The sequence below is a fragment of the Taudactylus pleione genome, unplaced genomic scaffold (genome assembly GCF_031769625.1).
Source record: "Taudactylus pleione unplaced genomic scaffold, aTauple2 ptg003191l, whole genome shotgun sequence".
Lineage (NCBI taxonomy): Eukaryota > Metazoa > Chordata > Amphibia > Anura > Myobatrachidae > Taudactylus > Taudactylus pleione.
Window position 1 is genome coordinate 8,581 of NW_028287547.1, and position 144,179 is coordinate 152,759.

Sequence of the window (144,179 nt, forward strand, 5' to 3'; positions counted from 1 at the left end):
ACATCACCCTACACTCCATGAGCACTTACCACTACACCAACTACCATCACCATCAACTCCATGAGCACTTACCACTACACCAACATCACCCTACCCTCCATGAGCACTTACCACTGCACCAACATCACCATACACTCCATAAGCACTTACCACTACACCAACATCACCCTACACTCCATGAGCACTTACCACTGCACCAACTAACATCACCCTACACTCCATAAGCACTTACCACTACACCAACATCACCCTACACTCCATGAGCACTTACCACTACACCAACTAACATCATCATACACTCCATAAGCACTTACCACTACACCAACTAACATCACCCTACACTCCATGAGCACTTACCACTACACCAACTAACATCATCATACACTCCATAAGCACTTACCACTACACCAACTAACATCACCCTACACTCCATGAGCACTTATCACTACACCAACTAACATCATCATAGACTCCATAAGCACTGACCACTACACCAACTAACATCACCCTACACTCCATGAGCACTTACCACTACACCAACTAACATCATCATACACTCCATGAGCACTTACCACTACACCATCTAACATCATCATACACTCCAGAAGCACTTACCAATACACCAACTACCATCACCATACACTCCATGAGCACTTACCACTACACCAACTAACATCATCATACACTCCATAAGCACTTACCACTACACCAACTAACATCACCCTACAATCCATGAGCACTTACCACTACACCAACTAACATCATCATACACTCCATAAGCACTTACCACTACACCAACTAACATCACTATAAACTCCATGAGCACTTACCACTACACCAACATCACCCTACACTCCATGAGCACTTACCACTACACCAACTTCACCCTACACTCCATGAGCACTTACCACTACACCAACTTACATCACCCTACACTCCATGAGCACTTACCACTACACCAACTACCATCACCATACACTCCATGAGCACTTACCACTACACCAACTTACATCACCCTACACTCCATGAGCACTTACCCCTACACCAACATCACCCTACACTCCATGAGCACTTACCACTACACCAACATCACCATACACTCCATGAGCACTTACCACTACATCAACTAACATCACCCTACACTCCAGGAGCACTTACCACTACACCAACATCACCCTACACTCCATGAGCACTTACCACTACACCAACATCACCCTACACTCCATGAGCACTTACAACTGCACCAACTAACATCACCCTACAGTCCATGAGCACTTACCACTACACCAACATCACGAAACACTCCATGAGCACTTACCACTACACCAACTAACATCATCATACACTCCATAAGCACTTACCACTACACCAACTACCATCACCATACACTCCATGAGCACTTACCCCTACACCAACTTACATCACCATACACTCCAAGAGCACTTACCAATACACCAACTAACATCACCCTACACTCCATGAGCACTTACCACTACACCAACATCACCATACACTCCATGAGCACTTACCACTACATCAACTAACATCACCCTACACTCCATGAGCACTTACCACTACACCAAATAACATAACCCAACTGTCCATGATCACTTACCACTACACCAACATCACGCTACACTCCATGAGCACTTACCACTACACCAACATCACCCTACATTCCATGAGCACTTACCACTGCACCAACTAACATCACCATATACTCCAAGAGCACTTAACACTACACCAACATCAGCATACACTCCATGAGCACTTACCACTACACCAACTAACATCATCATACACTCCATAAGCACTTACCACTACACCAACTAACATCACCCTACACTCCATGAGCACTTGCCACTACACCAACTAACATCATCCTACACTCCATGAGCACTTACCACTGCACCAACTAACATCACCCTACACTCCATGAGCACTTACCACTACACCAACTAACATCACCCTACACTCCATGAGCACTTACCACTACACCAACTAACATCACCCTACACTCCATGAGCACTTACCACTACACCAACATCACCCTACACTCCATGCGTACTTACCACTACACCAACATCACCCTACACTCCATGAGCACTTACCACTGCACCAACTAACATCACCCTACAGTCCATGAGCACTTACCACTACACCAACATCATCATACACTCCATTAGCACTTACCACTACACCAACTAACATCACCCTACACTCCATGAGCACTTACCACTACACCAACTAACATCACCCTACACTCCATGAGCACTTACCACTACACCAACTAACATCACCCTACACTCCATGAGCACTTGCCACTACACCAACTAACATCATCATACACTCCATAAGCACTTACCACTACACCAACTAACATCACCCTACACTCCATGAGCACTTGCCACTACACCAACTAACATCATCCTACACTCCATGAGCACTTACCACTGCACCAACTAACATCACCCTACACTCCATGAGCACTTACCACTACACCAACTAACATCACCCTACACTCCATGAGCACTTACCACTACACCAACTAACATCACCCTACACTCCATGAGCACTTACCACTACACCAACATCACCCTACACTCCATGCGCACTTACCACTACACCAACATCACCCTACACTCCATGAGCACTTACCACTGCACCAACTAACATCACCCTACACTCCATGAGCACTTACCACTACACCAACATCACCATACACTCCATGAGCACTTACCACTGCACCAACTAACATCACCCTACACTCCATGAGCACTTACCCCTACACCAACATCACCATACACTCCATGAGCACTTACCACTACATCAACTAACATCACCCTACACTCCATGAGCACTTACCACTACACCAACTAACATCATCATACACTCCATGAGCACTTACCCCTACACCAACTAACATCACCCTACACTCCATGAGCACTTACCACTACACCAACTAACATCATCATACACTCCATAAGCACTTACCACTACATCAACTAATATCACTATACTGTCCATGTCCCTTACCCCAACTAACATCACTATAGTGTCCATGTCCCTTACCCCAACTAACCTCACTATACTGTCCATGTCCCTTACCCCAACTAACATCACTATACTGTCCATGTCCCTTACCCCAACTAACATCACTATACTGTCCATGTCCCTTACCCCAACTAACATCACTATACTGTCCATGTCTCTTACCCCAACTAACATCACTATACTGTCCATGTCCGTTACCCCAACTAACATCACTATACTGTCCATGTCCCTTACCCCAACTAACATCACCATACTGTCCATGTCCCTTACCCCAACTAACATCACCATACTGTCCATGTCCCTTACCCCAACTAACATCACCATACTGTCCATGTCCCTTACCCCAACTAACATCACCATACTGTCCATGTCCCTTACCCCAACTAACATCACTATACTGTCCATGTCCCTTACCCCAACTAACATCACTATACTGTCCATGTCCCTTACCCCAACTAACATCACCATACTGTCCATGTCCCTTACCCCAACTAACATCACCATACTGTCCATGTCCCTTACCCCAACTAACATCACCATACTGTCCATGTCCCTTACCCCAACTAACATCACTATACTGTCCGTCCCTTACCCCAACTAACATCACCATACTGTCCATGTCCCTTACCCCAACAAACATCACCATACTGTCCATGTCCCTTACCCCAACTAACATCACTATACTGTCCATGTCCCTTACCCCAACTAACATCACTATACTGTCCATGTCCCTTACCCCAACTAACATCACTATACTGTCCACGTCCCTTACCCCAACTAACATCACTATACTGTCCACGTCCCTTAGGAAAACTAACGTCACTTTTCAATCCTACATCCTCACACACTTGGTGACCACTTTCTCTTTGCCAATGCTCCATTCCCTTACATTTGTAAACACTCTACTTACATTAAGCAGAACATCTATCTGGGATCCCTCCACAACACTCCTATGATCTACTGTCTAACAAAGAGACAAGAGTTGCTCATTCCACCGCACTACTTATACCAAACATGTCACCTTCAGTTCTTATACACCCCAATCCTCAGTTCCAACTGACACCCCAAAGACAGCTCCACTTTACCTTTCTTTGGTAGTCCACGGCCTTTGCCCATGCGTGACTTCCTGTCATTGCCCCTTCCTCGCGGGCTAAGGGGCTCTGCTGTGCAATCTGTGCTCTCTGACTCCCGGGCAGAGTCACGTGATGATGTTCGGCGGAGCCTACGCTTGGCCTTCGCTTTAAGTTTTGCTTCATGAAGAGCCTTCTCCTGTGGTGTCCAGTCACGTGACGCCTCCTCCTCGCTCAGCTCTTCCCCCACCACAGCATCCTCCTCACCTGGACTCATCCCAGCAGAAGATGATCTGAGGAGTGGCACTGTGCCCTAGAAGCCACAGAGAGGTAATAGACAAGTGTGTCAGTCAGCATAAGAGGAATATGGACTGAGATCAGACAACATGCTAAGATCAGGATAAAAATTATTCCACGCTCAGCTCAATCTTCACGTGTCACCAGTTGTCAACTCCAACTCATCGTGTCACCAGTTGTCAACTCCAACTCATCGTGTCACTAGTTGTGAACTCCAACTCATCGTATCACCAGTTGTCAACTCCAACTCAATGTGTCACCAGTTGTCAACTCCAACTCATCGTGTCACCAGTTGTCTAATCCAACTCATCGTATCACCAGTTGTCAACTCCAACTCATCGTATCACCAGTTGTCAACTCCAACTCATCGTGTCACCAGTTGTCAACTCCAACTCATCGTGTCACCAGTTGTCAACTCCAACTCAAGATGGAACCCTCATATATGTTACAAACGATGGGAACCCAACCAGGCCTTATTGTCTCACCTACAGGACGTACTGTAGCTGAGGATGAACATAGGAAGCATTCAACAGACAGTATGTAGCTGGGGATGAAAGTAGGGAGCACTCAGTGACAGGATGTGGCTGGGGATGAAAGTAGGGAGCACTCAGTGACAGGATGTAATCTGAGGATGAACGTAGGGAGCACTCAGTGACAGGATGTACAGTAGCTGGGGATGAATGTAGGGAGCACTCAGTGACAGTATGTAGCTGGAGATAAAAGTAGGGAACACTCAAAGGATGTAGCTGGGGATGAACGTAGAGAGCATTCAGTGACAGGATGTAGCTGGGGATGAACGTAGGGAGCACTCAGTGACAGGATGTGGCTGGGAATGAAAGTAGGGAGCACTCAGTGACAGGATGTGGCTGGGGATGAAAGTAGGGAGCACTCAGTGACAGGATGTAATATCGCTGAGGATGAAAGTAGGAAGCACTCAGTGACAGGATGTAATCTAGCTGAGGATGAAAGTAGGGAGCACTCAGTGACAGGATATGGCTGGGGATGAAAGTAGGGAGCACTCAGTGACAGGATGTGGCTGGGGATGAAAGTAGGGAGCACTCAGTGACAGGATGTAATCTAGCTGAGGATGAACGTAGGGAGCACTCAGTGACAGGATGTAATATAGCTGAGGATGAACGTAGGGAGCACACTCAGTGACAGGATGTAATATAGCTGAGGATGAACGTAGGGAGCACTCAGTGACAGGATGTAATATAGCTGAGGATGAAAGTAGGGAGCACTCAGTGACAGGATGTAATATAGCTGAGGATGAAAGTAGGGAGCACTCAGTGACAGGATATGGCTGGGGATGCATGTAGGGAGCACTCAGTGACAGGATGTGGCTGGGGATTAAAGTAGGGAGCACTCAGTGGCAGGATGTAATATAGCTGAGGATGAAAGTAGGGAGCACTCAGTGACAGGATGTGGCTGGGGATTAAAGTAGGGAGCACTCAGTGACAGGATGTGGCTGGGGATTAAAGTAGGGAGCACTCAGTGGCAGGATGTAATATAGCTGAGGATGAAAGTAGGGAGCACTCAGTGACAGGATGTGGCTGGGGATGAAAGTAGGGAGCACTCAGTGACAGGATGCAATCTAGCTGAGGATGAAAGTAGGGAGCACTCAGTGACAGGATGTAATATAGCTGAGGATGAACGTAGGGAGCACTCAGTGACAGGATGTGGCTGGGGATGAAAGTAGGGAGCACTCAGTGACAGGATGTAATATAGCTGAGGATGAAAGTAGGGAGCACTCAGTGACAGGATGTAATATAGCTAAGGATGAACGTAGGGAGCACTCAGTGACAGGATGTAATATAGCTGAGGATGAACGTAGGGAGCACTCAGTGACAGGATATGGCTGGGGATGAAAGTAGGGAGAACTCAGTGACAGGATGTGGCTGGGAATGAATGTAGGGAGCACTCAGTGACAGGATGTAATATAGCTGAGGATGAAAGTAGGGAGCACTCAGTGACAGGATGTAATATAGCTGAGGATGAAAGTAGGGAGCACTCAGTGACAGGATATGGCTGGGGATGAATGCAGGGAGCACTCAGTGACAGGATATGGCTGGGGATGAATGCAGGGAGCACTCAGTGACAGGATATGGCTGGGGATGAATGCAGGGAGCACTCAGTGACAGGATATGGCTGGGGATGAATGCAGGGAGCACTCAGTGACAGGATATGGCTGGGGATGAATGCAGGGAGCACTCAGTGACAGGATATGGCTGGGGATGAATGCAGGGAGCACTCAGTGACAGGATATGGCTGGGGATGAATGCAGGGAGCACTCAGTGACAGGATATGGCTGGGGATGAATGCAGGGAGCACTCAGTGACAGGATATGGCTGGGGATGAATGCAGGGAGCACTCAGTGACAGGATATGGCTGGGGATGAATGCAGGGAGCACTCAGTGACAGGATATGGCTGGGGATGAATGCAGGGAGCACTCAGTGACAGGATATGGCTGGGGATGAATGCAGGGAGCACTCAGTGACAGGATATGGCTGGGGATGAATGCAGGGAGCACTCAGTGACAGGATATGGCTGGGGATGAATGCAGGGAGCACTCAGTGACAGGATGTGGCTGGGGATTAAAGTAGGGAGCACTCAGTGACAGGATGTGGCTGGGGATTAAAGTAGGGAGCACTCAGTGGCAGGATGTAATATAGCTGAGGATGAAAGTAGGGAGCACTCAGTGACAGGATATGGCTGGGGATGAAAGTAGGGAGCACTCAGTGACAGGATATGGCTGGGGATGAATGTAGGGAGCACTCAGTGACAGGATATGGCTGGGGATGAATGTAGGGAGCACTCAGTGACAGGATATGGCTGGGGATGAATGTAGGGAGCACTCAGTGACAGGATATGGCTGGGGATGAATGTAGGGAGCACTCAGTGACAGGATATGGCTGGGGATGAATGTAGGGAGCACTCAGTGACAGGATATGGCTGGGGATGAATGTAGGGAGCACTCAGTGACAGGATATGGCTGGGGATGAATGTAGGGAGCACTCAGTGACAGGATATGGCTGGGGATGAATGTAGGGAGCACTCAGTGACAGGATATGGCTGGGGATGAATGTAGGGAGCACTCAGTGACAGGATATGGCTGGGGATGAATGTAGGGAGCACTCAGTGACAGGATATGGCTGGGGATGAATGTAGGGAGCACTCAGTGACAGGATATGGCTGGGGATGAATGTAGGGAGCACTCAGTGACAGGATATGGCTGGGGATGAATGTAGGGAGCACTCAGTGACAGGATATGGCTGGGGATGAATGTAGGGAGCACTCAGTGACAGGATATGGCTGGGGATGAATGTAGGGAGCACTCAGTGACAGGATATGGCTGGGGATGAATGTAGGGAGCACTCAGTGACAGGATATGGCTGGGGATGAATGTAGGGAGCACTCAGTGACAGGATATGGCTGGGGATGAATGTAGGGAGCACTCAGTGACAGGATATGGCTGGGGATGAATGTAGGGAGCACTCAGTGACAGGATATGGCTGGGGATGAATGTAGGGAGCACTCAGTGACAGGATATGGCTGGGGATGAATGTAGGGAGCACTCAGTGACAGGATATGGCTGGGGATGAATGTAGGGAGAACTCAGTGACAGGATGTGGCTGGGAATGAATGTAGGGAGCACTCAGTGACAGGATGTAATATAGCTGAGGATGAAAGTAGGGAGCACTCAGTGACAGGATGTAATATAGCTGAGGATGAAAGTAGGGAGCACTCAGTGACTGGATGTAATATAGCTGAGGATGAACGTAGGGAGCACTCAGTGACAGGATGTAATATAGCTGAGGATGAACGTAGGGAGCACTCAGTGACAGGATATGGCTGGGGATGAATGTAGGGAGCACTCAGTGACAGGATATGGCTGGGGATGAAAGTAGGGAGCACTCAGTGACAGGATATGGCTGGGGATGAATGTAGGGAGCACTCAGTGACAGGATATGGCTGGGGATGAATGTAGGGAGCACTCAGTGACAGGATATGGCTGGGGATGAATGTAGGGAGAACTCAGTGACAGGATGTGGCTGGGAATGAATGTAGGGAGCACTCAGTGACAGGATGTAATATAGCTGAGGATGAAAGTAGGGAGCACTCAGTGACAGGATGTAATATAGCTGAGGATGAAAGTAGGGAGCACTCAGTGACTGGATGTAATATAGCTGAGGATGAACGTAGGGAGCACTCAGTGACAGGATGTAATATAGCTGAGGATGAATGTAGGGAGCACTCAGTGACAGGATATGGCTGGGGATGAATGTAGGGAGCACTCAGTGACAGGATATGGCTGGGGATGAATGTAGGGAGCACTCAGTGACAGGATATGGCTGGGGATGAATGTAGGGAGCACTCAGTGACAGGATATGGCTGGGGATGAATGTAGGGAGCACTCAGTGACAGGATATGGCTGGGGATGAATGTAGGGAGCACTCAGTGACAGGATATGGCTGGGGATGAATGTAGGGAGAACTCAGTGACAGGATGTGGCTGGGAATGAATGTAGGGAGCACTCAGTGACAGGATGTAATATAGCTGAGGATGAAAGTAGGGAGCACTCAGTGACAGGATGTAATATAGCTGAGGATGAAAGTAGGGAGCACTCAGTGACTGGATGTAATATAGCTGAGGATGAACGTAGGGAGCACTCAGTGACAGGATGTAATATAGCTGAGGATGAACGTAGGGAGCACTCAGTGACAGGATATGGCTGGGGATGAATGTAGGGAGCACTCAGTGACAGGATATGGCTGGGGATGAAAGTAGGGAGCACTCAGTGACAGGATATGGCTGGGGATGAATGTAGGGAGCACTCAGTGACAGGATATGGCTGGGGATGAAAGTAGGGAGAACTCAGTGACAGGATATGGCTGGGGATGAATGTAGGGAGAACTCAGTGACAGGATGTAATATAGCTGAGGATGAAAGTAGGGAGCACTCAGTGACAGGATGTAATATAGCTGAGGATGAAAGTAGGGAGCACTCAGTGACTGGATGTAATATAGCTGAGGATGAACGTAGGGAGCACTCAGTGACAGGATGTAATATAGCTGAGGATGAATGTAGGGAGCACTCAGTGACAGGATATGGCTGGGGATGAATGTAGGGAGCACTCAGTGACAGGATATGGCTGGGGATGAATGTAGGGAGCACTCAGTGACAGGATATGGCTGGGGATGAATGTAGGGAGCACTCAGTGACAGGATATGGCTGGGGATGAATGTAGGGAGCACTCAGTGACAGGATATGGCTGGGGATGAATGTAGGGAGCACTCAGTGACAGGATATGGCTGGGGATGAATGTAGGGAGCACTCAGTGACAGGATATGGCTGGGGATGAATGTAGGGAGCACTCAGTGACAGGATATGGCTGGGGATGAATGTAGGGAGCACTCAGTGACAGGATATGGCTGGGGATGAATGTAGGGAGAACTCAGTGACAGGATGTGGCTGGGAATGAATGTAGGGAGCACTCAGTGACAGGATGTAATATAGCTGAGGATGAAAGTAGGGAGCACTCAGTGACAGGATGTAATATAGCTGAGGATGAAAGTAGGGAGCACTCAGTGACTGGATGTAATATAGCTGAGGATGAACGTAGGGAGCACTCAGTGACAGGATGTAATATAGCTGAGGATGAACGTAGGGAGCACTCAGTGACAGGATATGGCTGGGGATGAATGTAGGGAGCACTCAGTGACAGGATATGGCTGGGGATGAAAGTAGGGAGCACTCAGTGACAGGATATGGCTGGGGATGAATGTAGGGAGCACTCAGTGACAGGATATGGCTGGGGATGAATGTAGGGAGCACTCAGTGACAGGATATGGCTGGGGATGAATGTAGGGAGAACTCAGTGACAGGATGTGGCTGGGAATGAATGTAGGGAGCACTCAGTGACAGGATGTAATATAGCTGAGGATGAAAGTAGGGAGCACTCAGTGACAGGATGTAATATAGCTGAGGATGAAAGTAGGGAGCACTCAGTGACTGGATGTAATATAGCTGAGGATGAACGTAGGGAGCACTCAGTGACAGGATGTAATATAGCTGAGGATGAATGTAGGGAGCACTCAGTGACAGGATATGGCTGGGGATGAATGTAGGGAGCACTCAGTGACAGGATATGGCTGGGGATGAATGTAGGGAGCACTCAGTGACAGGATATGGCTGGGGATGAATGTAGGGAGCACTCAGTGACAGGATATGGCTGGGGATGAATGTAGGGAGCACTCAGTGACAGGATATGGCTGGGGATGAATGTAGGGAGCACTCAGTGACAGGATATGGCTGGGGATGAATGTAGGGAGAACTCAGTGACAGGATGTGGCTGGGAATGAATGTAGGGAGCACTCAGTGACAGGATGTAATATAGCTGAGGATGAAAGTAGGGAGCACTCAGTGACAGGATGTAATATAGCTGAGGATGAAAGTAGGGAGCACTCAGTGACTGGATGTAATATAGCTGAGGATGAACGTAGGGAGCACTCAGTGACAGGATGTAATATAGCTGAGGATGAACGTAGGGAGCACTCAGTGACAGGATATGGCTGGGGATGAATGTAAGGAGCACTCAGTGACAGGATATGGCTGGGGATGAAAGTAGGGAGCACTCAGTGACAGGATATGGCTGGGGATGAATGTAGGGAGCACTCAGTGACAGGATATGGCTGGGGATGAAAGTAGGGAGAACTCAGTGACAGGATATGGCTGGGGATGAATGTAGGGAGAACTCAGTGACAGGATGTAATATAGCTGAGGATGAAAGTAGGGAGCACTCAGTGGCAGGATGTAATATAGCTGAGGATGAAAGTAGGGAGCACTCAGTGACAGGATGTGGCTGGGGATTAAAGTAGGGAGCACTCAGTGACAGGATGTGGCTGGGGATTAAAGTAGGGAGCACTCAGTGGCAGGATGTAATATAGCTGAGGATGAAAGTAGGGAGCACTCAGTGACAGGATATGGCTGGGGATGAAAGTAGGGAGCACTCAGTGACAGGATATGGCTGGGGATGAATGTAGGGAGCACTCAGTGACAGGATATGGCTGGGGATGAATGTAGGGAGCACTCAGTGACAGGATATGGCTGGGGATGAATGTAGGGAGCACTCAGTGACAGGATATGGCTGGGGATGAATGTAGGGAGCACTCAGTGACAGGATATGGCTGGGGATGAATGTAGGGAGCACTCAGTGACAGGATATGGCTGGGGATGAATGTAGGGAGCACTCAGTGACAGGATATGGCTGGGGATGAATGTAGGGAGCACTCAGTGACAGGATATGGCTGGGGATGAATGTAGGGAGCACTCAGTGACAGGATATGGCTGGGGATGAATGTAGGGAGCACTCAGTGACAGGATATGGCTGGGGATGAATGTAGGGAGCACTCAGTGACAGGATATGGCTGGGGATGAATGTAGGGAGCACTCAGTGACAGGATATGGCTGGGGATGAATGTAGGGAGCACTCAGTGACAGGATATGGCTGGGGATGAATGTAGGGAGCACTCAGTGACAGGATATGGCTGGGGATGAATGTAGGGAGCACTCAGTGACAGGATATGGCTGGGGATGAATGTAGGGAGCACTCAGTGACAGGATATGGCTGGGGATGAACGTAGGGAGCACTCAGTGACAGGATATGGCTGGGGATGAACGTAGGGAGCACTCAGTGACAGGATATGGCTGGGGATGAACGTAGGGAGCACTCAGTGACAGGATATGGCTGGGGATGAACGTAGGGAGCACTCAGTGACAGGATATGGCTGGGGATGAATGTAGGGAGCACTCAGTGACAGGATATGGCTGGGGATGAACGTAGGGAGCACTCAGTTTTTTTAATATTTTAAAAACGTATTTTCTGCAGCAAGGTAAATAATATTAGTAATATTTTCTTGAATGTTTATTACACAGTACACAGAGCAGCTGCTCCTATGGAAGGGTTAAATGGCGGGCAAGACAAGGAGGAAAGGGTTAAAGGGGCAGCAGGACAGGAGGAAGGGGTTAAAGGGTATAGAGTGTAAGCGTGTGAGCAGGGCCTTCCCTCCCTCTATGTCTGGCTGTTAGTACCGTTTTGTTCTATTAATGTTTCCAATTGTGAAGCGCAACTGAATATGTTTATAAATAAATGCGAATACAGGACGGGGGAAGGGGTTACAGGGACTGCAGGACGGGGGAAGGGGTTACAGGGACTGCAGGACGGGGGAAGGGGTTACAGGGACTGCAGGACGGGGGAAGGGGTTACAGGGACTGCAGGACGGGGGAAGGGGTTTCCCTGTGTAACATATGGAGCTGTTTACAACACGTGTAGCTGACGGCTGAGCGGCCCCTCCCCCTCTCACAGCCAGTCCTGTACATGTGCATGTATGTATATATATATATGTGTATATTACACTGCGGGCACACAGTCACATGTATGTATGTATGTATGTATGTATGTACTGCACGCACACACAGAGACACACACAAGCCTATGCACAGCACACAGCCAGCATGCAGCTGCCCCTATACACACATCACACTGCTCTATATATAGATGTATATATTGTATAGGTGACGGTGCCTCTGACCTCCTGGTGCCAGTCCTGGGCCTGCACGATCCCTACACTGTGTGTGATTCCTCCAGCTCTCTCCCTGCACAATCTCTCTCTTCCTCTACAGGAAGTGATGTTACATGGCATAGTAGAACACACCCCCAGCCAGATCCCTGCAGAGCATCCCTCCCCCAGCCAGATCCCTGCAGAGCATCCCTCCCCCAGCCAGATCCCTGCTCATCATCCCTCCCCCAGCCAGATCTCTGCAGAGCATCCCTCCCCAGCCAGATCCCTGCAGAGTATCACTGTCCCAGCCAGATCTCTGCAGAGTATCACTGTCCCAGCCAGATCCCTGCTCATCATCCCTCCCCCAGCCAGATCCCTGCAGAGTATCACTGTCCCAGCCAGATCCCTGCAGAGTATCACTGTCCCAGCCAGATATCTGCAGAGCATCCCTCCCCAGCCAGATCCCTGCAGAGCATCCCTCCCCAGCCAGATCTCTGCAGAGTATCACTGTCCCACCCAGATCCCTGCAGAGCATCCCTCCCCCAGCCAGATCCCTGCAGAGCATCCCTCCCCCAGCCAGATCCCTGCAGAGCATCCCTCCCCCAGCCAGATCCCTGCTCATCATCCCTCCCCCAGCCAGATCCCTGCAGAGTATCACTGTCCCAGCCAGATATCTGCAGAGCATCCCTCCCCAGCCAGATCCCTGCAGAGCATCCCTCCCCCAGCCAGATCCCTGCTCATCATCCCTCCCCCAGCCAGATCTCTGCAGAGCATCCCTCCCCCAGCCAGATCTCTGCAGAGCATCCCTCCCCAGCCAGATCCCTGCAGAGTATCACTGTCCCAGCCAGATCTCTGCAGAGTATCACTGTCCCAGCCAGATCTCTGCAGAGCATCCCTCCCCCAGCCAGATCTCTGCAGAGCATCCCTCCCCAGCCAGATCCCTGCAGAGTATCACTGTCCCAGCCAGATCCCTGCAGAGTATCACTGTCCCAGCCAGATATCTGCAGAGCATCCCTCCCCAGCCAGATCCCTGCAGAGCATCCCTCCCCAGCCAGATATCTGCAGAGCATCCCTCCCCAGCCAGATCCTGCAGAGTATCACTGTCCCAGCCAGATCCCTGCAGAGCATCCCTCCCCCAGCCAGATCCCTGCTCATCATCCCTCCCCCAGCCAGATCCCTGCAGAGTATCACTGTCCCAGCCAGATCCCTGCAGAGTATCACTGTCCCAGCCAGATATCTGCAGAGCATCCCTCCCCAGCCAGATCCCTGCAGAGCATCCCTCCCCAGCCAGATCTCTGCAGAGTATCACTGTCCCACCCAGATCCCTGCAGAGCATCCCTCCCCCAGCCAGATCCCTGCAGAGCATCCCTCCCCCAGCCAGATCCCTGCTCATCATCCCTCCCCCAGCCAGATCCCTGCAGAGTATCACTGTCCCAGCCAGATCCCTGCAGAGTATCACTGTCCCAGCCAGATATCTGCAGAGCATCCCTCCCCAGCCAGATCCCTGCAGAGTATCACTATCCCAGCCAGATCCCTGCTCATCATCCCTCCCCCAGCCAGATCTCTGCAGAGCATCCCTCCCCCAGCCAGATCTCTGCAGAGCATCCCTCCCCAGCCAGATCCCTGCAGAGTATCACTGTCCCAGCCAGATCTCTGCAGAGTATCACTGTCCCAGCCAGATCTCTGCAGAGCATCCCTCCCCCAGCCAGATCTCTGCAGAGCATCCCTCCCCAGCCAGATCCCTGCAGAGTATCACTGTCCCAGCCAGATCCCTGCAGAGTATCACTGTCCCAGCCAGATATCTGCAGAGCATCCCTCCCCAGCCAGATCCCTGCAGAGCATCCCTCCCCAGCCAGATATCTGCAGAGCATCCCTCCCCAGCCAGATCCTGCAGAGTATCACTGTCCCAGCCAGATCCCTGCAGAGCATCCCTCCCCCAGCCAGATCCCTGCTCATCATCCCTCCCCCAGCCAGATCCCTGCAGAGTATCACTGTCCCAGCCAGATCCCTGCAGAGTATCACTGTCCCAGCCAGATATCTGCAGAGCATCCCTCCCCAGCCAGATCCCTGCAGAGCATCCCTCCCCAGCCAGATCTCTGCAGAGTATCACTGTCCCACCCAGATCCCTGCAGAGCATCCCTCCCCCAGCCAGATCCCTGCAGAGCATCCCTCCCCCAGCCAGATCCCTGCTCATCATCCCTCCCCCAGCCAGATCCCTGCAGAGTATCACTGTCCCAGCCAGATCCCTGCAGAGTATCACTGTCCCAGCCAGATATCTGCAGAGCATCCCTCCCCAGCCAGATCCCTGCAGAGCATCCCTCCCCCAGCCAGATCCCTGCTCATCATCCCTCCCCCAGCCAGATCTCTGCAGAGCATCCCTCCCCCAGCCAGATCTCTGCAGAGCATCCCTCCCCAGCCAGATCCCTGCAGAGTATCACTGTCCCAGCCAGATCTCTGCAGAGTATCACTGTCCCAGCCAGATCTCTGCAGAGCATCCCTCCCCCAGCCAGATCTCTGCAGAGCATCCCTCCCCAGCCAGATCCCTGCAGAGTATCACTGTCCCAGCCAGATCCCTGCAGAGTATCACTGTCCCAGCCAGATATCTGCAGAGCATCCCTCCCCAGCCAGATCCCTGCAGAGCATCCCTCCCCAGCCAGATATCTGCAGAGCATCCCTCCCCAGCCAGATCCTGCAGAGTATCACTGTCCCAGCCAGATCCCTGCAGAGCATCCCTCCCCCAGCCAGATCCCTGCTCATCATCCCTCCCCCAGCCAGATCCCTGCAGAGTATCACTGTCCCAGCCAGATCCCTGCAGAGTATCACTGTCCCAGCCAGATATCTGCAGAGCATCCCTCCCCAGCCAGATCCCTGCAGAGCATCCCTCCCCAGCCAGATCTCTGCAGAGTATCACTGTCCCACCCAGATCCCTGCAGAGCATCCCTCCCCCAGCCAGATCCCTGCAGAGCATCCCTCCCCCAGCCAGATCCCTGCTCATCATCCCTCCCCCAGCCAGATCCCTGCAGAGTATCACTGTCCCAGCCAGATCCCTGCAGAGTATCACTGTCCCAGCCAGATATCTGCAGAGCATCCCTCCCCAGCCAGATCCCTGCAGAGCATCCCTCCCCAGCCAGATCTCTGCAGAGTATCACTGTCCCACCCAGATCCCTGCAGAGCATCCCTCCCCCAGCCAGATCCCTGCAGAGCATCCCTCCCCCAGCCAGATCCCTGCTCATCATCCCTCCCCCAGCCAGATCTCTGCAGAGCATCCCTCCCCCAGCCAGATCTCTGCAGAGCATCCCTCCCCAGCCAGATCCCTGCAGAGTATCACTGTCCCAGCCAGATCTCTGCAGAGTATCACTGTCCCAGCCAGATCTCTGCAGAGCATCCCTCCCCCAGCCAGATCTCTGCAGAGCATCCCTCCCCAGCCAGATCCCTGCAGAGTATCACTGTCCCAGCCAGATCCCTGCAGAGTATCACTGTCCCAGCCAGATATCTGCAGAGCATCCCTCCCCAGCCAGATCCCTGCAGAGCATCCCTCCCCAGCCAGATATCTGCAGAGCATCCCTCCCCAGCCAGATCCTGCAGAGTATCACTGTCCCAGCCAGATCCCTGCAGAGCATCCCTCCCCCAGCCAGATATCTGCAGAGCATCCCTCCCCAGCCAGATCCCTGCAGAGCATCCCTCCCCAGCCAGATCTCTGCAGAGTATCACTGTCCCACCCAGATCCCTGCAGAGCATCCCTCCCCCAGCCAGATCCCTGCAGAGCATCCCTCCCCCAGCCAGATCCCTGCTCATCATCCCTCCCCCAGCCAGATCTCTGCAGAGCATCCCTCCCCCAGCCAGATCTCTGCAGAGCATCCCTCCCCAGCCAGATATCTGCAGAGCATCCCTCCCCAGCCAGATCCTGCAGAGTATCACTGTCCCAGCCAGATCCCTGCAGAGCATCCCTCCCCCAGCCAGATATCTGCAGAGCATCCCTCCCCAGCCAGATCCCTGCAGAGCATCCCTCCCCAGCCAGATATCTGCAGAGCATCCCTCCCCAGCCAGATCCCTGCAGAGCATCCCTCCCCAGCCAGATATCTGCAGAGCATCCCTCCCCAGCCAGATCCCTGCAGAGCATCCCTCCCCAGCCAGATCTCTGCAGAGTATCACTGTCCCACCCAGATCCCTGCAGAGCATCCCTCCCCAGCCAGATCCCTGCAGAGCATCCCTCCCCAGCCAGATCTCTGCAGAGTATCACTGTCCCAGCCAGATCCCTGCAGAGCATCCCTCCCCCAGCCAGATATCTGCAGAGCATCCCTCCCCAGCCAGATCCCTGCAGAGTATCACTGTCCCAGCCAGATCCCTGCAGAGTATCACTGTCCAAGCCAGATCTCTGCAGAGCATCCCTCCCCCAGCCAGATCCCTGCAGAGCATCACTCTCCCAGCCAGATGACCCCAGATAATCGCTCCCCCAGTCTGATCCCTACAGCGCATCTTTCCCCCAGCCTGATTTCTGCAGCATATCACTCCCCCAGCCAGTTCGCTGCAGAGCATCCCTACCACAGCCAGATAACTGCAGAGCATCTATTCCCCCAGCAGAGCATCCCTCCAATACAGAACACACCCCTAGCCAGAGCATCATCTTCCCTAATCAGAATACTTCAGAGTATCACTCCAAAAAAAAAAAAATCACATCCCTGCACAGCATCCCTCCCTCCAATACTGACTACCCCAGCCAGATCTCTGCAGAATATCACACCAGATGCCTGCAGAGCCTTCCTCAGCAACAGCAGATTTCAGCAGGGCATCCCTTACTTAAATACAGAACAAACCCAACACCAAGGGGTCTATGTACTAAGCCTGGGATTGGTGATAAGGTGCCAGCCAATCAGCTACTGTCATTTATCAAACACAGCCTGTGACATGGCAGTTAGGAGGTGATTGGCTGGTACTTTATCTCCATTCACTTTATCTCCAAGGCTTTGTAAATACTCATTGGAATGCCTGCAGAGCATCCCTCCTACCAATACAGAACACACCCCAATACCAAATCTCTGCAAGTGCAGAGCATCCCTCTACAACACCAGATCATTATTATCCTTTACTTATATGGCAGCACAAGGGCTCCGCAGCGCCGTACATAGTACAGAAACAGTATGAAGTAACAAGTGACTTACAGCACAGAACATTGCAGCACATGGGTAAGGTATAGACATTGCAGTACATGGGTAAGGTATAGACATTGCAGTACATGGGTAAGGTATAGACATTGCAGCACACGGGCATGGTATAGACATTGCAGTACACAGGCATGGTATAGACATTGCAGCACACGGGTAAGGTATAGACATTGCAGCACACGGGTAAGGTATAGACATTGCAGCACACGGGCATGGTATAGACATTGCAGCACACGGGTAAGGTATAGACATTGCAGCACACGGGTAAGGTATAGACATTGCAGCACACGGGCATGGTATAGACATTGCAGCACACGGGTAAGGTATAGACATTGCAGCACACGGGTAAGGTATAGACATTGCAGTACACGGGTAAGGTATAGACATTGCAGCACACGGGTAAGGTATAGACATTGCAGCACACGGGCATGGTATAGACATTGCAGCACACGGGTAAGGTATAGACATTGCAGCACACGGGTAAGGTATAGACATTGCAGCACACGGGCATGGTATAGACATTGCAGCACACGGGTAAGGTATAGACATTGCAGCACACGGGTAAGGTATAGACATTGCAGCACACGGGTAAGGTATAGACATTGCAGCACACGGGTAAGGTATAGACATTGCAGCACACGGGCATGGTATAGACACTGCAGCACACGGGCATGGTATAGACACTGCAGTACACGGGTAAGGTATAGACATTGCAGTACACGGGTAAGGTATAGACATTGCAGTACACGGGTAAGGTATAGACATTGCAGTACACGGGTAAGGTATAGACATTGCAGTACACGGGTAAGGTATAGACATTGCAGCACACGGGTAAGGTATAGACATTGCAGCACACGGGTAAGGTATAGACATTGCAGCACACGGGTAAGGTATAGACATTGCAGCACACGGGTAAGGTATAGACATTGCAGCACACGGGTAAGGTATAGACATTGCAGCACACGGGCAAGGTATAGACATTGCAGCACACGGGCAAGGTATAGACATTGCAGCACACGGGCATGGTATAGACATTGCAGCACACGGGCAAGGTATAGACATTGCAGCACACGGGCATGGTATAGACATTGCAGTAAATGGGTAAGGTATAGACATTGCAGTACACGGGCATGGTATAGACATTGCAGCACACGGGTAAGGTATAGACACTGCAGCACACGGGTAAGGTATAGACACTGCAGCACACGGGTAAGGTATAGACACTGCAGTACACGGGTAAGGTATAGACACTGCAGTACACGGGTAAGGTATAGACATTGCAGTACACGGGTAAGGTATAGACATTGCAGTACACGGGTAAGGTATAGACATTGCAGTACACGGGTAAGGTATAGACATTGCAGTACATGGGTAAGGTATAGACATTGCAGTAAACGGGTAAGGTATAGACATTGCAGCACACGGGTAAGGTATAGACATTGCAGCACACGGGTAAGGTATAGACATTGCAGCACACGGGTAAGGTATAGACATTGCAGCACACGGGTAAGGTATAGACATTGCAGCACACGGGCAAGGTATAGACATTGCAGCACACGGGCAAGGTATAGACATTGCAGCACACGGGCATGGTATAGACATTGCAGCACACGGGCATGGTATAGACATTGCAGTAAATGGGTAAGGTATAGACATTGCAGTACACGGGCATGGTATAGACATTGCAGCACATAGGTAAGGTATAGACATTGCAGTACACGGGCATGGTATAGACATAGACATAGACATTGCAGCACACGGGTAAGGTATAGACACTGCAGCACACGGGTAAGGTATAGACACTGCAGCACACGGGTAAGGTATAGACACTGCAGCACACGGGCAAGGTATAGACACTGCAGCACACGGGCAAGGTATAGACACTGCAGCACACGGGCAAGGTATAGACATTGCAGCACACGGGCAAGGTATAGACATTGCAGCACACGGGCAAGGTATAGACATTGCAGCACACGGGCAAGGTATAGACATTGCAGCACACGGGCAAGGTATAGACATTGCAGCACACGGGCAAGGTATAGACATTGCAGCACACGGGCAAGGTATAGACATTGCAGCACACGGGCATGGTATAGACATTGCAGCACACGGGCATGGTATAGACATTGCAGCACACGGGCAAGGTATAGACATTGCAGCACACGGGCAAGGTATAGACATTGCAGCACACGGGCATGGTATAGACATTGCAGCACACGGGCAAGGTATAGACATTGCAGCACACGGGTAAGGTATAGACATTGCAGTAAATGGGTAAGGTATAGACATTGCAGCACACGGGTAAGGTATAGACATTGCAGCACACGGGCAAGGTATAGACATTGCAGCACACGGGCAAGGTATAGACATTGCAGCACACGGGCAAGGTATAGACATTGCAGCACACGGGCATGGTATAGACATTGCAGCACACGGGTAAGGTATAGACATTGCAGCACACGGGTAAGGTATAGACATTGCAGTACACGGGTAAGGTATAGACATTGCAGTACACGGGTAAGGTATAGACATTGCAGTACACGGGCATGGTATAGACATTGCAGCACACGGGTAAGGTATAGACATTACAGTATAGACATTGCAGCACATGGGTAAGGTATAGACATTGCAGCACATGGGTAAGGTATAGACATTGCAGCACATGGGTAAGGTATAGACATTGCAGTACACGGGTAAGGTATAGACATTGCAGTAAATGGGTAAGGTATAGACATTGCAGTAAATGGGTAAGGTATAGACATTGCAGCACACGGGCATGGTATAGACATTGCAGTACACGGGTAAGGTATAGACATTGCAGTACACGGGTAAGGTATAGACATTGCAGTACACGGGTAAGGTATAGACATTGCAGCACACGGCCATGGTATAGACATTGCAGTAAATGGGTAAGGTATAGACATTGCAGTAAATGGGTAAGGTATAGACATTGCAGTACATGGGTAAGGTATAGACATTGCAGTAAATGGGTAAGGTATAGACATTGCAGCACACGGGTAAGGTATAGACATTGCAGCACACGGGTAAGGTATAGACATTGCAGCACACGGGTAAGGTATAGACATTGCAGCACACGGGCATGGTATAGACATTGCAGCACACGGGCAAGGTATAGACATTGCAGCACACGGGCAAGGTATAGACATTGCAGCACACGGGCATGGTATAGACATTGCAGCACACGGGTAAGGTATAGACATTGCAGCACACGGGTAAGGTATAGACATTGCAGTACACGGGCAAGGTATAGACATTGCAGTACACGGGCAAGGTATAGACATTGCAGTACACGGGCAAGGTATAGACATTGCAGTACACGGGCAAGGTATAGACATTGCAGTACACGGGCATGGTATAGACATTGCAGTACACGAGCAAGGTATAGACATTGCAGTACACGGGCATGGTATAGACATTGCAGTACACGGGTAAGGTATAGACATTGCAGTAAATGGGTAAGGTATAGACATTGCAGTACACGGGTAAGGTACAGACATTGCAGTACACGGGTAAGGTATAGACATTGCAGTACACGGGGCAGTACACGGGCATGGTATAGACATTGCAGTACACGGGTAAGGTATAGACATTGCAGTCCACGGGCATGGTATAGACATTGCAGTCCATGGGTAAGGTATAGACATTGCAGCAAATGGGTAAGGTATAGACATTGCAGCAAATGAGTAAGGTATAGACATTGCAGCACATGGGTAAGGTATAGACATTGCAGTAAATGGGTAAGGTATAGACATTGCAGTACACGGGTAAGGTATAGACATTGCAGTACACGGGTAAGGTATAGACATTGCAGTAAATGGGTAAGGTATAGACATTGCAGCAAATGGGTAAGGTATAGACATTGCAGCACATGGGTAAGGTATAGACATTGCAGTAAATGGGTAAGGTATAGACATTGCAGTACATGGGTAAGGTATAGACATTGCAGTACATGGGTAAGGTATAGACATTGCAGTAAATGGGTAAGGTATAGACATTGCAGCACACGGGTAAGGTATAGACATTGCAGCACACGGGCATGGTATAGACATTGCAGTACATGGGTAAGGTATAGACATTGCAGTACATGGGTAAGGTATAGACATTGCTGCATTAGCTATCATAGGCCCTGATTCAGACCCACTCGCGAGCGGCTGTCCGCTCGCAAGTGGGTCGATGTTCAGCACTGAGCATGCGCACGACGGAGGGAGCTCCGTCGTGCGCATGCGCCAGACGCGACGAGCGAAGGACTTTCCTTCGCTCGCTGTGTCTGATCAAAGGGGGCGTGCTGTCGATGTTGATTGACAGCACGCCCCCTTTGGTGGGCGTGCCAGGGGCGTGTCTCCCTGACGGGGGCGTTCCTAAGGGAACGCCTCCCGTCAGAAGCCGGCCCACTGACATCACTAGTGATGTCTGATAGAGCCAAAATCACTCCGGGGCTTGCGGTTGAAAACCTCAACTGCAGGCTCCGGCTCGCAGTTTCGATGGTCGCGATGGTCAAGACCATCGCGGCCATCAAACTGCACGCTCGTATAGGCTGTGGGTGGTGACCCACAGCTATACGAGCGTCCAGGAGGACGCTCCATAGTTATGGAGGCCGGCCCTCATTCAGAGCGTGTGCTCTGCTCAGAGCGTACGGCTCTGAATGAGGGCCATAGTACCCAAATCAGCAGCGGGACAGCAGGACCCAGAGGTGTGGTTGGTGCTGTTATTGGCAGTGGGGAAGAGATGATGGTTTAAGGGACGTAACCTGGGCTCTGAGCTCCCTGTGCCGGCCCCTCCCCCTCCTGTACATGATATCGCGCAAAAAGGAGCGGGGCTGCCGGCACACGGTACTATTGCAGTAGCCAGAGCAGCACTGCTGCAGCCGGGGGCCTTTCCAGACACCCTCCAGCCATCCGCAGGGGCCACGGATCAGTAACGGTGGCGTCCGCAGGGCCGTGCACAGCTCACACCCCTAATTACTGCTCCGGTTGTCACTCACAGAGAGGATTTATCTGCACAGTGAGCAGCATGTACTGTTACATCTGAGGGGTGTGTCATACATCTGAGGGGCGTGTCATACATCTGAGGGGCATGTCATACATCTGAGGGGCGTGTCACACATCTGAGGGGCGTGTCACACATCTGTGGGGCATGTCATACATCTGAGGGGCGTGTCATACATCTGAGGGGCGTGTCATACATCTGAGGGGCGTGCCATACATCTGACTTACATCCAATTGTATATAACAGCTGCATAATAGGGGTAAGGTGCAATCAGGGAGATAGTTATACTCTGCTATGTCAGGGAGACGGGGAGATTGCTGCTATGTCAGGGAGTCAGGGAGATTGCTGCTATGTCAGGGAGACGGGGAGATTGCTGCTATGTCAGGGAGACGGGGAGATTGCTGCTATGTCAGGGAGTCAGGGAGATTGCTGCTATGTCAGGGAGACGGGGAGATTGCTGCTATGTCAGGGAGACGGGGAGATTGCTGCTATGTCAGGGAGTCGGGGAGATTGCTGCTATGTCAGGGAGACGGGGAGATTGCTGCAATGTCAGGGAGACGGGGAGATTGCTGCTATGTCAGGGAGACGGGGAGATTGCTGCTATGTCAGGGAGTCGGGGAGATTGCTGCTATGTCAGGGAGTCGGGGAGATTGCTGCTATGTCAGGGAGTCGGGGAGATTGCTGCTATGTCAGGGAGACGGGGAGATTGCTGCTATGTCAGGGAGACGGGGAGATTGCTGTTATGTCAAGGAGACGGGGAGATTGCTGTTATGTCAGGAAGTCGGGGAGATTGCTGTTATGTCGGGGAATCGGGGAGATTGCTGCTATGTCAGGGAGACGGGGAGATTGCTGCTATGTCAGGGAGTCGGGGAGATTGCTGCTATGTCAGGGAGTCGGGGAGATTGCTGCTATGTCAGGGAGACGGGGAGATTTCTGCTATGTCAGGGAGACGGGGAGATTGCTGCTATGTCGGGGAGACGGGGAGATTTCTGCTATGTCGGGGAATCGGGGAGATTGCTGCTATGTCGGGGAGACGGGGAGATTGCTGCTATGTCGGGGAGACGGGGAGATTTCTGCTATGTCGGGGAGACGGGGAGATTGCTGCTATGTCGGGGAGACGGGGAGATTGCTGCTATGTCGGGGAGACGGGGAGATTGCTGTTATGTCAAGGAGACGGGGAGATTGCTGTTATGTCAGGAAGTCGGGGAGATTGCTGTTATGTCGGGGAATCGGGGAGATTGCTGCTATGTCAGGGAGACGGGGAGATTGCTGCTATGTCAGGGAGTCGGGGAGATTGCTGCTATGTCAGGGAGACGGGGAGATTTCTGCTATGTCAGGGAGACGGGGAGATTGCTGCTATGTCGGGGAATCGGGGAGATTGCTGCTATGTCGGGGAGACGGGGAGATTTCTGCTATGTCGGGGAGACGGGGAGATTGCTGCTATGTCGGGGAGACGGGGAGATTGCTGCTATGTCGGGGAGACGGGGAGATTGCTGTTATGTCAAGGAGACGGGGAGATTGCTGTTATGTCGGGGAATCGGGGAGATTGCTGCTATGTCAGGGAGTCGGGGAGATTGCTGCTATGTCAGGGAGTCGGGGAGATTGCTGCTATGTCAGGGAGACGGGGAGATTGCTGCTATGTCAGGGAGACGGGGAGATTGCTGCTATGTCAGGGAGACGGGGAGATTGCTGCTATGTCAGGGAGACGGGGAGATGGCTGCTATGTCAGGGAGACGGGGAGATGGCTGCTATGTCAGGGAGTCGGGGAGATTGCTGCTATGTCAGGGAGACGGGGAGATTGCTGTTATGTCAGGGAGTCGGGGAGATTGCTGCTATGTCAGGGAGACGGGGAGATTGCTGCTATGTCGGGGAGACGGGGAGATTGCTGCTATGTCGGGGAGTCGGGGAGATTGCTGCTATGTCAGGGAGACGGGGAGATTGCTGTTATGTCGGGGAATCGGGGAGATTGCTGCTATGTCAGGGAGTCGGGGAGATTGCTGCTATGTCAGGGAGTCGGGGAGATTGCTGCTATGTCAGGGAGACGGGGAGATTGCTGCTATGTCAGGGAGACGGGGAGATTGCTGCTATGTCAGGGAGACGGGGAGATTGCTGCTATGTCAGGGAGACGGGGAGATTGCTGCTATGTCAGGGAGACGGGGAGATTGCTGCTATGTCGGGGAGACGGGGAGATTGCTGCTATGTCGGGGAGACGGGGAGATTGCTGTTATGTCAAGGAGACGGGGAGATTGCTGTTATGTCAGGAAGTCGGGGAGATTGCTGTTATGTCGGGGAATCGGGGAGATTGCTGCTATGTCAGGGAGACGGGGAGATTGCTGCTATGTCAGGGAGTCGGGGAGATTGCTGCTATGTCAGGGAGACGGGGAGATTTCTGCTATGTCAGGGAGACGGGGAGATTGCTGCTATGTCGGGGAGACGGGGAGATTTCTGCTATGTCGGGGAATCGGGGAGATTGCTGCTATGTCGGGGAGACGGGGAGATTGCTGCTATGTCGGGGAGACGGGGAGATTTCTGCTATGTCGGGGAGACGGGGAGATTGCTGCTATGTCGGGGAGACGGGGAGATTGCTGCTATGTCGGGGAGACGGGGAGATTGCTGTTATGTCAAGGAGACGGGGAGATTGCTGTTATGTCAGGAAGTCGGGGAGATTGCTGTTATGTCGGGGAATCGGGGAGATTGCTGCTATGTCAGGGAGACGGGGAGATTGCTGCTATGTCGGGGAATCGGGGAGATTGCTGCTATGTCGGGGAGACGGGGAGATTTCTGCTATGTCGGGGAGACGGGGAGATTGCTGCTATGTCGGGGAGACGGGGAGATTGCTGCTATGTCGGGGAGACGGGGAGATTGCTGTTATGTCAAGGAGACGGGGAGATTGCTGTTATGTCAGGAAGTCGGGGAGATTGCTGTTATGTCGGGGAATCGGGGAGATTGCTGCTATGTCAGGGAGACGGGGAGATTTCTGCTATGTCAGGGAGACGGGGAGATTGCTGCTATGTCAGGGAGACGGGGAGATTGCTGCTATGTCGGGGAGACACAGAGACAATGAGGGAGAGTTGGCAAGTATGGTATGACTACATCTCCCAACATGCTCAGATATCCCAGCAGACACTGCCCAGTATACCTACATCTCCCAGCATGCTCCTTTGTCACTTCCTGTCTCCCATCAGCCACTGCCCAGTATGACTACATCTCCCAGCATGCTCCTTTGTCACTTCCTGTTTCCCAGCAGCCACTGCCCAGTATGACTACATCTCCCAGCATGCTCCTTTGTCACTTCCTGTCCCCCAGCAGCCACTGCCCAGTATGACTACATCTCCCAGCATGCTCCTTTGTCACTTCCTGTCTCCCATCAGCCACTGCCCAGTATGACTACATCTCCCAGCATGCTCCTTTGTCACTTCCTGTTTCCCAGCAGCCACTGCCCAGTATGACTACATCTCCCAGCATGCTCCTTTCTCACTTCCTGTTTCCCATCAGCCACTGCCCAGTATGACTACATCTCCCAGCATGCTCCTTTGTCACTTCCAGTCTCCCAGCAGCCACTGCCCAGTATGACTACATCTCCCAGCATGCTCCTTTGTCACTTCCAGTCTCCCAGCAGCCACTGCCCAGTATGACTACATCTCCCAGCATGCTCCTTTGTCACTTCCTGTTCCCCAGCAGCCACTGCCCAGTATGACTACATCTCCCAGCATGCTCCTTTGTCACTTCCTGTTTCCCAGCAGCCACTGCACTGTTTTACTACATCTCCCAGCATGCTCCTTTCTCACTTCCTGTTTCCCATCAGCCACTGCCCAGTATGACTACATCTCCCAACATGCTCCTTTGTCACTTCCTGTTTCCCAGCAGCCACTGCACTGTTTTACTACATCTCCCAGCATGCTCCTTTGTCACTTCCTGTCTCCCATCAGCCACTGCCCAGTATGACTACATCTCCCAGCATGCTCCTTTGTCACTTCCTGTCTCCCATCAGCCACTGCCCAGTATGACTACATCTCCCAGCATGCTCCTTTGTCACTTCCTGTTTCCCAGCAGCCACTGCCCAGTATGACTACATCTCCCAGCATGCTCCTTTGTCACTTCCTGTCCCCCAGCAGCCACTGCCCAGTATGACTACATCTCCCAGCATGCTCCTTTGTCACTTCCTGTTTCCCAGCAGCCACTGCACAGTTTAACTACATCTCCCAGCATGCTCCTTTGTCACTTCCTGTCCCCCAGCAGACACTGCCCAGTATGACTACATCTCCCAGCATGCTCCTTTGTCACTTCCTGTCCCCCAGCAGACACTGCCCAGTATGACTACATCTCCCAGCATGCTCCTTTGTCACTTCCTGTCTCCCAGCAGCAAATGCCCAGTATGACTACATCTCCCAGCATGCTCCTTTGTCACTTCCTGTTTCCCAGCAGCCACTGCCCAGTATGACTACATCTCCCAGCATGCTCCTTTGTCACTTCCTGTCCCCCAGCAGCCACTGCCCAGTATGACTACATCTCCCAGCATGCTCCTTTGTCACTTCCTGTTTCCCAGCAGCCACTGCACTGTTTTACTACATCTCCCAGCATGCTCCTTTCTCACTTCCTGTTTCCCATCAGCCACTGCCCAGTATGACTACATCTCCCAGCATGCTCCTTTGTCACTTCCTGTTTCCCAGCAGCCACTGCCCAGTATGACTACATCTCCCAGCATGCAGAGTGTGTTGTGGTAGCAGAAGCTGTTGGATACGGTGAGAGATTACTACTGTACAGCTTATTACTGTCACTATTACTGTACACTGTGGTGTTATCATTACTGTCACTATTACTGTACACTGTGGTGTTATCATTACTGTCACTATTACTGTACACTGTGGTGTTATCATTACTGTCACTATTACTGTACACTGTGGTGTTATTACTGTCACTATTACTGTACACTGTGGTGTTATTACTGTCACTATTACTGTACACTGTGGTGTTATCATTACTGTCACTATTACTGTACACTGTGGTGTTATTACTGTCACTATTACTGTACACTGTGGTGTTATCATTACTGTCACTATTACTGTACACTGTGGTGTTATTACTGTCACTATTACTGTACACTGTGGTGTTATCATTACTGTCACTATTACTGTACACTGTGGTGTTATCATTACTGTCACTATTACTGTACACTGTGGTGTTATCATTACTGTCACTATTACTGTACACTGTGGTGTTATCATTACTGTCACTATTACTGTACACTGTGGTGTTATTACTGTCACTATTACTGTACACTGTGGTGTTATTACTGTCACTATTACTGTACACTGTGGTGTTATCATTACTGTCACTATTACTGTACACTGTGGTGTTATTACTGTCACTATTACTGTACACTGTGGTGTTATCATTACTGTCACTATTACTGTACACTGTGGTGTTATTACTGTCACTATTACTGTACACTGTGGTGTTATCATTACTGTCACTATTACTGTACACTGTGGTGTTATCATTACTGTCACTATTACTGTACACTGTGGTGTTATCATTACTGTCACTATTACTGTACACTGTGGTGTTATCATTACTGTCACTATTACTGTATACTGTGGTGTTATCATTACTGTCACTATTACTGTACACTGTGGTGTTATCATTACTGTCACTATTACTGTACACTGGTGTTATCATTACTGTCACTATTACTGTACACTGTGGTGTTATCATTACTGTCACTATTACTGTACACTGTGGTGTTATCATTACTGTCACTATTACTGTACACTGGGGTGTTATTACTGTCACTATTACTGTATACTGTGGTGTTATCATTACTGTCACTATTACTGTACACTGTGGTGTTATCATTACTGTCACTATTACTGTACACTGTGGTGTTATCATTACTGTCACTATTACTGTACACTGTGGTGTTATCATTACTGTCACTATTACTGTACACTGTGGTGTTATCATTACTGTCACTATTACTGTACACTGTGGTGTTATCATTACTGTCACTATTACTGTACACTGTGGTGTTATCATTACTGTCACTATTACTGTACACTGGGGTGTTATCATTACTGTCACTATTACTGTACACTGGGGTGTTATCATTACTGTCACTATTACTGTATACTGTGGTGTTATCATTACTGTCACTATTACTGTACACTGTGGTGTTATCATTACTGTCACTATTACTGTACACTGTGGTGTTATCATTACTGTCACTATTACTGTACACTGTGGTGTTATCATTACTGTCACTATTACTGTACACTGTGGTGTTATCATTACTGTCACTATTACTGTACACTGTGGTGTTATCATTACTGTCACTATTACTGTACACTGTGGTGTTATCATTACTGTCACTATTACTGTACACTGTGGTGTTATCATTACTGTCACTATTACTGTACACTGTGGTGTTATCATTACTGTCACTATTACTGTACACTGTGGTGTTATCATTACTGTCACTATTACTGTACACTGTGGTGTTATTACTGTCACTATTACTGTACACTGTGGTGTTATCATTACTGTCACTATTACTGTACACTGTGGTGTTATCATTACTGTCACTATTACTGTACACTGTGGTGTTATCATTACTGTCACTATTACTGTACACTGTGGTGTTATCATTACTGTCACTATTACTGTACACTGTGGTGTTATTACTGTCACTATTACTGTATACTGTGGTGTTATCATTACTGTCACTATTACTGTACACTGTGGTGTTATCATTACTGTCACTATTACTGTACACTGTGGTGTTATCATTACTGTCACTATTACTGTACACTGGGGTGTTATTACTGTCACTATTACTGTATACTGTGGTGTTATCATTACTGTCACTATTACTGTACACTGTGGTGTTATCATTACTGTCACTATTACTGTACACTGTGGTGTTATCATTACTGTCACTATTACTGTACACTGTGGTGTTATCATTACTGTCACTATTACTGTACACTGTGGTGTTATCATTACTGTCACTATTACTGTACACTGTGGTGTTATCATTACTGTCACTATTACTGTACACTGTGGTGTTATCATTACTGTCACTATTACTGTACACTGTGGTGTTATCATTACTGTCACTATTACTGTACACTGTGGTGTTATCATTACTGTCACTATTACTGTACACTGTGGTGTTATCATTACTGTCACTATTACTGTACACTGTGGTGTTATCATTACTGTCACTATTACTGTACACTGTGGTGTTATCATTACTGTCACTATTACTGTACACTGTGGTGTTATCATTACTGTCACTATTACTGTATACTGTGGTGTTATCATTACTGTCACTATTACTGTACACTGTGGTGTTATCATTACTGTCACTATTACTGTACACTGTGGTGTTATCATTACTGTCACTATTACTGTACACTGTGGTGTTATCATTACTGTCACTATTACTGTACACTGTGGTGTTATCATTACTGTCACTATTACTGTACACTGTGGTGTTATCATTACTGTCACTATTACTGTACACTGTGGTGTTATCATTACTGTCACTATTACTGTACACTGTGGTGTTATCATTACTGTCACTATTACTGTACACTGTGGTGTTATCATTACTGTCACTATTACTGTACACTGTGGTGTTATCATTACTGTCACTATTACTGTACACTGTGGTGTTATCATTACTGTCACTATTACTGTACACTGTGGTGTTATCATTACTGTCACTATTACTGTACACTGTGGTGTTATCATTACTGTCACTATTACTGTACACTGTGGTGTTATCATTACTGTCACTATTACTGTACACTGTGGTGTTATTACTGTCACTATTACTGTATACTGTGGTGTTATCATTACTGTCACTATTACTGTACACTGTGGTGTTATCATTACTGTCACTATTACTGTACACTGTGGTGTTATCATTACTGTCACTATTACTGTACACTGTGGTGTTATCATTACTGTCACTATTACTGTACACTGTGGTGTTATCATTACTGTCACTATTACTGTACACTGTGGTGTTATCATTACTGTCACTATTACTGTACACTGTGGTGTTATTACTGTCACTATTACTGTACACTGTGGTGTTATCATTACTGTCACTATTACTGTACACTGTGGTGTTATCATTACTGTCACTATTACTGTACACTGTGGTGTTATTACTGTCACTATTACTGTATACTGTGGTGTTATCATTACTGTCACTATTACTGTACACTGTGGTGTTATCATTACTGTCACTATTACTGTACACTGTGGTGTTATTACTGTCACTATTACTGTATACTGTGGTGTTATCATTACTGTCACTATTACTGTACACTGTGGTGTTATCATTACTGTCACTATTACTGTACACTGTGGTGTTATCATTACTGTCACTATTACTGTACACTGTGGTGTTATCATTACTGTCACTATTACTGTACACTGTGGTGTTATTACTGTCACTATTACTGTACACTGTGGTGTTATCATTACTGTCACTATTACTGTACACTGTGGTGTTATCATTACTGTCACTATTACTGTACACTGTGGTGTTATCATTACTGTCACTATTACTGTACACTGTGGTGTTATCATTACTGTCACTATTACTGTACACTGTGGTGTTATCATTACTGTCACTATTACTGTACACTGTGGTGTTATCATTACTGTCACTATTACTGTACACTGTGGTGTTATCATTACTGTCACTATTACTGTACACTGTGGTGTTATCATTACTGTCACTATTACTGTACACTGTGGTGTCATTACTGTCACTATTACTGTACACTGTGGTGTTATTACTGTCACTATTACTGTACAGCTCATTACTGTCACACTTATTACTGTACACTGTGGTGTTATCATTACTGTCACTATTACTGTACACTGTGGTGTTATCATTACTGTCACTATTACTGTACACTGTGGTGTTATCATTACTGTCACTATTACTGTACACTGTGGTGTCATTACTGTCACTATTACTGTACACTGTGGTGTTATTACTGTCACTATTACTGTACAGCTCATTACTGTCACACTTATTACTGTACACTGTGGTGTTATTACTGTCACTATTACTGTACAGCTCATTACTGTACACTGTGGTGTTATCATTACTGTCACTATTACTGTACACTGTGGTGTTATTACTGTCACTTACTGTACACTGTGGTGTTATTACTGTCACTATTACTGTACACTGTGGTGTTATCATTACTGTCACTATTACTGTACACTGTGGTGTTATCATTACTGTCACTATTACTGTACACTGTGGTGTTATTACTGTCACACTTATTACTGTACACTGTGGTGTTATCATTACTGTCACTATTACTGTACACTGTGGTTTTATCATTACTGTCACTATTACTGTACACTGTGGTGTTATTATTACTGTCACTATTACTGTACACTGTGGTGTTATCATTACTGTCACTATTACTGTACACTGTGGTGTTATCATTACTGTCACTATTACTGTACACTGTGGTGTTATTACTGTCACTATTACTGTATACTGTGGTGTTATCATTACTGTCACTATTACTGTACACTATGGTGTTATCATTACTGTCACTATTACTGTACACTGTGGTGTTATCATTACTGTCACTATTACTGTACACTGTGGTGTTTCATTACTGTCACTGTTACTGTACACTGTGGTGTTATCATTACTGTCACTATTACTGTACACTGTGGTGTTATCATTACTGTCACTATTACTGTACACTGTGGTGTTATCATTACTGTCACTATTACTGTACACTGTGGTGTTATCATTACTGTCACTATTACTGTACACTGTGGTGTTATCATTACTGTCACTATTACTGTACACTGTGGTGTTATCATTGTCACTATTACTGTACACTGTGGTGTTATCATTACTGTCACTATTACTGTACACTGTGGTGTTATCATTACTGTCACTATTACTGTACACTGTGGTGTTATCAATACTGTCACTATTACTGTACACTGTGGTGTTATCATTACTGTCACTATTACTGTACACTGTGGTGTCATTACTGTCACTATTACTGTACACTGTGGTGTTATTACTGTCACTATTACTGTACAGCTCATTACTGTCACACTTATTACTGTACACTGTGGTGTTATTACTGTCACTATTACTGTACAGCTCATTACTGTCACACTTATTACTGTACACTGTGGTGTTATCATTACTGTCACTATTACTGTACACTGTGGTGTTATCATTACTGTCACTATTACTGTACACTGTGGTGTTATCATTACTGTCACTATTACTGTACACTGTGGTGTTATTACTGTCACTATTACTGTACAGCTCATTACTGTCACACTTATTACTGTACACTGTGGTGTTATTACTGTCACTATTACTGTACAGCTCATTACTGTACACTGTGGTGTTATCATTACTGTCACTATTACTGTACACTGTGGTGTTATTACTGTCACTTACTGTACACTGTGGTGTTATTACTGTCACTATTACTGTACACTGAGGTGTTATCATTACTGTCACTATTACTGTACACTGTGGTGTTATCATTACTGTCACTATTACTGTACACTGTGGTGTTATTACTGTCACACTTATTACTGTACACTGTGGTGTTATCATTACTGTCACTATTACTGTACACTGTGGTTTTATCATTACTGTCACTATTACTGTACACTGTGGTGTTATCATTACTGTCACTATTACTGTACACTGTGGTGTTATCATTACTGTCACTATTACTGTACACTGTGGTGTTATCATTACTGTCACTATTACTGTACACTGTGGTGTTATTACTGTCACTATTACTGTACACTGTGGTGTTATTACTGTCACTATTACTGTACACTGTGTTATCATTACTGTCACTATTACTGTACACTGTGGTGTTATTACTGTCACTATTACTGTACACTGTGGTGTTATCATTACTGTCACTATTACTGTACACTGTGGTGTTATCATTACTGTCACTATTACTGTACACTGTGGTGTTATCATTACTGTCACTATTACTGTACACTGTGGTGTTATCATTACTGTCACTATTACTGTACACTGTGGTGTTATTACTGTCACTATTACTGTACACTGTGGTGTTATCATTACTGTCACTATTACTGTACACTGTGGTGTTATCATTACTGTCACTATTACTGTACACTGTGGTGTTATCATTACTGTCACTATTACTGTACACTGTGGTGTTATCATTACTGTCACTATTACTGTACACTGTGGTGTCATTACTGTCACTATTACTGTACACTGTGGTGTTATTACTGTCACTATTACTGTACAGCTCATTACTGTCACACTTATTACTGTACACTGTGGTGTTATTACTGTCACTATTACTGTACAGCTCATTACTGTCACACTTATTACTGTACACTGTGGTGTTATCATTACTGTCACTATTACTGTACACTGTGGTGTTATTACTGTCACTTACTGTACACTGTGGTGTTATTACTGTCACTATTACTGTAGACTGAGGTGTTATCATTACTGTCACTATTACTGTACACTGTAGTGTTATCATTACTGTCACTATTACTGTACACTGTGGTGTTATTACTGTCACACTTATTACTGTACACTGTGGTGTTATCATTACTGTCACTATTACTGTACACTGTGGTGTTATCATTACTGTCACTATTACTGTACACTGGTGTTATCATTACTGTCACTATTACTGTACACTGTGGTGTTATCATTACTGTCACTATTACTGTACACTGTGGTGTTATTATTACTGTCACTATTACTGTACACTGTGGTGTTATCATTACTGTCACTATTACTGTACACTGTGGTGTTATCATTACTGTCACTATTACTGTACACTGTGGTGTTATCATTACTGTCACTATTACTGTACACTGTGGTGTTATCATTACTGTCACTATTACTGTATACTGTGGTGTTATCATTACTGTCACTATTACTGTACACTGTGGTGTTATCATTACTGTCACTATTACTGTACACTGTGGTGTTATTACTGTCACTATTACTGTACACTGTGGTGTTATCATTACTGTCACTATTACTGTACACTGTGGTGTTATCATTACTGTCACTATTACTGTACACTGTGGTGTTGTCATTACTGTCACTATTACTGTACACTGTGGTGTTATCATTACTGTCACTATTACTGTACACTGTGGTGTTATCATTACTGTCACTATTACTGTACACTGTGGTGTTATCATTACTGTCACTATTACTGTACACTGTGGTGGTGTTATTACTGTCACTATTACTGTACACTGTGGTGTTATCATTACTGTCACTATTACTGTACACTGTGGTGTTATCATTACTGTCACTATTACTGTACACTGTGGTGTTATCATTACTGTCACTATTACTGTACACTGTGGTGTTATCATTACTGTCACTATTACTGTACACTGTGGTGTTATCATTACTGTCACTATTACTGTACACTGTGGTGTCATTACTGTCACTATTACTGTACACTGTGGTGTCATTACTGTCACTATTACTGTACAGCTCATTACTGTCACACTTATTACTGTACACTGTGGTGTTATTACTGTCACTATTACTGTACAGCTCATTACTGTCACACTTATTACTGTACACTGTGGTGTTATCATTACTGTCACTATTACTGTACACTGTGGTGTTATTACTGTCACTTACTGTACACTGTGGTGTTATTACTGTCACTATTACTGTACACTGAGGTGTTATCATTACTGTCACTATTACTGTACACTGTGGTGTTATCATTACTGTCACTATTACTGTACACTGTGGTGTTATCATTACTGTCACTATTACTGTACACTGTGGTGTTATCATTACTGTCACTATTACTGTACACTGTGGTGTTATTACTGTCACTATTACTGTACAGCTCATTACTGTCACACTTATTACTGTACACTGTGGTGTTATCATTACTGTCACTATTACTGTACACTGTGGTGTTATTACTGTCACTATTACTGTAAAGCTCATTACTGTCACACTTATTACTGTACACTGTGGTGTTATCATTACTGTCACTATTACTGTACACTGTGGTGTTATCATTACTGTCACTATTACTGTACACTGAGGTGTTATCATTACTGTCACTATTACTGTACACTGTGGTGTTATTATTACTGTCACTATTACTGTACACTGTGGTGTCATTACTGTCACTATTACTGTACAGCTCATTACTGTCACACTTATTACTGTACACTGTGGTGTTATCATTACTGTCACTATTACTGTACACTGAGGTGTTATCATTACTGTCACTATTACTGTACACTGTGGTGTTATTACTGTCACTATTACTGTACACTGTGGTGTTATCATTACTGTCACTATTACTGTACACTGTGGTGTTATCACTGTCACTATTACTGTACACTGTGGTGTTATCATTACTGTCACTATTACTGTACACTGTGGTGTTATCATTACTGTCACTATTACTGTACACTGTGGTGTTATTACTGTCACACTTATTACTGTACACTGTGGTGTTATTACTGTCACACTTATTACTGTACACTGTGGTGTTATCATTACTATCACACTTATTACTGTACACTGTGGTGTTATCATTACTGTCACTATTACTGTACACTGTGGTGTTATCATTACTGTCACTATTACTGTACACTGAGGTGTTATCATTACTGTCACTATTACTGTACACTGTGGTGTTATCATTACTGTCACTATTACTGTACACTGTGGTGTTATCATTACTGTCACTATTACTGTACACTGTGGTGTTATCATTACTGTCACTATTACTGTACACTGTGGTGTTATCATTACTGTCACTATTACTGTGTACTGTGGTGTTATCATTACTGTCACACTTATTACTGTACACTGGTGTTATCATTACTGTCACACTTATTACTGTACACTGTGGTGTTATCATTACTGTCACACTTATTACTGTACACTGGTGTTATTACTGTCACTATTACTGTACACTGTGGTGTTATCATTACTGTCACTATTACTGTACACTGTGGTGTTATTACTGTCACACTTATTACTGTACACTGTGGTGTTATCATTACTATCACACTTATTACTGTACACTGTGGTGTTATCACTACTGTCACTATTACTGTACACTGTGGTGTTATCATTACTGTCACTATTACTGTACACTGTGGTGTTATCACTACTGTCATACTTATTACTGTACACTGTGGTGTTATCATTACTGTCACACTTATTACTGTACACTGTGGTGTTATCATTACTGTCACTATTACTGTACACTGTGGTGTTATCATTACTGTCACTATTACTGTACACTGTGGTGTTATTACTGTCACACTTATTACTGTACACTGTGGTGTTATCATTACTATCACACTTATTACTGTACACTGTGGTGTTATCATTACTGTCACTATTACTGCACACTGTGGTGTTATCATTACTGTCACTATTACTGTACACTGTGGTGTTATCATTGCTGTCACTATTACTGTACACTGTGGTGTTATTACTGTCACTATTACTGTACACTGTGGTGCTATCATTACTGTCACTATTACTGTACACTGTGGTGTTATTATTGTCACACTTATTACTGTACACTGTGGTGTTATCATTACTGTCACTATTACTGTACACTGTGGTGTTATCATTACTGTCACTATTACTGTACACTGGTGTTATCATTACTGTCACTATTACTGTACACTGTGGTGTTATCATTACTGTCACTATTACTGTACACTGTGGTGTTATCATTACTGTCACTATTACTGTACACTGTGGTGTTATCATTACTGTCACTATTACTGTACACTGAGGTGTTATCATTACTGTCACTATTACTGTACACTGAGGTGTTATCATTACTGTCACTATTACTGTACACTGAGGTGTTATCATTACTGTCACTATTACTGTACACTGTGGTGTTATCATTACTGTCACTATTACTGTACACTGTGGTGTTATCATTACTGTCACTATTACTGTACACTGGTGTTATCATTACTGTCACTATTACTGTACACTGTGGTGTTATCATTACTGTCACTATTACTGTACACTGTGGTGTTATCATTACTGTCACTATTACTGTACACTGTGGTGTTATCATTACTGTCACTATTACTGTATACTGTGGTGTTATCATTACTGTCACTATTACTGTACACTGTGGTGTTATCATTACTGTCACTATTACTGTACACTGTGGTGTTATCATTACTGTCACTATTACTGTACACTGTGGTGTTATCATTACTGTCACTATTACTGTACACTGTGGTGTTATCACTGTCACTATTACTGTACACTGTGGTGTTATCATTACTGTCACTATTACTGTACACTGTGGTGTTATCATTACTGTCACTATTACTGTACACTGTGGTGTTATTACTGTCACTATTACTGTACACTGTGGTGTTATTACTGTCACTATTACTGTACAGCTCATTACTGTCACACTTATTACTGTACACTGTGGTGTTATCATTACTGTCACTATTACTGTACACTGTGGTGTTATCATTACTGTCACTATTACTGTACACTGAGGTGTTATCATTACTGTCACTATTACTGTACACTGTGGTGTTATCATTACTGTCACTATTACTGTACACTGTGGTGTTATCCTTACTGTCACTATTACTGTACACTGTGGTGTTATCATTACTGTCACTATTACTGTACACTGTGGTGTTATCATTACTGTCACTATTACTGTGTACTGTGGTGTTATCATTACTGTCACACTTATTACTGTACACTGGTGTTATCATTACTGTCACACTTATTACTGTACACTGTGGTGTTATCATTACTGTCACACTTATTACTGTACACTGTGGTGTTATTACTATACACTGTGGTGTTATCATTACTGTCACTATTACTGTACACTGTGGTGTTATTACTGTCACACTTATTACTGTACACTGTGGTGTTATCATTACTATCACACTTATTACTGTACACTGTGGTGTTATCACTACTGTCACTATTACTGTACACTGTGGTGTTATCATTACTATCACACTTATTACTGTACACTGTGGTGTTATCATTACTGTCACACTTATTACTGTACACTGTGGTGTTATTACTGTCACTATTACTGTACACTGTGGTGTTATCATTACTGTCACTATTACTGTACACTGTGGTGTTATCATTACTGTCACACTTATTACTGTACACTGTGGTGTTATCATTACTGTCACTATTACTGTACACTGTGGTGTTATCATTACTGTCACACTTATTACTGTACGCTGTGGTGTTATCATTACTGTCACACTTATTACTGTACACTGTGGTGTTATTACTGTCACTATTACTGTACACTGTGGTGTTATCATTACTGTCACTATTACTGTACACTGTGGTGTTATCACTACTGTCATACTTATTACTGTACACTGTGGTGTTATCATTACTGTCACACTTATTACTGTACACTGTGGTGTTATCATTACTGTCACTATTACTGTACACTGTGGTGCTATCATTACTGTCACTATTACTGTCCACTGTGGTGTTATTATTGTCACACTTATTACTGTACACTGTGGTGTTATCATTACTGTCACTATTACTGTACACTGTGGTGTTATCATTACTGTCACTATTACTGTACACTGTGGTGTTATCCTTACTGTCACTATTACTGTACACTGTGGTGTTATCCTTACTGTCACTATTACTGTACACTGTGGTGTTATCATTACTGTCACTATTACTGTACACTGTGGTGTTATCATTACTGTCACTATTACTGTACACTGGTGTTATTACTGTCACTATTACTGTACACTGTGGTGTTATCATTACTGTAACTATTACTGTACACTGTGGTGTTATCATTACTGTCACTATTACTGTACACTGTGGTGTTATCATTACTGTCACTATTACTGTACACTGTGGTGTTATCATTACTATCACACTTATTACTGTACACTGTGGTGTTATCATTACTGTCACACTTATTACTGTACACTGTGGTGTTATTACTGTCACTATTACTGTACACTGTGGTGTTATCATTACTGTCACTATTACTGTACACTGTGGTGTTATCATTACTGTCACACTTATTACTGTACACTGTGGTGTTATCATTACTGTCACTATTACTGTACACTGTGGTGTTATCATTACTGTCACACTTATTACTGTACACTGTGGTGTTATCATTACTGTCACACTTATTACTGTACACTGTGGTGTTATTACTGTCACTATTACTGTACACTGTGGTGTTATCATTACTGTCACTATTACTGTACACTGTGGTGTTATCATTACTGTCACACTTATTACTATACACTGTGGTGTTATCATTACTGTCACTATTACTGTACACTGTGGTGTTATTACTACTGTCACACTTATTACTATACACTGTGGTGTTATTACTGTCACTATTACTGTATACTGTGGTGTTATCATTACTGTCACACTTATTACTGTACACTGTGGTGTTATCATTACTGTCACACTTATTACTGTACACTGTGGTGTTATTACTGTCACTATTACTGTATACTGTGGTGTTATCATTACTGTCACTATTACTGTACACTGTGGTGTTATCATTACTGTCACTGTTACTGTATACTGTGGTGTTATCATTACTGTCACTATTACTGTACACTGTGGTGTTATCATTACTGTCACTATTACTGTACACTGTGGTGTTATCATTACTGTCACTATTACTGTACACTGTGGTGTTATCATTACTGTCACACTTATTACTGTACACTGTGGTGTTATCATTACTGTCACTATTACTGTATACTGTGGTGTTATCATTACTGTCACTATTACTGTACACTGTGGTGTTATCATTACTGTCACTATTACTGTACACTGTGGTGTTATCATTACTGTCACACTTATTACTGTACACTGTGGTGTTATTACTGTCACTATTACTGTACACTGTGGTGTTATCATTACTGTCACTATTACTGTATACTGTGGTGTTATCATTACTGTCACTATTACTGTACACTGTGGTGTTATCATTACTGTCACTATTACCGTACACTGTGGTGTTATCATTACTGTCACTATTACTGTACACTGTGGTGTTATCATTACTGTCACTATTACTGTACACTGGTGCTATCATTACTGTCACTATTACTGTACACTGTGGTGTTATCATTACTGTCACACTTATTACTGTACACTGTGGTGTTATCATTACTGTCACTATTACTGTACACTGTGGTGTTATCATTACTGTCACACTTATTACTGTACACTGTGGTGTTATCATTACTGTCACACTTATTACTGTACACTGTGGTGTTATCATTACTGTCACTATTACTGTACACTGTGGTGTTATCATTACTGTCACTATTACTGTACACTGTGGTGTTATCATTACTGTCACTATTACTGTACACTGTGGTGTTATCACTGTCACTATTACTGTACACTGTGGTGTTATCATTACTGTCACTATTACTGTATACTGTGGTGTTATCATTACTGTCACTATTACTGTACACTGTGGTGTTACCATTACTGTCACTATTACTGTACACTGTGGTGTTATCATTACTGTCACTATTACTGTACACTGTGGTGTTATTACTGTCACTATTACTGTACACTGTGGTGTTATTACTGTCACTATTACTGTACAGCTCATTACTGTCACACTTATTACTATACACTGTGGTGTTATCATTACTGTCACTATTACTGTACACTGTGGTGTTATCATTACTGTCACTATTACTGTACACTGAGGTGTTATCATTACTGTCACTATTACTGTACACTGTGGTGTTATCATTACTGTCACTATTACTGTACACTGTGGTGTTATCATTACTGTCACTATTACTGTACACTGGTGTTATCATTACTGTCACTATTACTGTACACTGTGGTGTTATCATTACTGTCACACTTATTACTGTACACTGGTGTTATCATTACTGTCACACTTATTACTGTACACTGTGGTGTTATCATTACTGTCACACTTATTACTGTACACTGTGGTGTTATTACTGTCACTATTACTGTACACTGTGGTGTTATCATTACTGTCACTATTACTGTACACTGTGGTGTTATTACTGTCACACTTATTACTGTACACTGTGGTGTTATCATTACTATCACACTTATTACTGTACACTGTGGTGTTATCACTACTGTCACTATTACTGTACACTGTGGTGTTATCATTACTGTCACTATTACTGTACACTGTGGTGTTATCACTACTGTCATACTTATTACTGTACACTGTGGTGTTATCATTACTGTCACACTTATTACTGTACACTGTGGTGTTATCACTGTCACTATTACTGTACACTGTGGTGTTATCATTACTGTCACTATTACTGTACACTGTGGTGTTATCATTACTGTCACTATTACTGTACACTGTGGTGTTATTACTGTCACACTTATTACTGTACACTGTGGTGTTATCATTACTATCACACTTATTACTGTACACTGTGGTGTTATCATTACTGTCACTATTACTGCACACTGTGGTGTTATCATTGCTGTCACTATTACTGTACACTGTGGTGTTATTGCTGTCACTATTACTGTACACTGTGGTGCTATCATTACTGTCACTATTACTGTACACTGTGGTGTTATTATTGTCACACTTATTACTGTACACTGTGGTGTTATCATTACTGTCACTATTACTGTACACTGTGGTGTTATCCTTACTGTCACTATTACTGTACACTGTGGTGTTATCATTACTGTCACTATTACTGTACACTGTGGTGTTATCATTACTGTCACTATTACTGTACACTGGTGTTATTACTGTCACTATTACTGTACACTGTGGTGTTATCATTACTGTAACTATTACTGTACACTGTGGTGTTATCATTACTGTCACTATTACTGTACACTGTGGTGTTATCATTACTGTCACTATTACTGTACACTGTGGTGTTATCATTACTATCACACTTATTACTGTACACTGTGGTGTTATCATTACTGTCACACTTATTACTGTACACTGTGGTGTTATTACTGTCACTATTACTGTACACTGTGGTGTTATCATTACTGTCACTATTACTGTACACTGTGGTGTTATCATTACTGTCACACTTATTACTGTACACTGTGGTGTTATCATTACTGTCACTATTACTGTACACTGTGGTGTTATCATTACTGTCACACTTATTACTGTACACTGTGGTGTTATCATTACTGTCACACTTATTACTGTACACTGTGGTGTTATTACTGTCACTATTACTGTACACTGGTGTTATCATTACTGTCACTATTACTGTACACTGTGGTGTTATCATTACTGTCACACTTATTACTGTACACTGTGGTGTTATCATTACTGTCACTATTACTGTACACTGTGGTGTTATTACTACTGTCACACTTATTACTGTACACTGTGGTGTTATTACTGTCACTATTACTGTATACTGTGGTGTTATCATTACTGTCACACTTATTACTGTACACTGTGGTGTTATCATTACTGTCACACTTATTACTGTACACTGTGGTGTTATTACTGTCACTATTACTGTACACTGGTCTTATCATTACTGTCACACTTATTACTGTACACTGTGGTGTTATCATTACTGTCACTATTACTGTATACTGTGGTGTTATCATTACTGTCACTATTACTGTACACTGTGGTGTTATCATTACTGTCACTGTTACTGTATACTGTGGTGTTATCATTACTGTCACTATTACTGTACACTGTGGTGTTATCATTACTGTCACTATTACTGTACACTGTGGTGTTATCATTACTGTCACACTTATTACTGTACACTGTGGTGTTATCATTACTGTCACACTTATTACTGTACACTGTGGTGTTATCATTACTGTCAATATTAATGTACACTGTGGTGTTATTATTACTGTCACACTTATTACTGTACACTGTGGTGTTATTTCTGTCAGTATTACTGTACACTGTGGTGTTATTTCTGTCAGTATTACAGTACACTGTGGTGTTATCTCTACTGTAACACTTATTTCTGCACACTGTGGTGTTATCTTTACTGTCACTATTACTGTACACTGTGGTGTTATTATTGTCACACTTATTACTGTACACTGTGGTGTTATTTCTGTCAGTATTACTGTACACTGGTGTTATCATTACTGTCACACTTATTACTGTACACTGTGGTGTTATCATTACTGTCACTATTACTGTACACTGTGGTGTTATCATTACTGTCACTATTACTGTACACTGTGGTGTTATCATTACTGTCACTATTACTGTACACTGTGGTGTTATTACTGTCACACTTATTACTGTACACTGTGGTGTTATCATTACTGTCACTATTACTGTACACTGTGGTGTTATCATTACTGTCACTATTACTGTACACTGTGGTGTTATTACTGTCACACTTATTACTGTACACTGTGGTGTTATCATTACTGTCACACTTATTACTGTACACTGTGGTGTTATCATTACTGTCACACTTATTACTGTACACTGTGGTGTTATCATTACTGTCACTATTACTGTACACTGTGGTGTTATCATTACTGTCACACTTATTACTGTACACTGTGGTGTTATCATTACTGTCACACTTATTACTGTACACTGTGGTGTTATCATTACTGTCACACTTATTACTGTACACTGTGGTGTTACTGTCACTATTACTGTACACTGTGGTGTTATCATTACTGTCAGTATTACTGTACACTGTGGTGTTATTATTGTCACACTTATTACTGTACACTGTGGTGTTATTTCTGTCAGTATTACTGTACACTGGTGTTATCATTACTGTCACACTTATTACTGTACACTGTGGTGTTATCATTACTGTCACTTATTACTGTACACTGTGGTGTTATCATTACTGTCACTATTACTGTACACTGTGGTGCTATCATTACTGTCACACTTATTACTGTACACTGTGGTGTTACTGTCACTATTACTGTACACTGTGGTGCTATCATTACTGTCGCACTTAACACCACAGTGTACAGTAATAAGTGCGACAGTAATGATAACACCACAGTGTACAGTAATAGTGACTGTAATGATAACACCACAGTGTACGGTAATAAGTGTGACAGTAATGATAACACCACAGGGTACAGTAATATCATTACTGTCACTATTACACTGTGGTGTTATCATTATTGTCACTATTACTGTACACTGGTGTTATTCCTGTCACTATTACTGTACACTGTGGTGTTATTACTGTCACTATTACTGTACAATGTGGTGTTATCATTACTGTCACTATTACTGTACACTGTGGTGTTATCATTACTGTCACTATTACTGTACACTGTGGTGTTATCATTACTGTCACACTTATTACTGTACACTGTGGTGTTATCATTACTGTCACTATTACTGTACACTGTGGTGTTATCATTACTGTCACTTATTTCTGCACACTGTGGTGTTATCATTACTGTCAATATTAATGTACACTGTGGTGTTATTATTACTGTCACACTTATTACTGTACACTGTGGTGTTATTTCTGTCAGTATTACTGTACACTGTGGTGTTATTTCTGTCAGTATTACAGTACACTGTGGTGTTATCTCTACTGTCACACTTATTTCTGCACACTGTGGTGTTATCTTTACTGTCACTATTACTGTACACTGTGGTGTTATTATTGTCACACTTATTACTGTACACTGTGGTGTTATTTCTGTCAGTATTACTGTACACTGGTGTTATCATTACTGTCACACTTATTACTGTACACTGTGGTGTTATCATTACTGTCACTATTACTGTACACTGTGGTGTTATCATTACTGTCACTATTACTGTACACTGTGGTGTTATCATTACTGTCACTATTACTGTACACTGTGGTGTTATTACTGTCACACTTATTACTGTACACTGTGGTGTTATCATTACTGTCACACTTATTACTGTACACTGTGGTGTTATCATTACTGTCACACTTATTACTGTACACTGTGGTGTTATCATTACTGTCACACTTATTACTGTACACTGTGGTGTTATCATTACTGTCACACTTATTACTGTACACTGTGGTGTTATCATTACTGTCACACTTATTACTGTACACTGTGGTGTTACTGTCACTATTACTGTACACTGTGGTGTTATCATTACTGTCAGTATTACTGTACACTGTGGTGTTATTATTGTCACACTTATTACTGTACACTGTGGTGTTATTTCTGTCAGTATTACTGTACACTGGTGTTATCATTACTGTCACACTTATTACTGTACACTGTGGTGTTATCATTACTGTCACTTATTACTGTACACTGTGGTGTTATCATTACTGTCACTATTACTGTACACTGTGGTGCTATCATTACTGTCACACTTATTACTGTACACTGTGGTGTTACTGTCACTATTACTGTACACTGTGGTGCTATCATTACTGTCGCACTTAACACCACAGTGTACAGTAATAAGTGCGACAGTAATGATAACACCACAGTGTACAGTAATAGTGACTGTAATGATAACACCACAGTGTACGGTAATAAGTGTGACAGTAATGATAACACCACAGGGTACAGTAATATCATTACTGTCACTATTACACTGTGGTGTTATCATTATTGTCACTATTACTGTACACTGGTGTTATTCCTGTCACTATTACTGTACACTGTGGTGTTATTACTGTCACTATTACTGTACAATGTGGTGTTATAATTACTGTCACACTTATTACTGTACACTGTGGTGTTATTACTGTCGCACTTATTACTGTACACTGTGTTATCATTACTGTCACACTTATTACTGTACACTGTGGTGTTATCACTACTGTCACTTATTACTGTACACTGTGGTGTTATTACTGTCACTATTACTGTACAATGTGGTGTTATCATTAGTCACACTTATTACTGTACACTGTGGTGTTATTACTGTCACACTTATTACTGTACACTGTGGTGTTATCATTACTGTCACTATTACTGTACACTGGTGCTATCATTACTGTCACTATTACTGTACACTGTGGTGTTATCATTACTGTCACTATTACTGTACACTGTGGTGTTACTGTCACTATTACTGTACACTGTGGTATTATCATTACTGTCACACTTATTACTGTACACTGTGGTGTTATTACTGTCACTATTACTGTACACTGTGGTGTTATCATTACTGTCACACTTATTACTGTACACTGTGGTGTTATCATTACTGTCACTATTACTGTACACTGGTGTTATCATTACTGTCACATTTATTACTGTACACTGGTGTTATCATTACTGTCACACTTATTACTGTACACTGTGGTGTTATTACTGTCACTATTACTGTACACTGTGGTGTTATCATTACTGTCACACTTATTACTGTACACTGTGGTGTTATCATTACTGTCACTATTGCTGTACACTGTGGTGTTATCATTACTGTCACTATTACTGTACACTGTGGTGTTATCATTACTGTCACTATTACTGTACACTGTGGTGTTATCATTACTGTCACTATTACTGTACACTGAGGTGTTATCATTACTGTCACTATTACTGTACACTGAGGTGTTATCATTACTGTCACTATTACTGCACACTGTGGTGTTATCATTACTGTCACTATTGCTGTGTACTGTGGTGTTATCATTACTGTCACACTTATTACTGTACACTGGTGTTATCATTACTGTCACACTTATTACTGTACACTGGTGTTATCATTACTGTCACACTTATTACTGTACACTGTGGTGTTATCATTACTGTCACACTTATTACTGTACACTGTGGTGTTATCATTACTGTCACACTTATTACTGTACACTGTGGTGTTATCATTACTGTCACACTTATTACTGTACACTGTGGTGTTATCATTACTGTCACACTTATTACTGTACACTGTGGTGTTATCATTACTGTCACACTTATTACTGTACACTGTGGTGTTACTGTCACTATTACTGTACACTGTGGTGTTATCATTACTGTCAGTATTACTGTACACTGTGGTGTTATTATTGTCACACTTATTACTGTACACTGTGGTGTTATTTCTGTCAGTATTACTGTACACTGGTGTTATCATTACTGTCACACTTATTACTGTACACTGTGGTGTTATCATTACTGTCACTTATTACTGTACACTGTGGTGTTATCATTACTGTCACTATTACTGTACACTGTGGTGCTATCATTACTGTCACACTTATTACTGTACACTGTGGTGTTACTGTCACTATTACTGTACACTGTGGTGCTATCATTACTGTCGCACTTAACACCACAGTGTACAGTAATAAGTGCGACAGTAATGATAACACCACAGTGTACAGTAATAGTGACTGTAATGATAACACCACAGTGTACGGTAATAAGTGTGACAGTAATGATAACACCACAGGGTACAGTAATATCATTACTGTCACTATTACACTGTGGTGTTATCATTATTGTCACTATTACTGTACACTGGTGTTATTCCTGTCACTATTACTGTACACTGTGGTGTTATTACTGTCACTATTACTGTACAATGTGGTGTTATAATTACTGTCACACTTATTACTGTACACTGTGGTGTTATTACTGTCGCACTTATTACTGTACACTGTGTTATCATTACTGTCACACTTATTACTGTACACTGTGGTGTTATCACTACTGTCACTTATTACTGTACACTGTGGTGTTATTACTGTCACTATTACTGTACAATGTGGTGTTATCATTAGTCACACTTATTACTGTACACTGTGGTGTTATTACTGTCACACTTATTACTGTACACTGTGGTGTTATCATTACTGTCACTATTACTGTACACTGGTGCTATCATTACTGTCACTATTACTGTACACTGTGGTGTTATCATTACTGTCACTATTACTGTACACTGTGGTGTTACTGTCACTATTACTGTACACTGTGGTATTATCATTACTGTCACACTTATTACTGTACACTGTGGTGTTATTACTGTCACTATTACTGTACACTGTGGTGTTATCATTACTGTCACACTTATTACTGTACACTGTGGTGTTATCATTACTGTCACTATTACTGTACACTGGTGTTATCATTACTGTCACATTTATTACTGTACACTGGTGTTATCATTACTGTCACACTTATTACTGTACACTGTGGTGTTATTACTGTCACTATTACTGTACACTGTGGTGTTATCATTACTGTCACACTTATTACTGTACACTGTGGTGTTATCATTACTGTCACTATTGCTGTACACTGTGGTGTTATCATTACTGTCACTATTACTGTACACTGTGGTGTTATCATTACTGTCACTATTACTGTACACTGTGGTGTTATCATTACTGTCACTATTACTGTACACTGAGGTGTTATCATTACTGTCACTATTACTGTACACTGAGGTGTTATCATTACTGTCACTATTACTGCACACTGTGGTGTTATCATTACTGTCACTATTGCTGTGTACTGTGGTGTTATCATTACTGTCACACTTATTACTGTACACTGGTGTTATCATTACTGTCACACTTATTACTGTACACTGGTGTTATCATTACTGTCACACTTATTACTGTACACTGTGGTGTTATCATTACTGTCACTATTACTGTACACTGTGGTGTTATTACTGTCACTATTACTGTACACTGTGGTGTTATCATTACTGTCACTATTACTGTACACTGTGGTGTTATTACTGTCACACTTATTACTGTACACTGTGGTGTTATCATTACTATCACACTTATTACTGTACACTGTGGTGTTATCACTACTGTCACTATTACTGTACACTGTGGTGTTATCATTACTGTCACTATTACTGTACACTGTGGTGTTATCATTACTGTCACTATTACTGTACACTGTGGTGTTATTACTGTCACTATTACTGTATACTGTGGTGTTATCATTACTGTCACTATTACTGTACACTGTGGTGTTATCATTGCTATCACACTTATTACTGTACACTGTGGTGTTATCATTACTGTCACTATTACTGTACACTGTGGTGTTATCATTACTGTCACTATTACTGTACACTGTGGTGTTATCAATACTGTCACTATTACTGTACACTGTGGTGTTATCATTACTGTCACTATTACTGTACACTGTGGTGTTATCATTACTGTCACTATTACTGTACACTGTGGTGTTATTACTGTCACACTTATTACTGTACACTGTGGTGTTATCATTACTGTCACACTTATTACTGTACACTGTGGTGTTATCATTACTGTCACTATTACTGCACACTGTGGTGTTATCATTACTGTCACTATTACTGTACACTGTGGTGTTATCATTACTGTCACTATTACTGTACACTGTGGTGTTATCATTACTGTCACTATTACTGTACACTGTGGTGTTATCATTACTGTCACTATTACTGTACACTGTGGTGTTATCATTACTGTCACTATTACTGTACACTGTGGTGTTATCATTACTGTCACTATTACTGTACACTGTGGTGTTATCATTACTGTCACTATTACTGTACACTGGTGTTATTACTGTCACTATTACTGTACACTGTGGTGTTATCATTACTGTCACTATTACTGTACACTGTGGTGTTATCATTACTGTCACTATTACTGTACACTGTGGTGTTATTACTGTCACTATTACTGTACACTGTGGTGTTATCATTACTGTCACTATTACTGTACACTATGGTGTTATCATTACTGTCACTATTACTGTACACTGTGGTGTTATCATTACTGTCACTATTACTGTACACTGTGGTGTTATCATTACTGTCACTATTACTGTACACTGTGGTGTTATTACTGTCACTATTACTGTACACTGTGGTGTTATCATTACTGTCACTATTACTGTACACTGTGGTGTTATCATTACTGTCACTATTACTGTATACTGTGGTGTTATCATTACTGTCACTGCTAATGGCTGACGTAGTGTCTCTTCTCTCCTACATAGGAGCCAGGACATGCAGCCAATCAGACGGTGGCAGCGACAGCATAGGATGGAGCATCTATAAGGACCTGCGTGTGCTGACCATATTGCCGCTGGTACCGGTTATTGTCCTATAGATGTCACCACAAAGCTTGCGCTGGGATAGTCATATCAGCGTGACGCAGTCATCTCTCCATGTCCTCATTGTCAGTGCACAAATATTATTATTATTATTATTATTATTACGGTTATTATTATCTGGGGTCAGGGTGTATTATATGAGCAGAAGGCACCATCTACAGAGGGCGCTGTGTCTTCTTATGCATTTACCAAGGCCTGGCAGTGCCCCCTCCTCTGTCCCACATTGAGGTTGGACGCTACATAAATCCTCATGGCTGCACATGCAGCACCCAGGTGTACGGGCATCACATAGCGAGAACACCAGACGCAGCCTGAGACGGCTCTGTACGTCCATCACTCTATCCTGCGCCTTATACCGAGCGCTTACACATGTCAGCCATATTTTCCTGTACTAGCGTTATAGGTTGTATATAAGTCTCATTACATGGAACTGATCGCTAAGTCGTTGTGTTTGCAGATCAGGAACACGATGGTCCAGAGCGCAAAAATGACGCTTCCACTATTCCTCCACCAATGAGGAGAGAGATGTCCAATCAATTCTATTACAGCTGTGAGTATTATCTGCCTGATAGGAAAACCCTATTACCTGTACCTGTTACTGCCAGCCGCCTCCTCTCCTTATACCTGTCCTGTACCTGTTACTGCCAGCCGTCTCCTCTCCTTATACCTGTCCTGTACCTGTTACTGCCAGCCGCCTCCTCCCCTTATACCTGTCCTGTACCTGCTATTGCCAGCCGCCTCCTCTCCTTATACCTGTCCTGTACCTGTTACTGCCAGCCGTCTCCTCTCCTTATACCTGTCCTGTACCTGTTACTGCCAGCCGTCTCCTCCCCTTATACCTGTCCTGTACCTGTTACTGCCAGCCGTCTCCTCTCCTTATACCTGTCCTGTACCTGTTACTGCCAGCCGCCTCCTCCCCTTATACCTGTCCTGTACCTGCTATTGCCAGCCGCCTCCTCTCCTTATACCTGTCCTGTACCTGTTACTGCCAGCCGTCTCCTCCCCTTATACCTGTCCTGTACCTGTTACTGCCAGCCGTCTCCTCTCCTTATACCTGTCCTGTACCTGTTACTGCCAGCCGCCTCCTCTCCTTATACCTGTCCTTGTATCTGTTACTGCCAGCCGCCTCCTCCCCTTATACCTGTCCTGTACGTGTTACTGCCAGCCTTCTCCTCTCCTTATACCTGTCCTGTACCTGTTACTGCCAGCCGCCTCCTCTCCTTATACCTGTCCTGTACCTGTTACTGCCAGCCACCTCCTCTCCTTATACCTGTCCTGTACCTGTTACTGCCAGCCGCCTCCTCTCCTTATACCTGTCCTGTACCTGTTACTGCCAGCCGCCTCCTCTCCTTATACCTGTCCTGTACCTGTTACTGCCAGCCGCCTCCTCTCCTTATACCTGTCCTGTACCTGTTACTGCCAGCCGCCTCCTCTCCTTATACCTGTCCTGTACCTGTTACTGCCAGCCTCCTCCTCTCCTTATACCTGTCCTGTACCTGTTACTGCCAGCCGTCTCCTCTCCTTATACCTGTCCTGTACCTGTTACTGCCAGCCACCTCCTCTCCTTATACCTGTTACTGCCAGCCACCTCCTCTCCTTATACCTGTTACTGCCAGCCATCTCCTCTCCTTATACCTGTCCTGTACCTGTTACTGCCAGCCGTCTCCTCTCCTTATACCTGTCCTGTACCTGTTACTGCCAGCCGTCTCCTCTCCTTATACCTGTCCTGTACCTGCTACTGCCAGCCGCCTCCTCTCCTTATTCCTGTCCTGTACCTGCTACTGCCAGCCGTCTCCTCTCCTTATACCTGTCCTGTACCTGTTACTGCCAGCCGTCTCCTCTCCTTATACCTGTCCTGTACCTGTTACTGCCAGCCGTCTCCTCTCCTTATACCTGTCCTGTACCTGTTACTGCCAGCCGTCTCCTCCCCTTATACCTGTCCTGTACCTGTTACTGCCAGCCGTCTCCTCTCCTTATACCTGTCCTGTACCTGTTACTGCCAGCCGCCTCCTCTCCTTATACCTGTCCTGTACCTGTTACTGCCAGCCGTCTCCTCCCCTTATACCTGTCCTGTACCTGTTACTGCCAGCCGTCTCCTCTCCTTATACCTGTCCTGTACCTGTTACTGCCAGCCGTCTCCTCTCCTTATACCTGTCCTGTACCTGGTACTGCCAGCCGTCTCCTCTCCTTATACCTGTTACTGCCAGCCATCTCCTCTCCTTATACCTGTTACTGCCAGCCTCCTCCTCTCCTTATACCTGTCCTGTACCTGTTACTGCCAGCCGTCTCCTCTCCTTATACCTGTCCTGTACCTGTTACTGCCAGCCGTCTCCTCTCCTTATACCTGTCCTGTACCTGGTACTGCCAGCCGTCTCCTCTCCTTATACCTGTCCTGTACCTGGTACTGCCAGCCGTCTCCTCTCCTTATACCTGTTACTGCCAGCCGTCTCCTCTCCTTATACCTGTTACTGCCAGCCTCCTCCTCTCCTTATACCTGTCCTGTACCTGTTACTGCCAGCCTCCTCCTCTCCTTATACCTGTCCTGTACCTGTTACTGCCAGCCTCCTCCTCTCCTTATACCTGTCCTGTACCTGTTACTGCCAGCCGTCTCCTCTCCTTATACCTGTCCTGTACCTGTTACTGCCAGCCGTCTCCTCTCCTTATACCTGTCCTGTACCTGGTACTGCCAGCCGTCTCCTCTCCTTATACCTGTCCTGTACCTGGTACTGCCAGCCGTCTCCTCTCCTTATACCTGTTACTGCCAGCCGTCTCCTCTCCTTATACCTGTTACTGCCAGCCTCCTCCTCTCCTTATACCTGTCCTGTACCTGTTACTGCCAGCCTCCTCCTCTCCTTATACCTGTCCTGAGCCTGGTGCTCACTCGGGGCTCCTGTCTTTCGCACTGTCCATGACTCCTGTATTTATTTGAATGTCCTGTAAATGAAGTTTCTGTGCCCCTGTAGGGTCGGACACTGTGCCATGTTCTCCGGTGTTGCTGCAGAAAGTTCCGTCTCAGTCTGACGTGATTGATGACCCCGCACAGCCGGCGATACCACAGACAGCTGGAGCTATCCTGACTGTGCTTGGCCAAGTGTACCCTGATCTGTCCCTCCGAGCTTCTCTCAGACCCGGGACACAAGCTCTGCTCTATCTCACCCAGCGGCACCAACTGCTGACCTTGGCTCGAGACTTTGTTGTGCACCAGAAGAACGTATTAAAGCATATTAATAATGTCTGTGTGATGTTACAGCAGAGACCCCCAGGATCTCCTGAGCTGGGCGCGGTGTGTGTAACATTGCAGGACGTTTGTCGGCAAAGTATCTCTCTGTGGCAGAGATTCCGAGGTGACAGACGGTTATTCCCGATCTCGCCCTCTCTGCAGGAAACCCTCGGAAACATGCACCGGCTGCTAGTGTTCATGTCCGCTAAGGCCGCCATTGTGTCAGAGAAGCTCATTCTGTCTGTCCTGCGACGGGCAGCGCATTTCCCTGCCGAGGATACGGGAGACCTGGGCTCTTGCCTGGCTATGTACAACCAAGTTTTATCAGACATGTCCAAGTATATCGGGCCATGGGCCGAGCTGCAACCGTTTTCTGTCCGCAGAACGTTGGCGATAATAGCAGAGCAGAGAGGATGGGCTCTGGCTGGACTGCTCTGCCGTAGGCTCTGCGAGTGCGGCCTGGACGAGGTTTTGAAGAGAGAGATGCAGAGTCAGAGGAGGGGGACATTGGGTATGAATGGCATGTTCTCCTGCCCAGCTGCAGATCTTATACAGGGCGGCTCTGATGAGACGTTGGAGGCCCTCTTCCGGCTGGACAGGTGTCAGGTGGCCCCAGTTCTGCAGATACTGGACAGCTGTGATCAGAACTTGTGGACTCTGGTCCCGAGCAGCTCAGAGTCTGCTCTATACAACCTGTATTGTAGCCACCTCTGGCCTGTCCTGTGTTCCCACCTCTTCCAGGCTTTCTATCCAGGGATGAGGAAGCAGCTGGCACTGCCAGGCTTGTCCTCCTGTGCGGAAGGTGCCCGCGCATTGGCTGTCAAGTTCTTGTGTGACACGCTGGCATCAGGTATGTTGTGTCATTGTGTGTAAGCATTGTGTATGTTATGTTACCAGTAATACATGGTGCAACAAAGGAGGTCACTGGGTATATTGCTGCCAGAAGGAGACAACTACACTCCTACACGGTCTCCTCGCTCTCACTCCCAGCGTCAGGGGCCGTATTACTGTTACTCTCCTAAATGGTCTCCTTGCTGTCAGCGTTAGGAGTGCTGTACATACATTAAGCTGCAGGACAGTATGTATATAGGAGGATAATGTGTATATATAACATGATGTGTTTCAGATCGTCTCCCCGGCCAGTGCCAGTCGCTGGGTCGCGGACTCTGTGATCGTCTCCTCTGTACCGGAGTGTTCATCGCCTGGGACCGTGGTAAATTGGGGTCATTCTATGCCGGACTGATGTCACCAGTGTTACCCTCCCTCTTACTACATATAGTCTGTACTAGTCCCCCATAGCCTCTGTCACACGGTGCTGCTACTTATGGTAATGTCACCAGTGTTACCTTCCCTCTTACTACATATAGTCTGTACTAGTCCCCCATAGCCTCTGTCACACGGTGCTGCTACTTATGGTAATGTCACCAGTGTTACCTTCCCTCTTACTACATATAGTCTGTACTAGTCCCCCATAGCCTCTGTCACATGGTGCTGCTACTTATGGTAATGTCACCAGTGTTACCCTCCCTATTACTACATATAGTCTGTACTAGTCCCCCATAGCCTCTGTCACACGGTGCTGCTACTTATGGTAATGTCACCAGTGTTACCTTCCCTCTTACTACATATAGTCTGTACTAGTCCCCCATAGCCTCTGTCACATGGTGCTGCTACTTATGGTAATGTCACCAGTGTTACCCTCCCTATTACTACATATAGTCTGTACTAGTCCCCCATAGCCTCTGTCACATGGTGCTGCTACTTATGGTAATGTCACCAGTGTTACCCTCCCTATTACTACATATAGTCTGTACTAGTCCCCCATAGCCTCTGTCACACGGTGCTGCTACTTATGGTAATGTCACCAGTGTTACCCTCCCTATTACTACATATAGTCTGTACTAGTCCCCCATAGCCTCTGTCACACGGTGCTGCTACTTATGGTAATGTCACCAGTGTTACCCTCCCTATTACTACATATAGTCTGTACTAGTCCCCCATAGCCTCTGTCACACGGTGCTGCTACTTATGGTAATGTCACCAGTGTTACCCTCCCTATTACTACATATAGTCTGTACTAGTCCCCCATAGCCTCTGTCACACGGTGCTGCTACTTATGGTGATTTCACCAGTGTTACCCTCCCTATTACTACATATAGTCTGTACTAGTCCCCCATAGCCTCTGTCACACGGTGCTGCTACTTATGGTGATTTCACCAGTGTTACCCTCCCTATTACTACATATAGTCTGTACTAGTCCCCCATAGCCTCTGTCACATGGTGCTGCTACTTATGGTAATGTCACCAGTGTTACCCTCCCTATTACTACATATAGTCTGTACTAGTCCCCCATAGCCTCTGTCACACGGTGCTGCTACTTATGGTAATGTCACCAGTGTTACCCTCCCTATTACTACATATAGTCTGTACTAGTCCCCCATAGCCTCTGTCACACGGTGCTGCTACTTATGGTAATGTCACAAGAGTTACCTTCCGTATTACTACATATAGTCTGTACTAGTCCCCCATAGCCTCTGTCACACGGTGCTGCTACTTATGGTAATGTCACCAGTGTTACCCTCCCTATTACTACATATAGTCTGTACTAGTCCCCCATAGCCTCTGTCACACGGTGCTGCTACTTATGGTAATGTCACCAGTGTTACCCTCCCTATTACTACATATAGTCTGTACTAGTCCCCCATAGCCTCTGTCACACGGTGCTGCTACTTATGGTAATGTCACCAGTGTTACCCTCCCTATTACTACATATAGTCTGTACTAGTCCCCCATAGCCTCTGTCACACGGTGCTGCTACTTATGGTAATGTCACCAGTGTTACCCTCCCTATTACTACATATAGTCTGTACTAGTCCCCCATAGCCTCTGTCACATGGTGCTGCTACTTATGGTAATGTCACCAGTGTTACCTTCCCTCTTACTACATATAGTCTGTACTAGTCCCCCATAGCCTCTGTCACACGGTGCTGCTACTTATGGTAATGTCACCAGCGTTACCCTCCCTATTACTACATATAGTCTGTACTAGTCCCCCATAGCCTCTGTCACACGGTGCTGCTACTTATGGTAATGTCACCAGTGTTACCCTCCCTATTACTACATATAGTCTGTACTAGTCCCCCATAGCCTCTGTCACACGGTGCTGCTACTTATGGTAATGTCACCAGTGTTACCCTCCCATGCTGGCACTTGGAAATGCTGGCATGGTGAGGAGTGGGCATGTCACATGTGTTATATATCGCCCTGTCTTACTGTGTATTTGGGGGGTGATGTTGCTGGCTGGGAATGGGGGTTACACCCATTACATAAGGTGGTGACGAGGGTCCTCTTCTCCTCTGCAGCGTTCTGTCAGGTGTTGGGCTCAGCGCTGACTGATAAATGTGTGGCCTCAGTATCGGAGGATGGAGACCAGGACCCCCCGGCACACAGCAGAACATCGGGGATCCTGGTGACTCTGTGCAGACAGTTATCAGGATTACTGCGCAGCATGAGCCCCTGCCGTCCTGGTGAGACCCCATGTCTGGGCCCTGCATGGCCTGTACCCCCCAGTCCTCTCTGACCTCCTCCTCTCTTATTTAGGTTCTGTTCTGTGTGCCGTGTCCACCCAGCATGGTGTCCTTAGCCGGTGTGTGGTCTCCTTGCAGCTCTGTGACCTCTGGATACGGAACCGCACCAAGTCCTATATTTCCTCCGGTTCTCTCAGTCCCCTGGTGCTGGTCACTTATGGAGACCTTCGGGTAAGGATGGCTGAGTCGTGGCTGTCACTCCTCATACACACAGCTCCCCGGGGTCTCCATAGTGTCACATACATCACTCCTCATACACACACACAGCTCCCCGGGGTCTCCATAGTGTCACATACATCACTCCTCATACACACACAGCTCCCCGGGGTCTCCATAGTGTCACATACATCTCTCCTCATACACACACAGCTCCCCGGGGTCTCCATGGTGTCACATACATCACTCCTCATACACACATACAGCTCCCCGGGGTCTCCATAGTGTCACATACATCACTCCTCATACACACACAGCTCCCCGGGGTCTCCATAGTGTCACATACATCACTCCTCATACACACATACAGCTCCCCGGGGTCTCCATAGTGTCACATACATCACTCCTCATACACACACAGCTCCCCGGGGTCTCCATAGTGTCACATACATCACTCCTCATACACACACAGCTCCCCGGGGTCTCCATAGTGTCACATACATCACTCCTCATACACACACAGCTCCCCGGGGTCTCCATAGTGTCACATACATCACTCCTCATACACACACAGCTCCCCGGGGTCTCCATAGTGTCACATACATCACTCCTCATACACACACAGCTCCCCGGGGTCTCCATAGTGTCACATACATCACTCCTCATACACACACAGCTCCCCGGGGTCTCCATAGTGTCACATACATCACTCCTCATACACACACAGCTCCCCGGGGTCTCCATAGTGTCACATACATCACTCCTCATACACACACAGCTCCCCGGGGTCTCCATAGTGTCACATACATCACTCCTCATACACACACAGCTCCCCGGGGTCTCCATAGTGTCACATACATCACTCCTCATACACACACAGCTCCCCGGGGTCTCCATAGTGTCACATACATCACTCCTCATACACACACAGCTCCCCGGGGTCTCCATAGTGTCACATACATCACTCCTCATACACACACAGCTCCCCGGGGTCTCCATAGTGTCACATACATCTCTCCTCATACACACACAGCTCCCCGGGGTCTCCATAGTGTCACATACATCACTCCTCATACACACACACAGCTCCCCGGGGTCTCCATAGTGTCACATACATCACTCCTCATACACACACAGCTCCCCGGGGTCTCCATAGTGTCACATACATCTCTCCTCATACACACACAGCTCCCCGGGGTCTCCATAGTGTCACATACATCACTCCTCATACACACACACAGCTCCCCGGGGTCTCCATAGTGTCACATACATCACTCCTCATACACACACAGCTCCCCGGGGTCTCCATAGTGTCACATACATCACTCCTCATACACACACACAGCTCCCCGGGGTCTCCATAGTGTCACATACATCTCTCCTCATACACACACAGCTCCCCGGGGTCTCCATAGTGTCACATACATCACTCCTCATACACACACACAGCTCCCCGGGGTCTCCATAGTGTCACATACATCACTCCTCATACACACACACAGCTCCCCGGGGTCTCCATAGTGTCACATACATCTCTCCTCATACACACACAGCTCCCCGGGGTCTCCATAGTGTCACATACATCACTCCTCATACACACACAGCTCCCCGGGGTCTCCATAGTGTCACATACATCACTCCTCATATACACACAGCTCCCCGGGGTCTCCATAGTGTCACATACATCACTCCTCATATACACACAGCTCCCCGGGGTCTCCATAGTGTCACATACATCACTCCTCATACACACACAGCTCCCCGGGGTCTCCATAGTGTCACATACATCTCTCCTCATACACACACACAGCTCCCCGGGTCTCCATAGTGTCACATACATCACTCCTCATACACACACACAGCTCCCCGGGGTCTCCATAGTGTCATATACATCTCTCCTCATACACACACAGCTCCCCGGGGTCTCCATAGTGTCACATACATCACTCCTCATACACACACACAGCTCCCCGGGGTCTCCATAGTGTCACATACATCACTCCTCATACACACACACAGCTCCCCGGGGTCTCCATAGTGTCACATACAGCTCCCCGGGGTCTCCATAGTGTCACATACATCACTCCTCATACACACACACAGCTCCCCGGGGTCTCCATAGTGTCACATACATCTCTCCTCATACACACACAGCTCCCCGGGGTCTCCATAGTGTCACATACATCACTCCTCATACACACACACAGCTCCCCGGGGTCTCCATAGTGTCACATACATCACTCCTCATACACACACACAGCTCCCCGGGGTCTCCATAGTGTCACATACATCTCTCCTCATACACACACAGCTCCCCGGGGTCTCCATAGTGTCACATACATCACTCCTCATACACACACAGCTCCCCGGGGTCTCCATAGTGTCACATACATCACTCCTCATATACACACAGCTCCCCGGGGTCTCCATAGTGTCACATACATCACTCCTCATATACACACAGCTCCCCGGGGTCTCCATAGTGTCACATACATCACTCCTCATACACACACAGCTCCCCGGGGTCTCCATAGTGTCACATACATCTCTCCTCATACACACACACAGCTCCCCGGGTCTCCATAGTGTCACATACATCACTCCTCATACACACACACAGCTCCCCGGGGTCTCCATAGTGTCACATACATCTCTCCTCATACACACACAGCTCCCCGGGGTCTCCATAGTGTCACATACATCACTCCTCATACACACACACAGCTCCCCGGGGTCTCCATAGTGTCACATACATCACTCCTCATACACACACACAGCTCCCCGGGGTCTCCATAGTGTCACATACAGCTCCCCGGGGTCTCCATAGTGTCACATACATCACTCCTCATACACACAGCTCCCTGGGGTCTCCATAGTGTCACATACATCACTCCTCATACACACAGCTCCCCGGGGTCTCCATAGTGTCACATACATCACTCCTCATACACACACAGCTCCCCGGGGTCTCCATAGTGTCACATACATCACTCCTCATACACACACAGCTCCCCGGGGTCTGCTCCCCGGGGTCTCCATAGTGTCACATACATCACTCCTCATATACACACAGCTCCCCGGGGTCTCCATAGTGTCACATACATCACTCCTCATACACACACACAGCTCCCCGGGGTCTCCATAGTGTCACATACATCACTCCTCATACACACACACAGCTCCCCGGGGTCTCCATAGTGTCACATACAGCTCCCCGGGGTCTCCATAGTGTCACATACATCACTCCTCATACACACAGCTCCCTGGGGTCTCCATAGTGTCCCATACATCACTCCTCATACACACAGCTCCCCGGGGTCTCTATAGTGTCACATACATCACTCCTCATACACACACAGCTCCCCGGGGTCTCCATAGTGTCACATACATCACTCCTCATACACACACAGCTCCCCGGGGTCTGCTCCCCGGGGTCTCCATAGTGTCACATACATCACTCCTCATATACACACAGCTCCCCGGGGTCTCCATAGTGTCACATACATCACCCCTCATACACACACACAGCTCCCCGGGGTCTCCATAGTGTCACATACATCACTCCTCATACACACAGGTATCTAGGTCCATTTATTACAGGCCCTTCAGCCTCTCCCCAAACATAGGAGACCTGTATTACCGGCCCCTCACCCTCACTCCTTACATAGGAGACCTGTATTACCAGCCCCTCAGCCTCACTCTTTACATAGGAGACCTGTATTACCAGCCGCTCAGCCTCACTCCTTACATAGGAGACCTGTATTACCGGCCTCTCAGCCTCACTCCTTATATAGGAGACCTGTGTTACCAGCCACTCAGCCTCTCTCCTTACATAGGAGACCTGTATTACCGGCCCCTCAGCCTCTCTCCTTTCATAGATGACCAATATTACTAGCCGTCAACCTCTCTCCTTACATAGGAGACCTGTATTTCCAGACCCTCAGCCTCTCTCCTTACATAGGAGACCTGTATTTCCAGACCCTCAGCCTCTCTCCTTACATAGGAGTCCTGTATTACTGACCAGTGACCACCCTCTATGCTACCAGTGACCACCCTCTATGCTACCAGTGACCACCCTCTATGCTACCAGTGACCACCCTCTATGCTACCAGTGACCACCCTCTATACGATCAGTGACCACCCTCTGTGCTATCAGTGACCACCCTCTGTGCTATCAGTGACCACCCTCTGTGCTATCAGTGACCACCCTCTGTGCTATCAGTGACCACCCTCTGTGCTATCAGTGACCACCCTCTGTGCTATCAGTGACCACCCTCTGTGCTATCAGTGACCACCCTCTATACGATCAGTGACCACCCTCTGTGCTATCAGTGTCCACCCTCTGTGCTATCAGTGTCCACCCTCTGTGCTATCAGTGTCCACCCTCTGTGCTATCAGTGACCACCCTCTGTGCTACCAGTGACCACCCTCTGTGCTACCAGTGACCACCCTCTGTGCTACCAGTGACCACCCTTTATGCTATCAGTGACCACCCTCTATGCTACCAGTGACCAGTGACCACCATCTATGCTATCAGTGTCCACCCTCTATGCTATCAGTGACCAGCGGCCACCCTCTATGCTATCAGTGACCAGCGGCCACCCTCTATGCTATCAGTGACCAGCGGCCACCCTCTATGCTATCAGTGACCAGCGGCCACCCTCTATGCTATCAGTGACCACCCTCTATGCTATCAGTGACCAGCGACCACCCTCTATGCTATCAGTGACCAGCGACCACCCTCTATGCTATCAGTGACCAGCGACCACCCTCTATGCTATCAGTGACCAGCGACCACCCTCTATGCTATCAGTGACCAGCGACCACCCTCTATGCTATCAGCGACCACCCTCTATGCTATCAGCGACTACCCTCTATGCTATCAGTGACCACCCTCTATGCTATCAGTGACCAGTGACGACCCTATATGCTATCAGTGACCACCCTCTATGCTATCAGTGACCACCCTCTATGCTATCAGTGACCAGTGACGACCCTCTATGCTATCAGTGACCACCCTTTATGCTGTCAGTGACAAATATCTGTCATCAGTGCCGGACTGCTTGTGGGGGTCACAGACCCGTTCTGCACATGCGCAGATTCCCGGTAATTGGGACTCTGCGATCAGCGTTGCACTAGTGCGCACTTCTGTCAGGCCCAGAGTCCGGGATAAAGTTGCGGGAAAATGCAATTTCAGAAAAATACTTTGCTGAGGCTCCTGGTCCCTTTCGTGTTTCTGCGCCTGTGTATAACCCTGTGTAGCCTGCAGCTCCGTCTCAATGCTCTCTTATTACCCAGCCACGAGTGGGGGTGCCTCTGCGTCGCCTGCAGTTGCTCATAGTTGCTGGTGCTGGGGCATCGGAGCATAAGCAGCGCTATAAGGTCTGTAAAGGGATTTACATGTAAAGTGTTATAGCTCCATGTGTGATGCCGAATGTTATCCTTCCACCCATACTCCCACCTCTTCGCACATCATGGCGCTGCGCTGGTTTCCCGTCACTCATCGCTCGTTCGGTTCTGCTGCTGATTGGTCTGTCCTTGGTTTATATGTCACTCTGTCACTCTCTAGGTAATAATGGAGGAAAGCCGCTCCCTGGCCGGTACAGCCGGGAACGTGGCATGGCATTCTCTCAGCCACCGGTTATATGTGCAGCTGCGGAGCACACAGGAGGTCCTAGAGGTGAGGCCAGAACCCTGACTACATGAAATGCTGGGACCCCACTATAGTACTACTGGCCTGTGAGAACCAGTGTAATGGGATATATAAGGAGGAAATAATCTGTGATGTTACAGAGAGGCTATGGGCTCTGGGTATAGCACTGCTAGAAGTATAATGTATTACTCCATGGAGGGCAGGGAAGGTGAGCATTATGTGATGTTACAGAGAGGTTATGGGCTCTGGGTATAGCACTGCTAGAAGTATAATGTATTACTCCATGGACGGCAGGGAAGGTGAGCATTATGTGATGTTACAGAGAGGTTATGGGCTCTGGGTATAGCACTGCTAGAAGTATAATGTATTACTCCATGGACGGCAGGGAAGGTGAGCATTATGTGATGTTACAGAGAGGTTATGGGCTCTGGGTATAACACTGCTAGATGTATAATGTATTACTCCATGGACGGCAGGGGAGGTGAGTATTATGTGATGTTACAGAGAGGTTATGGGCTCTGGGTATAACACTGCTAGAAGTATAATGTATTACTCCATGGACGGCAGGGAAGGTGAGCATTATGTGATGTTACAGAGAGGCTATGGGCTCTGGGTATAACACTGCTAGAAGTATAATGTATTACTCCATGGACGGCAGGGAAGGTGAGCATTATGTGATGTTACAGAGAGGCTATGGGCTCTGGGTATAGCACTGCTAGAAGTATAATGTATTACTCCATGGACGGCAGGGAAGGTGAGCATTATGTGATGTTACAGAGAGGCTATGGGCTCTGGGTATAGCACTGCTAGAAGTATAATGTATTACTCCATGGACGGCAGGGAAGGTGAGCATTATGTGATGTTACAGAGAGGCTATGGGCTCTGGGTATAACACTGCTAGAAGTATAATGTATTACTCCATGGACGGCAGGGAAGGTGAGCATTATGTGATGTTACAGAGAGGTTATGGGCTCTGGGTATAGCACTGCTAGAAGTATAATGTATTACTCCATGGACGGCAGGGAAGGTGAGCATTATGTGATGTTACAGAGAGGTTATGGGCTCTGGGTATAACACTGCTAGATGTATAATGCATTACTCCATGGACGGCAGGGGAGGTGAGCATTATGTGATGTTACAGAGAGGCTATGGGCTCTGGGTATAACACTGCTAGAAGTATAATGTATTACTCCATGGATGGCAGGGAAGGTGAGCATTATGTGATGTTACAGAGAGGCTATGGGCTCTGGGTATAGCACTGCTAGAAGTATAATGTATTACTCCATGGACGGCAGGGAAGGTGAGCATTATGTGATGTTACAGAGAGGCTATGGGCTCTGGGTATAGCACTGCTAGAAGTATAATGTATTACTCCATGGACGGCAGGGAAGGTGAGCATTATGTGATGTTACAGAGAGGTTATGGGCTCTGGGTATAACACTGCTAGAAGTATAATGTATTACTCCATGGACGGCAGGGAAGGTGAGCATTATGTGATGTTACAGAGAGGTTATGGGCTCTGGGTATAGCACTGCTAGAAGTATAATGTATTACTCCATGGACGGCAGGGAAGGTGAGCATTATGTGATGTTACAGAGAGGTTATGGGCTCTGGGTATAACACTGCTAGATGTATAATGCATTACTCCATGGACGGCAGGGGAGGTGAGCATTATGTGATGTTACAGAGAGGCTATGGGCTCTGGGTATAACACTGCTAGAAGTATAATGTATTACTCCATGGACGGCAGGGAAGGTGAGCATTATGTGATGTTACAGAGAGGCTATGGGCTCTGGGTATAACACTGCTAGAAGTATAATGTATTACTCCATGGACGGCAGGGAAGGTGAGCATTATGTGATGTTACAGAGAGGCTATGGGCTCTGGGTATAGCACTGCTAGAAGTATAATGTATTACTCCATGGACGGCAGGGAAGGTGAGCATTATGTGATGTTACAGAGAGGCTATGGGCTCTGGGTATAGCACTGCTAGATGTATAATGTATTACTCCATGGACGGCAGGGAAGGTGAGCATTATGTGATGTTACAGAGAGGTTATGGGCTCTGGGTATAACACTGCTAGATGTATAATGCATTACTCCATGGACGGCAGGGAAGGTGAGCATTATGTGATGTTACAGAGAGGCTATGGGATCTGGGTATAGCACTGCTAGAAGTATAATGTATTACTCCATGGACGGCAGGGAAGGTGAGCATTATGTGATGTTACAGAGAGGCTATGGGCTCTGGGTATAGCACTGCTAGAAGTATAATGTATTACTCCATGGACGGCAGGGAAGGTGAGCATTATGTGATGTTACAGAGAGGTTATGGGCTCTGGGTATAGCACTGCTAGAAGTATAATGTATTACTCCATGGACGGCAGGGAAGGTGAGCATTATGTGATGTTACAGAGAGGTTATGGGCTCTGGGTATAACACTGCTAGATGTATAATGCATTACTCCATGGACGGCAGGGAAGGTGAGCATTATGTGATGTTACAGAGAGGCTATGGGCTCTGGGTATAACACTGCTAGATGTATAATGCATTACTCCATGGACGGCAGGGAAGGTGAGCATTATGTGATGTTACAGAGAGGCTATGGGCTCTGGGTATAGCACTGCTAGAAGTATAATGTATTACTCCATGGACGGCAGGGAAGGTGAGTATTATGTGATGTTACAGAGAGGCTATGGGCTCTGGGTATAGTACTAATCTCCCTCTCTGTGTCCTGCTATTATCTCCTCAGGGCCTGATTGTGTCTGTGACCCACCTGCTGGGCCCTGTGTGCGCGGACAAGTCCCGGGACATTTTCCAGCACGTAATGCCAGCAGGGCGCCACTGGAGGGGGAAGTTTATACACGGTGAGTAACACAGATTATATTGTCACAGGTTCAGTATACAGGGATAGAGCTGCCAGGGCAGTGTTCCCACAAAGGTCTGCTATAATCTCCCAGTGCTAGTGCTCACTATGATATAATCTCCCAGTGCTAGTGCTCACTATGATATAATCTCCCAGTGCTAGTGCTCACTATGATATAATCTCCCAGTGCTAGTGCTCACTATGATATAATCTCCCAGTGTTACTGCTATAGTCTGCTATAATCTCCCAGTGCTAGTGCCCGGTTTGATATAATCTCCCAGTGCTAGTGCTCACTATGATATAATCTCCCAGTGCTAGTGCTCACTATGATATAATCTCCCAGTGTTAGTGCTATAGTCTGCTATAATCTCCCAGTACTAGTGCCCGGTATGATATAATCTCCCAGTGCTAGTGCCCGGTATTATTTAATCTCCCAGTGCTAGTGCCCACTATGATATAATCTCCCAGTGATAGTGCCCACTATGATATAATCTCCCACTGCTAGTGCTCAATATATAATCTCACAGTGCTAGTGCTCAATATATAATCTCCCAGTGCTAGTGCCCGGTATGATATAATCTCCCAGCGCTAGTGCCCACTATGATATAATCTGCCAGTGCTAGTGCCCGGTATGATATAATCTCCCAGTGCTAGTGCTCACTATGATATAATCTCCCAGTGTTAGTGCCCACTATGATATAATCTCCCAGTGCTAGTGCTCAATATATAATCTACCAGTGCTAGTGCCCACTATGATATAATCTACCAGTGCTAGTGTCCGGTATATAATCTCCCAGTGTTAGTGCCCAGTATGATATAAGTTATTGGATATATTACTCCTCACACTGTATGAGAGGAAGGAGACGCCCAGCTGTATACAGGAGGAGGAAGATGGCCGCTGTGCTGTGTATGTGTGATGTATGTGTATAATAGATATATTACTCCTCACACTGTATGAGAGGAAGGAGACGCCCAGCTGTATACAGGGGGAGTAAGATGGCCGCTGTGCTGTGTATATGTGATGTATGTGTATAATTGATATATTACTCCTCACACTGTATGAGAGGAAGGAGACGCCCAGCTGTATACAGGAGGAGTAAGATGGCCGCTGTGCTGTGTATGTGTGATGTATGTGTATAATAGATATATTACTCCTCACACTGTATGAGAGGAAGGAGACGCCCAGCTGTATACAGGGAGAGTAAGATGGCTGCTGTGCTGGGTATGTGTGATGTATGTGTATAATAGATATATTACTCCTCACACTGTATGAGAGGAAGGAGACGCCCAGCTGTATACAGGGGGAGTAAGATGGCCGCTGTGCTGTGTATGTGTGATGTATGTGTATAATAGATATATTACTCCACACACTGTATGAGAGGAAGGAGACGCCCAGCTGTATACAGGGAGAGTAAGATGGCTGCTGTGCTGTGTATGTGTGATGTATGTGTATAATAGATATATTACTCCTCACACTGTATGAGAGGAAGGAGACGCCCAGCTGTATACAGGGAGAGTAAGATGGCTGCTGTGCTGGGTATGTGTGATGTATGTGTATAATAGATATATTACTCCTCACACTGTATGAGAGGAAGGAGACGCCCAGCTGTATACAGGGGGAGTAAGATGGCCGCTGTGCTGTGTATGTGTGATGTATGTGTATAATAGATATATTACTCCACACACTGTATGAGAGGAAGGAGACGCCCAGCTGTATACAGGGAGAGTAAGATGGCCGCTGTGCTGTGTATGTGTGATGTATATGTATAATGTATATATTACTCCTCACACTGTATGAGAGGAAGGAGACGCCCAGCTGTATACAGGGAGAGTAAGATGGCCGCTGTGCTGTGTATGTGTGATGTATGTGTATAATAGATATATATTACTCGTCACACTGTATGAGAGGAAGGAGACGCCCAGCTGTATACAGGGGGAGTAAGATGGCCGCTGTGCTGTGTATATGTGATGTATGTGTATAATAGGCACTGAGGCACCGTCAGAGAGACTACAGGAAGGAAGGCAGGGTCTTTCGTGGACTCTTGCCAGATCCCTGCTGTGCCTGGAAATGGCGGCGCGTGTATATGCTGCGGCTGCACTTACCGTTGGTGCCGGTGATGGCGATTCCTATGGTCCGGGTGTCCGTGTGTTGCGCGCTCCGGATGTGGTGTGGTTGTTCCTGTTCCTGCTTGTCGGAGTCCTGTGTGGTGACGGCGGCTGGTGTGGGATCACATACCCCCGCGAGGTGCTCCTTGGTCTCCACCTGACTGGAGTTTGGAGTGGAGTGGCAGGTTCCGGAGCTGGTGGAGTGGAGCCGCTTGCAGGAGCTGTTGGGTCCGGCGCAGAGGCTGTGCAGGTCTCTGAGGGAGGTACAGCCCCGGGTAACCCCTCAGATACAGGCATTGTGGGTGGAGCGGGGGTGGCTGGGATTGCTGCCGCTTCTGGAGCTTGTGTGTCTGCTGCCCCTGGAGTTACTGTGCCTGCAAGCGTGGCGGCCCTGGATGGGTCTGTCGCAGCTGGGGTGGTGAGTGGTGGCTGGTCTGGAGACTGGAGTTGTGAGAAGAGCCATGGGCACGGCAATGGAAGTAGAGATTATGGGGGTGGGCAGCGCTCTGGAGAGGGGCATTTCTGGAGACTCGGTTATCCCTGGAGACGCAGGCAGGGTTGGAAGAGGCATCGGAGGAGGGAGAGGAGGCAAAAAAGGGGTAAACGAGCTGGTACTAGAGCCAGGCTCAATTTATGTTTTATCAAACCCCCTTTGCCTAGCTTATTTCTAGCAAATGTTCAGTCCCTGACTAGTAAACTGGACGAATTACATGCAGTTCTTTCATACATGAAGCCTCTGGAGTCCTGCTCTGTATTAATTTTTACCGAGACTTGGCTAAATGACTTAGTTCTGGATACTGCGGTCTCTTTTGGAAACAGGATTCTGTTCAGAGCAGACAGAACTTCTTCATCAGGGAAAAGTAGGGGTGGGGGGCTGTGTTTGTATGTCCTGCGTACCTGGTGTATTGATGCTATCTGTATTGGTAATCATTGCTCAGTGGATATTGAATATCTGTCTGTCAAATGTAGACCCTTTTATTTGCCCAGAGAAGTTTCGGTGGCAATTATCATTGCCGTTTATATTCCCCCTCAGGCTAATGTGACAATTGCCCTGGGAATTCTTTACGAGGAAATTGCGAAATTACAATCTGTGTATGTTGAGGCAGTTTTCATTATAGCAGGTGATTTCAATCAAGCTGACCTGAGGAAAGTATTGCCTAAGTTATATAAAAATGTATCGGCTCCAACTAGGGGCATGCGTACCTTGGACCAGGTGTATACAAACCTCAAGTCAGCTTATGAAACTGTTGTTTGCCCCCATATTGGCAGATCCGATCATATGTCCCTGTTTCTCATACCTGTTTACAGGTCATTAGTTAGGAGAGTGCGACCGGTCAGACGTCTGGTAACTATATGGCCGGAGGACGCACTGACTAGATTACAGGATATGTTGGAATTCACAAACTGGGATTTGTTTATTGATGAGAGTAGGGTAAATGGCGATATAGATATTGACTCTCTAGCATCATTGATATTAGGTTACATCGGTTGCTGTACGGATAGTGTTACAGTAACAAAGAGTATTAAAATATTTCCCAACGTGAAGCCTTGGTTGAACGGGGAAGTTCGATCTCTACTCAAGGCTCGTGATAGAGCGTTTAAATCTGGTGATTTAGAAATGTTGAAATCTTCCAGGTGTGAATTGCAGAAAGGTATTAGGAGGGCTAAAATTAGTTACTCCACAAAGATTGAAGCTAGAAGTCATGATAACAGGAATCCGAGAAGCCTGTGGCAGATGATCCAGGATATTACTGGTTGTAAAATAAAAAAGGAGGTGATTAGCAATGACAATAATCTATTAGCTGAAGATTTGAACCTGTTCTACTCTAGGTTTGATCAAGAGAATAGTTTTTCTGTTACGCCCCAAATTCCCCGGGTGGGGGAGTCTCCTCTTATGTTGGAGGAGTATGATGTGATTAAATGTCTACGTCGGGTTGATTTGTGTAAATCAGCCGGCCCGGATGGGATTAGCGGTAAAGTCCTCAAGGGGTGTGCAGACCAGTTAAGTTGGATATTAACGGTCTTATTTAATTTGTCCCTTTTTAATTGTGTAGTGCCGAGATGTTTTAAGAAGGCAAATATTGTTCCAGTTCCAAAAAAGGGGGTAGTAAAATGCCTTAATGATTATCGCCCAATTGCACTAACTTCATTGATAATGAAATGCTTTGAAAGGCTGGTATTAGGACATATTCAATCTTTTTTCCCAGTAGATTTTGATCCTTTTCAGTTTGCATATAGGAAAAATCGTTGCACTGATGATGCGGTACTTACAGCACTTCACTCTATTTTAGCTCATTTGGAAGTGAGGGATTCTTATGTTCGGATACTCTTTGTTGATTTTAGTTCTGCTTTTAATACGGTTATTCCCATCTCACTAACATCTAAGTTGTTTGACTTGGGGTTAAGTGGGTCTATTTGTAACTGGGTTTTAAACTTTTTAACTGATAGACCACAAGTAGTTAGAATTGGAGGTGCTGTGTCGGGGGAAGTGTTGATTAAGACTGGTGTTCCCCAGGGTTGTGTTCTCAGCCCCCTATTATACTCGCTATTTACCCACGACTGCGTGTCGACTTCTGATTCTGTGAAAATCATCAAATTTGCTGATGATATTGCAGTCGTTGGGTTAATTAGCAGGAATGATGAGTCCCATTATAGGAAAGAGATCAAAAATTTGGTTTCTTGGAGTGGTGATAATCACTTGCTCCTAAATGGTGACAAGACAAAAGAACTGGTAATTGATTTTCGTCGTAGATGTTTAGAGCAGAAATTGCCAGTGTCTATTAACAACCAGGATGTTGATATAGTTGAGTCTTTTAAATTTCTGGGTATCCAGGTTGCGGCAGATTTGACATGGTCTTTAAATACACTGTCCCTAATTAAAAAGGCGCAACAGCGTTTGTTTTTCCTAAGACGTTTGAGGGCCTCGGGAGTTAGCAAAGTAACTATGCTAAACTTTTACAGATGCTCAATTGAGAGCATTCTGACGTTTGGTATCATTATCTGGTATGGCAACTGCACAGCGAGTGAAAGAAGTGCACTGGAACGGGTTGTTAGGACCGCCAGCAAAATCATTGGCGTGCAGTTGCCAACTATTCATGATGTTTATGGGCTTAGGGTTCTAAAGAGAACCAAAGGTATCATATCGGATCCAAGCCATCAATTTCATGAATTTTTTGATAAGCTCCCATCTTTAAAGCGGTTTAGAGTACTTCGGGCACGTACGAGTCGCTTGAGGGTTAGTTTTCTTCCATCTGCTGTGCGCATGTTGAATGCTATGATTGTATCTCTTTAGTTAATTTTAATTTTATTATTTTTGTGAAATTGTTTGTGATAACCTTTACCATGGATTGCTATTCACTGTTTTAAAAAAGTGCAATGTAATTTCGTCTGTCAAACTTGTTTTGCTGATGACAACAATAAATACAATACAATACAATAATAGATATATTACTCCTCACACTGTATGAGAGGAAGGAGACGCCCAGCTGTATACAGGGGGAGTAAGTTGGCCGCTGTGCTGTGTATGTGTGATGTATGTGTATAATAGATATATTACTCCTCACACTGTATGAGAGGAAGGAGACGCCCAGCTGTATACAGGAGGAGTAAGATGGCCGCTGTGCTGTGTATATGTGATGTATGTGTATAATTGATATATTACTCCTCACACTGTATGAGAGGAAGGAGACGCCCAGCTGTATACAGGAGGAGTAAGATGGCCGCTGTGCTGTGTATGTGTGATGTATGTGTATAATAGATATATTACTCCTCACACTGTATGAGAGGAAGGAGACACCCAGCTGTATACAGGGGAGTAAGATGGCCGCTGTGCTGTGTATATGTGATGTATGTGTATAATAGATATATTACTCCTCACACTGTATGAGAGGAAGGAGACGCCCAGCTGTATACAGGGGGAGTAAGATGGCCGCTGTGCTGTGTATGTGTGATGTATATGTATAATGTATATATTACTCCTCACACTGTATGAGAGGATGGAGACGCCCAGCTGTATACAGGGAGAGTAAGATGGCCGCTGTGCTGTGTATGTGTGATGTATGTGTATAATAGATATATATTACTCGTCACACTGTATGAGAGGAAGGAGACGCCCAGCTGTATACAGGGGGAGTAAGATGGCCGCTGTGCTGTGTATGTGTGATGTATGTGTATAATAGATATATTACTCCTCACACTGTATGAGAGGAAGGAGAAGCCCAGCTGTATACAGGGGGAGTAAGATGGCCGCTGTGCTGTGTATGTGTGATGTATGTGTATAATAGATATATATTACTCGTCACACTGTATGAGAGGAAGGAGACGCCCAGCTGTATACAGGGGGAGTAAGATGGCCGCTGTGCTGTGTATATGTGATGTATGTGTATAATAGATATATTACTCCTCACACTGTATGAGAGGAAGGAGACGCCCAGCTGTATACAGGGGGAGTAAGATGGCTGCTGTGCTGGGTATGTGTGATGTATGTGTATAATAGATATATTACTCCTCACACTATATGAGAGGAAGGAGACGCCCAGCTGTATACAGGGTGAGTAAGATGGCCGCTGTGCTGTGTATGTGTGATGTATGTGTATAATGTATATATTACTCCTCACACTGTATGAGAGGAAGGAGACGCCCAGCTGTATACAGGGGGAGTAAGATGGCCGCTGTGCTGTGTATGTGTGATGTATGTGTATAATGTATATATTACTCCTCACACTGTATGAGAGGAAGGAGACGCCCAGCTGTATACAGGGGGAGTAAGATGGCTGCTGTGCTGTGTATATGTGATGTATGTGTATAATAGATATATTACTCCTCACACTGTATGAGAGGAAGGAGACGCCCAGCTGTATACAGGGGGAGTAAGATGGCCGCTGTGCTGGGTATGTGTGATGTATGTGTATAATACATATATTACTCCTCACACTGTATGAGAGGAAGGAGACGCCCAGCTGTATACAGGGGGAGTAAGATGGCCGCTGTGCTGGGTATGTGTGATGTATGTGTATAATAGATATATTACTCCTCACACTGTATGAGAGGAAGGAGACGCCCAGCTGTATACAGGGGGAGTAAGATGGCCGCTGTGCTGTGTATGTGTGATGTATGTGTATAATACATATATTACTCCTCACACTGTATGAGAGGAAGGAGACGCCCAGCTGTATACAGGGGGAGTAAGATGGCCGCTGTGCTGTGTATGTGTGATGTATGTGTATAATACATATATTACTCCTCACACTGTATGAGAGGAAGGAGACGCCCAGCTGTATACAGGGGGAGTAAGATGGCCGCTGTGCTGTGTATGTGTGATGTATGTGTATAATAGATATATTACTCCTCACACTGTATGAGAGAAAGGAGACGCCCAGCTGTATACAGGGGGAGTAAGATGGCCGCTGTGCTGTGTATGTGTGATGTATATGTATAATAGATATATTACTCCTCACACTGTATGAGAGGAAGGAGACGCCCAGCTGTATACAGGGGGAGTAAGATGGCCGCTGTGCTGTGTATGTGTGATGTATGTGTATAATAGATATATTACTCCTCACACTGTATGAGAGAAAGGAGACGTCCAGCTGTATACAGGGGGAGTAAGATGGCCGCTGTGCTGTGTATGTGTGATGTATATGTATAATAGATATATTACTCCTCACACTGTATGAGAGGAAGGAGACACCCAGCTGTATACAGGTGGAGTAAGATGGCCGCTGTGCTGTGTATGTGTATAATAGATATATTACTCCTCACACTGTATGAGAGGAAGGAGACGCCCAGCTGTATACAGGGGGAGTAAGATGGCCGCTGTGCTGTGTATGTGTGATGTATGTGTATAATGTATATATTACTCCTCACACTGTATGAGAGGAAGGAGACGCCCAGCTGTATACAGGGGGAGTAAGATGGCCGCTGTGCTGTGTATATGTGATGTATGTGTATAATGTATATATTACTCCTCACACTGTATGAGAGGAAGGAGACGCCCAGCTGTATACAGGGGGAGTAAGATGTCCGCTGTGCTGTGTATGTGTGATGTATGTGTATAATACATATATTACTCCTCACACTGTATGAGAGGAAGGAGACGCCCAGCTGTATACAGGGGGAGTAAGATGGCCGCTGTGCTGTGTATGTGTGATGTATGTGTATAATACATATATTACTCCTCACACTGTATGAGAGAAAGGAGACGCCCAGCTGTATACAGGGGGAGTAAGATGGCCGCTGTGCTGTGTATGTGTGATGTATGTGTATAATAGATATATTACTCCTCACACTGTATGAGAGGAAGGAGACGCCCAGCTGTATACAGGGAGAGTAAGATGGCCGCTGTGCTGTGTATGTGTGATGTATGTGTATAATAGATATATTACTCCTCACACTGTATGAGAGGAAGGAGACGCCCAGCTGTATACAGGGAGAGTAAGATGGCTGCTGTGCTGTGTATGTGTGATGTATGTGTATAATGTATATATTACTCCTCACACTGTATGAGAGGAAGGAGACGCCCAGCTGTATACAGGGGGAGTAAGATGGCCGCTGTGCTGTGTATATGTGATGTATGTGTATAATAGATATATTACTCCTCACACTGTATGAGAGGAAGGAGACGCCCAGCTGTATACAGGGGGAGTAAGATGGCCGCTGTGCTGTGTATATGTGATGTATGTGTATAATAGATATATTACTCCTCACACTGTATGAGAGGAAGGAGACGCCCAGCTGTATACAGGGAGAGTAAGATGGCCGCTGTGCTGTGTATATGTGATGTATGTGTATAATAGATATATTACTCCTCACACTGTATGAGAGGAAGGAGACGCCCAGCTGTATACAGGGGGAGTAAGATGGCCGCTGTGCTGTGTATGTGTGATGTATGTGTATAATACATATATTACTCCTCACACTGTATGAGAGGAAGGAGACGCCCAGCTGTATACAGGGAGAGTAAGATGGCCGCTGTGTTGTATATGTGTGATGTATGTGTATAATAGATATATTACTCCTCACACTGTATGAGAGGAAGGAGACGCCCAGCTGTATACAGGGAGAGTAAGATGGCCGCTGTGTATATGTGATGTATGTGTATAATAGATATATTACTCCTCACACTGTATGAGAGGAAGGAGACGCCCAGCTGTATACAGGGGGAGTAAGATGGCCGCTGTGCTGTTTATATGTGATGTATGTGTATAATAGATATATTACTCCTCACACTGTATGAGAGGAAGGAGACGCCCAGCTGTATACAGGGAGAGTATAGTAAGATGGCCGCTGTGCTGTGTATATGTGATGTATGTGTATAATAGATATATTACTCCTCACACTGTATGAGAGGAAGGAGACGCCCAGCTGTATACAGGGAGAGTAAGATGGCCGCTGTGTATGTGTATATGTGATATATGTGTATAATATATATATATTACTCCTCACACTGTATGAGAGGAAGGAGACGCCCAGCTGTATACAGGGGGAGTAAGATGGCCGCTGTGCTGTGTATGTGTGATGTATGTGTATAATAGATATATTACTCCTGACACTGTATGAGAGGAAGGAGACTCCCAGCTGTATACATGGGGAGTAAGATGGCCGCTGTGCTGTGTATGTGTGATGTATGTGTATAATAGATATATTACTCCTCACACTGTATGAGAGGAATGAGACGCCCAGCTGTATACAGTGAGGAGTAATATATCTATTATACACATACATCACACATACACAGCACAGCGGCCATCTTACTCCCCCTGTATACAGCTGGGCGTCTCCTTCCTCTCATACAGTGTGAGGAGTAATATATCTATTATACACATACACAGCGGCCATCTTACTCCCCATGTATACAGCTGGGCGTCTCCTTCCTCTCATACAGTGTGATTAGTAATATATCTATTAAACACATACATCACACATACACAGCACAGCGGCCATCTTACTCCCCCTGTATACAGCTGGGCGTCTCCTTCCTCTCATACAGAGAGAGTAAGATGGCTGCTGTGCTGTGTATGTGTGATGTATATGTATAATAGATATATTACTCCTCACACTGTATGAGAGGAAGGAGACGCCCAGCTGTATACAGGGGGAGTAAGATGGCCGCTGTGCTGTGTATGTGTGATGTATGTGTATAATAGATATATTACTCCTCACACTGTATGAGAGGAAGGAGATGCCCAGCTGTATACAGGGGGAGTAAGATGGCCGCTGTGCTGTGTATGTGTGATGTATGTGTATAATAGATATATTACTCCTCACACTGTATGAGAGGAAGGAGACGCCCAGCTGTATACAGGGGGAGTAAGATGGCCGCTGTGCTGTGTATGTGTGATGTATGTGTATAATAGATATATTACTCCTCACACTGTATGAGAGGAAGGAGATGCCCAGCTGTATACAGGGGGAGTAAGATGGCCGCTGTGCTGTGTATATGTGATGTATATGTATAATAGATATATTACTCCTCACACTGTATGAGAGGAAGGAGACGCCCAGCTGTATACAGGGGGAGTAAGATGGCCGCTGTGCTGGGTATATGTGATGTATGTGTATAATAGATATATTACTCCTCACACTATATGAGAGGAAGGAGACACCCAGCTGTATACAGGGGGAGTAAGATGGCCGCTGTGCTGTGTATATGTGATGTATGTGTATAATAGATATATTACTCCTCACACTGTATGAGAGGAAGGAGACGCCCAGCTGTAGACAGGGTGAGTAAGATGGCTGCTGTGCTGGGTATGTGTGATGTATGTGTATAATAGATATATTACTCCTCACACTGTATGAGAGGAAGGAGACGCCCAGCTGTATACAGGAGGAGTAAGATGGCCGCTGTGCTGTGTATGTGTGATGTATATGTATAATAGATATATTACTCCTCACACTGTATGAGAGGAAGGAGACGCCCAGCTGTATACAGGGGGAGTAAGATGGCCGCTGTGCTGTGTATGTGTGATGTATGTGTATAATAGATATATTACTCCTCACACTGTATGAGAGAAAGGAGACGCCCAGCTGTATACAGGGGGAGTAAGATGGCCGCTGTGCTGTGTATGTGTGATGTATGTGTATAATAGATATATTACTCCTCACACTGTATGAGAGGAAGGAGACTCCCCGCTATATACAGGGGGAGTAAGATGTCCGCTGTGCTGTATATGTGTGATGTATGTGTATAATAGATATATTACTCCTCACACTGTATGAGAGGAAGGAGACGCCCAGCTGTATACAGGAGGAGTAAGATGGCTGCTGTGCTGTGTATGTGTGATGTATGTGTATAATAGATATATTACTCCTCACACTGTATGAGAGGAAGGAGACGCCCAGCTGTATACAGGGGAGTAAGATGGCCGCTGTGCTGTGTATGTGTGATGTATGTGTATAATAGATATATTACTCCTCACACTGTATGAGAGGAAGGAGACGCCCAGCTGTGTACAGGGGGTGTAAGATGGCCGCTGTGTATGTGTATAATAGATATGTTACTCCTCACACTGTATGAGAGGAAGGAGACGCCCAGCTGTATACAGGGAGAGTAAGATGGCCGCTGTGCTGTGTATATGTGATGTATGTGTATAATAGATATATTACTCCTCACACTGTATGAGAGGAAGGAGACGCCCAGCTGTATACAGGGGGAGTAAGATGGCCGCTGTGTATGTGTGATGTATGTGTATAATGTATATATTACTCCTCACACTGTATGAGAGGAAGGAGACGCCCAGCTGTATACAGGGGGAGTAAGATGGCCGCTGTGCTATGTATGTGTGATGTATGTGTATAATAGATATATTACTCCTCACACTGTATGAGAGGAAGGAGACGCCCAGCTGTATACAGGGAGAGTAGGATGGCCGCTGTGCTGTGTATGTGTGATGTATGTGTATAATGTATATATTACTCCTCACACTGTATGAGAGGATGGAGACGCCCAGCTGTATACAGGGGGAGTAAGATGGCCGCTGTGTATGTGTGATGTATGTGTATAATGTATATATTACTCCTCACACTGTATGAGAGGAAGGAGACGCCCAGCTGTATACAGGGGGAGTAAGATGGCCGCTGTGCTATGTATGTGTGATGTATGTGTATAATAGATATATTACTCCTCACACTGTATGAGAGGAAGGAGACGCCCAGCTGTATACAGGGGGAGTAAGATGGCCGCTGTGCTGTGTATGTGTGATGTATGTGTATAATACATATATTACTCTTCACACTGTATGAGAGGAAGGAGACGCCCAGCTGTATACAGGGGGAGTAAGATGGCCGCTGTGCTGTGTATGTGTGATGTATATGTATAATGTATATATTACTCCTCACACTGTATGAGAGGTAGGAGACGCCCAGCTGTATACAGGGGGAGTAAGATGGCCGCTGTGCTGTATATGTGTGATGTATGTGTATAATAGATATATTACTCCTCACACTGTATGAGAGGAAGGAGACGCCCAGCTGTATACAGGAGGAGTAAGATGGCCGCTGTGCTGTGTATATGTGATGTATGTGTATAATGTATATATTACTCCTCACACTGTATGAGAGGAAGGAGACGCCCAGCTGTATACAGGGGGAGTAAGATGGCCGCTGTGCTGTGTATGTGTGATGTATGTGTATAATAGATATATTACTCCACACACTGTATGAGAGGAAGGAGACGCCCAGCTGTATACAGGGGGAGTAAGATGGCTGCTGTGCTGTGTATATGTGATGTATATGTATAATAGATATATTACTCCTCACACTGTATGAGAGGAAGGAGACGCCCAGCTGTATACAGGGGAGTAAGATGGCCGCTGTGCTGTGTATGTGTGATGTATGTGTATAATAGATATATTACTCCTCACACTGTATGAGAGGAAGGAGACGCCCAGCTGTATACAGGGGGAGTAAGATGGCCGCTGTGCTGTATATGTGTGATGTATGTGTATAATAGATATATTACTCCTCACACTGTATGAGAGGAAGGAGACGCCCAGCTGTATACAGGGAGAGTAAGATGGCCGCTGTGCTGTGTATATGTGATGTATGTGTATAATAGTTATATTACTCCTCACACTGTATGAGAGGAAGGAGACGCCCAGCTGTAGACAGGGAGAGTAAGATGGCTGCTGTGCTGGGTATGTGTGATGTATGTGTATAATAGATATATTACTCCTCACACTGTATGAGAGGAAGGAGACGCCCAGCTGTATACAGGTAGAGTAGGATGGCCGCTGTGCTGTGTATGTGTGATGTATGTGTATAATGTATATATTACTCCTCACACTGTATGAGAGGATGGAGAAGCCCAGCTGTGTACAGGGGGTGTAAGATGGCCGCTGTGTATGTGTATGTGTGATGTATGTGTATAATAGATATTACTCCTCACACTGTATGAGAGGAAGGAGACGCCCAGCTGTGTACAGGGGGTGTAAGATGGCCGCTGTGTATGTGTATAATAGATATGTTACTCCTCACACTGTATGAGAGGAAGGAGACGCCCAGCTGTATACAGGGAGAGTAAGATGGCCGCTGTGCTGTGTATATGTGATGTATGTGTATAATAGATATATTACTCCTCACACTGTATGAGAGGAAGGAGACGCCCAGCTGTATACAGGGGGAGTAAGATGGCCGCTGTGTATGTGTGATGTATGTGTATAATGTATATATTACTCCTCACACTGTATGAGAGGAAGGAGACGCCCAGCTGTATACAGGGGGAGTAAGATGGCCGCTGTGCTATGTATGTGTGATGTATGTGTATAATAGATATATCACTCCTCACACTGTATGAGAGGAAGGAGACGCCCAGCTGTATACAGGGAGAGTAAGATGGCCGCTGTGCTGTGTATGTGTGATGTATGTGTATAATAGATATTACTCCTCACACTGTATGAGAGGAAGGAGACGCCCAGCTGTATACAGGGGGAGTAAGATGGCCGCTGTGTATGTGTATATGTGATGTATGTGTATAATGTATATATTACTCCTCACACTGTATGAGAGGAAGGAGACGCCCAGCTGTATACAGGGGGAGTAAGATGGCCGCTGTGCTGTGTATATGTGATGTATGTGTATAATGTATATATTACTCCTCACACTGTATGAGAGGAAGGAGACGCCCAGCTGTATACAGGGGGAGTAAGATGGCCGCTGTGCTGTGTATATGTGATGTATGTGTATAATAGATATATTACTCCTCACACTGTATGAGAGGAAGGAGACGCCCAGCTGTATACAGGGGGAGTAAGATGGCCGCTGTGCTGTGTATGTGTGATGTATGTGTATAATAGATATATTACTCCTCACACTGTATGAGAGGAAGGAGACGCCCAGCTGTATACAAGGGGAGTAAGATGGCCGCTGTGCTGTGTATGTGTGATGTATGTGTATAATGTATATATTACTCGTCACACTGTATGAGAGGAAGGAGACGCCCAGCTGTATACAGGGAGAGTAAGATGGCCGCTGTGCTGTGTATGTGTGATGTATGTGTATAATGTATATATTACTCCTCACACTGTATGAGAGGAAGGAGACGCCCTGCTATATACAGGGGGAGTAAGATGGCCGCTGTGCTGTGTATGTGTGATGTATGTGTATAATAGATATATTACTCCTCACACTGTATGAGAGGAAGGAGACGCCCAGCTGTATACAGGGAGAGTAAGATGGCCGCTGTGCTGTGTATGTGTGATGTATGTGTATAATAGATAAATTACTCCTCACACTGTATGAGACGAAGGAGACACCCAGCTGTATACAGGGGGAGTAAGATGGCCGCTGTGCTGTATATGTGTGATGTATGTGTATAATAGTTATATTACTCCTCACACTGTATGAGAGGAAGGAGACTCCCTGCTATATACAGGGGGAGTAAGATGGCCGCTGTGCTGTGTATGTGTGATGTATGTGTATAATGTATATATTACTCCTCACACTGTATGAGAGGAAGGAGACGCCCAGCTGTATACAGGGAGAGTAAGATGGCCGCTGTGCTGTGTATGTGTATAATAGATATATTACTCCTCACACTGTATGAGAGGAAGGAGACACCCAGCTGTATACAGGGGAGTAAGATGGCTGCTGTGCTGTGTATGTGTGATGTATATGTATAATGTATATATTACTCCTCACACTGTATGAGAGGAAGGAGACGCCCAGCTGTATACAGGGGGAGTAAGATGGCCGCTGTGCTGTGTATGTGTGATGTATGTGTATAATAGATATATTACTCCTCACACTGTATGAGAGGAAGGAGACGCCCAGCTGTATACAGGGGGAGTAAGATGGCCGCTGTGCTGTGTATGTGTGATGTATGTGTATAATGTATATATTACTCCTCACACTGTATGAGAGGAAGGAGACGCCCAGCTGTATACAGGGGGAGTAAGATGGCTGCTGTGCTGTGTATGTGTGATGTATGTGTATAATACATATATTACTCCTCACACTGTATGAGAGGAAGGAGACTCCCAGCTGTATACAGGGAGAGTAAGATGTCCGCTGTGCTGGGTATGTGTGATGTATGTGTAGAATGTATATATTACTCCTCACACTGTATGAGAGGAAGGAGACGCCCAGCTGTATACAGGGGGAGTAAGATGGCCGCTGTGCTGTATATGTGTGATGTATGTGTATAATAGATATATTACTCCTCACACTGTATGAGAGGAAGGAGACGCCCAGCTGTATACAGGGGGAGTAAGATGTCCGCTGTGCTGTGTATGTGTGATGTATGTGTATAATAGATATATTACTCCTCACACTGTATGAGAGGATGGAGACACCCAGCTGTATACAGGGAGAGTAAGATGGCCGCTGTGCTGTGTATATGTGATGTATGTGTATAATACATATATTACTCCTCACACTGTATGAGAGGAAGGAGACGCCCAGCTGTATACAGGGGGAGTAAGATGACCGCTGTGTATGTGTATATGTGATGTATGTGTATAATGTATATATTACTCCTCACACTGTATGAGAGGAAGGAGACGCCCAGCTGTATACAGGAGGAGTAAGATGGCTGCTGTGCTGGGTATGTGTGATGTATGTGTATAATAGATATATTACTCCTCACACTGTATGAGAGGAAGGAGACACCCAGCTGTATACATGGGGAGTAAGATGGCCGCTGTGCTGTGTATGTGTGATGTATGTGTATAATGTATATATTACTCCTCACACTGTATGAGAGGAAGGAGACGCCCAGCTGTATACAGGGAGAGTAAGATGGCCGCTGTGCTATGTATGTGTGATGTATGTGTATAATAGATATATCACTCCTCACACTGTATGAGAGGAAGGAGACGCCCAGCTGTATACAGGGGGAGTAAGATGGCCGCTGTGCTGTGTATGTGTGATGTATGTGTATAATGTATATATTACTCCTCACACTGTATGAGAGGAAGGAGACGCCCAGCTGTATACAGGGGGAGTAAGATGGCCGCTGTGCTGTGTATGTGTATAATAGATATATTACTCCTCACACTGTATGAGAGGAAGGAGACACCCAGCTGTATACAGGGGGAGTAAGATGGCCTCTGTGCTGTGTATGTGTGATGTATGTGTATAATGTATATATTACTCCTCACACTGTATGAGAGGAAGGAGACGCCCAGCTGTATACAGGGGGAGTAAGATGGCCGCTGTGCTGTGTATGTGTGATGTATGTGTATAATGTATATATTACTCCTCACTCTGTATGAGAGGAAGGAGACACCCAGCTGTATACAGGGGGAGTAAGATGGCCGCTGTGCTGTGTATGTGTGATGTATGTGTATAATAGATATATTACTCCTCACACTGTATGAGAGGAAGGAGACGCCCAGCTGTATACAGGGGGAGTAAGATGGCCGCTGTGCTGTGTATGTGTGATGTATGTGTATAATGTATATATTACTCCTCACACTGTATGAGAGGAAGGAGACGCCCAGCTGTATACAGGGGGAGTAAGATGGCTGCTGTGCTGTGTATGTGTGATGTATGTGTATAATACATATATTACTCCTCACACTGTATGAGAGGAAGGAGACTCCCAGCTGTATACAGGGAGAGTAAGATGTCCGCTGTGCTGGGTATGTGTGATGTATGTGTAGAATGTATATATTACTCCTCACACTGTATGAGAGGAAGGAGACGCCCAGCTGTATACAGGGGGAGTAAGATGGCCGCTGTGCTGTATATGTGTGATGTATGTGTATAATAGATATATTACTCCTCACACTGTATGAGAGGAAGGAGACGCCCAGCTGTATACAGGGGGAGTAAGATGTCCGCTGTGCTGTGTATGTGTGATGTATGTGTATAATAGATATATTACTCCTCACACTGTATGAGAGGATGGAGACACCCAGCTGTATACAGGGAGAGTAAGATGGCCGCTGTGCTGTGTATATGTGATGTATGTGTATAATACATATATTACTCCTCACACTGTATGAGAGGAAGGAGACGCCCAGCTGTATACAGGGGGAGTAAGATGACCGCTGTGTATGTGTATATGTGATGTATGTGTATAATGTATATATTACTCCTCACACTGTATGAGAGGAAGGAGACGCCCAGCTGTATACAGGAGGAGTAAGATGGCTGCTGTGCTGGGTATGTGTGATGTATGTGTATAATAGATATATTACTCCTCACACTGTATGAGAGGAAGGAGACACCCAGCTGTATACATGGGGAGTAAGATGGCCGCTGTGCTGTGTATGTGTGATGTATGTGTATAATGTATATATTACTCCTCACACTGTATGAGAGGAAGGAGACGCCCAGCTGTATACAGGGAGAGTAAGATGGCCGCTGTGCTATGTATGTGTGATGTATGTGTATAATAGATATATCACTCCTCACACTGTATGAGAGGAAGGAGACGCCCAGCTGTATACAGGGAGAGTAAGATGGCCGCTGTGCTGTGTATGTGTGATGTATGTGTATAATAGATATATTACTCCTCACACTGTATGAGAGGAAGGAGACGCCCAGCTGTATACAGGGGGAGTAAGATGGCCGCTGTGCTGTGTATGTGTGATGTATGTGTATAATAGATATATTACTCCTCACACTGTATGAGAGGAAGGAGACGCCCAGCTGTATACAGGGAGAGTAAGATGTCCGCTGTGCTGTGTATGTGTGATGTATGTGTATAATAGATATATTACTCCTCACACTGTATGAGAGGATGGAGACACCCAGCTGTATACAGGGGGAGTAAGATGGCTGCTGTGCTGTGTATGTGTGATGTATGTGTATAATGTATATATTACTCGTCACACTGTATGAGAGGAAGGAGACGCCCAGCTGTATACAGGGGGAGTAAGATGGCCGTTGTGCTGTGTATGTGTGATGTATGTGTTTAATAGATATATTACTCCTCACACTGTATGAGAGGAAGGAGACGCCCAGCTGTATACAGGGGGAGTAAGATGGACGCTGTGCTGTGTATGTGTGATGTATGTGTATAATAGATATATTACTCCTCACACTGTATGAGAGGAAGGAGACGCCCAGCTGTATACAGGGAGAGTAAGATGTCCGCTGTGCTGTGTATGTGTGATGTATGTGTATAATAGATATATTACTCCTCACACTGTATGAGAGGAAGGAGACGCCCAGCTGTATACAGGGGGAGTAAGATGGCTGCTGTGCTGTGTATGTGTGATGTATGTGTATAATAGATATATTACTCCTTACACTATATGAGAGGAAGGAGACGCCCAGCTGTATACAGGGAGAGTAAGATGTCCGCTGTGCTGTGTATGTGTGATGTATGTGTATAATAGATATATTACTCCTCACACTGTATGAGAGGAAGGAGACGCCCAGCTGTATACAGGGGGAGTAAGATGGCTGCTGTGCTGTGTATGTGTGATGTATGTGTATAATAGATATATTACTCCTTACACTATATGAGAGGAAGGAGACGCCCAGCTGTATACAGGGGGAGTAAGATGGCTGCTGTGCTGTGTATGTGTGATGTATGTGTATAATAGATATATTACTCCTCACACTGTATGACAGGAAGGAGACGCCCAGCTGTATACAGGGAGAGTATAGTAAGATGGCCGCTGTGCTGTGTATGTGTGATGTATGTGTATAATGTATATATTACTCCTCACACTGTATGAGAGGAAGGAGACACCCAGCTGTATACAGGGGGAGTAAGATGGCTACTGTGCTGTGTATATGTGATGTATGTGTATAATAGATATATTACTCCTCACACTGTATGAGAGGAAGGAGACGCCCAGCTGTATACAGGGGGAGTAAGATGGCCGCTGTGCTGGGTATGTGTGATGTATGTGTATAATAGATATATTACTCCTCACACTGTATGAGAGGAAGGAGACACCCAGCTGTATACAGGGGGAGTAAGATGGCCGCTGTGCTGTGTATATGTGATGTATGTGTATAATAGATATATTACTCCTCACACTGTATGAGAGGAAGGAGACGCCCAGCTGTATACAGGGAGAGTAAGATGGCCGCTGTGCTGTGTATATGTGATGTATGTGTATAATAGATATATTACTCCTCACACTGTATGAGAGGAAGGAGACGCCCAGCTGTATACAGGGAGAGTAAGATGGCCGCTGTGCTGGGTATGTGTGATGTATGTGTATAATAGATATATTACTCCTCACACTGTATGAGAGGAAGGAGATGCCCAGCTGTATACAGGAGGAGTAAGATGGCTGCTGTGCTGTGTATGTGTGATGTATGTGTATAATGTATATATTACTCCTCACACTGTATGAGAGGAAGGAGACGCCCAGCTGTATACAGGGGGAGTAAGATGGCCGCTGTGTATGTGTATATGTGATGTATGTGTATAATAGATATATTACTCCTCACACTGTATGAGAGGAAGGAGACGCCCTGCTGTATACAGGGGGAGTAAGATGGCCGCTGTGCTGTGTATGTGTGATGTATGTGTATAATAGATATATTACTCCTCACACTGTATGAGAGGAAGGAGACGCCCAGCTGTATACAGGGGGAGTAAGATGGCCGCGGTGCTGTGTATGTGTGATGTATGTGTATAATAGATATATTACTCCTCACACTGTATGAGAGGAAGGAGACGCCCAGCTGTATACAGGGGGAGTAAGATGGCCGCTGTGCTGTGTATGTGTGATGTATGTGTATAATAGATATATTACTCCTCACACTGTATGAGAGGAAGGAGACGCCCAGCTGTATACAGGGAGAGTAGGATGGCCGCTGTGCTGTGTATGTGTGATGTATGTGTATAATGTATATATTACTCCTCACACTGTATGAGAGGATGGAGACGCCCAGCTGTATACAGGGAGAGTAAGATGGCCGCTGTGCTGTGTATGTGTGATGTATGTGTATAATGTATATATTACTCGTCACACTGTATGAGAGGAAGGAGACGCCCAGCTGTATACAGGGAGAGTAAGATGGCCGCTGTGCTGTGTATATGTGATGTATGTGTATAATGTATATATTACTCGTCACACTGTATGAGAGGAAGGAGACGCCCAGCTGTATACAGGGGGAGTAAGATGGCTGCTGTGCTGTGTATGTGTGATGTATGTGTATAATAGATATATTACTCGTCACACTGTATGAGAGGAAGGAGACGCCCAGCTGTATACAGGGGGAGTAAGATGGCTGCTGTGCTGTGTATGTGTGATGTATGTGTATAATAGATAAATTATTCCTCACACTGTATGAGAGGAAGGAGACGCCCAGCTGTATACAGGGGGAGTAAGATGGCTGCTGTGCTGGGTATGTGTGATGTATATGTATAATAGATAAATTATTCCTCACACTGTATGAGAGGAAGGAGACGCCCAGCTGTATACAGGGAGAGTAAGATGTCCGCTGTGCTGTGTATGTGTGATGTATGTGTGTATAATAGATATATTACTCCTCACACTGTATGAGAGGAAGGAGACGCCCAGCTGTATACAGGGAGAGTAAGATGGCCGCTGTGTATGTGTATATGTGATGTATGTGTATAATGTATATATTACTCCTCACACTGTATGAGAGGAAGGAGACGCCCAGCTGTATACAGGGAGAGTAAGATGGCCGCTGTGCTGTGTATGTGTGATGTATGTGTATAATGTATATATTACTCGTCACACTGTATGAGAGGAAGGAGACGCCCAGCTGTATACAGGGAGAGTAAGATGGCCGCTGTGCTGTGTATGTGTGATGTATGTGTATAATGTATATATTACTCCTCACACTGTATGAGAGGAAGGAGACGCCCAGCTGTATACAGGGAGAGTAAGATGGCCGCTGTGCTGTGTATGTGTGATGTATGTGTATAATAGATATATTACTCCTCACACTGTATGAGAGGAAGGAGACACCCAGCTGTATACAGGGGGAGTAAGATGGCCGCTGTGCTGTGTATGTGTGATGTATGTGTATAATAGATATATTACTCCTCACACTGTATGAGAGGAAGGAGACGCCCAGCTGTATACAGGGAGAGTAAGATGGCTGCTGTGCTGGGTATGTGTGATGTATGTGTATAATAGATATATTACTCCTCACACTGTATGAGAGGAAGGAGACGCCCAGCTGTATACAGGGAGAGTAAGATGGCTGCTGTGCTGTGTATGTGTGATGTATATGTATAATGTATATATTACTCCTCACACTGTATGAGAGGAAGGAGACGCCCAGCTGTATACAGGGAGAGTAAGATGTCCGCTGTGCTGTGTATGTGTGATGTATGTGTATAATAGATATATTACTCCTCACACTGTATGAGAGGAAGGAGACGCCCAGCTGTATACAGGGGGAGTAAGATGGCCGCTGTGCTGTGTATGTGTGATGTATGTGTATAATAGATATATTACTCCTTACACTGTATGAGAGGAAGGAGACGCCCAGCTGTATACAGGGGGAGTATAGGAAGATGGCCGCTGTGCTGTATATGTGTGATGTATGTGTATAATGTATATATTTCTCCTCACACTGTATGAGAGGAAGGAGACTCCCAGCTGTATACAGGGGGAGTAAGATGGCCGCTGTGCTGTGTATGTGTGATGTATGTGTATAATGTATATATTACTCCTCACACTGTATGAGAGGAAGGAGACGCCCAGCTGTATACAGGAGGAGTAAGTTGGCCGCTGTGCTGTGTATATGTGATGTATGTGTATAATAGATATATTACTCCTCACACTATATGAGAGGAAGGAGACGCCCAGCTGTATACAGGAGGAGTAAGATGGCCGCTGTGCTGTGTATATGTGATGTATGTGTATAATAGATATATTACTCCTCACACTATATGAGAGGAAGGAGACTCCCTGCTATATACAGGGGGAGTAAGATGGCCGCTGTGCTGTGTATGTGTGATGTATGTGTATAATGTATATATTACTCCTCACACTGTATGAGAGGAAGGAGACGCCCAGCTGTATACAGGGGGAGTAAGATGGCCGCTGTGCTGTGTATGTGTGATGTATGTGTATAATGTATATATTACTCCTCACACTGTATGCGAGGAAGGAGACACCCAGCTGTATACAGGGTGAGTAAGATGGCCGCTGTGCTGTGTATGTGTGATGTATGTGTATAATAGATATATTACTCCTCACACTGTATGAGAGGAAGGAGACGCCCAGCTGTATACAGGAGGAGTAAGATGGCCGCTGTGCTGTGTATGTGTGATGTATGTGTATAATAGATAATATTACTCCTCACACTGTATGAGAGGAAGGAGACGCCCAGCTGTATACAGGGGGAGTAAGATGGCCGCTGTGCTGTGTATGTGTGATGTATATGTATAATAGATATATTACTCCTCACACTGTATGAGAGGAAGGAGACGCCCAGCTGTATACAGGGGGAGTAAGATGGCTGCTGTGCTGTGTATGTGTGATGTATGTGTATAATAGATATATTACTCCTCACACTGTATGAGAGGAAGGAGACGCCCAGCTGTATACAGGGAGAGTAAGATGGCCGCTGTGCTGTGTATGTGTGATGTATGTGTATAATGTATATATTACTCCTCACACTGTATGAGAGGAAGGAGACGCCCAGCTGTATACAGGGAGAGTAAGATGGCCGCTGTGCTGTGTATGTGTGATGTATGTGTATAATGTATATATTACTCGTCACACTGTATGAGAGGAAGGAGACGCCCAGCTGTATACAGGGAGAGTAAGATGGCCGCTGTGCTGTGTATGTGTGATGTATGTGTATAATGTATATATTACTCCACACACTGTATGAGAGGAAGGAGACGCCCAGCTGTATACAGGGAGAGTAAGATGGCCGCTGTGCTGTGTATGTGTGATGTATGTGTATAATGTATATATTACTCGTCACACTGTATGAGAGGAAGGAGACGCCCAGCTGTATACAGGGAGAGTAAGATGGCCGCTGTGCTGTGTATGTGTGATGTATGTGTATAATAGATATATTACTCCTCACACTGTATGAGAGGAAGGAGACGCCCAGCTGTATACAGGGGGAGTAAGATGGCCGCTGTGCTGTATATGTGTGATGTATGTGTATAATGTATATATTACTCCTCACACTGTATGAGAGGAAGGAGACGCCCAGCTGTATACAGGGAGAGTAAGATGGCTGCTGTGCTGGGTATGTGTGATGTATGTGTATAATACATATATTACTCCTCACACTGTATGAGAGGAAGGAGATGCCCAGCTGTATACAGGGAGAGTAAGATGGCTGCTGTGCTGGGTATATGTGATGTATGTGTATAATGTATATATTACTCCTCACACTGTATGAGAGGAAGGAGACGCCCAGCTGTATACAGGGAGAGTAAGATGGCTGCTGTGCTGTGTATATGTGATGTATGTGTATAATGTATATATTACTCCTCACACTGTATGAGAGGAAGGAGACGCCCAGCTGTATACAGGGAGAGTAAGATGGCTGCTGTGCTGTGTATGTGTGATGTATGTGTATAATGTATATATTGCTCCTCACACTGTATGAGAGGAAGGAGACTCCCAGCTGTATACAGGGGGAGTAAGATGGCCGCTGTGCTGTGTATATGTGATGTATGTGTATAATAGATATATTACTCCTCACACTGTATGAGAGGAAGGAGACGCCCAGCTGTATACAGGAGGAGTAAGATGGCCGCTGTGCTGTGTATGTGTGATGTATGTGTATAATAGATATATTACTCCTCACACTGTATGAGAGGAAGGAGACACCCAGCTGTATACAGGGGAGTAAGATGGCTGCTGTGCTGTGTATGTGTGATGTATATGTATAATGTATATATTACTCCTCACACTGTATGAGAGGAAGGAGACACCCAGCTGTATACAGGGAGAGTAAGATGTCCGCTGTGCTGTGTATGTGTGATGTATGTGTATAATAGATATATTACTCCTCACACTGTATGAGAGGAAGGAGATGCCCAGCTGTATACAGGGGGAGTAAGATGGCCGCTGTGCTGTGTATGTGTGATGTATGTGTATAATAGATATATTACTCCTCACACTGTATGAGAGAAAGGAGACGCCCAGCTGTATACAGGGAGAGTAAGATGGCCGCTGTGCTGTGTATGTGTGATGTATGTGTATAATGTATATATTACTCCTCACACTGTATGAGAGGAAGGAGACGCCCAGCTGTATACAGGGAGAGTAAGATGGCCGCTGTGCTGTGTATATGTGATGTATGTGTATAATGTATATATTACTCCTCACACTGTATGAGAGGAAGGAGACGCCCTGCTATATACAGGGGGAGTAAGATGCCCGCTGTGCTGTATATGTGTGATGTATGTGTATAATAGATATATTACTCCTCACACTGTATGAGTGGAAGGAGACGCCCAGCTGTAAACAGGGAGAGTATAGTAAGATGGCCGCTGTGCTGTGTATATGTGATGTATGTATATAATGTATATATTACTCCTCACACTGTATGAGAGGAAGGAGACGCCCAGCTGTATACAGGGGCAGTAAGATGGCCGCTGTGCTGTGTATATGTGATGTATGTGTATAATAGATATATTACTCCTCACACTGTATGAGAGGAAGGAGACGCCCAGCTGTATACAGGGGGAGTAAGATGGCCGCTGTGCTGTGTATGTGTGATGTATGTGTATAATAGATATATTACTCCTCACACTGTATGAGAGGAAGGAGACTCCCTGCTATATACAGGGGGAGTAAGATGGCCGCTGTGCTGTATATGTGTGATGTATGTGTATAATAGATATATTACTCCTCACACTGTATGACAGGAAGGAGACGCCCAGCTGTATACAGGGAGAGTATAGTAAGATGGCCGCTGTGCTGTGTATATGTGATGTATGTGTATAATGTATATATTACTCCTCACACTGTATGAGAGGAAGGAGACGCCCAGCTGTATACAGGGAGAGTATAGTAAGATGGCCGCTGTGCTGTGTATGTGTGATGTATGTGTATAATAGATATATTACTCCTCACACTGTATGAGAGGAAGGAGACTCCCAGCTGTATACATGGGGAGTAAGATGGCCGCTGTGCTGTGTATGTGTGATGTATGTGTATAATAGATAATATTACTCCTCACACTGTATGAGAGGAAGGAGACGCCCAGCTGTATACAGGAGGAGTAAGATGGCCGCTGTGCTGTGTATGTGTGATGTATGTGTATAATAGATAATATTACTCCTCACACTGTATGAGAGGAAGGAGACGCCCAGCTGTATACAGGGGGAGTAAGATGGCCGCTGTGCTGTGTATATGTGATGTATGTGTATAATGTATATATTACTCCTCACACTGTATGAGAGGAAGGAGACGCCCTGCTGTATACAGGAGGAGTAAGATGGCTGCTGTGCTGTGTATGTGTGATGTATGTGTATAATAGATATATTACTCCTCACACTGTATGAGAGGAAGGAGACGCCCAGCTGTATACAGCGGGAGTAAGATGGCCGCTGTGCTGTGTATGTGTGATGTATGTGTATATTAGATATATTACTCCTCACACTGTATGAGAGGAAGGAGACGCCCAGCTGTATACAGGGGGAGTAAGATGGCCGCTGTGTATGTGTATAATAGATATATTACTCCTCACACTGTATGAGAGGAAGGAGACGCCCAGCTATATACAGGGAGAGTAAGATGGCCGCTGTGCTGTGTATTTGTGATGTATGTGTATATTAAATATATTACTCCTCACACTGTATGAGAGGAAGGAGACGCCCAGCTGTATACAGGAGGAGTAAGATGACCGCTGTGCTGTGTATATGTGATGTATGTGTATAATAGATATATTACTCCTCACACTGTATGAGAGGAAGGAGACGCCCAGCTGTATACAGGGCGAGTAAGATGGCCGCTGTGCTGTGTATGTGTGATGTATGTGTATAATAGATATATTACTCCTCACACTGTATGAGAGGAAGGAGACGCCCAGCTGTATACAGTGAGAGTAAGATGGCCGCTGTGCTGTGTATGTGTGATGTATGTGTATAATAGATATATTACTCCTCACACTGTATGAGAGGAAGGAGACACCCAGCTGTATACAGGGGGAGTAAGATGGCCGCTGTGCTGTGTATGTGTGATGTATGTGTATAATAGATATATTACTCCTCACACTGTATGAGAGGAAGGAGACACCCAGCTGTATACAGGAGGAGTAAGATGGCTGCTGTGCTGTGTATGTGTGATGTATGTGTATAATGTATATATTACTCCTCACACTGTATGAGAGGAAGGAGACGCCCAGCTGTATACAGGGAGAGTATAGTAAGATGGCCGCTGTGCTGTGTATGTGTGATGTATGTTTATAATAGATATATTACTCCTCACACTATATGAGAGGAAGGAGACGCCCAGCTGTAGACAGGGGGAGTAAGATGGCCGCTGTGCTGTGTATGTGTGATGTATGTGTATAATAGATATATTACTCCTCACACTGTATGAGAGGAAGGAGACACCCAGCTGTATACAGGGGAGTAAGATGGCCGCTGTGCTATGTATGTGTGATGTATGTGTATAATAGATATATTACTCCTCACACTGTATGAGAGGAAGGAGACGCCCAGCTGTATACAGGGGAGTAAGATGGCCGCTGTGCTGTGTATATGTGATGTATGTGTATAATAGATATATTACTCCTCACACTGTATGAGAGGAAGGAGACTCCCTGCTATATACAGGGGGAGTAAGATGGCCGCTGTGCTGTATATGTGTGATGTATGTGTATAATAGATATATTACTCCTCACACTGTATGAGAGGATGGAGACGCCCAGCTGTATACAGGGAGAGTATAGTAAGATGGCCGCTGTGCTGTGTATATGTGATGTATGTGTATAATGTATATATTACTCCTCACACTGTATGAGAGGAAGGAGACGCCCAGCTGTATACAGGGAGAGTAAGATGGCCGCTGTGTATGTGTATATGTGATGTATGTGTATAATGTATATATTACTCCTCACACTGTATGAGAGGAAGGAGACGCCCAGCTGTATACAGGGGGAGTAAGATGGCCGCTGTGCTGTGTATGTGTGATGTATGTGTATAATAGATATATTACTCCTCACACTGTATGAGAGGAAGGAGACGCCCAGCTGTATACAGGGAGAGTATAGTAAGATGGCCGCTGTGCTGTGTATATGTGATGTATGTGTATAATAGATATATTACTCCTCACACTGTATGAGAGGAAGGAGACGCCCAGCTGTATACAGAGAGAGTATAGTAAGATGGCCGCTGTGCTGTGTATGTGTGATGTATGTGTATAATAGATATATTACTCCTCACACTGTATGAGAGGAAGGAGACTCCCAGCTGTATACATGGGGAGTAAGATGGCCGCTGTGCTGTGTATGTGTGATGTATGCGTATAATGTATATATTACTCCTCACACTGTATGAGAGGAAGAAGACGCCCAGCTGTATACAGAGGGAGTAAGATGGCAGCTGTGCTGTGTATGTGTGATGTATGTGTATAATGTATATATTACTCCTCACACTGTATGAGAGGAAGGAGACGCCCAGCTGTATACAGTGAGGAGTAATATATCTATTATACACATACATCACACATACACAGCACAGCAGCCATCTTACTCTCCCTGTATACAGCTGGGCGTCTCCTTCCTCTCATACAGTGTGAGGAGTAATATATCTATTATACACATACATCACACATACACAGCACAGCAGCCATCTTACTCTCCCTGTATACAGCTGGGCGTCTCCTTCCTCTCATACAGCGAGAGTAAGATGGCCACTGTGCTGTATATGTGTGATGTATGTGTATAATAGATATATTACTCCTCACACTGTATGAGAGGAAGGAGACTCCCAGCTGTATACATGGGGAGTAAGATGGCCGCTGTGCTGTGTATGTGTGATGTATGTGTATAATAGATAATATTACTCCTCACACTGTATGAGAGGAAGGAGATGCCCAGCTGTATACAGGGGGAGTAAGATGGCTGCTGTGCTGTGTATGTGTGATGTATGTGTATAATGTATATATTACTCCTCACACTGTATGAGAGGAAGGAGACTCCCAGCTGTATACAGGGAGAGTAAGATGGCCGCTGTGCTGTGTATGTGTGATGTATGTGTATAATAGATATATTACTCCTCACACTGTATGAGAGGAAGGAGATGCCCAGCTGTATACAGGAGGAGTAAGATGGCCGCTGTGCTGTCTATGTGTGATGTATGTGTATAATAGATAATATTACTCCTCACACTGTATGAGAGGAAGGAGACGCCCAGCTGTATACAGGGGGAGTAAGATGGCCGCTGTGCTGTGTATGTGTGATGTATGTGTATAATAGATATATTACTCCTCACACTGTATGAGAGGAAGGAGATGCCCAGCTGTATACAGGAGGAGTAAGATGGCCGCTGTGCTGTGTATGTGTGATGTATGTGTATAATAGATAATATTACTCCTCACACTGTATGAGAGGAAGGAGACGCCCAGCTGTATACAGGGAGAGTAAGATGGCCGCTGTGCTGTGTATGTGTGATGTATGTGTATAATGTATATATTACTCCTCACACTGTATGAGAGGAAGGAGACGCCCAGCTGTATACAGGGGGAGTAAGATGGCTGCTGTGCTGTGTATGTGTGATGTATGTGTATAATAGATATATTACTCCTCACACTGTATGAGAGGAAGGAGACGCCCAGCTGTATACAGAGGGAGTACTGTGCTGTGTATATGTGATGTATGTGTATAATAGATATATTACTCCTCACACTGTATGAGAGGAAGGAGACGCCCAGCTGTATACAAGGGGAGTAAGATGGCCGCTGTGCTGTGTATGTGTGATGTATGTGTATAATGTATATATTACTCGTCACACTGTATGAGAGGAAGGAGACGCCCAGCTGTATACAGGGAGAGTAAGATGGCCGCTGTGCTGTGTATGTGTGATGTATGTGTATAATGTATATATTACTCGTCACACTGTATGAGAGGAAGGAGACGCCCAGCTGTATACAGGGAGACTAAGATGGCCGCTGTGCTGTGTATGTGTGATGTATGTGTATAATGTATATATTACTCGTCACACTGTATGAGAGGAAGGAGACGCCCAGCTGTATACAGGAGGAGTAAGATGGCCGCTGTGCTGTGTATGTGTGATGTATGTGTATAATAGATATGTTACTCCACACACTGTATGAGAGGAAGGAGACGCCCAGCTGTATACAGGGGGAGTAAGATGGCTGCTGTGCTGTGTATGTGTGATGTATGTGTATAATAGATATATTACTCCTCACACTGTATGAGAGGAAGGAGACGCCCAGCTGTATACAGGGAGAGTAAGATGGCTGCTGTGCTGTGTATATGTGATGTATGTGTATAATGTATATATTACTCCTCACACTGTATGAGAGGAAGGAGACGCCCAGCTGTATACAGAGAGAGTATAGTAAGATGGCCGCTGTGCTGTGAATGTGTGATGTATGTGTATAATAGATATATTACTCCTCACACTGTATGAGAGGAAGGAGACGCCCAGCTGTATACAGGAGGAGTAAGATGGCCGCTGTGCTGTGTATGTGTGATGTATGTGTATAATAGATATATTACTCCTCACACTGTATGAGAGGAAGGAGACGCCCAGCTGTATACAGGAGGAGTAAGATGGCCGCTGTGCTGTGTATATGTGATGTATGTGTATAATAGATATATTACTCCTCACACTGTATGAGAGGAAGGAGACGCCCAGCTGTATACAGGGGGAGTAAGATGGCCGCTGTGCTGTGTATGTGTGATGTATGTGTATAATAGATATATTACTCCTCACACTGTATGAGAGGAAGTAGACGCCCAGCTGTATACAGGGGAGTAAGATGGCCGCTGTGCTGTGTATGTGTGATGTATGTGTATAATAGATATATTACTCCTCACACTGTATGAGAGGAAGGAGACGCCCAGCTGTATACAGGGAGAGTACAGTAAGATGGCCGCTGTGCTGTGTATATGTGATGTATGTGTATAATGTATATATTACTCCTCACACTGTATGAGAGGAAGGAGACGCCCTGCTGTATACAGGGGGAGTAAGATGGCCGCTGTGCTGTGTATGTGTGATGTATGTGTATAATAGATATATTACTCCTCACACTGTATGAGAGGAAGGAGACGCCCAGCTGTATACAGGGGGAGTAAGATGGCCGCTGTGCTGTGTATGTGTGATGTATGTGTATAATAGATAAATTACTCCTCACACTGTATGAGAGGAAGGAGTCGCCCAGCTGTATACAGGGGGAGTATAGGAAGATGGCCGCTGTGCTGTATATGTGTGATGTATGTGTATAATAGATATATTACTCCTCACACTGTATGAGAGGAAGGAGACGCCCAGCTGTATACAAGGGGAGTAAGATGGCCGCTGTGCTGTGTATATGTGATGTATGTGTATAATAGATATATTACTCCTCACACTGTATGAGAGGAAGGAGACGCCCAGCTGTATACAAGGGGAGTAAGATGGCCGCTGTGCTGTGTATATGTGATGTATGTGTATAATAGATATATTACTCCTCACACTGTATGAGAGGAAGGAGACGCCCAGCTGTATCCTGGGAGAGTAAGATGGCCGCTGTGTATGTGTGATGTATGTGTATAATAGATAAATTACTCCTCACACTGTATGAGAGGAAGGAGACGCCCAGCTGTATACAGGAGGAGTAAGATGGCCGCTGTGCTGTGTATGTGTGATGTATGTGTATAATGTATATATTACTCGTCACACTGTATGAGAGGAAGGAGACGCCCAGCTGTATACAGGGGGAGTAAGATGGCCGCTGTGCTGTGTATGTGTGATGTATGTGTATAATAGATATATTACTCCTCACACTGTATGAGAGGAAGGAGACGCCCAGCTGTATACAGGGGGAGTAAGATGGCCGCTGTGCTGTGTATATGTGATGTATGTTTATAATAGATATATTACTCCTCACACTGTATGAGAGGAAGGAGATGCCCAGCTGTATACAGGGAGAGTAAGATGGCTGCTGTGCTGGGTATGTGTGATGTATGTGTATAATGTATATATTACTCCTCACACTGTATGAGAGGAAGGAGACGCCCAGCTGTATACAGGGAGAGTAAGATGGCTGCTGTGCTGTGTATATGTGATGTATGTGTATAATGTATATATTACTCCTCACACTGTATGAGAGGATGGAGACGCCCAGCTGTATACAAAGAGAGTATAGTAAGATGGCCGCTGTGCTGTGTATATGTGATGTATGTGTATAATAGATATATTACTCCTCACACTGTATGAGAGGAAGGAGACTCCCAGCTGTATACAGGGGGAGTAAGATGGCTGCTGTGCTGTGTATATGTGATGTATGTGTATAATAGATATATTACTCCTCACACTGTATGAGAGGAAGGAGACGCCCAGCTGTATACAGGGGGAGTAAGATGGCCGCTGTGCTGTGTATATGTGATGTATGTGTATAATAGATATATTACTCCTCACACTGTATGAGAGGAAGGAGACGCCCAGCTGTATACAGGGAGAGTAAGATGGCCGCTGTGTATGTGTATATGTGATGTATGTGTATAATGTATATATTACTCGTCACACTGTATGAGAGGAAGGAGACGCCCAGCTGTAGACAGGGGGAGTAAGATGGCCGCTGTGCTGTGTATGTGTGATGTATGTGTATAATAGATATATTACTCCTCACACTGTATGAGAGGAAGGAGACGCCCAGCTGTATACAGGGGGAGTAAGATGGCTGCTGTGCTGTGTATGTGTGATGTATGTGTATAATAGATATATTACTCCTCACACTGTATGAGAGGAAGGAGACGCCCAGCTGTATACAGGGGGAGTAAGATGGCTGCTGTGCTGTGTATATGTGATGTATGTGTATAATGTATATATTACTCCTCACACTGTATGAGAGGAAGGAGACGCCCAGCTGTATACAGGGGGAGTAAGATGGCTGCTGTGCTGTGTATATGTGATGTATGTGTATAATGTATATATTACTCCTCACACTGTATGAGAGGAAGGAGATGCCCAGCTGTATACAGGAGGAGTAAGATGGCTGCTGTGCTGGGTATGTGTGATGTATGTGTATAATAGATATATTACTCCACACACTGTATGAGAGGAAGGAGACGCCCAGCTGTATACAGGGAGAGTAAGATGGCCGCTGTGCTGTGTATGTGTGATGTATGTGTATAATAGATATATTACTCCACACACTGTATGAGAGGAAGGAGACGCCCAGCTGTATACAGGGAGAGTAAGATGGCTGCTGTGCTGTGTATGTGTGATGTATGTGTATAATGTATATATTACTCCTCACACTGTATGAGAGGAAGGAGACGCCCAGCTGTATACAGAGAGAGTATAGTAAGATGGCCGCTGTGCTGTGTATGTGTGATGTATGTGTATAATAGATATATTACTCCTCACACTGTATGAGAGGAAGGAGACGCCCAGCTGTATACAGGGGGAGTAAGATGGCTGCTGTGCTGTGTATATGTGATGTATGTGTATAATAGATATATTACTCCTCACACTGTATGAGAGGAAGGAGACGCCCAGCTGTATACAGGGAGAGTAAGATGGCTGCTGTGCTGGGTATGTGTGATGTATGTGGATAATGTATATATTACTCCTCACACTGTATGAGAGGAAGGAGACGCCCTGCTGTATACAGGGGGAGTAAGATGGCCGCTGTGCTGTGTATGGGTGATGTATGTGTATAATAGATATGTTACTCCACACACTGTATGAGAGGAAGGAGACGCCCAGCTGTATACAGGGGGAGTAAGATGGCCGCTGTGCTGTGTATGTGTGATGTATGTGTATAATGTATATATTGCTCCTCACACTGTATGAGAGGAAGGAGACTCCCAGCTGTATACAGGGGGAGTAAGATGGCTGCTGTGCTGGGTATGTGTGATGTATGTGTATAATAGATATATTACTCCTCACACTGTATGAGAGGAAGGAGACGCCCAGCTGTATACAGGGAGAGTAAGATGTCCGCTGTGCTGTGTATGTGTGATGTATGTGTATAATAGAGATATTACTCCTCACACTGTATGAGAGGAAGGAGACGCCCAGCTGTATACAGGAGGAGTAAGATGGCCGCTGTGCTGTGTATGTGTGATGTATGTGTATAATAGATATATTACTCCTCACACTGTATGAGAGGAAGGAGACACCCAGCTGTATACAGGGGAGTAAGATGGCCGCTGTGCTGTGTATGTGTGATGTATGTGTATAATGTATATATTACTCCTCACACTGTATGAGAGGAAGGAGACGCCCAGCTGTATACAGGTAGAGTAAGATGGCTGCTGTGCTGTGTATATGTGATGTATGTGTATAATAGATATATTACTCCTCACACTGTATGAGAGGAAGGAGACGCCCAGCTGTATACAGGGAGAGTAAGATGGCCGCTGTGCTGTGTATGTGTGATGTATGTGTATAATGTATATATTACTAGTCACACTGTATGAGAGGAAGGAGACGCCCAGCTGTATACAGGGGGAGTAAGATGGCCGCTGTGCTGTGTATGGGTGATGTATGTGTATAATAGATAAATTACTCCTCACACTGTATGAGAGGAAGGAGTCGCCCAGCTGTATACAGGGGGAGTATAGGAAGATGGCCGCTGTGCTGTGTATATGTGATGTATGTGTATAATAGATATTTTACTCCTCACACTGTATGAGAGGAAGGAGACGCCCAGCTGTATACAGGGAGAGTAAGATGGCCGCTGTGCTGTGTATGGGTGATGTATGTGTATAATAGATAAATTACTCCTCACACTGTATGAGAGGAAGGAGTCGCCCAGCTGTATACAGGGGGAGTATAGGAAGATGGCCGCTGTGCTGTGTATATGTGATGTATGTGTATAATAGATATTTTACTCCTCACACTGTATGAGAGGAAGGAGACGCCCAGCTGTATACAGGGAGAGTAAGATGGCCGCTGTGCTGTATATGTGTGAAGTATGTGTATAATAGATATATTACTCCTCACACTGTATGAGAGGAAGGAGACGCCCAGCTGTATACAGGGGGAGTAAGATGGCCGCTGTGCTGTGTATGTGTGATGTATGTGTATAATAGATATATTACTCCTCACACTGTATGAGAGGAAGGTGACGCCCAGCTGTATACAGGGGGAGTAAGATGGCCGCTGTGCTGTGTATGTGTGATGTATGTGTATAATAGATATATTACTCCTCACACTGTATGAGAGGAAGGAGACGCCCAGCTGTATACAGGGGGAGTAAGATGGCCGCTGTGCTGTGTATGTGTGATGTATGTGTATAATAGATATATTACTCCTCACACTGTATGAGAGGAAGGAGACGCCCAGCTGTATACAGGGGGAGTAAGATGGCCGCTGTGCTGTGTATGTGTGATGTATATGTATAATGTATATATTACTCCTCACACTGTATGAGAGGTAGGAGACGCCCAGCTGTATACAGGGGGAGTAAGATGGCCGCTGTGCTGTATATGTGTGATGTATGTGTATAATAGATATATTACTCCTCACACTGTATGAGAGGAAGGAGACGCCCAGCTGTATACAGGAGGAGTAAGATGGCTGCTGTGCTGTGTATGTGTGATGTATGTAGATAATAGATATATTACTCCTCACACTGTATGAGAGGAAGGAGACGCCCAGCTGTATACAGGAGGAGTAAGATGGCCGCTGTGCTGTGTATATGTGATGTATGTGTATAATAGATATATTACTCCTCACACTGTATGAGAGGAAGGAGACGCCCAGCTGTATACAGGGAGAGTATAGTAAGATGGCCGCTGTGCTGTGTATATGTGATGTATGTGTATAATAGATATATTACTCCTCACACTGTATGAGAGGAAGGAGACGCCCAGCTGTATACAGGGAGAGTAAGATGGCCGCTGTGCTGTGTATATGTGATGTATGTGTATAATGTATATATTACTCCTCACACTGTATGAGAGGAAGGAGACGCCCAGCTGTATACAGGGGGAGTAAGATGGCCGCTGTGTATGTGTATAATAGATATATTACTCCTCACACTGTATGAGAGGAAGGAGACTCCCTGCTGTATACAGGGAGAGTAAGATGGCCGCTGTGCTGTGTATGTGTGATGTATGTGTATAATAGATATATTACTCCTCACACTGTATGAGAGGAAGGAGACGCCCAGCTGTATACAGGAGGAGTAAGATGGCCGCTGTGCTGTGTATATGTGATGTATGTGTATAATAGATATATTACTCCTCACACTGTATGAGAGGAAGGAGACGCCCAGCTGTATCCTGGGAGAGTAAGATGGCCGCTGTGTATGTGTGATGTATGTGTATAATAGATAAATTACTCCTCACACTGTATGAGAGGAAGGAGACCGCCCAGCTGTATACAGGAGGAGTAAGATGGCCGCTGTGCTGTGTATGTGTGATGTATGTGTATAATGTATATATTACTCGTCACACTGTATGAGAGGAAGGAGACGCCCAGCTGTATACAGGGGGAGTAAGATGGCCGCTGTGCTGTGTATATGTGATGTATGTGTATAATAGATATATTACTCCTCACACTGTATGAGAGGAAGGAGATGCCCAGCTGTATACAGGGAGAGTAAGATGGCTGCTGTGCTGGGTATGTGTGATGTATGTGTATAATGTATATATTACTCCTCACACTGTATGAGAGGAAGGAGACGCCCAGCTGTATACAGGGAGAGTAAGATGGCTGCTGTGCTGTGTATATGTGATGTATGTGTATAATGTATATATTACTCCTCACACTGTATGAGAGGATGGAGACGCCCAGCTGTATACAAAGAGAGTATAGTAAGATGGCCGCTGTGCTGTGTATATGTGATGTATGTGTATAATAGATATATTACTCCTCACACTGTATGAGAGGAAGGAGACTCCCAGCTGTATACAGGGGGAGTAAGATGGCTGCTGTGCTGTGTATATGTGATGTATGTGTATAATAGATATATTACTCCTCACACTGTATGAGAGGAAGGAGACGCCCAGCTGTATACAGGGGGAGTAAGATGGCCGCTGTGCTGTGTATATGTGATGTATGTGTATAATAGATATATTACTCCTCACACTGTATGAGAGGAAGGAGACGCCCAGCTGTATACAGGGAGAGTAAGATGGCCGCTGTGTATGTGTATATGTGATGTATGTGTATAATGTATATATTACTCGTCACACTGTATGAGAGGAAGGAGACGCCCAGCTGTAGACAGGGGGAGTAAGATGGCCGCTGTGCTGTGTATGTGTGATGTATGTGTATAATAGATATATTACTCCTCACACTGTATGAGAGGAAGGAGACGCCCAGCTGTATACAGGGGGAGTAAGATGGCTGCTGTGCTGTGTATGTGTGATGTATGTGTATAATAGATATATTACTCCTCACACTGTATGAGAGGAAGGAGACGCCCAGCTGTATACAGGGGGAGTAAGATGGCTGCTGTGCTGTGTATATGTGATGTATGTGTATAATGTATATATTACTCCTCACACTGTATGAGAGGAAGGAGACGCCCAGCTGTATACAGGGGGAGTAAGATGGCTGCTGTGCTGTGTATATGTGATGTATGTGTATAATGTATATATTACTCCTCACACTGTATGAGAGGAAGGAGATGCCCAGCTGTATACAGGGAGAGTAAGATGGCTGCTGTGCTGTGTATGTGTGATGTATGTGTATAATAGATATATTACTCCACACACTGTATGAGAGGAAGGAGACGCCCAGCTGTATACAGGGAGAGTAAGATGGCTGCTGTGCTGTGTATGTGTGATGTATGTGTATAATGTATATATTACTCCTCACACTGTATGAGAGGAAGGAGACGCCCAGCTGTATACAGAGAGAGTATAGTAAGATGGCCGCTGTGCTGTGTATGTGTGATGTATGTGTATAATAGATATATTACTCCTCACACTGTATGAGAGGAAGGAGACGCCCAGCTGTATACAGGGGGAGTAAGATGGCTGCTGTGCTGTGTATATGTGATGTATGTGTATAATAGATATATTACTCCTCACACTGTATGAGAGGAAGGAGACGCCCAGCTGTATACAGGGAGAGTAAGATGGCTGCTGTGCTGGGTATGTGTGATGTATGTGGATAATGTATATATTACTCCTCACACTGTATGAGAGGAAGGAGACGCCCTGCTGTATACAGGGGGAGTAAGATGGCCGCTGTGCTGTGTATGGGTGATGTATGTGTATAATAGATATGTTACTCCACACACTGTATGAGAGGAAGGAGACGCCCAGCTGTATACAGGGGGAGTAAGATGGCCGCTGTGCTGTGTATGTGTGATGTATGTGTATAATAGATATATTACTCCTCACACTGTATGAGAGGAAGGAGACTCCCAGCTGTATACAGGGGGAGTAAGATGGCTGCTGTGCTGGGTATGTGTGATGTATGTGTATAATAGATATATTACTCCTCACACTGTATGAGAGGAAGGAGACGCCCAGCTGTATACAGGGAGAGTAAGATGGCCGCTGTGCTGTGTATGTGTGATGTATGTGTATAATAGAGATATTACTCCTCACACTGTATGAGAGGAAGGAGACGCCCAGCTGTATACAGGAGGAGTAAGATGGCCGCTGTGCTGTGTATGTGTGATGTATGTGTATAATAGATATATTACTCCTCACACTGTATGAGAGGAAGGAGACACCCAGCTGTATACAGGGGAGTAAGATGGCCGCTGTGCTGTGTATGTGTGATGTATGTGTATAATAGATATATTACTCCTCACACTGTATGAGAGGAAGGAGACGCCCAGCTGTATACAGGTAGAGTAAGATGGCTGCTGTGCTGTGTATATGTGATGTATGTGTATAATAGATATATTACTCCTCACACTGTATGAGAGGAAGGAGACGCCCAGCTGTATACAGGGAGAGTAAGATGGCCGCTGTGCTGTGTATGTGTGATGTATGTGTATAATGTATATATTACTAGTCACACTGTATGAGAGGAAGGAGACGCCCAGCTGTATACAGGGAGACTAAGATGGCCGCTGTGCTGTGTATGTGTGATGTATGTGTATAATGTATATATTACTCGTCACACTGTATGAGAGGAAGGAGACGCCCAGCTGTATACAGGGAGAGTAAGATGGCCGCTGTGCTGTGTATGGGTGATGTATGTGTATAATAGATAAATTACTCCTCACACTGTATGAGAGGAGGGAGTCGCCCAGCTGTATACAGGGGGAGTATAGGAAGATGGCCGCTGTGCTGTGTATATGTGATGTATGTGTATAATAGATATTTTACTCCTCACACTGTATGAGAGGAAGGAGACGCCCAGCTGTATACAGGGAGAGTAAGATGGCCGCTGTGCTGTATATGTGTGAAGTATGTGTATAATAGATATATTACTCCTCACACTGTATGAGAGGAAGGAGACGCCCAGCTGTATACAGGGGGAGTAAGATGGCCGCTGTGCTGTGTATGTGTGATGTATGTGTATAATAGATATATTACTCCTCACACTGTATGAGAGGAAGGTGACGCCCAGCTGTATACAGGGGGAGTAAGATGGCCGCTGTGCTGTGTATGTGTGATGTATGTGTATAATAGATATATTACTCCTCACACTGTATGAGAGGAAGGAGACGCCCAGCTGTATACAGGGGGAGTAAGATGGCCGCTGTGCTGTGTATGTGTGATGTATGTGTATAATAGATATATTACTCCTCACACTGTATGAGAGGAAGGAGACGCCCAGCTGTATACAGGAGGAGTAAGATGGCTGCTGTGCTGTGTATGTGTGATGTATGTAGATAATAGATATATTACTCCTCACACTGTAAGAGAGGAAGGAGACGCCCAGCTGTATACAGGGGGAGTAAGATGGCCGCTGTGCTGTGTATGTGTGATGTATGTGTATAATAGATATATTACTCCTCACACTGTATGAGAGGAAGGAGACGCCCAGCTGTATACAGGGAGAGTATAGTAAGATGGCCGCTGTGCTGTGTATATGTGATGTATGTGTATAATAGATATATTACTCCTCACACTGTATGAGAGGAAGGAGACGCCCAGCTGTATACAGGGAGAGTAAGATGGCCGCTGTGCTGTGTATATGTGATGTATGTGTATAATGTATATATTACTCCTCACACTGTATGAGAGGAAGGAGACGCCCAGCTGTATACAGGGGGAGTAAGATGGCCGCTGTGTATGTGTATAATAGATATATTACTCCTCACACTGTATGAGAGGAAGGAGACTCCCTGCTGTATACAGGGAGAGTAAGATGGCCGCTGTGCTGTGTATGTGTGATGTATGTGTATAATAGATATATTACTCCTCACACTGTATGAGAGGAAGGAGACGCCCAGCTGTATACAGGAGGAGTAAGATGGCCGCTGTGCTGTGTATATGTGATGTATGTGTATAATAGATATATTACTCCTCACACTGTATGAGAGGAAGGAGACGCCCAGCTGTATACAGGGGGAGTAAGATGGCCGCTGTGCTGTGTATGTGTGATGTATGTGTATAATAGATATATTACTCCTCACACTGTATGAGAGGAAGGAGACGCCCAGCTGTATACAGGGGGAGTAAGTTGGCCGCTGTGCTGTGTATGTGTGATGTATGTGTATAATAGATATATTACTCCTCACACTGTATGAGAGGAAGGAGACGCCCAGCTGTATACAGGGAGAGTAAGATGGCCGCTGTGCTGTGTATGTGTGATGTATGTGTATAATAGATATATTACTCCTCACACTGTATGAGAGGAAGGAGACGCCCAGCTGTATACAGGGAGAGTAAGATGGCCGCTGTGCTGTGTATGTGTGATGTATGTGTATAATGTATATATTACTCCTCACACTGTATGAGAGGAAGGAGACGCCCAGCTGTATACAGGAGGAGTAAGATGGCCGCTGTGCTGTGTATATGTGATGTATGTGTATAATAGATATATTACTCCTCACACTGTATGAGAGGAAGGAGACGCCCAGCTGTATACAGGGGGAGTAAGATGGCCGCTGTGCTGTGTATGTGTGATGTATGTGTAGAATGTATATATTGCTCCTCACACTGTATGAGAGGAAGGAGACTCCCAGCTGTATACAGGGAGAGTAAGATGGCTGCTGTGCTGGGTATGTGTGATGTATGTGTATAATAGATATATTACTCCTCACACTGTATGAGAGGAAGGAGACGCCCTGCTTTATACAGGGGGAGTAAGATGGCTGCTGTGCTGTGTATGTGTGATGTATGTGTATAATGTATATATTACTCCTCACACTGTATGAGAGGAAGGAGACGCCCAGCTGTATACAGGGGGAGTAAGATGGCCGCTGTGCTGTGTATGTGTGATGTATGTGTATAATGTATATATTACTCCTCACACTGTATGAGAGGAAGGAGACGCCCAGCTGTATACAGTGAGAGTAAGATGGCCGCTGTGCTGTGTATGTGTGATGTATGTGTATAATAGATATATTACTCCTCACACTGTATGAGAGGAAGGAGACGCCCAGCTGTATACAGGAGGAGTAAGATGGCCGCTGTGCTGTGTATGTGTGATGTATGTGTATAATAGATATATTACTCCTCACACTGTATGAGAGGAAAGAGACGCCCAGCTGTATACAGGGGGAGTAAGATGGCCGCTGTGCTGTGTATGTGTGATGTATGTGTATAATAGATATATTACTCCTCACACTGTATGAGAGGAAGGAGACGCCCAGCTGTATACAGGGGGAGTAAGATGGCCGCTGTGCTGTGTATGTGTGATGTATGTGTATAATAGATATATTACTCCTCACACTGTATGAGAGGAAGGAGACGCCCAGCTGTATACAGGGGGAGTAAGATGGCCGCTGTGCTGTGTATGTGTGATGTATGTGTATAATAGATATATTACTCCTCACACTGTATGAGAGGAAGGAGACGCCCAGCTGTATACAGGGGGCGTAAGAAGGCCGCTGTGCTGTGTATGTGTGATGTATGTGTATAATAGATATATTACTCCTCACACTGTATGAGAGGAAGGAGACGCCCTGCTTTATACAGGGGGAGTAAGATGGCTGCTGTGCTGTATATGTGTGATGTATGTGTATAATGTATATATTACTCGTCACACTGTATGAGAGGAAGGAGACGCCCAGCTGTATACAGGGGGAGTAAGATGGCCGCTGTGCTGTGTATGTGTGATGTATGTGTATAATGTATATATTACTCCTCACACTGTATGAGAGGAAGGAGACGCCCAGCTGTATACAGGGAGAGTAAGATGGCTGCTGTGCTGGGTATGTGTGATGTATGTGTATAATAGATATATTACTCCTCACACTGTATGAGAGGAAGGAGACGCCCAGCTGTATACAGGAGGAGTAAGATGGCCGCTGTGCTGTGTATGTGTGATGTATGTGTATAATGTATATATTACTCCTCACACTGTATGAGAGGAAGGAGACGCCCAGCTGTATACAGGGGGAGTAAGATGGCCGCTGTGCTGTGTATGTGTGATGTATGTGTATAATAGATATATTACTCCTCACACTGTATGAGAGGAAGGAGACGCCCAGCTGTATACAGGGGAGTAAGATGGCCGCTGTGCTGTGTATGTGTGATGTATGTGTATAATGTATATATTACTCGTCACACTGTATGAGAGGAAGGAGACGCCCAGCTGTATACAGGGGGAGTAAGATGGCCGCTGTGCTGTGTATGTGTGATGTATGTGTATAATGTATATATTACTCCTCACACTGTATGAGAGGAAGGAGACGCCCAGCTGTATACAGGGGGAGTAAGATGGCCGCTGTGCTGTGTATGTGTGATGTATGTGTATAATAGATATATTACTCCTCACACTGTATGAGAGGAAGGAGACGCCCAGCTGTATACAGGGGAGTAAGATGGCCGCTGTGCTGTGTATGTGTGATGTATGTGTATAATGTATATATTACTCCTCACACTGTATGAGAGGAAGGAGACGCGCAGCTGTATACAGGGGAGTAAGATGGCCGCTGTGCTGTGTATGTGTGATGTATGTGTATAATGTATATATTACTCCTCACACTGTATGAGAGGAAGGAGACGCCCAGCTGTATACAGGGGGAGTAAGATGGCCGCTGTGCTGTGTATATGTGATGTATGTGTATAATGTATATATTACTCCTCACACTGTATGAGAGGAAGGAGACGCCCAGCTGTATACAGGGAGAGTAAGATGGCCGCTGTGCTGTGTATGTGTGATGTATGTGTATAATGTATATATTACTCCTCACACTGTATGAGAGGAAGGAGACGCCCAGCTGTATACAGGGAGAGTAAGATGGCCGCTGTGCTGTGTATGTGTGATGTATGTGTATAATAGATATATTACTCCTCACACTGTATGAGAGGAAGGAGACGCCCAGCTGTATACAGGGGAGTAAGATGGCCGCTGTGCTGTGTATGTGTGATGTATGTGTATAATAGATATATTACTCCTCACACTGTATGAGAGGAAGGAGACGCCCAGCTGTATACAGGGGAGTAAGATGGCCGCTGTGCTGTGTATGTGTGATGTATGTGTATAATGTATATATTACTCGTCACACTGTATGAGAGGAAGGAGACGCCCAGCTGTATACAGGGGGAGTAAGATGGCCGCTGTGCTGTGTATGTGTGATGTATGTGTATAATGTATATATTACTCCTCACACTGTATGAGAGGAAGGAGACGCCCAGCTGTATACAGGGAGAGTAAGATGGCCGCTGTGCTGTGTATGTGTATAATAGATATATTACTCCTCACACTGTATGAGAGGAAGGAGACGCCCAGCTGTATACAGGAGGAGTAAGATGGCCGCTGTGCTGTGTATGTGTGATGTATGTGTATAATAGATATATTACTCCTCACACTGTATGAGAGGAAGGAGACGCCCAGCTGTATACAGGGGGAGTAAGATGGCCGCTGTGCTGTGTATGTGTGATGTATGTGTATAATGTATATATTACTCCTCACACTGTATGAGAGGAAGGAGACGCCCAGCTGTATACAGGGGAGTAAGATGGCCGCTGTGCTGTGTATGTGTGATGTATGTGTATAATGTATATATTACTCCTCACACTGTATGAGAGGAAGGAGACGCCCAGCTGTATACAGGGGAGTAAGATGGCCGCTGTGCTGTGTATGTGTGATGTATGTGTATAATGTATATATTACTCCTCACACTGTATGAGAGGAAGGAGACGCCCAGCTGTATACAGGGGGAGTAAGATGGCCGCTGTGCTGTGTATGTGTGATGTATGTGTATAATAGATATATTACTCCTCACACTGTATGAGAGGAAGGAGACGCCCAGCTGTATACAGGGGGAGTAAGATGGCCGCTGTGCTGTGTATGTGTGATGTATGTGTATAATGTATATATTACTCCTCACACTGTATGAGAGGAAGGAGACGCCCAGCTGTATACAGGGAGAGTAAGATGGCCGCTGTGCTGTGTATGTGTGATGTATGTGTATAATAGATATATTACTCCTCACACTGTATGAGAGGAAGGAGACGCCCAGCTGTATACAGGAGGAGTAAGATGGCCGCTGTGCTGTGTATGTGTGATGTATGTGTATAATGTATATATTACTCCTCACACTGTATGAGAGGAAGGAGACGCCCAGCTGTATACAGGAGGAGTAAGATGGCCGCTGTGCTGTGTATGTGTGATGTATGTGTATAATAGATATATTACTCCTCACACTGTATGAGAGGAAGGAGACGCCCAGCTGTATACAGGGGGAGTAAGATGGCCGCTGTGCTGTGTATGTGTGATGTATGTGTATAATGTATATATTACTCCTCACACTGTATGAGAGGAAGGAGACGCCCAGCTGTATACAGGGGGAGTAAGATGGCCGCTGTGCTGTGTATGTGTGATGTATGTGTATAATAGATATTACTCCTCACACTGTATGAGAGGAAGGAGACGCCCAGCTGTATACAGGGAGAGTAAGATGGCTGCTGTGCTGTGTATATGTGTGATGTATGTGTATAATGTATATATTACTCCTCACACTGTATGAGAGGAAGGAGACGCCCAGCTGTATACAGGGAGAGTATAGTAAGATGGCCGCTGTGCTGGTGAGAGTATTGGAACCGTTTCCATCTGATTATACCACACAGACCTCCATGCAAATGATTATTAGATATTTAGATGCAGCAATTAAATTGTCTTTGGGGTTTTTGGTCCGTTTAACGATTTGTGTTTGCTGCCGGCTTATATTGTATATTTTATACCTTTGTGTTTCTATCAGGCCCTGACCTGGCACCCAGCGAGTATGCCCTTGTTGCCGTCAGTGCTGTCGTGGCTCCGGTGTTGGATGGGGTCCTCGCTTTGTCTCTGGATGAACAAGTGTCTGCAGTGTCTGTGGCTCTCATTGCTTTTATGGAATCCTGGATGGGACATATCCTGCGAGAGAGGCTCAAATTCAGGTGTCTGTATGACATAGAGTATTTTATATGGGAATAGCCACATCCCGGAGCCCCCTCACCCAGTATATATACCCAGCTAGCCACATCCCGGAGCCCCCTCACCCAGTATATATACTCAGCTAGCCACATCCCGGAGCCCCCTCACCCAGTATATATACCCAGCTAGTCACATCCCGGAGCCCCCTCACCCAGTATATATACTCAGCTAGCCACATCCCGGAGCCCCCTCACCCAGTATATATACTCAGCTAGCCACATCCCGGAGCCCCCTCACCCAGTATATATACTCAGCTAGTCACATCCCGGAGCCCCCTTACCCAGTATATATACTCAGCTAGTCACATCCCGGAGCCCCTTACCCAGTATATATACCCAGCTAGCCACATCCCGGAGCCCCCTCACCCAGTATATATACTCAGCTAGCCACATCCCGGAGCCCCCCTCACCCAGTATATATACTCAGCTAGCCACATCCCGGAGCCCCCTCACCCAGTATATATACTCAGCTAGTCACATCCCGGAGCCCCCTTACCCAGTATATATACTCAGCTAGTCACATCCCGGAGCCCCTTACCCAGTATATATACCCAGCTAGCCACATCCCGGAGCCCCCTCACCCAGTATATATACTCAGCTAGCCACATCCCAGAGCCCCCTCACCCAGTATATATACCCAGCTAGCCACATCCCGGAGCCCCCTCACCCAGTATATATACTCAGCTAGTCACATCCCGGAGCCCCCTTACCCAGTATATATACTCAGCTAGTCACATCCCGGAGCCCCTTACCCAGTATATATACTCAGCTAGTCACATCCCGGAGCCCCTTACCCAGTATATATACTCAGCTAGTCACATCCCGGAGCCCCCTCACCCAGTATATATACTCAGCTAGTCACATCCCGGAGCCCCCTTACCCAGTATATATACTCAGCTAGTCACATCCCGGAGCCCCTTACCCAGTATATATACTCAGCTAGTCACATCCCGGAGCCCCTTACCCAGTATATATACTCAGCTAGCCACATCCCGGAGCCCCCTCACCCAGTATATATACCCAGCTAGCCACATCCCGGAGCCCCCTCACCCAGTATATATACTCAGCTAGCCACATCCCGGAGCCCCCTCACCCAGTATATATACCCAGCTAGTCACATCCCGGAGCCCCCTCACCCAGTATATATACTCAGCTAGCCACATCCCGGAGCCCCCTCACCCAGTATATATACTCAGCTAGCCACATCCCGGAGCCCCCTCACCCAGTATATATACTCAGCTAGTCACATCCCGGAGCCCCCTTACCCAGTATATATACTCAGCTAGTCACATCCCGGAGCCCCTTACCCAGTATATATACCCAGCTAGCCACATCCCGGAGCCCCCTCACCCAGTATATATACTCAGCTAGCCACATCCCGGAGCCCCCTCACCCAGTATATATACTCAGCTAGCCACATCCCGGAGCCCCCTCACCCAGTATATATACTCAGCTAGTCACATCCCGGAGCCCCCTTACCCAGTATATATACTCAGCTAGTCACATCCCGGAGCCCCTTACCCAGTATATATACCCAGCTAGCCACATCCCGGAGCCCCCTCACCCAGTATATATACTCAGCTAGCCACATCCCAGAGCCCCCTCACCCAGTATATATACCCAGCTAGCCACATCCCGGAGCCCCCTCACCCAGTATATATACTCAGCTAGTCACATCCCGGAGCCCCCTTACCCAGTATATATACTCAGCTAGTCACATCCCGGAGCCCCTTACCCAGTATATATACTCAGCTAGTCACATCCCGGAGCCCCTTACCCAGTATATATACTCAGCTAGTCACATCCCGGAGCCCCCTCACCCAGTATATATACTCAGCTAGTCACATCCCGGAGCCCCCTTACCCAGTATATATACTCAGCTAGTCACATCCCGGAGCCCCTTACCCAGTATATATACCCAGCTAGCCACATCCCGGAGCCCCCTCACCCAGTATATATACTCAGCTAGCCACCACATCCCGGAGCCCCCTCACCCAGTATATATACTCAGCTAGTCACATCCCGGAGCCCCCTTACCCAGTATATATACTCAGCTAGTCACATCCCGGAGCCCCTTACCCAGTATATATACTCAGCTAGTCACATCCCGGAGCCCCTTACCCAGTATATATACTCAGCTAGTCACATCCCGGAGCCCCCTCACCCAGTATATATACTCAGCTAGCCACATCCGGAGCCCCCTCACCCAGTATATATACTCAGCTAGCCACATCCCGGAGCCCCCTCACCCAGTATATATACTCAGCTAGTCACATCCCGGAGCCCCCTTACCCAGTATATATACTCAGCTAGTCACATCCCGGAGCCCCCTTACCCAGTATATATACTCAGCTAGTCACATCCCGGAGCCCCCTCACCCAGTATATATACTCAGCTAGTCACATCCCGGAGCCCCCTCACCCAGTATATATACTCAGCTAGTCACATCCCGGAGCCCCCTTACCCAGTATATATACTCAGCTAGTCACATCCCGGAGCCCCTTACCCAGTATATATACTCAGCTAGTCACATCCCGGAGCCCCTTACCCAGTATATATACTCAGCTAGTCACATCCCGGAGCCCCCTCACCCAGTATATATACTCAGCTAGTCACATCCCGGAGCCCCCTCACCCAGTATATATACTCAGCTAGTCACATCCCGGAGCCCCCTTACCCAGTATATATACTCAGCTAGTCACATCCCGGAGCCCCTCTACCCAGTATATATACTCAGCTAGTCACATCCCGGAGCCCCCTCACCCAGTATATATACTCAGCTAGTCCACATCCCGGAGCCCCTCACCCAGTATATATACTCAGCTAGTCACATCCCGGAGCCCCCTTACCCAGTATATATACTCAGCTAGTCACATCCCGGAGCCCCTTACCCAGTATATATACTCAGCTAGTCACATCCCGGAGCCCCTTACCCAGTATATATACTCAGCTAGTCACATCCCGGAGCCCCCTACCCAGTATATATACTCAGCTAGCCACATCCCGGAGCCCCCTCACCCAGTATATATACTCAGCTAGTCACATCCCGGAGCCCCCTCACCCAGTATATATACTCAGCTAGTCACATCCCGGAGCCCCTTACCCAGTATATATACTCAGCTAGTCACATCCCGGAGCCCCCTTACCCAGTATATATACTCAGCTAGCCACATCCCGGAGCCCCCTTACCCAGTATATATACTCAGCTAGTCACATCCCGGAGCCCCCTTACCCAGTATATATACTCAGCTAGTCACATCCCGGAGCCCCCTTACCCAGTATATATACTCAGCTAGCCACATCCCGGAGCCCCTTACCCAGTATATATACTCAGCTAGTCACATCCCGGAGCCCCCTTACCCAGTATATATACTCAGCTAGTCACATCCCGGAGCCCCCTCACCCAGTATATATACTCAGCTAGTCACATCCCGGAGCCCCCTTACCCAGTATATATACTCAGCTAGCCACATCCCGGAGCCCCCTCACCCAGTATATATACTCAGCTAGTCACATCCCGGAGCCCCCTCACCCAGTATATATACTCAGCTAGTCACATCCCGGAGCCCCCTCACCCAGTATATATACTCAGCTAGTCACATCCCGGAGCCCCTTACCCAGTATATATACTCAGCTAGTCACATCCCGGAGCCCCCTCACCCAGTATATATACTCAGCTAGTCACATCCCGGAGCCCCTCACCCAGTATATATACTCAGCTAGTCACATCCCGGAGCCCCTTACCCAGTATATATACTCAGCTAGTCACATCCCGGAGCCCCCTTACCCAGTATATATACTCAGCTAGCCACATCCCGGAGCCCCCTCACCCAGTATATATACTCAGCTAGTCACATCCCGGAGCCCCCTTACCCAGTATATATACTCAGCTAGTCACATCCCGGAGCCCCCTCACCCAGTATATATACTCAGCTAGTCACATCCCGGAGCCCCTTACCCAGTATATATACTCAGCTAGCCACATCCCGGAGCCCCCTTACCCAGTATATATACTCAGCTAGTCACATCCCGGAGCCCCCTTCACCCAGTATATATACTCAGCTAGTCACATCCCGGAGCCCCCTCACCCAGTATATATACTCAGCTAGTCACATCCCGGAGCCCCTTACCCAGTATATATACTCAGCTAGTCACATCCCGGAGCCCCCTCACCCAGTATATATACTCAGCTAGTCACATCCCGAGCCCCCTCACCCAGTATATATACTCAGCTAGTCACATCCCGGAGCCCCCTCACCCAGTATATATACTCAGCTAGTCACATCCCGGAGCCCCCTCACCCAGTATATATACTCAGCTAGTCACATCCCGGAGCCCCCTTACCCAGTATATATACTCAGCTAGTCACATCCCGGAGCCCCCTTACCCAGTATATATACTCAGCTAGTCACATCCCGGAGCCCCTCACCCAGTATATATACTCAGCTAGTCACATCCCAGTGCCCCCTTACCCAGTATATATACTCAGCTAGTCACATCCCGGAGCCCCCTCACCCAGTATATATACTCAGCTAGCCACATCCCGGAGCCCCTTTACCCAGTATATATACTCAGCTAGCCACATCCCGGAGCCCCCTCACCCAGTATATATACTCAGCTAGTCACATCCCGGAGCCCCCTCACCCAGTATATATACTCAGCTAGTCACATCCCGGAGCCCCCTCACCCAGTATATATACTCAGCTAGTCACATCCCGGAGCCCCCTCACCCAGTATATATACTCAGCTAGTCACATCCCGGAGCCCCCTTACCCAGTATATATACTCAGCTAGTCACATCCCGGAGCCCCTCACCCAGTATATATACTCAGCTAGTCACATCCCAGTGCCCCCTTACCCAGTATATATACTCAGCTAGTCACATCCCGGAGCCCCCTCACCCAGTATATATACTCAGCTAGTCACATCCCGGAGCCCCCTCACCCAGTATATATACTCAGCTAGTCACATCCCGGAGCCCCTCACCCAGTATATATACCCAGCTAGCCACATCCCGGAGCCCCCTCACCCAGTATATATACTCAGCTAGTCACATCCCGGAGCCCCCTCACCCAGTATATATACTCAGCTAGTCACATCCCGGAGCCCCTTACCCAGTATATATACTCAGCTAGTCACATCCCGGAGCCCCCTTACCCAGTATATACTCAGCTAGTCACATCCCGGAGCCCCCTCACCCAGTATATATACTCAGCTAGTCACATCCCGGAGCCCCCTCACCCAGTATATATACTCAGCTAGTCACATCCCGGAGCCCCTTACCCAGTATATATACTCAGCTAGCCACATCCCGGAGCCCCCTCACCCAGTATATATACTCAGCTAGTCACATCCCGGAGCCCCCTTACCCAGTATATATACTCAGCTAGTCACATCCCGGAGCCCCCTCACCCAGTATATATACTCAGCTAGTCACATCCCAGTGCCCCCTTACCCAGTATATATACTCAGCTAGTCACATCCCGGAGCCCCCTCACCCAGTATATATACTCAGCTAGTCACATCCCGGAGCCCCCTCACCCAGTATATATACCCAGCTAGCCACATCCCGGAGCCCCCTCACCCAGTATATATACTCAGCTAGTCACATCCCGGAGCCCCTCACCCAGTATATATACTCAGCTAGTCACATCCCGGAGCCCCTCACCCAGTATATATACTCAGCTAGTCACATCCCGGAGCCCCCTTACCCAGTATATATACTCAGCTAGTCACATCCCGGAGCCCCTCACCCAGTATATATACTCAGCTAGTCACATCCCAGTGCCCCCTTACCCAGTATATATACTCAGCTAGTCACATCCCGGAGCCCCCTCACCCAGTATATATACTCAGCTAGTCACATCCCGGAGCCCCCTCACCCAGTATATATACTCAGCTAGCCACATCCCGGAGCCCTTTACCCAGTATATATACTCAGCTAGTCACATCCCGGAGCCCCTCACCCAGTATATATACTCAGCTAGTCACATCCCGGAGCCCCCTCACCCAGTATATATACTCAGCTAGTCACATCCCGGAGCCCCCTCACCCAGTATATATACTCAGCTAGTCACATCCCGGAGCCCCCTTACCCAGTATATATACTCAGCTAGTCACATCCCGGAGCCCCTCACCCAGTATATATACTCAGCTAGTCACATCCCAGTGCCCCTTACCCAGTATATATACTCAGCTAGTCACATCCCGGAGCCCCCTCACCCAGTATATATACTCAGCTAGCCACATCCCGGAGCCCCTTTACCCAGCCGTCAATGTACTTATCTAGTCTGGTAGGATGCCTATTGCTTCAGTCTGGTAGGATGCCTATTGCTTCCGTCTGGTAGGATGAATATTGCTTCCGTCTGGTGGGATGCCTGGTAGGATGCCTATTGCTTCCGTCTGGTAGGATGCCTATTGCTTCCAGCTGGTAGGATGAATATTGCTTCCGTCTGGTGGGATGCCTGTTGCTTCCGTCTGGTGGATGCCTGTTGCTTCCGTCTGGTGGGATGCCTGTTGCCTCCGTCTGGTGGGATGCCTGTTGCCTCCGTCTGGTGGGATGCCTGTTGCCTCCGTCTGGTGGGATGCCTGTTGCCTCCGTCTGGTGGGATGCCTGTTGCCTCCGTCTGGTGGGATGCCTGTTGCCTCCGTCAGGTGGGATGCCTGTTGCCTCCGTCCTGTGGGATGCCTGTTGCCTCCGTCCTGTGGGATGCCTGTTGCCTCCGTCCTGTGGGATGCCTGTTGCCTCCGTCCTGTGGGATGCCTGTTGCTTCCGTCTGTGGGATGCCTGTTTGCTTCCGTCTGGTGGGATGCCTGTTGCTCTCTGATGTAGTTGTAATCTCGGTGCCTCTCTTCTGGTCTCAGGTCTCTTCCTCTCAGTCTGCAGGGAGCACTTCAGCTCAGATGTGATTTTGAGAGTGTCCGAGAGCTGCTGAGGTCCCGAGCGTCTGTGATGCCTCCAGAAGTGGTTCAGGCTGCGCTGTCTCTCCCTGTCTTCCTGCAGGCAGATAACGCCATAGTCTGTCTCTTGCAGCCGCCGTCTCACAGGTCTTACCCTGCAGGCTCGTAGCTGCCCGATTTTCTGCTGTGAGTATGAAGCCATTCCTTCCTCAGAACCTCCTCCAATCTTCTCTAGCTGATCCCGTCTCCCCGTGCAGGTCCTCCGCTGTGCCGAGCTGCAGTGGAGAACGTATCGGACAGCCTGCAAAGCCTGGACAGTCTGGAGCGCAGAGCCTGGGCCCGCACTTACTCTGCCCAGCTGCCCAGACACAGCCATGACTCCTACCTGCCCAACAACCAGCGCCAGTGGCTTTCTCTGCGTGTGCACAAGGGCTGGAATGGGCTGAATTTACCATGGGAAGGACGAGAAGCCTCAGAAGGATGAGGACCCCGTCACTTCAAATCCCAATTCCCTCAGGGCCGGACACAGCCCCTTCTTGTCCCCTGTTTCGGAGCAGGCTGGTCTGCTAGGAAGCCCTGGAAGGCTGGAGAGAGTTTTTTAATATATATATTTGAAATTTATTTAATTACAACACACAGATGTCTATTTTATTAAAGATTTGTGATATTAACTGTCTCTCATTGTTTTTATTGATCATATTTAATAGCAGAATTGTAATCAATATCCCTGTCCCCCATAGGCCTATACTGTATCCCTGTCCCCCATAGGCCTATACTGTATCCCTGTCCCCCATAGCCCTATACTGTATCCCCATCCTCCATAGGCCTATACTGTATCCCCGTCCTCCATAGGCCCATACTGTATCCCCGTCCCCCATAGGCCTATACTGTACCCCCGTCTCCCATAGGCCCGTACTGTACCCCCGTCTCCCATAGGCCTGTACTGTACCCCTGTCCTCCATAGGCCCGTACTGTACCCCCGTCCTCCATAGGCCCGTACTGTACCCCTGTCCTCCATAGGCCCGTACTGTACCCCCGTCCCCCATTGGCCCGTACTGTACCCCCGTCCCCCATTGGCCCGTACTGTACCCCCGTCCTCCCATTGGCCCGTACTGTACCCCCGTCCTCCCATAGGCCCGTACTGTACCCCCGTCCTCCCATAGGCCCGTACTGTACCCCCGTCCTCCCATAGGCCCGTACTGTACCCCCGTCCTCCCATAGGCCCGTACTGTACCCCCGTCCTCCCATAGGCCCGTACTGTACCCCCGTCCTCCCATAGGCCCGCACTGTACCCCCGTCCTCCCATAGGCCTGCACTGTACCCCCGTCCTCCATAGGCCTATACTGTACCCCCGTCCTCCATAGGCCTATACTGTACCCCCGTCCCCCATAGGCCTATACTGTAAGGCATAGTTGGAATCTGTATGTGTGACCATAAGTCTGGCCGTTCAAATTCCCAATGCCGGAAGACCGGCAACACCCGATCCCGACAGGTACGTTTTTTTTTTTCACTATCCCTAACCCTCTCCCACCCCTTACCCTACTTTAGGGGTGCCTAGCCTTAACCTCCCCCTCTAGTGGCTAACCCTAACCTTCCCCCCGGGGGTGCCCTACTCTAACCCTCCCGGGGGGGTGCCTAACACTAAGTCCCCCCCAGGAGACCCTAACCTAACCCTCCACCTACGCAGCTGTCCGCACCCGCCACCTGGCTTAGCTTCGTTCAGTAATGCCGGGTGTCGGGATTTCGGTGGGTGGACAATGATAGGATTTTGACGCCTATCTTTAATCCTATTCCGGGTTTTGACAGTCGGGAAGCCAGCGGTCGGCATTTCGACCACTGGTTTCGTGACTACATACCGCACAGTTATGTGTACTTAGATTACAGTAGACAAGGGTGGAAACCACCTGAAACAGAAGGCTTTGACAGATGTCCTAAGTTATATGGCTTTGTCATTATATTTGGGCAGTATGTACTTCTTGTGGAAAGAACAGTTTATCTAATTTAAAATGATTGTGTACTCATCCACCACTGTCATTGTCCACTTTCCTGTCAGGAGGGGAAGGGTAGTGAGGCCTTATGGGTCAGGAGGGGAAGGGTAGTGAGGCCTTATGGGTCAGGAGGCAAAGGGTAGTGAGGCCTCATAGGGCAGGAGGGGAAGGGTAGTGAGGCCTCATAGGGCAGGAGGGGAAGGGTAGTGAGGCCTTATGGGTTAGGAGGGGAAGGGCAGTGAGGCCTTATGGGTTAGGAGGGGAAGGGCAGTGAGGCCTTATGGGTCAGGAGGGGAAGGGTAGTGAGGCCTTATGGGTCAGGAGGGGAAGGGTAGTGAGGCCTTATGGGTCAGGAGGGGAAGGGCAGTGAGGCCTTATGGGTCAGGTGGCAAAGGGTAGTGAGGCCTCATAGGGCAGGAGGGGAAGGGTAGTGAGGCCTCATGGGTTAGGAGGGGAAGGATGGTGAGACTCACCGGTCAGGAGGGGAAGGGTGGTGAGACCACTTGGTCATTAGAGGAAAGGTGGTGAGACCTCATGGGTCAGCAGAGGAGTGAGACCACTGGCTAGGAGGGGAAGGGTGATCTGTCACCAATATATTTTTGTGTATCAGTTTATTACATTTCTTATACTTTTAAGTTCGACTGGTACTCAGATGCCACCAGATACAAGGAGATAATGTTGAGTCTTGGGATGCACAAGGTAAAAGACCAGGGTGGGAATGTAAACAGACTCTGGCTACAATGAGAATCCTGACTGGGATTAGGAGAAAAGAAGATGCTGGAAGCAAACTGTAGAATCCAAAGTTTTCGCCTCTGAAACAGCTGAAGGAGGCGGAAAGTCGGACAGGCAAAACCTTTCCGACTTTTCGCCTCTAATTGAATACGGACCATAGATGCAGAAAGGAGGAGGCCTCTCATCAGGACACTGCTGACTAGGAGTCACTACTGCTGCCGGACTGGTCCAAGATCACCTGCAGTGTGTCTCCTAGCGCTGTATGTGGGGGGATAATCACCTGCAGTGTGTCTCCTAGCGCTGTATGTGGGGGGATAATCACCTGCAGTGTGTCTCCTAGCGCTGTATGTGGGGGGATAATCGCCTGCAGTGTGTCTCCTAGCGCTGTATGTGGGGGGATAATCACCTGCAGTGTGTCTCCTAGCGCTGTATGTGGGGGGATAATCACCTGCAGTGTGTCTCCTAGCGCTGTATGTGGGGGGATAATCGCCTGCAGTGTGTCTCCAAGCGCTGTATGTGGCGGGGGGATAATCACCAGCGGTGTGTCTACTAGCGCTGTATGTGGGGGGATAATCACCTGCAGTGTGTCTCCTAGCGCTGTATGTTGGGGGATAATCACCTGCAGTGTGTCTCCTAGCGCTGTATGTGGGGGGGAGATAATCACCTGCAGTGTGTCTCCTAGCGCTGTATGTTGGGGGGATAATCACCTGCAGTGTGTCTCCTAGCGCTGTATGTGGGGGGGGGGATAATCACCTGCAGTGTGTCTCCTAGCGCTGTATGTTGGGGGATAATCACCTGCAGTGTGTCTCCAAGCGCTGTATGTGGGGGGATAATCGCCTGCAGTGTGTCTCCTAGCGCTGTATGTGGGGGGATAATCGCCTGCAGTCTGTCTCCTAGCGCTATATGTGGGGGGATAATCACCTGCAGTGTGTCTCCTAGCGCTGTATGTAGGGGGGATAATCACCTGCAGTGTGTCTCCTAGCGCTGTATGTGGGGGGGGGATAATCACCAGCGGTGTGTCTCCTAGCGCTGTATGTTGGGGGATAATCACCTGCAGTGTGTCTCCTAGCGCTGCATGTGGGGGGGAGATAATCACCTGCAGTGTGTCTCCTAGCGCTGTATGTGGGGGGGATAATCACCTGCAGTGTGTCTCCTAGCGCTGTATGTGGGGGGATAATCGCCTGCAGTGTTTCTCCAAGCGCTGTATGTGGCGGGGGGATAATCACCAGCGGTGTGTCTCCTAGCGCTGTATGTGGGGGGATAATCACCTGCAGTGTGTCTCCTAGCGCTGTATGTTGGGGGATAATCACCTGCAGTGTGTCTCCTAGCGCTGTATGTGGGGGGGAGATAATCACCTGCAGTGTGTCTCCTAGCGCTGTATGTGGGGGGGATAATCACCTGCAGTGTGTCTCCTAGCGCTGTATGTTGGGGGATAATCACCTGCAGTGTGTCTCCTAGCGCTGTATGTTGGGGGATAATCACCTGCAGTGTGTCTCCAAGCGCTGTATGTGGGGGGATAATCACCTGCAGTGTGTCTCCTAGCGCTGTATGTGGGGGGATAATCGCCTGCAGTGTGTCTCCTAGCGCTGTATGTGTGGCGATAATCGCCTGCAGTGTGTCTCCTAGCGCTGTATGTGGGGGGGGGGGGGATAATCACCTGCAGTGTGTCTCCTAGCGCTGTATGTGGGGGGGATAATCGCCTGCAGTGTGTCTCCTAACGCTGTATGTGGGGGGGGATAATCACCAGCAGTGTGTCTCCTAGCGCTGTATGTGGGGGGATAATCACCTGCAGTGTGTCTCCTAGCGCTGTATGTGGGGGGATAATCACCTGCAGTGTGTCTCCTAGCACTGTATGTGGGGGGATAATCACCTGCAGTGTGTCTCCTAGCGCTGTATGTGGGGGGATAATCGCCTGCAGTGTGTCTCCTAGCGCTGTATGTGGGGGGGATAATCACCTGCAGTGTGTCTCCTAGCACTGTATGTGGGAGGATAATCACCTGCAGTGTGTCTCCTAGCGCTGTATGTGGGGGGGATAATCACCTGCAGTGTGCCTCCTAGCGCTGTATGTGGGGGGATAATCACCTGCAGTGTGTCTCCTAGCGCTGTATGTGGGGGGATAATAACCTGCAGTGTGTCTCCTAGCGCTGTATGTGGGGGGATAATAACCTGCAGTGTGTCTCCTAGCGCTGTATCCGGGGGGATAATAACCTGCAGTGTGTCTCCTAGCGCTGTATGTGGGGGGATAATCACCTGCAGTGTGTCTCCTAGCGCTGTATGTGGCGAGGGGATAATCACCTGCAGTGTGTCTCCTAGCGCTGTATGTGGGGGGATAATAACCTGCAGTGTGTCTCCTAGCGCTGTATGTGGCGGGATAATCACCTGCAGTGTGTCTCCTAGCGCTGTATATGGGGGGATAATCACCTGCAGTGTGTCTCCTAGCGCTGTATGTGGGGGGATAATAACCTGCAGTGTGTCTCCTAGCGCTGTATGTGGGGGGATAATAACCTGCAGTGTGTCTCCTAGCGCTGTATCCGGGGGGATAATAACCTGCTGTATGTGACGGGGGGATAATCACCTGCAGTGTGTCTCCAAGCGCTGTATGTGGGGGGGGGGGGATAATCGCCTGCAGTGTGTCTCCTAGCGCTGTATGTGGGGGGGGATAATCGCCTGCAGTGTGTCTCCTAGCGCTGTATGTGGGGGGGAGGATAATCGCCTGCAGTGTTTCTCCTAGCGCTGTATGTGGGGGGATAATCACCTGCAGGGTGTCTCCTAGCGCTGTATGTGGGGGGATAATCACCTGCAGGGTGTCTCCTAGCGCTGTATGTGGGGGGGGGGGATAATCACCTGCAGTGTCTACTAGCGCTGTATGTGGGGGGATAATCACCTGCAGTGTGTCTCCTAGCGCTGTATGTGGGGGGATAATCACCTGCAGTGTGTCTCCTAGCGCTGTATGTGGGGGGATAATCACCTGCAGTGTGTCCTAGCGCTGTATGTGGGGGGGATAATCACCTGCAGTGTGTCTCCTAGTGCTGTATCCGGGGGGATAATAACCTGCAGTGTCTCTCCTAGCGCTGTAAGTGGGGGGGATAATCACCTGCAGTGTTTCTCCTAGCGCTGTATGTGGGGGGACAATCACCTGCAGTGTGTCTCCTAGCGCTGTATGTGGGGGGATTATCACCTGCAGGGTGTCTCCTAGCGCTGTATGTGGGGGGGGGATAATCACCTGCAGTGTGTCTCCTAGCACTGTAAGTGGGGGGGATAATCACCTGCAGTGTGTCTACTAGCGCTGTATGTGGGGGGATAATCACCTGCAGTGTGTCCTAGCGCTGTATGTGGGGGGGATAATCACCTGCAGTGTGTCTCCTAGCGCTGTATCCGGGGGGATAATAACCTGCAGTGTCTCTCCTAGCGCTGTAAGTGGGGGGGATAATCACCTGCAGTGTGTCTCATAGCGCTGTATGTGGGGAGGGGATAATCACCTGCAATGTGTCTCCGAGCGCTGTATGTGGGGGGATAATCGCCTGCAGTGTCTCCTAGCGCTGTATGTGGGGGGGATAATCACCTGCAGTATGTCTCCTAGCGCTGTATCTGGGGGGATAATAACCTGCAGTGTGTCTCCTAGCGCTGTATGTGGGGGGGATAATCACCTGCAGTGTGTCTCCTAGCGCTGTATGTGGGGGGTAATAACCTGCAGTGTGTCTCCTAGCGCTGTATGTGGGGGGATAATCACCTGCAGTGTGTCTCCTAGCGCTGTATGTGGGGGGATAATAACCTGCAGTGTGTCTCCTAGCGCTGTATGTGGGGGGGATAATCACCTGCAGTGTGTCTCCTAGCGCTGTACGTGGGGGGGGATAATCACCTGCAGTGTGTCTCCTAGCGCTGTATGTGGGGGGATAATCGCCTGCAGTGTGTCTCCTAGCGCTGTATGTGGGGGGGATAATCACCTGCAGTGTGTCTACTAGCGCTGTATGTGGGGGGGGGATAATCACCTGCAGTGTGTCTCCTAGTGCTGTATGTGGGGGGATAATCACCTGCAGTGTGTCTCCTAGCGCTGTATGTGTGGGGATAATCACCTGCAGTGTGTCTCCTAGCGCTGTATGTGGGGGGATAATCACCTGCGGTGTGTGTCCTAGCGCTGTATGTGTGGGGATAATCACCTGCAGTGTGTCTCCTAGCGCTGTATGTGGGGGGATAATCACCTGCAGTGTGTCTCCTAGCGCTGTATGTGGGGGGATAATCACCTGCAGTGTGTCTCCTAGCGATGTATGTGGGGGGGATAATCGCCTGCAGTGTGTCTCCTAACGCTGTATGTGGGGGGGATAATCACCTGCAGTGTGTCTCCTAGCGCTGTATGTGGGGGGGATAATCACCTGCGGTGTGTCTCCTAGCGCTGTATGTGGGGGGATAATCACCTGCGGTGTGTCTCCTAGCGCTGTATGTGGGGGGATAATCGCCTGCAGTGTGTCTCCTAGCGCTGTATGTGGGGGGATAATCACCTGCAGTGTGTCTCCTAGCGCTGTATGTGGGGGGATAATCACCTGCAGTGTGTCTCCTAGCGCTGTATGTGGGGGGATAATCGCCTGCAGTGTGTCTCCTAGCGCTGTATGTGGGGGGGATAATCACCTGCAGTGTGTCTACTAGCGCTGTATGTGGGGGGGGGATAATCACCTGCAGTGTGTCTCCTAGCGCTGTATGTGGGGGGATAATCACCTGCAGTGTGTCTCCTAGCGCTGTATGTGGGGGGATAATCACCTGCAGTGTGTCTCCTAGCGCTGTATGTGGGGGGAAAAATCGCCTGCAGTGTGTCTCCTAACGCTGTATGTGGAGGGGATAATCACCTGCAGTGTGTCTCCTAGCGCTGTATGTGGGGGGGATAATCACCTGCAGTGTGTCTCCTAGCGCTGTATGTGGGGGGATAATCACCTGCAGTGTGTCTCCTAGCGTTTTATGTGGGGGGATAATCACCTGCAGTCTGTCTCCTAGCGCTGTATGTGGGGGGATACTCACCTGCAGTCTGTCTCCTAGCGCTGTATGTGGGGGGATAATCACCTGCAGTGTCACTCCTAGCGCTGTATGTGGGGGGATAATCACCTGCAGTGTGTCTCCTAGCGCTGTATGTGGGGGGGGGGATTATCACCTGCAGTGTGTCTCCTAGCACTGTATGTGGGGGGATAATCACCTGCAGTGTGTCTCCTAGCGCTGTATGTGGGGGGATAATCACCTGCAGTGTGTCTCCTAGCGCTGTATGTGGGGGGATAATCACCTGCAGTGTGTCTCCTAGCGCTGTATGTGGGGGGATAATCGCCTGCATTGTGTCTCCTAGCGCTGTATGTGGGGGGATAATCACCTGCTGTGTGTCTCCTAGTGGTGTATGTGGCGGGATAATCACCTGCATTGTGTCTCCTAGCGCTGTATGTGGGGGGGATAATCACCTGCAGTGTGTCTCCTAGCGCTGTATGTGGGGGGATAATCGCCTGCATTGTGTCTCCTAGCGGTGTCTGTGGGGGGGATAATCACCTGCAGTGTGTCTCCTAGCGCTGTATGTGGGGGGATAATCACCTGCAGTGTGTCTCCTAGCGGTGTCTGTGGGGGGGATAATCACCTGCAGTGTGTCTCCTAGCGCTGTATGTGGGGGGATAATCACCTGCAGTGTGTCTCCTAGCGCTGTATGTGGGGGGATAATCACCTGCAGTGTGTCTCCTAGCGATGTATGTGGGGGGGATAATCGCCTGCAGTGTGACTCCTAGCGCTGTATCCGGGGGGATAATCACCTGCAGTGTGTCTCCTAGCGCTGTATGTGGGGGGATAATAACCTGCAGTGTGTCTCCTAGCGCTGTATGTGGGGGGGAGGATAATCACCTGCGGTGTGTCTCCTAGCGCTGTATGTGGGGGGATAATCGCCTGCAGTGTGTCTCCTAGCGCTGTATGTGGGGGGATAATCACCTGCAGTGTGTCTCCTAGCGCTGTATGTGGGGGGATAATCACCTGCAGTGTGTCTCCTAGCGCTGTATGTGGGGGGATAATCGCCTGCAGTGTGTCTCCTAGCGCTGTATGTGGGGGGGATAATCACCTGCTGTGTGTCTACTAGCGCTGTATGTGGGGGGGGGATAATCACCTGCAGTATGTCTCCTAGCGCTGTATGTGGGGGGGATAATCACCTGCGGTGCGTCTCCTAGCGCTGTATGTGGGGGGATAATCACCTGCAGTGTGTCTCCTAGCGCTGTATGTGGGGGGATAATCACCTGCAGTGTGTCTCCTAGCGCTGTATGTGGGGGGATAATCACCTGCAGTGTGTATCCTAGCGCTGTATGTGTGGGGATAATCACCTGCAGTGTGTCTCCTAGCGCTGTATGTGGGGGGGATAATCACCTGCAGTGTGTCTCCTAGCGCTGTATGTGGGGGGGGGGAATAATCACCTGCAGTGTCTACTAGCGCTGTATGTTAGGGGATAAACACCTGCGGTGTGTGTCCTAGCGCTGTATGTGGGGGGGATAATCACCTGCAGTGTGTCTCCTAGCGCTGTATGTGGGGGGATAATAACCTGCAGTGTGTCTCCTAGCGCTATATGTGGGGGGATAATCACCTGCAGTGTGTCTCCTAGCGCTGTATGTAGGGGATAATCGCCTGCGGTGCGTCTCCTAGCGCTGTATGTGGGGGGATAATCACCTGCAGTATGTCTCCTAGCGCTGTATGTGGGGGGGATAATCACCTGCAGTCTGTCTCCTAGCGCTGTATGTGGGGGGATAATCACCTGCAGTGTGTCTCCTAGCGCTGTATGTGGGGGGGATAATCACCTGCAGTGTGTCTCCTAGCGCTGTATGTGGGGGGATAATCACCTGCAGTGTGTCTCCTAGCGCTGTATGTGGGGGGGGGATTATCACCTGCAGTGTGTCTCCTAGCGCTGTATGTGGGGGGATAATCACCTGAAGTGTGTCTCCTAGCGCTGTATGTGGGGGGGATAATCACCTGCAGTGTGTCTCCTAGCGCTGTATGTGGCGAGGGGATAATCACCTGCGGTGTGTCTCCTAGCGCTGTAAGTGGGGGGGGATAATCACCTGCAGTGTGTCTCCTAGCGCTGTATGTGGGGGGATAATCACCTGCATTGTGTCTCCTAGCGCTGTATGTGGGGGGATAATCACCTGCAGTGTGTCTCCTAGCGGTGTATGTGGGGGGATAATCGCCTGCATTGTGTCTCCTAGCGCTGTATGTGGGGGGGATAATCACCTGCAGTGTGTCTCCTAGCGGTGTCTGTGGGGGGGATAATTACCTGCAGTGTGTCTCCTAGCGCTGTATGTGGGGGGATAATCACCTGCAGTGTGTCTCCTAGCGCTGTATCCGGGGGGATAATCACCTGCAGTGTGTCTCCTAGATCTGTATCCGGGGGGATAATAACCTGCAGTGTGTCTCCTAGCGCTGTATCCGGGGGGATAATAACCTGCAGTGTGTCTCCTAGCGCTGTATGTGGGGGAATAATCACCTGCAGTGTGTCTCCTAGCGCTGTATGTGGGGGGATAATCACCTGCAGTGTGTCTCCTAGCGCTGTATGTGGGGGGATAATCACCTGCAGTGTGTCTACTAGCGCTGTATGTGGGGGGGGGGGATAATCACCTGCAGTGTGTCTCCGAGCGCTGTATGTGGGGGGATAATCACCTGCAGTGTGTCTCCTAGCGATGTATGTGGGGGGGATAATCGCCTGCAGTGTGTCTCCTAGCGATGTATGTGGGGGGGGATAATCGCCTGCAGTGTGTCTCCTAGCGCTGTATGTGGGGAGATAATCACCTGCAGTGTCACTCCTAGCGCTGTATGTGGGGGGGATAATTACCTGCAGTGTGTCTCCTAGCGCTGTATGTGGGGGGATAATCGCCTGCATTGTGTCTCCTAGCGCTGTATGTGGGGGGATAATCACCTGCAGTGTGTCTCCTAGCGGTGTATGTGGGGGGATAATCGCCTGCATTGTGTCTCCTAGCGCTGTATGTGGGGGGATAATCACCTGCAGTGTGTCTCCTAGCGCTGTATGTGGGGGGATAATCGCCTGCATTGTGTCTCCTAGCGCTGTATGTGGGGGGGATAATCACCTGCAGTGTGTCTCCTAGCGGTGTCTGTGGGGGGGATAATTACCTGCAGTGTGTCTCCTAGCGCTGTATCCGGGGGGATAATCACCTGCAGTGTGTCTCCTAGATCTGTATCCGGGGGGATAATAACCTGCAGTGTGTCTCCTAGCGCTGTATGTGGGGGAATAATCACCTGCAGTGTGTCTCCTAGCGCTGTATGTGGGGGGATAATCACCTGCAGTGTGTCTCCTAGCGCTGTATGTGGGGGGATAATCACCTGCAGTGTGTCTACTAGCGCTGTATGTGGGGGGGGGGGATAATCACCTGCAGTGTGTCTCCGAGCGCTGTATGTGGGGGGATAATCACCTGCAGTGTGTCTCCTAGCGATGTATGTGGGGGGGATAATCGCCTGCAGTGTGTCTCCTAGCGATGTATGTGGGGGGGGATAATCGCCTGCAGTGTGTCTCCTAGCGCTGTATGTGGGGGGGATAATCACCTGCAGTGCGTCTCCTAGCGCTGTATGTGGGGGGGATAATCACCTGCGGTATGTCTCCTAGCGCTGTATGTGGGGGGGATAATCACCTGCAGTGTGTCTCCTAGCGCTGTATGTGTGGGGATAATCACCTGCAGTGTGTCTCCTAGCACTGTATGTGGGGGGATAATCACCTGCAGTGTGTCTCCTAGCGCTGTATGTGGGGGGGGGGATAATCACCTGCAGTGTGTCTCCTAGCGCTGTATGTGGGGGGGGGATAATCACCCGCAGTGTGTCTCCTAGCGCTGTATGTGGGGGGATAATCACCCGCGGTGTGTGTCCTAGCGCTGTATGTGGGGGGGATAATCACCCGCAGTGTGTCTCCTAGCGCTGTATGTGGGGGGATAATCACCCGCGGTGTGTCTCCTAGCGCTGTATGTGAAGGATAATCACCTGCAGTGTGTCTCCTAGCACTGTATGTGGGGGGATAATCACCTGCAGGGTGTCTCCTAGCGCTGTATGTGGGGGGATAATCACCTGCAGTGTGTCTCCTAGCGCTGTATGTGGGGGGGGGGATAATCAGCTGCGGTGTGTCTACTAGCGCTGAATGTGGGGGGATAATCACCTGCGGTGTGTCTCCTAGTGCTGTATCCGGGGGGATAATAACCTGCAGGGTGTCTCCTGGCGCTGTATGTGGGGGGGATAATCACCTGCAGTGTGTCTCCTAGCGCTGTATGTGGGGGGATAATCACCTGCGGTGTATCTCCTAGCGCTGTATGTGGGGGGGATAATCACCTGCAGTGTGTCTCCTAGCGCTGTATGTGGGGGGATAATAACCTGCAGTGTGTCTCCTAGCGCTGTATGTAGGGGGATAATAACCTGCAGTGTCTTCAAGCGCTGTATGCGGGGGGATAATCACCTGCAGTGTGTCTCCTAGCGCTGTATGTGGGGGGGGGGATAATCACCTGCAATGTGTCTCCGAGCGCTGTATGTGGGGGGATAATCGCCTGCAGTGTGTCTCCTAGCGCTGTATGTGGGGGGATAATCACCTGCAGTGTGTCTCCTAGCGCTGTATGTGGGGGGATAATAACCAGCAGTGTGTCTCCTAGCGCTGTATGTGGCGGGATAATCACCTGCAGTGTGTCTCCTAACGCTGTATGTGGGGGGATAATAACCTGCAGTGTGTCTCCTAGCGCTGTATGTGGGGGGATAATCACCTGCAGTGTGTCTCATAGCGCTGTATGTGGGGGGATAATCGCCTGCAGTGTGTCTCCTAGCGCTGTATCCGGGGGGATAATCGCCTGCAGAGTGTCTCCTAGCGCTGTATGTGGGGGGGGAGAATCACCTGCAGTGTGTCTCCTAGCGCTGTATCCGGGGGGATAATCGCCTGCAGTGTGTCTCCTAGAGCTGTATCCGGGGGGATAATAACCTGCAGTGTGTCTCCTAGCGCTGTATGTGGGGTGGATAATAACCTGCAGTGTGTCTCCTAGCGCTGTATGTGGGGGGATAATCACCTGCAGTGTGTCTCCTAGCGCTGTATGTGGGGGGATAATCATCTGCAGTGTGTCTCCTAGCGCTGTATTTGGGGGGGGATAATCACCTGCAGTGTGTCTCCTAGCACTGTATCCGGGAGGATAATCACCTGCAGTGTGTCTCCTAGCGCTGTATCCGGGGGGATAATCACCTGCAGTGTGTCTCCTAGCGCTGTATGTGGGGGGATAATCACCTGCAGTGTGTCTCGTAGCGCTGTATGTGGGGGGATAATCACCTGCAGTGTGTCTCCTAGCGCTGTATGTGACGGGGGGATAATCACCTGCAGTGTGTCTCCTAGCGCTGTATCTGGGGGGGATAATCTCCTGCAGTGTGTCTCCTAGCGCTGTATGTGGGGGGGATAATCACCTGCAGTGTGTCTCAGCGCTGTATGTGGGGGGGATAATAACCTGCAGTGTGTCTCCTAGCGCTGTATCCGGGGGGATAATAACCTGCAGTGTGTCTCCTAGCGCTGTATCCGGGGGGATAATAACCTGCAGTGTGTCTCCTAGCGCTGTATGTGGGGGGGTTAATCACCTGCAGTGTGTCTCCTAGCGTTGTATGTGGGGGGATAATCACCTGCAGTGTGTCTCCTAGCGCTGTATGTGGGGGGATAATCACCTGCAGTGTGTCTCCTAGCGCTGTATGTGGGGGGGATCATCACCTGCAGTGTGTCTCCTAGCGCTGTATGTGGGGGGATAATCACCTGCAGTGTGTCTCCTAGCGCTGTATGTGGGGGGATAATAACCTGCAGTGTGTCTCCTAGCGCTGTATGTGGGGGGATAATAACCTGCAGTGTGTCTCCTAGAGCTGTATGTGGGGGGGATCATCACCTGCAGTGTGTCTCCTAGCGCTGTATGTGGGGGGATAATCACCTGCAGTGTGTCTCCTAGCGCTGTATGTGGGGGGGATAATCACCTGCAGTGTGTCTCCTAGCGCTGTATGTGGGGGGGATAATCACCTGCAGTGTGTCTCCTAGCGCTGTATGTGGGGGATAATCGCCTGCAGTGTGTCTCCTAGCGCTGTATGTGGGGGGGATAATCGCCTGCAGTGTGTCTCCTAGCGCTGTATGTGGGGGGGATAATCACCTGCAGTGTGTCTCCTAGCGCTGTATCCGGGGGGAAAATAACCTGCAGTGTGTCTCCTAGCGCTGTATCCGGGGGGATAATCACCTGCAGTGTGTCTCCTAGCGCTGTATCCGGGGGGACAATCGCCTGCAGTGTGTCTCCTAGCGCTGTATCCGGGGGGATAATCACCTGCAGTGTGTCTCCTAGCGCTGTATGTGGGGGGGGGATAATCACCTGCAGTGTGTCTCCTAGCACTGTAAGTGGGGGGGATAATCACCTGCAGTGTGTCTACTAGCGCTGTATGTGGGGGGATAATCACCTGCAGTGTGTCCTAGCGCTGTATGTGGGGGGGATAATCACCTGCAGTGTGTCTCCTAGCGCTGTATCCGGGGGATAATAACCTGCAGTGTCTCTCCTAGCGCTGTAAGTGGGGGGGATAATCACCTGCAGTGTGTCTCATAGCGCTGTATGTGGGGAGGGGATAATCACCTGCAATGTGTCTCCGAGCGCTGTATGTGGGGGGATAATCGCCTGCAGTGTGTCTCCTAGCGCTGTATGTGGGGGGGTTAATCACCTTCAGTGTGCCTCCTAGCGCTGTATCTGGGGGGATAATAACCTGCAGTGTGTCTCCTAGCGCTGTATGTGGGGGGGATAATCACCTGCAGTGTGTCTCCAAGCGCTGTATGTGGGGGGGTAATAACCTGCAGTGTGTCTCCTAGCGCTGTATGTGGGGGGATAATCACCTGCAGTGTGTCTCCTAGCGCTGTATGTGGGGGGATAATAACCTGCAGTGTGTCTCCTAGCGCTCTATGTGGGGGGATAATCACCTGCAGTGTGTCTCCAAGCGCTGTACGTGGGGGGATAATCACCTGCAGTGTGTCTACTAGCGCTGTATGTGGGGGGGGGATAATCACCTGCAGTGTGTCCCCTAGCGCTGTATGTGGGGGGATAATCACCTGCAGTCTGTCTCCTAGCGCTGTATGTGGGGGGATAATCACCTGCAGTCTGTCTCCTAGCGCTGTATGTGGGGGGATAATCACCTGCAGTCTGTCTCCTAGCGCTGTATGTGGGGGGATAATCACCTGCAGTCTGTCTCCTAGTGCTGTATGTGGGGGGATAATCACCTGCTGTGTGTCTACTAGCGCTGTATGTGGGGGGGGGATAATCACCTGCAGTGTGTCTCCTAGCGCTGTATGTGGGGGGATAATCACCTGCAGTGTGTCTCCTAGCGCTGTATGTGGGAGGGGGATAATCACCTGCAGTGTGTCTCCTAGCGCTGTATGTGGGGGGAAAAATCGCCTGCAGTGTGTCTCCTAACGCTGTATGTGGGGGGGGATAATCACCTGCAGTGTGTCTCCTAGCGCTGTATGTGGGGGGATAATCACCTGCAGTGTGTCTCCTAGCGCTGTATGTGGGGGGATAATCACCTGCAGTGTTTCTCCTAGCGTTTTATGTGGGGGGATAATCACCTGCAGTCTGTCTCCTAGCGCTGTATGTGGGGGGATAATCACCTGCAGTCTCTCTCCTAGCGCTGTATGTGGGGGGATAATCACCTGCAGTGTCACTCCTAGCGCTGTATGTGGGGGGGATAATCACCTGCAGTGTGTCTCCTAGCGCTGTATGTGGGGGGGTAATCACCTGCAGTGTGTCTCCAAGCGCTGTATGTGGGGGGATAATCACCTGCAGTGTGTCTCCTAGCGCTGTATGTGGGGGGGATAATCACCTGCAGTGTGTCTCCGAGCGCTGTATGTGGGGGGGGGGATAATCACCTGCAGTATGTCTCCTAGCGCTGTATGTGGGGGGGATAATCACCTGCGGTGTGTCTCCTAGCGCTGTATGTGGGGGGATAATCACCTGCAGTGTGTCTCCTAGCGCTGTATGTGGGGGGATAATCACCTGCAGTGTGTCTCCTAGCGCTATATGTGGGGGGATAATCACCTGCAGTGTGTCTCCTAGCGCTGTATGTGTGGGGATAATCACCTGCAGTGTGTCTCCTAGCGCTGTATGTGGGGGGGATAATCACCTGCAGTGTGTCTCCTAGCGCTGTATGTGGGGGGGGGAATAATCACCTGCAGTGTCTACTAGCGCTGTATGTTAGGGGATAAACACCTGCGGTGTGTGTCCTAGCGCTGTATGTGGGGGGGATAATCACCTGCAGTGTGTCTCCTAGCGCTGTATGTGGGGGGATAATAACCTGCAGTGTGTCTCCTAGCGCTGTATGTGGGGGGATAATCACCTGCAGTGTGTCTCCTAGCGCTGTATGTAGGGGATAATCGCCTGCGGTGCGTCTCCTAGCGCTGTATGTGGGGGGATAATCACCTGCAGTATGTCTCCTAGCGCTGTATGTGGGGGGGATAATCACCTGCAGTCTGTCTCCTAGCGCTGTATGTGGGGGGATAATCACCTGCAGTGTGTCTCCTAGCGCTGTATGTGGGGGGGATAATCACCTGCAGTGTGTCTCCTAGCGCTGTATGTGGGGGGATAATCACCTGCAGTGTGTCTCCTAGCGCTGTATGTGGGGGGGGGATTATCACCTGCAGTGTGTCTCCTAGCGCTGTATGTGGGGGGATAATCACCTGCAGTGTGTCTCCTAGCGCTGTATGTGGGGGGGATAATCACCTGCAGTGTGTCTCCTAGCGCTGTATGTGGCGAGGGGATAATCACCTGCGGTGTGTCTCCTAGCGCTGTATGTGGGGGGATAATCGCCTGCATTGTGTCTCCTAGCGCTGTATGTGGGGGGATAATCACCTGCAGTGTGTCTCCTAGCGGTGTATGTGGGGGGTTAATCGCCTGCATTGTGTCTCCTAGCGCTGTATGTGGGGGGATAATCACCTGCAGTGTGTCTCCTAGCGCTGTATGTGGGGGGATAATCGCCTGCATTGTGTCTCCTAGCGCTGTATGTGGGGGGGATAATCACCTGCAGTGTGTCTCCTAGCGGTGTCTGTGGGGGGGATAATTACCTGCAGTGTGTCTCCTAGCGCTGTATGTGGGGGGATAATCACCTGCAGTGTGTCTCCTAGCGCTGTATCCGGGGGGATAATCACCTGCAGTGTGTCTCCTAGATCTGTATCCGGGGGGATAATAACCTGCAGTGTGTCTCCTAGCGCTGTATCCGGGGGGATAATAACCTGCAGTGTGTCTCCTAGCGCTGTATGTGGGGGAATAATCACCTGCAGTGTGTCTCCTAGCGCTGTATGTGGGGGGATAATCACCTGCAGTGTGTCTCCTAGCGCTGTATGTGGGGGGATAATCACCTGCAGTGTGTCTAGTAGCGCTGTATGTGGGGGGGGGGGATAATCACCTGCAGTGTGTCTCCGAGCGCTGTATGTGGGGGGATAATCACCTGCAGTGTGTCTCCTAGCGATGTATGTGGGGGGGATAATCGCCTGCAGTGTGTCTCCTAGCGATGTATGTGGGGGGGGATAATCGCCTGCAGTGTGTCTCCTAGCGCTGTATGTGGGGAGATAATCACCTGCAGTGTCACTCCTAGCGCTGTATGTGGGGGGGATAATTACCTGCAGTGTGTCTCCTAGCGCTGTATGTGGGGGGATAATCGCCTGCATTGTGTCTCCTAGCGCTGTATGTGGGGGGATAATCACCTGCAGTGTGTCTCCTAGCGGTGTATGTGGGGGGATAATCGCCTGCATTGTGTCTCCTAGCGCTGTATGTGGGGGGATAATCACCTGCAGTGTGTCTCCTAGCGCTGTATGTGGGGGGATAATCGCCTGCATTGTGTCTCCTAGCGCTGTATGTGGGGGGGATAATCACCTGCAGTGTGTCTCCTAGCGGTGTCTGTGGGGGGGATAATTACCTGCAGTGTGTCTCCTAGCGCTGTATCCGGGGGGATAATCACCTGCAGTGTGTCTCCTAGATCTGTATCCGGGGGGATAATAACCTGCAGTGTGTCTCCTAGCGCTGTATCCGGGGGGATAATAACCTGCAGTGTGTCTCCTAGCGCTGTATGTGGGGGAATAATCACCTGCAGTGTGTCTCCTAGCGCTGTATGTGGGGGGATAATCACCTGCAGTGTGTCTACTAGCGCTGTATGTGGGGGGGGGGGATAATCACCTGCAGTGTGTCTCCGAGCGCTGTATGTGGGGGGATAATCACCTGCAGTGTGTCTACTAGCGATGTATGTGGGGGGGATAATCGCCTGCAGTGTGTCTCCTAGCGATGTATGTGGGGGGGGATAATCGCCTGCAGTGTGTCTCCTAGCGCTGTATGTGGGGAGATAATCACCTGCAGTGTCACTCCTAGCGCTGTATGTGGGGGGGATAATTACCTGCAGTGTGTCTCCTAGCGCTGTATGTGGGGGGGATAATCACCTGCAGTGTGTCTCCTAGCGCTGTATGTGGGGGGATAATCACCTGCAGTGCGTCTCCTAGCGCTGTATGTGGGGGGTATAATCACCTGCTGTGCGTCTCCTAGCGCTGTATGTGGGGGGGATAATCACCTGCGGTATGTCTCCTAGCGCTGTATGTGGGGGGGATAATCACCTGCAGTGTGTCTCCTAGCGCTGTATGTGTGGGGATAATCACCTGCAGTGTGTCTCCTAGCACTGTATGTGGGGGGATAATCACCTGCAGTGTGTCTCCTAGCGCTGTATGTGGGGGGGGGATAATCACCTGCAGTGTGTCTCCTAGCGCTGTATGTGGGGGGGGGATAATCACCCGCAGTGTGTCTCCTAGCGCTGTATGTGGGGGGATAATCACCCGCGGTGTGTGTCCTAGCGCTGTATGTGGGGGGGATAATCACCCGCAGTGTGTCTCCTAGCGCTGTATGTGGGGGGATAATCACCCGCGGTGTGTCTCCTAGCGCTGTATGTGAAGGATAATCACCTGCAGTGTGTCTCCTAGCACTGTATGTGGGGGGATAATCACCTGCAGGGTGTCTCCTAGCGCTGTATGTGGGGGGATAATCACCTGCAGTGTGTCTCCTAGCGCTGTATGTGGGGGGGGGGGATAATCAGCTGCGGTGTGTCTCCTAGTGCTGTATCCGGGGGGATAATAACCTGCAGGGTGTCTCCTGGCGCTGTATGTGGGGGGGATAATCACCTGCAGTGTGTCTCCTAGCGCTGTATGTGGGGGGATAATCACCTGCGGTGTATCTCCTAGCGCTGTATGTGGGGGGGATAATCACCTGCAGTGTGTCTCCTAGCGCTGTATGTGGGGGGATAATAACCTGCAGTGTGTCTCCTAGCGCTGTATGTGGGGGGATAATAACCTGCAGTGTCTTCAAGCGCTGTATGCGGGGGGATAATCACCTGCAGTGTGTCTCCTAGCGCTGTATGTGGGGGGGGGATAATCACCTGCAATGTGTCTCCGAGCGCTGTATGTGGGGGATAATCGCCTGCAGTGTGTCTCCTAGCGCTGTATGTGGGGGGATAATCACCTGCAGTGTGTCTCCTAGCGCTGTATGTGGGGGGATAATAACCAGCAGTGTGTCTCCTAGCGCTGTATGTGGCGGGATAATCACCTGCAGTGTGTCTCCTAGCACTGTATGTGGGGGGATAATAACCTGCAGTGTGTCTCCTAGCGCTGTATGTGGGGGGATAATCACCTGCAGTGTGTCTCATAGCGCTGTATGTGGGGGGATAATCGCCTGCAGTGTGTCTCCTAGCGCTGTATCCGGGGGGATAATCGCCTGCAGAGTGTCTCCTAGCGCTGTATGTGGGGGGGGAGAATCACCTGCAGTGTGTCTCCTAGCGCTGTATCCGGGGGGATAATCGCCTGCAGTGTGTCTCCTAGAGCTGTATCTGGGGGGATAATAACCTGCAGTGTGTCTCCTAGCGCTGTATGTGGGGGGGATAATAACCTGCAGTGTGTCTCCTAGCGCTGTATGTGGGGGGATAATCACCTGCAGTGTGTCTCCTAGCGCTGTATGTGGGGGGATAATCACCTGCAGTGTGTCTCCTAGCGCTGTATGTGGGGGGGGATAATCACCTGCAGTGTGTCTCCTAGCGCTGTATCCGGGAGGATAATCACCTGCAGTGTGTCTCCTAGCGCTGTATCCGGGGGGATAATCACCTGCAGTGTGTCTCCTAGCGCTGTATGTGACGGGGGGATAATCACCTGCAGTGTGTCTCCTAGCGCTGTATGTGACGGGGGGATAATCACCTGCAGTGTGTCTCCTAGCGCTGTATCTGGGGGGGATAATCTCCTGCAGTGTGTCTCCTAGCGCTGTATGTGGGGGGGATAATCACCTGCAGTGTGTCTCAGCGCTGTATGTGGGGGGGATAATAACCTGCAGTGTGTCTCCTAGCGCTGTATCCGGGGGGATAATAACCTGCAGTGTGTCTCCTAGCGCTGTATCCGGGGGGATAATAACCTGCAGTGTGTCTCCTAGCGCTGTATGTGGGGGGGTTAATCACCTGCAGTGTGTCTCCTAGCGTTGTATGTGGGGGGATAATCACCTGCAGTGTGTCTCCTAGCGCTGTATGTGGGGGGATAATCACCTGCAGTGTGTCTCCTAGCGCTGTATGTGGGGGGGATCATCACCTGCAGTGTGTCTCCTAGCGCTGTATGTGGGGGGATAATCACCTGCAGTGTGTCTCCTAGCGCTGTATGTGGGGGGATAATAACCTGCAGTGTGTCTCCTAGCGCTGTATGTGGGGGGATAATAACCTGCAGTGTGTCTCCTAGCGCTGTATGTGGGGGGGATCATCACCTGCAGTGTGTCTCCTAGCGCTGTATGTGGGGGGATAATCACCTGCAGTGTGTCTCCTAGCGCTGTATGTGGGGGGGATAATCACCTGCAGTGTGTCTCCTAGCGCTGTATGTGGGGGGGATAATCACCTGCAGTGTGTCTCCTAGCGCTGTATGTGGGGGATAATCGCCTGCAGTGTGTCTCCTAGCGCTGTATGTGGGGGGGATAATCGCCTGCAGTGTGTCTCCTAGCGCTGTATGTGGGGGGGATAATCACCTGCAGTGTGTCTCCTAGCGCTGTATCCGGGGGGAAAATAACCTGCAGTGTGTCTCCTAGCGCTGTATCCGGGGGGATAATCACCTGCAGTGTGTCTCCTAGCGCTGTATCCGGGGGGACAATCGCCTGCAGTGTGTCTCATAGCGCTGTATCCGGGGGGATAATCACCTGCAGTGTGTCTCCTAGCGCTGTATGTGGGGGGGGGATAATCACCTGCAGTGTGTCTCCTAGCACTGTAAGTGGGGGGGATAATCACCTGCAGTGTGTCTACTAGCGCTGTATGTGGGGGGATAATCACCTGCAGTGTGTCCTAGCGCTGTATGTGGGGGGGATAATCACCTGCAGTGTGTCTCCTAGCGCTGTATCCGGGGGATAATAACCTGCAGTGTCTCTCCTAGCGCTGTAAGTGGGGGGGATAATCACCTGCAGTGTGTCTCATAGCGCTGTATGTGGGGAGGGGATAATCACCTGCAATGTGTCTCCGAGCGCTGTATGTGGGGGGATAATCGCCTGCAGTGTGTCTCCTAGCGCTGTATGTCGGGGGGTTAATCACCTTCAGTGTGCCTCCTAGCGCTGTATCTGGGGGGATAATAACCTGCAGTGTGTCTCCTAGCGCTGTATGTGGGGGGGATAATCACCTGCAGTGTGTCTCCAAGCGCTGTATGTGGGGGGGTAATAACCTGCAGTGTGTCTCCTAGCGCTGTATGTGGGGGGATAATCACCTGCAGTGTGTCTCCTAGCGCTGTATGTGGGGGATAATAACCTGCAGTGTGTCTCCTAGCGCTGTACGTGGGGGGATAATCACCTGCAGTGTGTCTCCAAGAGCTGTACGTGGGGGGATAATCACCTGCAGTGTGTCTACTAGCGCTGTATGTGGGGGGGGGATAATCACCTGCAGTGTGTCCCCTAGCGCTGTATGTGGGGGATAATCACCTGCAGTCTGTCTCCTAGCGCTGTATGTGGGGGGATAATCACCTGCAGTGTGTCTCCTAGCGCTGTATGTGGGGGGATAATAACCTGCAGTGTGTCTCCTAGCGCTGTATGTGGGGGGATAATCACCTGCAGTGTGTCTCCAAGAGCTGTACGTGGGGGGATAATCACCTGCAGTGTGTCTACTAGCGCTGTATGTGGGGGGGGGATAATCACCTGCAGTGTGTCCCCTAGCGCTGTATGTGGGGGGATAATCACCTGCAGTCTGTCTCCTAGCGCTGTATGTGGGGGGATAATCACCTGCAGTCTGTCTCCTAGCGCTGTATGTGGGGGGATAATCACCTGCAGTCTGTCTCCTAGTGCTGTATGTGGGGGGATAATCACCTGCAGTGTCACTCCTAGCGCTGTATGTGGGGGGGATAATCACCTGCAGTGTGTCTCCAAGCGCTGAATGTGGGGGGATAATCACCTGCAGTGTGTCTCCTAGCGCTGTATGTGGGGGGGATAATCACCTGCAGTGTGTCTCCTAGCGCTGTATGTGGGGGGATAATCACATGCAGTGCGTCTCCTTGTGCTGTGTGTGGGGGGATAATCACCTGCAGTGTGTCTCCTAGCGCTGTATGTGTGGGGATAATCACCTGCAGTGTGTCTCCTAGCGCTGTATGTGGGGGGGATAATCACCTGCGGTGCGTCTCCTAGCGCTGTATGTGGGGGATAATCACCTGCAGTGTGTCTCCTAGTGCTGTATGTGGGGGGATAATCACCTGCAGTGTGTCTCCTAGCGCTGTATGTGTGGGGATAATCACCTGCAGTGTGTCTCCTAGCGCTGTATGTGGGGGGGGTAATCACCTGCAGTGTTTCTCCTAGCGCTGTATATGGGGGGATAATCACCTGCGGTGTGTGTCCTAGCGCTGTATGTGGGGGGGATAATCACCTGCAGTGTGTCTCCTAGCACTGTATGTGGGGGGATAATAACCTGCAGTGTGTCTCCTAGCGCTGTATGTGGGGGGATAATCACCTGCAGTGTGTCTCCTAGCGCTGTATGTGGGGGGATAATCACCTGCAGTGTGTCTCCTAGCGATGTATGTGGGGGGGATAATCGCCTGCAGTGTGTCTCCTAACGCTGTATGTGGGGGGGATAATCGCCTGCGGTGTGTCTCCTAGCGCTGTATGTGGGGGGGATAATCACCTGCGGTGTGTCTCCTAGCGCTGTATGTGGGGGGATAATCACCTGCGGTGTGTCTCCTAGCGCTGTATGTGGGGGGATAATCACCTGCGGTGTGTCTCCTAGCGCTGTATGTGGGGGGATAATCGCCTGCAGTGTGTCTCCTAGCGCTGTATGTGGGGGGATAATCACCTGCAGTGTGTCTCCTAGCGCTGTATGTGGGGGGATAATCGCCTGCAGTGTGTCTCCTAGCGCTGTATGTGGGGGGGATAATCACCTGCAGTGTGTCTACTAGCGCTGTATGTGGGGGGGGAATAATCACCTGCAGTGTGTCTCCTAGCGCTGTATGTGGGGGGATAATCACCTGCAGTGTGTCTCCTAGCGCTGTATGTGGGGGGATAATCACCCGCAGTGTGTCTCCTAGCGCTGTATGTGGGGGGATAATCACCCGCGGTGTGTCTCCTAGCGCTGTATGTGAAGGATAATCACCTGCAGTGTGTCTCCTAGCACTGTATGTGGGGGGATAATCACCTGCAGGGTGTCTCCTAGCGCTGTATGTGGGGGGATAATCACCTGCAGTGTGTCTCCTAGCGCTGTATGTGGGGGGGGGGGATAATCAGCTGCGGTGTGTCTCCTAGTGCTGTATCCGGGGGGATAATAACCTGCAGGGTGTCTCCTGGCGCTGTATGTGGGGGGGATAATCACCTGCAGTGTGTCTCCTAGCGCTGTATGTGGGGGGATAATCACCTGCGGTGTATCTCCTAGCGCTGTATGTGGGGGGGATAATCACCTGCAGTGTGTCTCCTAGCGCTGTATGTGGGGGGATAATAACCTGCAGTGTGTCTCCTAGCGCTGTATGTGGGGGGATAATAACCTGCAGTGTCTTCAAGCGCTGTATGCGGGGGGATAATCACCTGCAGTGTGTCTCCTAGCGCTGTATGTGGGGGGGGGGATAATCACCTGCAATGTGTCTCCGAGCGCTGTATGTGGGGGATAATCGCCTGCAGTGTGTCTCCTAGCGCTGTATGTGGGGGGATAATCACCTGCAGTGTGTCTCCTAGCGCTGTATGTGGGGGGATAATAACCAGCAGTGTGTCTCCTAGCGCTGTATGTGGCGGGATAATCACCTGCAGTGTGTCTCCTAGCACTGTATGTGGGGGGATAATAACCTGCAGTGTGTCTCCTAGCGCTGTATGTGGGGGGATAATCACCTGCAGTGTGTCTCATAGCGCTGTATGTGGGGGGATAATCGCCTGCAGTGTGTCTCCTAGCGCTGTATCCGGGGGGATAATCGCCTGCAGAGTGTCTCCTAGCGCTGTATGTGGGGGGGGGAGAATCACCTGCAGTGTGTCTCCTAGCGCTGTATCCGGGGGGATAATCGCCTGCAGTGTGTCTCCTAGAGCTGTATCTGGGGGGATAATAACCTGCAGTGTGTCTCCTAGCGCTGTATGTGGGGGGGATAATAACCTGCAGTGTGTCTCCTAGCGCTGTATGTGGGGGATAATCACCTGCAGTGTGTCTCCTAGCGCTGTATGTGGGGGGATAATCACCTGCAGTGTGTCTCCTAGCGCTGTATGTGGGGGGGGATAATCACCTGCAGTGTGTCTCCTAGCGCTGTATCCGGGAGGATAATCACCTGCAGTGTGTCTCCTAGCGCTGTATCCGGGGGGATAATCACCTGCAGTGTGTCTCCTAGCGCTGTATGTGACGGGGGGATAATCACCTGCAGTGTGTCTCCTAGCGCTGTATGTGACGGGGGGATAATCACCTGCAGTGTGTCTCCTAGCGCTGTATCTGGGGGGGATAATCTCCTGCAGTGTGTCTCCTAGCGCTGTATGTGGGGGGGATAATCACCTGCAGTGTGTCTCAGCGCTGTATGTGGGGGGGATAATAACCTGCAGTGTGTCTCCTAGCGCTGTATCCGGGGGGATAATAACCTGCAGTGTGTCTCCTAGCGCTGTATCCGGGGGGATAATAACCTGCAGTGTGTCTCCTAGCGCTGTATGTGGGGGGGTTAATCACCTGCAGTGTGTCTCCTAGCGTTGTATGTGGGGGGATAATCACCTGCAGTGTGTCTCCTAGCGCTGTATGTGGGGGGATAATCACCTGCAGTGTGTCTCCTAGCGCTGTATGTGGGGGGGATCATCACCTGCAGTGTGTCTCCTAGCGCTGTATGTGGGGGGATAATCACCTGCAGTGTGTCTCCTAGCGCTGTATGTGGGGGGATAATAACCTGCAGTGTGTCTCCTAGCGCTGTATGTGGGGGGATAATAACCTGCAGTGTGTCTCCTAGCGCTGTATGTGGGGGGGATCATCACCTGCAGTGTGTCTCCTAGCGCTGTATGTGGGGGGATAATCACCTGCAGTGTGTCTCCTAGCGCTGTATGTGGGGGGGATAATCACCTGCAGTGTGTCTCCTAGCGCTGTATGTGGGGGGGATAATCACCTGCAGTGTGTCTCCTAGCGCTGTATGTGGGGGATAATCGCCTGCAGTGTGTCTCCTAGCGCTGTATGTGGGGGGG

The 144,179-nt window shown here is 47.5% G+C and overlaps 1 protein-coding gene across 1 annotated transcript; it reads left to right on the forward strand.

Moving 5' to 3' along the window:
- The first annotated feature begins 27,770 nt into the window (after positions 1-27,770).
- CCDC142 (coiled-coil domain containing 142) lies at positions 27,771-119,472 on the forward strand. The gene is given in 13 exon segments (XM_088466470.1): positions 27,771-27,894; positions 51,189-51,370; positions 51,763-51,855; positions 54,269-55,375; positions 55,652-55,738; positions 57,888-58,052; positions 58,126-58,283; positions 63,838-63,948; positions 66,674-66,788; positions 111,688-111,865; positions 118,781-118,955; positions 118,957-118,987; positions 119,059-119,472. Coding segments are annotated over 11 exon segments (2,391 nt in total). The 5' UTR covers positions 27,771-27,894; positions 51,189-51,370; positions 51,763-51,818; the 3' UTR covers positions 119,286-119,472.
- Positions 119,473-144,179: the final 24,707 nt, after the last annotated feature.